Source organism: Poromitra crassiceps (assembly GCF_964638095.1).
Source record: "Poromitra crassiceps genome assembly, chromosome: 17".
NCBI lineage: Eukaryota > Metazoa > Chordata > Actinopteri > Beryciformes > Melamphaidae > Poromitra > Poromitra crassiceps.
The window spans coordinates 22,696,442-22,840,620 of NC_139635.1; the positions used below are offsets into that span (position 1 = coordinate 22,696,442).

The 144,179-nt window shown below is 43.2% G+C and overlaps 2 protein-coding genes across 2 annotated transcripts; both read left to right on the forward strand.

The window, feature by feature from the left end:
* Positions 1–11,788: 11,788 nt before the first annotated feature.
* Positions 11,789–85,721, forward strand: LOC310792260 (von Willebrand factor A domain-containing protein 7-like; the record flags this gene model as incomplete). The annotated part of the gene is made up of 21 exons (XM_083653983.1): positions 11,789–11,986; positions 13,491–13,695; positions 14,007–14,092; positions 15,972–16,065; positions 16,756–16,884; positions 17,055–17,241; positions 17,782–17,954; positions 28,365–28,477; positions 30,466–30,582; positions 41,890–41,939; positions 52,436–52,556; positions 52,720–52,852; positions 55,887–56,033; positions 58,112–58,204; positions 59,111–59,223; positions 63,320–63,487; positions 65,510–65,596; positions 67,791–68,105; positions 69,776–70,093; positions 74,890–75,113; positions 85,694–85,721. 21 exons carry the CDS (start codon positions 11,789–11,791, stop codon positions 85,719–85,721), a joined length of 3,099 nt encoding a protein of 1,032 aa, XP_083510109.1.
* A 7,161-nt stretch (positions 85,722–92,882) lies between these two features.
* On the forward strand, positions 92,883–136,199 carry LOC310792262 (von Willebrand factor A domain-containing protein 7-like; the record flags this gene model as incomplete). Its single annotated transcript, XM_083653985.1, has 18 exons — positions 92,883–93,080; positions 97,968–98,172; positions 98,485–98,570; positions 100,451–100,544; positions 101,788–101,916; positions 102,076–102,262; positions 102,816–102,988; positions 105,019–105,131; positions 108,366–108,482; positions 112,759–112,808; positions 115,235–115,355; positions 115,519–115,651; positions 117,204–117,350; positions 120,541–120,633; positions 122,995–123,107; positions 127,904–128,065; positions 133,869–134,183; positions 135,840–136,199. 18 exons carry the CDS (start codon positions 92,883–92,885, stop codon positions 136,197–136,199), a joined length of 2,796 nt encoding a protein of 931 aa, XP_083510111.1.
* Between the last annotated feature and the right edge of the window lie 7,980 nt (positions 136,200–144,179).

A 144,179-nucleotide genomic window follows, 5' to 3' on the forward strand; every position in this document is an offset into this window, starting at 1 on the left:
TTTCTCTGTCTAAAAGAGTTAGTTTGCAGAGTTAGTAGTTATGTAGATATTAGCCGTTGAGTACAGCATGGTTTCAGCGTCTGGAAATTTATTCAGAGATAAATGGCTTTTTGTGAAACAGTCACTTTAACCATTCATTTTTGGCATCAGTAAGACCGTCAGACATTCTAAACAATAGTTTTGAACAGTAATTTCCTCCATAACAACAGGAAACACCCCTCTCATTCAAACTCCCTCCTCCCTCCTCCCTCCTCCCTCCTCCCTCCTCCCTCCTCCCTCCTCCCTCCGCTGTACAGCGGGCGTGTCAGAAGCGCTTTTGCTGCTGCCTGCCTGTGTGCCTGCCTGCCTGCTTGCCTGCGTGCAGACGCTCCTTGTGCGAGTCAAGATGGGCCGGGGAATGCGTGGGCGATGGGCAGATGTTGATTCTGGCCTTTCTGAGGTGTTTCAAAGTGTGTTTCACCTATGATCTATTTTGCAAATCGCTCTCCGCTCTCTGTGTGCTGCTGCCGGTGCGCGGCCGCTCTCAGGCAAGACAAGTCTGTTACTGTAAAATCGCCACGGCATTTCCTTGAACGGCTTGGTCCCGCGGCAGTTTTTTCTTTGATTTCGGTCGTCTGGGGGAGCACTGTCAACACTTAGTGGGTCGGTAAAATAGATTATACACATTATCTTGCTCCAATAGTGATCTCGAAGATGTAAAAGCGGTTGATTGATGTCCCACTGTCAAAAAAAAAAAATCTTTATGTAAGACGAGTTAGTCCGTCCTTGGCACTTAAGCGCTGGATTATGTAAGACGAATTAGTCCGTCTCTGGCACTTAATGTGTTAAGAGTGTACAAATGGATTTACAGTATAGATGAATTACAGTAAATATATAGTATACATATTTTACAGTATCTTACTAAACATATTACAGTAAGATACTGTTCAAATTACAAATGGATTTACAGTATAGATGAATTACAGTAAATATACTGTATACTCATTTTACAGTATCTTACTAAACATATTACAGTAAGATACTGTTCAAAGTACAAGTGGATTTACAGTAGAGATTAATCACAGTAATTATACTTTATACACACTTTACAGTATCTTACTAAACATATTACAGTAAGATACTGTTCAAATACAAGTTGATTTACAGGAGAGATTAATTACAGTAATTATACTGTATACACATTTTACAGTATTTTACTAAACATATTACAGTAAGATACTGTTCAAAGTACGAGTGTATTTACAGCATAGATGAATTACAGTAAACATGCTGTATACACATTTTACAGGATTTCACTAAACATATTACAGTAAGATACTGTGTCACAATGTCTTCTTCTCTTGAGTTTTATGGCAGGTGGTGAATTACTGCCACCTCTGGATGATGTACACTTCTGAAAATGTATCCAAAATGACTAGATTCTAGCTATTTGAATCACAGCTAGCCATATTTGAACCATATTCATAAATGTTAAAAGATTCGAATGAATGCATATCTAAACCAAATGCCTATATTTTAACTATTTGAATTACAGCTAGCCATATTTAAACCATATTCATCATTTTTAACTGATTCAGTTTAATTAATCTCAGAAAAAACAGATTTATTTAGATTCTAGGGATTTTGAATACATACATTTTATGATTATGATTATTTGAATAAAATCTAATAGATGCAAATAACTAATAATTAACTACACCATGATTATTTCTGTGAGTGTACTCTTGTGTCTCCATGCTACTACACATCATTTTGCTCCTTGTATGGGATGAAGACCCGTCGTTGACGTTGGGGAAGACAGCTTTTATGTTGTAGCCACTTTGAGTCCAGTTTTTGTTGATGTGAGTAATGTTCAGATAGAGGGATGCTATTTACTATCTAGCTGCTGTCACTATGCATTATCAAATACCTACATAAATCAAATCCAGTCAAGAACATAGGGTCTGCATGGGAAAATATGTAATTTAAAAATGGAAAGCATGTAGGAACCCTGCCAATCATCTTGCATATTGATATTTGTGGCTGTGAAGAACAGTCTTAATCTATACAGTGATATGCAGGCTATCATTAAATTTTATCAAACATGTACAGTACTTGTTAGTAGTTTCATGTTTGGTTTTACCTGTAATAAATAAGGACATTTATATATGTGCCTTTTATTTACCATCACAGCATAAATGACAATGCATAACCCCTCCTAATGTGATGTCAGAAAATCTAAGTAATTATGCATGACATTACATTTCAGGGCATAGAATATTTTTTTATTCCGAAATAACAGATGTGGGACACAATCAATTAACTATTCATACTGTTTGCAACAGTAACATTTACAGTGCTGAATAATGGAGTTGCATGAATATGAGTGTGCACTGATGATGTGGCCTGCAAAGATGGGTTAGTGTTGGTGACCGGCAGCATTTAATTTAGAAATGTTATAGTGGAACCTACATAGAAAGAAGTTTTACCTGGGCACTTCACAGACTGCCTGGAGTAAAGACATATGGAGCACTCTTTTCTGTCTGCACGTTTATTAATAGGGGCTGAGTGACATTTTGACAGGTAATCTTCTTCTAGTCTTCTTCAGAGTAAAAAATACTTCAATGTTAGACTTTTTTAAATGTTAGTTGTACAAAATCCCCCCACCAGTTCAGCCCCACCTAACCAGCCACACCTGGGGCCCTGATTGAGCTGCACATGGGCTCAATAAAGGGTGGTTGATTGGGTGAAGCTCAGTAGGCCATGTATGCTGTTGAGAGGAGGCTGCTCTGCTCTGTTCTTCCCAATTGATTGTCCATGTGCAGATGCATCGTTTGAAGTGTTAGTTTATTATAGTTAGTTCCTTTGAATATTGATTGAGTATTTGATTTGAATTAGATTTATTATATTACTTTACAGTTTAATTTGTTTTCCCTTGTTTGATCAAATCCTTTGTTAATACCTTGTTTGTCTTTTAGGCCAAATCATCTGTCCACATGATTTTCCATCATTAATCAAGGGATTTGGTTTGTAAATAAAAACCCTGGCATTAGTTCCTCTGAATCCTCCTCATTCCACCTGGATGTCTCACTTGCTGAGGCTACACCTGTAACCTCCACCTTTACAGTTTAACACAGTGTTAGTGTCAGAGGTATGCACCTTGCTGCTACAAACTGAACATTTTCTAGTTGGAAAAAATAAGATTACTACTATAATTAATTGGGCTATATTTCATATGCTACATTTCAAAAGACAATCTGTGACGACATGTTTCCTGTCACACCTAGCCCTCATTCGCAGCTTGACAGAAAACGTTGTTCAGGCTCTGGAGATCTGGGATGTACTGGTAGTCCTTTATCAATGCTCTCCAAAACACATCCTACAGGAGAACATAAAACTGTTATTCTTTGCAATTCTTTTAAAAATCAATGCTAAAACATTTTAGGTTAAAATATTGACACGAGTAACTGGTGAGCTGCAGATGATGTAAACGTTTGTAATACATGTTATCTCTTCTACTTCAACCTCTGTCTAGTCTGGTCAATTATAGGACAAGATACACTTAGCCTACTGTAACACAGTCTTGGGGTTTGTCTTCCTTGTCTAGAATGGACACAAGGCCACTACTGCAACAGCAGCCTTATGTGCAGGGTGAGAATCTAGCACTGCAGCTAAATGCTGGTGAAATACTAAAGTGGCTGGTAGATTTAAGACGCAAAATAATTAATTTCCCACTCTGGTAACGTCCAACATGGTGTTAGCTGTAGCCTAACACCAGCAAAGAGACAACTTGTGTGATGACAATTCATTTAACACTAGCCGGTTGCCAATATTGACTGCATCAAAGATGTAGCAAAGTAGTATTACTATTACTATTAAAACGATTATGAATTATATTCGCTAAACATTATCTCAACAGACTTACCAGCGGCTTCGTTCTGTGATGCGTTTGTTATGGTTTGTTCACACTTCCTATACGTCCTGTTTGCGGGAATATCATTGGCTGATTCAAGTCATGTGACGCTAAAACGAGCATTTGATTGGTTTTTGCGATAGCACTGCCATAACGTTTCCCTGATCTAATAAGTTACGTTTTCATTAAACTGCGTTCGATTTGAGGCTGCCAACAAACGGAATCGTGTTCAGAAGAATTTTATTTAGTTCATATGAAAAAAGCATCTAACCTCAAAATGGGGATCGATCATCTCAAAAACGAAAGCAGATAGCAGCCTTCGGCCCCTCACCTAAAAAGGAGTTCGGTCAATCTGCGCTCGATTGCTCTTCCTCCTTCCTCCTCTTCCTCCTTGAAGGACCCGGATGGCGCACACACATGTTGAAATTTTTGAACACAAGATTCTGAAAATTTTGAATTGAATTTTGAAATAGGAATGTGGAAACTGAATAATTTCAAAGCAAATAAATTCAGTTTAAAATTATGCTATTCAGATTCAGTTTTTCAACTCACATTAAAAAATAAAAATTTCAAAATATAAAAGCAATTCAATTTCAAAATGAAAAAATTCTAATTCAAATAGAGCAATTCAAATTCAAATAGAGCAATTCAATTTCAAAATAAAAAAATTCGAATTCAAATAGAGCAATTCAATTTCAAAATGAAAAATTTCGAATTTAAAAAGAGCAATTCAAATTCAAAATGAAAAATTTCGAATTCAAGTTGAGCAATTCGAATTCAATTTGAGGTGGCACATATATCAGCCCATATAATTAGTCTAGTCATTAAGTTTGCTGATAATATGTCTATCATGTTAAGTCTGTGTCATGTTAACTGGTGTATTCAGAGCAAATAGGGAGATATAGAGCATTATCATCCTGCTATATATCTCCCTCTTTGCTCTGAATGAGTGAGAAAAGGAGAAAATTCTGAATAATTACATCACAACAGTATCCTAATGTTAATTTAAAATGAGATATTCCTCTAAATATGGCAAAAAAATGTAAAAAAAAAAACGTAAAAAAAAATTCCGGCTGGGCCCTTGCGAGAGTCCCTTCCTCCCAGCACCCCCTGCTTAAAGTGACTTCCAGCGGCCCTGCCAGAGGGATAAATCTGCTTCATCTATCAGCAGTCAGTCAGCAAACTTGACTTGTAGTACTGTATTATTTACATTGATGCACGCTAAGCACTTTGGAGGAGGCGAAGGCGGCCAAAGAGTGTTGAAGGCAAGAGTTGACAACATTTTCTTTTTGGCAGCGCTGCTTCGGCCAATGGGACAACAGCACAGAACCATGACGGCCAATCAGTGGTGTCTACTCCAGGCCAAAATGGCAGGTATATACATGTACTGTGCGCGGGAGTTGCAATGGATTGATGTATTGGTTGTCATTTCTTATAAATGTAAGTTTGTTTGCGCGATTTGCGGGGCCTAGGCTGCTTTGCACAAACCTTTTCTTCTTTGGCGGCGCATTCATTTTCCTAGCTAATGTAGGCTGTGTGGTCGGAGATGGCACTGGAGGCGGGAGCTACCTACTAAACCTAACCATAATACCCAGAGTGCCTTGCGCCACCGAAGAAAGCTGAGCAGCAGGTGGGGGGGAGGGGGGTGGCTCACTCGCTCTCCCTTAAGGAGTGCTGGCTCGCGCTGGCCTGCTGCTGCATTGCTGTTTATTCTCCTCTCTTTTTTCCACTCTCTCATGTTGTGGCGACAAATTGTCCCTTTGTCCCCCTCTTACGGCGCATCTGGTTACTGTTCAAGCTCGCAAGGTGTTCAAAGTGATCAGAGTGAAGTCAAGTGAGTCCAGTGTTTCCAAAAGTGTTCAAGTGAACGATTTTGAGTGATGGCCCGTAGGTAGAAACAGGCCCGTAGCCAGGGTTTGAGAAATACCGAGGTCATTTTAATGCGGCGTGGGGGGCCCAGGGGGGGCTGGATAGGACATTTTGTCCATTTTAAAGTAAAATGCTTCAATCTGGTGCACTTTGAGAGCAAAATTAAGAGGCTAGATCTATAAAGAACTACAGACATGTTAGATTAATATCCTCTTTACTGTGCTGTTGCTTTAAAATCATACAAAAAATAAATGTCTCCCCATATAATATAATATAATTTATATTCTGCATAAAGGTCACATGGCAGAATACTGCTCAATTAAATACAATGGCCCATCTACACAAACATCACTTTACAGGGGAGTTACTTACCCATTCACTTCAATAGAACTGTCCCCAAAGTCTAGCCCCAATCTAGCCTCAATGCAAAATCTTAATGTTGTGAGTTATCTCTCTTCCTTCTATAGCACACAGAGAGGAAGCAAATTGTTGCATTTCCGATCAACTGTCGCATTAAAACATCAATGACAGATGAATAGATCTGGGGACCGGGGCTATTCTTCTTAAAAAAAAAAAGAAAAAAAAAAGGAAAATACCGAGGTCATGACCTCGGTGTCCTCAATGGTAGCTACGGGCCTGGGTAGAAATTGTTTTTGTGTCTGTTAGTTTTGGCATACGTGCCAGAGGCTGACCATAACGCATTTTTTTTTAAATCGCGTTAATCGTATGCGGCTATTTTCTCCCTTCGTTGCACTCGTACTTGTAGTCAAGCCATGGAAGAGAAAGACAGCAATACGCTTCTAAATGGCTCGTTTTACTTTAAAAAACTCCCAAATGGCACAGTGGACAAGTCAACAGTAGTTTGCACCTTGTGTAAAACGGAATTAAAATATTTGGTCTAGATTTGGCTTGAACTCTGTATCTGTTTAATTCAAACATTACTGTCTGAGTAGTATCGCTTGCCAGACTAGCCGTTTCGTGGGGTAGCAGCACATGAGGGAGTCTGGCTCTTCTTACTCTGCGTCTGGTATAACGGGAAAAAAGGCTCTGTTACCTTCACAACCATCCACTGAAAGTATTAAGTAAGGGTGAATGCCCGACGAGGTGTACATTATCACTTTTTAAGGGACGACGCTGAAGCGAGAACCGGGCCGAGGCACAGCCATGGCCATAACTAGCTATGAGGACGGGGAGGTCCGGACCTCCCCTAATATTTCAGAGAAAAAAATAAAACAATCTGCATGGAAAAGCATGAAAAACACGGGATCGCTTTTATTTTGAAACGAAAGGCAGGTCAGGCGGGAAGTCATCTGACGCCGCGTCCGCGGTAACTTGATTCCGAGAGAGCAGCAGCATGGTGGTGAGTGATGACTGTCTGTCTGCCTGGCGAGATAATTGAAGGTGAGCGAGCTGCGAGACAGTGAGCGAGTGAACGACAGACAGTGAGTGACACTGACAGATTTTTTAGCAACAACCAAGAAAGTAAGTGTCTAGTCTGTCTCTTAAGTAATGTTACCTGTGTGACACGTTGGGATGCTACTGGCTAATCATGCATGATGCCAATTGCCAAGCTCCCGAAGTCAGGTATGCAGGTGGCTATATGTTAACCTGACGCTGCCAGATGGACGGTATAGCTCCACATAGGTTTCACTAAACCAGTCGATCTGGGAATGAAGTCACCAGACCCGCTGAGGGAGGCGGGCACTTTTTCCAAGCTACTTGGCAGGTGATTGGATGACCCATCTGTCTATCACCGCTGGTGGGTGTTAACTTCAACCAATCAGATCGCCGAAGGTGCCTGTGGATGATCTCCATGGTATTCATTGATTGAGTCCTCACGGTCGTAAAGTCACCTTCAAAGCATTTAGTTAGATTATAACGAACTAGTTGTGTGGCTTAGCCTTCCCAAATGTTGAGGGTCGTTTTTTAGAATTTAATACATAGAATTGGGAACGTTACATTCAATTTCATTCAGACTGCCTGTCACTTCCGCGGCGGCAGCCATGTTGACGAGTGAAAAGAACTACAAAGACCATGTACCCACTACTTGCCCAGACGAGCCTGAGCCCGCCTACGGCCGCCGCTGATTCGTCGGGCCGGCATGGCTCGACCAATCATCTTAACTGCCTGTGTGGGTCCAGACCGTCACGGAGAACCAAATGAAATGTGAGTTCACGTGACGGGCGGTTTACCAGGCTAGCTATATGCATGGTTTCAGTTTCATGACCCAATAAGTAACAAAAAGAGGTGGTGTATAGTTAAAAACAACATAATATATTTTATTTTATTTTTCAATCGTTCCTATCAGGAATAAATAAATGTCCCTCTGTATGTTTTTTTTTATTATCGATGATGACTTTGTGTGTTGTGTACGGCTTGGGTTGTGTACCTGTGTTTGTAGGTGTCATTTTGATATGAATTTGGCTAAACCAGTTTGTGTTTGTTAGTTACAATTATGTTGACAGGAGAGCTGAGCAGGTGGTGACATGAAAGAGAATATACTGAATAATGACATCACAACAGTATAATCCTAATGTTGATTTAAAATGATATATTACTCTAAATATGGCTAAAAAAGGGGGGGGGGGGAACTCAATTTTTTTTCAGCGGCGCCGCCGAATCCTCCCCTTGTTGGACCTCCCCTATTTTGGAACCCTGGTTACGGCCCTGGGCACAGCCGCGGACCGGTTGCTTCAGCGAAGTCCCTTAAAAAGTGATAATGTACACCTCGAAGGGCATTAACCCGCTTATACCATGGTCACTTGCCAACAAAACAAGAACAGTCATTTATATTTCCATGTGTAATAAATAAAGCAATCTAAATGGCTGTTTAAATGGCTGTTATTCACAAGTCAAGTCAAGGTCTTCCACGAAATAAAATAGTCCCTCCCACCTTCCTGGCAACAGGGAACCAGGCAGCGCCTCTGTTTTAAAGCCGACACAAACGTTAACTTTATCACAGGAATGCGGGTGTTTTGCGTTCTACATTAAATGAAGACATTACCGTTTGCGGGTTTGCTTTATTTTGTATGTTACATAGGTATTGGCCAAGTATATTAACATTTACAGGCGAAGAGATTTCAAGAAGTGAAAGCAGTCAGGGCGACCAGAGCGATTTAGTCGGAGAGTTGGGTCAGCGGAGGTCGAAAATGATAGCTTGCGCTACGTTTGGATGCATAAATAAAGCTGATAATATACAATTAGAATTTTTTAAACGTCTGACCCTTTCAAAGTACATCCCAAAGGGTCCATTTTGCTGTAACTTGATAGCCCTGCTTAATCCAGGACCTTACTTCTTGTAACTTTTGTGAGGTAAAAAACTGGTCCATTTGAGTGAATGGAGATGTCGGAACTCTCCCTACTGATCGCTCTGCTTGCAATGGAGATTCTGTCAGGAGGGAAATCTCCGAAACAAAAATCAAATTGTAAATGAGAGTTATTTTTGATCAACTGAGCACACAGGGGTGATTTAAATACTTACTTTGACGGACTAATTTTTTTTCTCAACTTACAAAAGTGCCATATTAACCCTTAACGGTGGCATAGAGCTCAAACAGCTCTCTTGATACCACTGTTGAAACTATGGTACATTGATATGAATGGTGAACAGACCATTTGACTGAACTACTTTACTAGGTGTACATTACCACTTTTTAATGTACACCCTGCTCAGAATCGAGTATTCACCCAGACCATGGTATAATTAAGCAATATATCACGAGAGCAAGTGTGTTGTGGTGAATATATCCCGCTGATAAGTTGTTATCCCACGAGGCCGCAGGCCTGCGGCCTCGTGGGATAACAGCTGATCAGCGGGATATATTTGCCACAACACACTGGCTCTCATGCTATATTGCTTAAATATACCAATAAAGCAGGCCTGCTTTATTATTGCACAATTCAAATCTTTGTCAAAACTTTGCCACACACACATACCCCCCCAAAACACACACACACACACACACACACACACACACACACACACACACACACACACACACACACACACACACTCACACACACACACACACACACACACACACACACACAAACTCGGTATAGTGCCACCTAGTCGCAAACACAGTTTGTCCGATCGACTTCAAACTTGGGGAGTGCACCTGATGGAGTGCAATGCCGAATTTGAAATTCGGCATAGCGCCACCTACTAGCAAACACAAAAAGTGGCTTATGTCGAGAACCAGTCATCGGATTGACTTCAAACTCGGGGAGTGCACTTAGGAGGACCTGATGGAGTTCAGTGCCACATTTTGTGCTATTTGCCATAGCGCCACCTACTGGCAAAGACAAAAAGCGGTTTATCGTGAGAACCGTTGGTCTGATCGACTTCAAACTTGGAGAGTGTCCTCCTAAAAACCCGATGTAGTGCAGTGCCAAATTCCATGCAATTCGACATAGCGCCACCACAAAAAGTGGTTTATCTAGAGAACCATCGGACTGACTCCAACCTCGGGGAGTGCACGTCCAGTGCTAAATGTCATGCAATTCGGCATCGCGCTACCCACCGAACCTTACACACACACAATACCAGGCTGGAGTCCCAGCAAACTATATTTGAAGGCTGCTTAGCGGCCTTCAAATCTAGTTTCATAATAGTTTCCACAATGTTTGTGTCCTAGATACCTACGCCTGCCTACACCCATCCCTAGAGTAATTAGATGTAATTTTACCCACCTCCACTCCCTCCAAAAGTTGCCATTGTATTGTCACTTTTGGGCTGTTATACATGTAAATGAGCATCTCTGTTGGCTTCTATGCAACTCATCTATGGCCTTATTATCTCTTTTATACCTGGCCCAGGGGAAACCTGACTAACACTTCCTAGAGGCTTTCTTCATTGATCAATCTCCAAGTCAGCCTCAGCAGGATGCCATGGGAGGAGTCTTTGGCACTTTGTTGGCTTGTTAACTTCCTGACAGTAGAGAGTCAAAGTCACGCCCTCTTCTGGTTTAGGCATATGCACCAAGGGATTTCATCCTCTATTATTTTTTCCAGATACATCTCGTAAAATACTTCTAAAAATAGTTTTACTTGGTCAACCCAAGCGATCAGCTCTATTTAGAATCACAAGAGACCAAAACATTCCGGTTGGACGAAAACTTGCGGATTCTTTTTTGTTTTCACATTTTGTTTTCAAGTTTTGGTCTGAGTGAAATGTTCTATGGTCTCTCATGATTGACCAAGTAAAACTATTTGTATAAGTGTCAGTGTCAGTTCATTTTCAGACATCCAGGTACAGTAATATAAGTTTTAAAAATAATTTATTTAAAAAAACGCTGGACTAAAAATGGTAGAAATAAGATGTTTCCGTGTTCATCCAAACGCCATCATTAGTTGTAATGAATGCAGCAGGAAGTGACTCTGGCAAATAAATCCACTAAAATTCACATGACAAGCTCATGGCATGAAGTCACATGACTTCTTGAGATGTAGCCCTTAGTGTGTGTTTGCCAGAGAAGATGCTGTCCCCAGTAGCTTACGGCAGTGCCCCTCCCCCCTCTTGTGAGGTGCAGCAATTTGGTTTGTCCATAAAGCGAGGAACCGACAGCATTGTAGGCTGAGGACAAGTGATGTCTCAAACCCCCTCCTCTATTTAGTGAAGGTCGTTCCACTTTAACATAGATGGCCTCCTTCTCACCTCTTTCGAACCACCCATCTTCTCTGTCCAAGATGTGGACATCATGGTCTTGGAAACGGTGTTCCTTTTGTTGTAAGTGGGTGTAAACTGCTGAGTCTTGTCCAGAGGAGTTTGCTCACCTGTATTGGGACATGTGTCCAATGAGCGGCTGTTTGTTTTCATAAGCATTTTACGATGTCTCTGGAAAAAAGAATGGAGGATGAAATCCCTTGGTTTGTCTGCCTAAACAAGAAGAGGGCGTGACTTTGGCTCTCTATGAGGTTACAGAGAACCCGTCTGAGGAAATATGATATCATTAAGATATCATATAAATACACTTTAGAGATTCCTCCCAGCCTCCACCTTTCCCATCATCATCCTCTTCGTCCATCATGGCTGCCGCGCAGACAGCCGTCCTGGTGGCCCTGGTCCTCTCTCTGCCGGGCTCCGCCGACAGCTTCGACCCCCTCATATCATTCATAGGGAACTCCAGCACTCACCGTGACATTACACAGAGGGCGGTCCTCAGAAAGACGGCCGAGGTCTGCAAAGCCATTTTTGCAGCCATGGGAAGGAACTTCAACCTGGAGGTGAGTGGGCCTATGCTCATGCCATGTTGGAAGGACAGGGTGACATCACATTTCTATAATTGAATTAATTAATCAAGTAATTAATTAATTAATTAATTAATTAATAATGTTGTAACTCACTGGAACACCCACATTCAAGCCATGTAATTCCCAAAGTAATAACCAATTAATAGTTTTGTATTACCTGGCGGGCCGCTATCAAGGGCGGCAGATTGCTAGCTGTGAAGTGTTTCTATGTAATCCCTATGTAGATGTTTGGTTTAATCTAATATTGTTACCATCTTTACATGTTTCTTCATTATTACCATTTGTTTATGGCCCTGTTAGCCTATTACATACATGTCAGTTTAATTACCCAGATCTACTGTGCCCATTGTTAATACCAAGCTATTACCTGGATATTACTTTGCTAATTACTTTTGGTATTACTTAATTATTACTTATTACCATGTTACCGAAAAGTGCAACCGATTTTATTTCATTGATATTAATACCAGCAAACACCAGCAAACCACAAAATCCTATATTATGTGCAGCAAAAGTTCCCTTTTAAATGCTTACACTGTCCTTCTCATGTGAGGCAGGTGAGGTTCAGCAACAGCAGAACTCCCTCAAATGAATATATGACAAGAAATGCAATTGCAGTATCTTGATTTAAGGGAAATAATTGTATAGCTAGCATAAAACAGCAAAACATCTTACATACCTCACATTCCTATTCAAGGTTATAGTTTAAATGCACATATAGAACTCAACAGTCATGTGACATTCCTGAAGTAAAAATACCTTTCATATTATGCCTATGAATGTTTGATTATTTGCCATAATCTCATAACCATCCAAGGTAGACTTTAGGTAGCTGTGAAACAATGGTATATGTTCATGTAGAAGCTACAAGTTTGTAATGATATCATCCTTGTTTTAAGAAAAACATATTTTACTTGTCATGGAGACTACTTACAATCCTAAAGTGTAATATTGACATCTGTGCTTGGTGGAGAACGTTGGTTAATCCCACTGCACTGACTGCACTATACTATATGCATTCCCAGATGGTTTTGTGAAAACAAACATCTGGCAGCATAACAAAATACCTTATGTCAAGCATAGGGAATGATATCTTAACTTTAAATACTGTAAATACTGTAAACAAGTTTACTTTCATGAATGAACAAGGTTGTTGATTAGAGTAGCTGTGTTGTTATGTTGTTAATTATGTATGTCAATTTAGTCTAGTTGTGCATGATGAACACTGGAGCAGTTAGATTAATGTATATCTGTTGAGCTAGGTATTATTAGAGAATGGGGTAGGACTAGACAAGCATCTGTTTCTACCTACTTATTTTCGGACAAGACAATGACAATTTTATTAGTTATTTTGTGATTAAAAAAAAAATTGTGTATATGTGTATATTTCTTTTTTTAAATGTTCGAAATAAAAAAAATCCATTCATTCATTAAAACAAACGTAAATATCGGTCACTTCTCATTTATCTGTCTTTAGATCGATGATAGCCTGTCAGTCGTCAAGGTGGTAAGCGCCTGTAATACCGGCACCCCTGACACCGTCCTCGCCACTGACAAGTTCCAAGATGCCATCACCGCTATGTTCCTCAGCAATGGCCAGGTGGATGTGCAGTTTGCAAAGAGTAAGGCGCACCACTTTAATGATGAAACCTTCAAGGCAGGGCGGGACATCATCACAGCAGGTACAGATGAAACTTTTTGGTCTGAATTTATATACTGGTCATAATCATCATTAATGTAGGATGCGTGCACTGGATCTGTCATTTCCCTTCTTTCTAGTGACTGTTATTAAACATTACTTAAATAAGAGTAAAATGGTAGCATTATAAAAATACTTAAAAGGTACAAATCCTAAAAAAAAAAAGCTCACTCAAGTACTTGTAGTTGAGTAATTATACTTGGGTACAGTACTTTCCACCTCTGGGTCTGACCACGTGACACTAATGTTACATGATCTGCCAGCTCACTGTCACTCTTCTATTCTACTGTTTAGGAATGTCTGCTGTGAAGGCCAGTGTGAAGCTGGAGAAATTTGTCTCAGCGAGGCAGAACCTAGGACGGGTTTGTCACACGCTGCAGGTAAGATGGATGCACAGACAGATAGACTGATCTCTATTGTCCCACACTATGGATCGGTCTCTAACTGATCGGACCTTTTGTTTATTATTCACACTGTGAGTGAGTGATGAATTCCACCCGTTCAGCCCTGGCACATGGCACATACACGGTGTGTGTTGGCACATGGGCGGCCTCCCAAAAACACAGGACAGACTCATTGCCCTGTAGCCTGCGGCTGGCTGGCTGGCTGGCTAACAAGCCATGACAAGAGTCACAAATGAGATTAAAGTAAAATGTGTCAGACGATAGTTTCGTAAGTGTGAGGCAAAGCTATTCAACACCAGCAGACAAGAGTTCTGGCTAGCTGCCTGCTGGTACTGGGTAATATAGCTGCTAGCCAAAATCACTGCTAACTGTTAGCTACAGATTGCTAGCACACACACACACACACGACAGAAATGTTACACCATACAGTGAAACCTGACAGCAAAATGACATGTGGGACGATGGACCGCCTAGCGTCAAGCTAGCTAGGGTTTGCTAGGATCTATAGACAGGAACTGGGGTATTTTACCTTCATATAATGCTGTCTTGGGCTGTGCAGAGCAACATAATGGTTAGAGAAGTATAATAGTAGGCTACAAAAGTACCTTGTTCATCATCATAGTTGATTATCACCATGGCTGAATAGTGCCTACATTGTAGTGTACATTGTGTACTGTATGGATTGTATTGATTGCGTATTGTAGCCGTGTAAGCCTAATTCTGAAGAGAGAAATATGTGGTCAATCTGTCCTTTCATTGTCCCATACGAAAGTTATTTTATAATGTCACTCATATTTCAAGTACACTCAGCAATCACTGACTGACCAAAGTGTAGAACTACAGCACATCAATGGTGGGGGGAAACATTACTATTGTTTGGTGTGATGATTATGCTGTGGCTGATATTATGATATTGTTCTATTTTTTAGGACGTCTACACCCAAAAGTAGCGTTTTGAGCACACATGGGCAACATATGTTGCGGCCCGCGGGCCGCCGTATGCGGCCCGCGGGCGCCCCCTGTGTGGCCCGCGATGGAATTGCAAAAAAAAAAAAAATCAGTGCACCTGAACGCAACATGCAAGATACCCGCTGAATAAGTGTCCAAATGTTCATGTCATTCTGGCCAATACTCTTCTGTTATAGCATTTCAGTCTGGAATATGGAATATCTTTCAATAATATTAATGACTAAAAGGCTCAAAGTAATCTCATGTGTAAGAAATGACTGTTGTACATTGAAGTAGAAATTTAAATAATTAACTTGTTGGTTTTGGATTTATTTAGCTTCAAGAGTGCATTTTTGTTCTTGTGTGACCCTCAACACAGGCTTTGAGAATCCCGGGCCACTTACTGATACTTGTGCTTAAATTAACGCACTCATATTCTGGTTTATTTCAAGAAAAACCTTTCGGCTAGTGGAAATTCTAATTTGCTGGTAACTTTAAAATCTAGCAGCCATATTTGCAGGTGGTGAAAAAAGTTAATTTCAAGCCCTGCAGGGAGAGCAGGTGGTGACATAGGAGTGAGTGAGAAAAGGATCAAATATTGGTGGTTAAGACTGAATAATGACATCACAATTGTTAATTTAAAATGAGTTATTCCTCTAAACCTGGCTTCAAATGCCCAAAATTTTCCGCGCTGGCGCCGTTCAGCCCTCAGCAAAATCTGGTAGAGAGGAAAAAAAAATTGTGGCCCTCTCTATCATCAAAGTTGCCCATCCATGGGTTACGGCATGACAATATTTGTTCGGCCCCCGGCAACAATCTGGGTTTCTCATGTGGCCCGCCATGAAAAATAGTTGCCCACCCCTGGTTTTGAGGCATCAATATCATTACAGTCTTTCCCCACATGTAGGACTTCTACAGTCATAGTAACTGGGTGGAGCTGGGCAGGAATACCACCTACAGCGCCCTGATCACACCTGACCTACCTCTCAGGAACCTGGCAGGTAGGTGTGTGTGTGTGTGTGTGTGTGTGTGTGTGTGTGTGTGTGTGTGTGTGTGTGTGTGTGTGTGTGTGTGTGTGTGTGTGTGTGTGTGTGACCCCTGGCCCAATTACACATCTCAAGTGGTTTTTCCTCAAAGATATCACCATCTCATTTTGGCTCAGTAGAGAGAGAGGTGCTGGTTATGTCGCGGATGAAGAATGCATTGTTAAATTCCATTCTACAACAACTGAGAGCTTCTTTATGATTGATTAATTTTTATGACAGGATAAAAATGAAACATAATGAGATCTAAGTACGTCCACTTCAATTGCCTGCCTCAGCAAACAGTAAAAACAGTGAAATTGGCAATATTTAGGATTTGGGTTGAAACTAATACCTAATACTAATACTAATAACTTTTGGATGTTTACAATTAAGCACATAAGACCCTAAATTACATAGTTGTCTTTAAATGTGTGGGTCTTTAAATTTTTTATTTTAGACTCTAGTTTGAATCCCCTATTTGTCACCTACACTACTAATTTGAAATCTCTAGTAATGTTTCACTCCTTTCAAATATGCTTTTGTGTAATCTAGTAAGTAACCGTCTTAAGCATCTATAATTATTTTAGTGAATTATTCATTCCAAGTTTTGGTAATCTTTACTTAAATACCCATGCATTAATCTCTCTTGCTCTGAACTTGCTCTAGGCCCAACTACTCCAACGTGTAGGGATTGTACAGGAGGGAATTGCGCCAACAACCTTCTGCCTGAACTGGAGCAGCAGGGGCTTCTCACCTCAGGGTACTTAAACTCAGCAAAGCCCAGCAAACCTGCAGGTAAGCTGCAAGGATCTTTACTGGGTTCTCCATAAAAGAGATGAAGAGAGCTGATCAACTGAAAGCCAGAGAGCTGAGATCACATCCAAATGAACTGATCATTAATGAAGTCTATATTGTCATCATTGTGAATGATGAATGAGAATGTGTACTTTCTTCCTCTCCCTAAGGTAAATGCAGCCATGGTGGACCATTTGATCGGTCCAGCCAGCAGGAGCCAGTGGGAGGCATCAATAAGGATGACACTGCGTCCAGCCACGGCTCGCTGCACCACGCAGCAGCCAATCTGGCTGTTACTGCTACTATGGAGCTGCTGGAGGACATCCGAGGAGCTGCTGGAGATACAAACTTCCTCCGGTATGGATTAGGGATGTACGCCGATCCAAATACGTTATTCTGGAAAGCACAAACAATGCGGTGGGAAAATATATTTCTGCGTTGAAAGAAAAATTGCCAGCAAAATACATTTCTATAACGTGGCATTTTACACCCTACTATGAATCACCTCATTCAATGGATATTTAGGCAAATCAAACAACTTGGTTAGGCAACAAAGCAACTTGGTTAGGTTAGGGTTCAGTTAAAACTGAAAAGTACTGAAAGTAGTAACACGATGTGCCTCGTTCAGGAGTCAAACTGGCGCTCTCTTGCTTGTAAGACCCTGCAGGTCCGCCATTCCCACCCCTCTCTTAAGTTAGGTGGCAGTTACGTACTTCAACAAGAGACAGTTGTTAGACTTGATGATGTGTATAACAATAATATTCAACATATCTAGAAACATGATATGAAACATGTTTTGGTTTCTGAAAAATGATAGAAACATTTCTGTGGATTCCACAAACGTATAATGTTGACATTTTTATTCTGGTGACCTCTCTCTCTCTCTCGTTCACCCAGTCTGATGGGTGTGTCCTTGCAGGCCCCCGCGCTGTGTTTGGTTATTGACACTACAGGCAGTATGTCTGATGACATAGCTGAGGCTAAGAGGATCTCTTTTGCCATCATTGACAGTCGGAGGGGAACCCAGGAGGAACCCTCTGAGTACATACTGGTCCCTTTCAATGACCCAGGTAGGTCACAGGAGTGAGGTACTTGCATACAGTCAGTGTACTGGGTACAGCACTCTGGACGCATCGCGCACCGAGATAGGAGAACTTCACTCCAGCCACGGCAGGCACAGAGAGCTGTCTGCTGAGTGTGAAGGGGGCCATGAGCAAAAACGTTAAAAAAAAGAAAAACAAGCCCTGAGATGCCAAGTTGACATGAAAAGATGTCATTTACACCCTGTTTTTAGCTGAAATCTGAAGTGAGACAGCAGTACCACCTGGCTACAGTGAAGATTTCAGCTAAAAACAGGGTGTAAATGATATATTTTCAAGTCAAGTTGGCATCTCAGGGCTTGTGGAGACTTGGATTACGCCAGGTGAGCAGTATGGAAACATTTTATGTATTTTTTCTGTTTTTTTTTTTTTTTTTACGTTTTTGCTCATGGCCCCCTTCTCACTCAGCAGACAGCTCTCTGTGCCTGCTGCAGCAGGAGTGAAGTTCTCCTCTCTCGGTGCGCGATGCGTCCAGACTCAGAGTGCTTTACCCGGTAGACTACACTGACTGTATGAGAGTACCTCATAGGACCCCACTTCAAACAAACCAAACTATCCCCTTTAATGTAACAAATAAAGAAGAAGAAGAAAATAACTTTAATTGCTGATTTTTTTATGTTCATGATGAGTCATCAAGGAAAACTTGAAATAAAGGAGAGGAGACACATCTTACACCCAAGTCTTACGCTTAGTTCACACAGAGAACCTACGCCTTGTCTTGCCTCAACCCACGCCTACGCCTGCAGACCTTGAGCTGAGCGTGAACCTATTACACGCTTTTGCGACCACACCGCACGCCTATTCCACGCTGAACCTGAGCCGAGTCACAAGCGCCTCTCCTCTCTCCCGACTGTATTTTTTCATGTGTGGTCCCGAATTATCATAGGTAAAATAAATCTGATATATTTAATGTTCTATTGATGCTGGATATGTATAACCAGGTCTGACTATAGTCGGACATTTTAGAGAGGTGATCTTGCAAGAATATGTGCTGGCACAACAACATTGTCCATGTTGCTTCTTCGGTGGCTATTCTTTCTCATGAAGATGTGTTTGCAGACAGGGAGAAAGCCCCATGTGATAGCCACCCATCAATCTTTTTCTCTCTCTCTCTCTCTCTCTCTCTGCTCAACACTGTTGTAACTCCATTTTATTTTGAAATTCAGTTGACTTTGCCATTTCCCACGGATATTGTCCCGTTTTTCTTTCATGGCTTGAGAGAAGAAGCCTGCCTGCACGCGCCTTGTCGGCTTGAAAATAGAACTCACGCCTAAACGATAAAATCGGCAAGGCACAGGCAAGGCGTGGGTACACGCAAGGTTCACGCTCAGGCGGCTGGTGTACACAGCCTCGTTGACTAAAACGGACGCCTATTTAAAAGCGTGGGTAAAAGCAAAGGCATAGGCAAGGCTTGGGTCGCCGGTGTGAACCCAGCCTTATAGTGCCTTAAAGGGTAAATCTATGCTGGTTTCTAGCACTCAGAATATCCCTCTTTTATTATTGTGCTTGCTGACAAGCAAGGCACAATCTTGAAGTCCGACATACTTAATATTCTTATTATTATATCTGCCAAAAAGTTCTGCGCGTAATAACTCCCACATCTTTCGCACGACATAGACATGCCAGACCTCAAAATGAGCGGCTTATTGAGGACAGGTGTGCTATGACTTTTCTAAGGGTTTGTGAAAGCGGTTTGGCCGCAATTCGCCATTAAGTGCCATTTTTTTCCCCATTGACTTGCATGGGGTTTGGAAAAATCTTGCAGTAAATTAGCTGTAATTCAGAAACCATAACGGCTACAGCTACGAAACTTGGTAGGGAGGTGCACGGAGGGGCCTTTTACTATCCCCGAAAAAATTGCACCAATTGACCAGATGGTGGCGCTATAACAGCCCTCCTTACTAGGGGTGGGACAAAATATCGATACTCACGGTATCGTGATATTTCCACTTGCGATACGTTATCGATACACTGGCACCAAGTATCGATGTTTATTTTTAAAAATTTTTTTTTTTTTTTTTTTTTTTTTAACACGTTAACTGCCAGCGACGTATGCATACGTCAAGCAGAATCCAACCGTTAACTGCCAGCGACGTATGGATACGTCAAAAAAATCGTTTTTTTTTTTTTGACGGTGGATCCTTGATCTGGCCCTTTTGCATCTTCTATTATACTGTTAGAGCCGCCGGGCGTGTGCAATCCATTCCGCCGACCCACTGAGTGGCGACGGTGCTCAGACTATTGAGTGTTGTTTGGCCAGAAACGCACGCATTCCAGCTGAGCTCAACCGAGGACCCAGAAGCGAACGAGCCTCATTCTCATACTGTAGGCGAAAACCTTTCACACGGGCGCACGGCGGTGGGGGCTTCCACAGGTGGACTGGGTGGAAAGCACACTTTGAAGCGCGCAGCATAAGCCTAGAGTCACACAAGGCTTCGTCAAAGCTCTCAACCGAAAATCCAAGAACGGATTAAGCCACATCCACGCTCGCCGACGAGGGACCGCCAGAGAGAGGCTGCTGCTCACTGCTCAGACAGGCAGGAGAGACTGGCTTGTGACTGACAAACACGGAGACACGCCCACGGAGGGAGGAGTTGTAACGAGAGGGGGTGCGGGTGCTGCTATGGAGGAAATTACTGTTCAGAACTATATTGTTTATGTCTGATGTCTCACTGATGCCAAAAATAAATGGTTAAAGTGACTGTTTGATATTGAATTTCACAAAACTGCGATTATCTCAGCTTTTTGTCTCAGACGCTGAAACCATGCTGTACTCAACGGCTAATATCTACATAACTACTAACTCTACAAACTAACTCTTTTAGACAGAGAAAGCACACATTCTATTAGTACTTTTGTGAACTTTGTGTTGACAAACTCCAAGCAGAAAATTATCCTTGGCTCTTGTAAAATGAGCCAGAATCCTCAAAAAAACCCTCTGGCAAAAGCTACCTACAGTAAAAAAAAAAAAGGCTGGCAGTGAATGTGTTAAGTTGCCTTTTTCCTAAAATACACTGTTTTAATGAAATCAAGGGAACAAATTGTATCTCGTGCGTGCACATGAAAAAAGAAAACGAGATCTTCTTGAATTAATTGCAGACTTTTTCTCTCCCAATGGCCACTCCTGTGTTTGTCTAAACTCACTACAACTTCTGAAATGCCACTTAAAACTATATCATAATTGTCCCTAACCAATTTTTTTTCTTTGACAGATCAAATCAAAGCAGACATTGCATTTTTACTGGATGGCTCAGGCAGCGTAAGTTCCTACGGGTTCATTGCAATGAAGACTTTTGTGAAAAATCTGATCCGCTTGTTAATGGGAAACGGAGAGACACAGGTGGGACAATGTTCATACTAGTGCCAGATAGCATGACTCAAAGAATTTCTTTCTTGCTCCAATGTTACCGTAAATAAAATGATTGATGTCATACCACAATATGCATTTCTAGTTATTTCAATGCATACCAGGATCTGCATATTTCATAATTGTTTTTTATTTATTTTCTCTTTCACAGTTTGCAATTGTCCAGTTTTCATCATATTCCACGATCCATTATTACTTCGATAATTTTTTCAGCTCTGCGTCTTGGGAATCTAACATTGATGGGAGAATTGCACAACAAGGTGGTTATACTCACACGGCTGAAGCGATCCAGCGGGTTGTGTAAGTGCCTTTGCAATGATAATGTACCACAACTCCCAGTACTTACACTGCACTTGTCGAGCTACACAACAATGGTTTTCCCTAGGCCTACATGACTAGTAAAGAGATTAATCATTTGACACAATCAGAATCAGAATATCTTTTATTGCCACAATATGCAAGATTACATATGAGGAATTTGTCTCAGTGTCATTATGCAGCGTAGCGGTCATGTCAATATTCAGATAAAGAAATTGAGCACAGCGGTAGTTCAGGCAGGCCACGGATGTCAAGCCCAGCTTAAACCCAGCCCACAGCTGATTAGGAGCTGATCTCAAACCCAGCCCACATCAGCTGACTGCTTAGCTGATGCATTCAATTGGCTCAACTCAAACAGGGCACCCTATTTAATTCTGCTCCAGTCTGGTGCCTAACATGGCTGCCTCATCTGCAAGCTGTTTGCAACCCACCTCCTCCCCAGCTCCTCCTTTCATGCTGTGTCTGACTTAAAACGATGTCATTTCTGTTGTCATTGTTGCTTGCTCTGTTCTGTATCTGGGGGTCTTTTGTTGCTCTCCTTGCCTTAAGGCTATTCCATGTTGCTCATGGAGGGGCAAGGAGCTCCCAGAATCTGCTGCTGCCGCTCTCCCTGCCTTAGGCTTTCCATGTATGCGCATGGAAGGGCAGGGAGCCTCCAGAACAGAGCCATACCGCCAAATATAACTCATGCTAATAAAAGCTTTAAATTGATCTAAGTGTTCTTGTGTTTTTGACTAAAGTGGTCCTCCTGACTGAAATAGGAAAAATAAAAAGACAATCACAAGATTGCAAGTGCATTCCAATATATACAATATATATATACACGAGTGGAGGAGTGTTCAGTAGGCATATGGGTAGGCAATAACGTTATTTTTTAGTTCTCGCTTAAACCAAATGTTTTATGGTCACTCAAGATTCTCTGGATCACGTGTTGGCTTGGTTCGAGCCTTAAAACTCGTTATATTTGGATTTATCTTTTTTTTTTTTTTTTTTTTTTCCCCCGATTTTTTTAATCCCATTTTATCCCCCATTAGTGCTTATTTGATTTCTCAATCCTGGTTGCTACTCCATCCTCTGCCGATCTGGGGAGAGCCGAGACTGGCTCCATGCTTCCTCCGACACATGGGCAGTCAGTCAGCCGCTTCTTTTCACTTGACAGAGGAAGCTTCACCGGTAGGACATAGCACGTGGGAGGTTCACGCTATTCCAACCAGTTCCCCTCCCTCTGAACAGGCGCCCTTAACGACCAGAGGAGGAACCACATTAGCAACCAGGATATTGCATGTTTTTGTGAAGGGGGTTCCTATATGAAGGAAACCCCCGGGAGGCACGGGGAGAACATGCAAACTCCACACAGAAAGGCCCTTTTGCCGACCCCACCCGGGCAGTGGGCACTCGAGGACATGCGGACAGGCACGCATTCCTTCACCGTTCACCTCGTCCCCAGGTGGGAATCGAACCCACGACCTTCGAGCTGTGAGGCGATAGTGCTTACCACTGCACCACCGTACCTCCCAATATTTGGATTTATCTAAATGTCTATGGAGAAAATGGCGCGGAACTTACTTCCGGGTCAAATTATGTCACGAAAAGTCACGTGCCTGTTGAGCTCTATTTATGCAATTCCAAGACTGTTTAGCTATGCATACATATTCAAATAGTATAGGCAAAAATAACACATTCATACTGCATGCAAAAACGGCATGGGATTAGCATAAAGTGGGCATGTCTGTAAAGGGGAGACTCATACAGGGACCCATCCAACCCATTCTCATTCAGATATCTTGAGGTGAGAGGTCAAGGGACCCCTTTGAAATTGAATCTTGCCTTGGAGTGTTATTTAGCCACCTTCCCAACAAGCTAGCATGACATGGTTAATACCAATAGATACAGCCCGATACATCCTCTGAAAGACAGCAAAGCAGGATGAGACCACAGATGGTGAGGTTTCGGAGGCCCCCTATCTGACTGTCGGAATGCCCTCGGGCACTCGCTCAATCGGATTAACAAGACAAAATATGAATAGCTAAAGTGTTTTTAAAATGTATCTTTCTTTTGACAGCAATGAGGTCTTTACACCATTAAGGGGATCAAGATCAGACGTGAGGAAGGTCTTGATAGTCATTACAGATGGAGAATCTAATGGTGGAGGTTCCCTAGCCGACGCAGCAAATTTAGCTGAGCAACAAAACATTGTCCGATTTGCAATTGGGGTAAGATATTTGGTTTACTTTGACATACTGTGGAGAGAGACTTAACATTGATCTAATAAACAGATGGATCAATAGTATTCTGAAACAGCAAACGATCAATGACCAGAGATAAGTTGGGTTTACTTTCTCTTTACATTTGAATGTGGGTTCTGGGCCCTTATGCACCAGGCCAAGATGATATGTGGTCGTGTATTTACATGACAACAACAATAATATGACCTGACCTCTGACCTCTATGTATCAATAAACAGATCAACTCTATCACACAGTGGTACACCTCTGAATCACCGTTTCTTAATATCTCTAGGTGGGAAATGCATTTAATAATGCAAAAGCAAAAGCAGAATTGGACACCATTGCATCCTCTCCAAAACCAGAGCATGTGTTCAAAGTGGACAACTTTGCAGCACTCGAAGAACTGAAGAAGGGCTTGCAGGACAGAGTCTTTTCTAGTGAAGGTATGGTTCCCACAACACAATAACAATTATTATTATTATTATTATTATTAACTCATTGAGTGCCAATGACGTCGATCGTCGTCAAACCGAATAGTAACGTAGAGTGCCAATGACGTCGATCGGCGTCAAATGCGTTTTTTGACGGTGGGACGTGGATCAAAGCCTCAGGCATCTCCTCTAAAAGTATGGTAGCTATTGCATGTGTATAACATATTTTACAGACCCATTAGGTGGCGACAGTGCTCTCCAGATTAGAGAAAGTTGAGTAAAAAACAGAGAAGTCGTTGGGGAAACGGAAACGGCACGGTATGCATCGATATGCATGAAGCATAACGTTAGCTGTGCCTGTGAACAGCAGTCAATCTGCTGCCTCAATTGAGCCCCTCCGTCTCCGCTGCGATAGCCCCTCCATATGATTTAGTTGCCGACACCAGCGTCTTTCTGAAAAGTTACATTATTCTCAGCTGGGAGCCGGCGACACGCTGTGAAAAAGCTGCGTGGAGCGCACTTTTCAGTACAGAGCAAACGCAGCAGAGAGCCACCACCAGAGACACTCCCACGGAGGAGGAGGAGGGGGGTGGGGCATACAACCATTGACAGTAAACACAGACCCAGACAGCAGGCTCGATGGACAGAGACAGGCAAACAAGCTAGATTTACTGCCCACCAGCAGTAAATCAAGACCAGCAAGAAAGTGTAGGGTCTGCGCAGCAGGGGCCAGTGCTGCTGGTTGCAGCTAAAAAATATTATTTTGCCAAACAAAATTCCTTTGTTTTCGCTCTTTTATTGAAGGAAATTATTTTTGAGGTGTCACTACATCAGAAAATATTAGCTTCAGAGTCAGTGATGTGCTTGAAATGTTTCATTTCACAAAAGGCTCATTATCTCAGCTTTTTAGTCTGAAACGTCTGTTTTTGCTGAAATCAAGCTATCTTCTCCGGCTGATAACTAAAGAACGGAAAATGATATCAATAAACTTTTTTTTGCTGATGATAGAAGATAGTCTCATCGTTCTTTGGGCGTGTTCGGTGTTTACATAGTAATATCACACAATATTCTGTGGGCCTCGAGAAATCACTGAAAACGCTCTGAAACTCTGGCACTGGGAGCGTCCGTTCTCCAAAAGTGGCTGGCACTCAATGAGTTAATAAACAGGCTAAAATATTATGCTGTGTGTGGTAGTTGAAACATAGTTTCAAGTTGACGTTTATTTATGTTTGTAGTTGAAACAAAAACATAAATACTGTAGGCTACATGAATGGAAATGTTTGCTCATTAATATCTACTTTTAGAAATTATATAGGTAGGTAGGTTATATAGGTTTTCTTGTTTTAATAATAATAATAAAAAGATTTAATGTGTAACTTTTCCTCCGTGGTATCGAAAATGTTATGAGTGAGTGAATGAACTCTGAGAGAGTTCATGTCAATTCTGCTAATAAATACATAATATCTGCTTCTTGCCTTTTAGGGGTATTTTTTTCTCTTCAGTTACACAGGTATCGTGATGTATCGTCTTCCAATATATCGATTATGGCAGAATCGCTGTATCGTGATAATATCGTTATCGAGGGCCAAGTATCGTGACCATATCGTATCGTGAGCTACTCAGCGATTCCCACCCCTACTCCTTACCTTTTGGTCCATAACTTTTGAACCGTAGGGTCTATCATCAAACTTCTTTTTTCCCTGGATTCCTTGGTTCCTCCCGCATCTACTCATCTAGGCCACGTCCATTTCCGTCAGACTAGATTTTCCGCCATTTTGCATTTTGTCCAAAACAGTTTTTTTGCCATTTCTCCTTGAAATTTTGTCCAATCTTCACCAAACCAATGCACACATCATGTGGGGACTGTCCTGCACAACACTGCTTTGGAGGTTTTTGAAAAAAAACGCACCGTTGCGATATAATCCACTTCCAATCTTCTGTGGGTAGGGCCAATTTCACAAAAATCGTCCGATGCTAACCAAACTTGGTACAGGTGTGGACGGATGTACTCTGAGCCTATAGGACAAATATTGTGTCATTTCACCTTTAGGGGGCGCTATAGCAGCATTCAGTACCTGTCCCTTCTAAATTGTTTTATTTTGAAGGGCAGCAGGAAGTGCTGATTCATTGTCATTATGGCCAACCTTCCTTCTTGTATGACACTTGACTTGACGCACGCACGCTATCATGTAGACATCAGACACACCTATACTTGTATCACAGTGGGTATATCACTCATGGTCTCTCTCTCATTTGCATACTGTATGTTTTCAGCAGCTCCAACTCTTCTCTGTTAAAAACCAAATGCTAAAAGTGTACTGGAAACAGGAATCCGGTGAGATTTGACCAGATAAATAGAGCTTAAGAGCAACTCTGAGCAGCAGTGTTGCATGTTGGGTAGAGAGAATGATGTAGACAAAAAAAGTATGAAATCACTTACTACAGTCATTCCTCCATCTGTAAAAGTATGAAATCACTTACTACAGTCATTCCTCTCCCTCCCTGGCGCAAGTGGGAGCCCCAGGAGAGGGCAAATCAGAGTGAATCAGAGTTCCTTGGATTTTTGACGTCGCCAACCAATAAAAAAGTTCACAGGGCCGCCCAGAGCCCGCCCCCTCACAGCCCTGACAGCTGCCTGCAGGAAACCTGTTGTGTTCATGTATGGCATGGGAGGCCTGTCTGTTCTGTTAGCTGCTGTGTTACTGTAGCATGGCAACATGTCCAGAAAACAATGAACAGAACCCATGGGTAAGTGTCCCCACTTTGTGGTTGTTCATTATATACAGCCAGCTGGGTTTGAAAACATAATGGAAGAGATAGCCTAGTGTGAATAGCGTAGTGTGAATGGAGGCTGTTAGCCACAACAACTGTGCCTTATAGGCTAACCTAAGCCAGCCAAAACAAACACCTTGTCCCCCTGGCGTTAGGACACACTGTTCATCAATGTTTGGGACTAGTTGCAACAAGCTAATTGAGCTAATGCTAGCATTAGGCGTTAGTTAGCATGCTACCCAAGCAGCTTCTCTGGCTGACTGGACACATGACAACCGATCAGCAACTCTGTAACAAAACTAAAAGGGTAACATTACTTTGGTGACCAGCCATTTTCCTACGAGTTATGAGCATCTGATGTTGTAACTGACATGTAAAAAAGGGTACATTGCTCAGCGCCCCCATCGTTCATTTCGTAACTTCAACGCACCTTCTACTAGATGTAAAATTCGACAAGCTTTCCAATGGCGTCAATCCCGTGTCTGTAGCTGCTTCCGTTCCCGAGATATGGCCAAAAAACAACGTCCAAATTATTATTATTATTTTTTGGCTCCAAATTGCACCAATTTTAAACCGAAGTATATATGTCGGGAGATGTCTTCACGCACAAAGTTTCATGCAATTTAAGGCATTTTCCTAGGAGTTATGAGCATCTGATGTTCCTTCTGCTAGATGTAAAGTTTGACGAGCTTTCCAATGCTGCCAGTCCCGTGTCTGTAGCTGCTTCCCTTCCCGAGATATGGCCAAAAAACTTCAAAAAAAGTTCTGGCACATTTTTGCTAATAGCGTCGTTGACAATTTCCACATTATATAGTATTTGGGTGTAATACACCTTTAAAACTGTAAGTACTGTAGTATTTGGGTGTAAGAGTCCTTTGAAATTAACACACCCATAACTACTTAGTCCCCCGAGCTGCATGGGCAGGGACCTTGCAAGGCAGGCGGTGCATGGCGAGGACAGCAAGCACAATTACATTTTCGGTAGGAAATGTAGACATTCTAGTTTTAGTTACCACTGGTTCAGTATCTGGGGAAGTTTCAGCGACCCAGTGCTAATTAAAAGAAACAAAGGGAGATTTTGAATGCTAGAAACAATCAAAGATTTGCCCTTGCACTAAGAATTGGGCATAGGGTATGGGCCAAAAGGTCTGTGAGCCTTGAGGCAGTCAGTCAATTGTTGGGACTTACAGTAGTTGTGCAAATCTCAACAACAGGAAAATCCCAATAATTTGTCTTTATGTGTCTTTATCTTTTTTGTATTCAGGTTTTGGACCTGTGATAACGACGGCCAATGCAGATGTCTTCAAAGATAGCATCGCAATTCTTAGACCATTGGGAGGAGGAGACAGTCCAGAGATGTGCTTTTCTGGACTGCTGGTGTGTGTGTGTGTGTGTGTGTGTGTGTGTGTGTGTACAACCAGTCCTACAGCATATATATGCTCCCTGCTGCAGGGCCAGCTTGGCGAACTGCAGGACGGGCGAGGCAATTTACCAAGCCCGCACAGCGGGCGAGCCTAGGAATCGAGCGAGCGAGATGCCTAGTAATGGAAATTTGGCAATGTGGGCAATGTTTCAATTTTGTGTCCCGGTTGTCCCGGAAGAGACAGTCGGCATGTATGGGAACGCCCACAAAATGTTATACGGCTGTAAAACCGCAGATTATGTCAATGGGCTGACTCACCAAAGGACGGTGCTGCGGCTCTTAACTACAGGTTTGTGGGTTCTAGAGCAGAAGACAAGACGTCTGCTCAGATGTGCGTTTACTGCGGTGGTTAAATCCCCGATCGTGTCTGCCTGGGCTGGGCTATCAGCTAAATTCTAACTTTGCTGAATGGATAGAACGGGGGATTTACCCTACCCTGACCACTCCCCCAGCCAGGCTGAGCCAGCTACTTAAGGGCAATAACATTTTGTGAGCAACACACACACAAAAACTATAAATAAATAGGCTATTACAGTGCAAATAGATGAGTGTTGCTCTAGATTTCTTAAAAAGCACTGGTGGACAGAAATGTTTTAAGCTTTAATAAAAGCCAAATGCCACATTTACTCAATTGCTGATGTTATCTTATATCTTGGAAAGGCGGATCCTGGAACAGAATTGCTGTTGTTGCCGTTTGTCAGTTTTTATTGAGTTCTAATGAAAGTAATGGCTGTACTGTATGTAAATATGTTGCTGTTTATACTGGCAGGAAATTAGCCTGGTATTATTTCTATAGAGAGCCAACGACGGCATCACTTCCTGCTTCAGCATATGAACCAGCACCAGAGTCATGGTGAACACCGAGAGACGATACTTTTTTAATTTTAAATTGTGCCGTGAAGTCCACATGTAAACTTTGTAAATTTAAAACATAACTTGGCACGTCAAGAAAGTTGCATTTTGTCATAAAACTGAAACGTAACGTTTAGTATTGTATGAACCGCTCAATCAACTACATCTCTCGTTTCGTACAATATAGGCTGTCACACCAGCCCCAGATTGCACCAGCCTCAACATGGCCTGGCGGGAGAGAAACCTATGACGTTACTTATGCGACTGGTTGTGTGTAGTCTGATTCTCATTTATAACTTATAGTGCAACAGTTTTACATAGCCTACTGTGATTTTCTTGACTTGCAAAGTTATCTTTTAAATTCACAAACATTGTGAGCCCTATCTTTGCAAACGGACTATTTAGCGCCGGCGCTGGCGCAATTTGGAGGCGTGTCCATACTGATCTGGTATCGTGTGCAGCACGCACCTGCCCATTTGTGCGTGTGCAACTGTGATATCTGCATGATATTTGCATGAAATGATGCAGAAGCTTGGTGAGGGCGTTACTTCCACGCAACCAATCAGTGTCGCTTCTACTTCCACGCAACCAATCAGTGTCGCTTCTTCCATTCCCTCCGCTTCATTGGCGCCATATGAGAGCTGCTGGTTGTCCGTGCGCATTCTGACATATCCAAAACGCAGCGGTCATTATAGATCGGCATCTACCAATCTCACCATAATGAGTTTTGAGTTGTTAATTATTATATTTGTCCTTTGATGATTATGAGTGAAGCCAAGAGAAAGAGGGGTTTGGAGAGAGAGAGAGTGAGAGAGAGAAAAAATGATAATCTGTGTGTGCACCGTGCCTAAATTTTTCATTCATATTTCTGCAGGTCTTTCTCACAGAACAGGCTTATATAGTTGAATAATTTGTTGGAATATCTAATTTATCTTATTTATTAATCTTCTTCTACACGATGTGTACCTTAGATACATAGGGCCCGAACGGAAGGGGAGGGACTTTGGATCTCTATAAATAATGGATAACAGACTACTTGATCCAGTCACTTCTCAAGGTCGACAATGATTTGATTTGATGTTTTTTACAGCTTGCCCTGACGGCGGCTCCACCCTCCTCTGATATCTTTGTCTTCACTGATGCTACAGCCAAAGATTGCCATCTGAAAAGCACCATCATTGCCCTGTTAGAAAGCACCAAGTCTAGGGTGAGTGGGTCGAATTTTTACAGTTCTCTCGTTGAAGTGCTTTGGCTTGGTAGACTGCCTACACAGAAATAGAGTATATAAAATAATCAATACAAACAGTAGAAATAAAAATGGTAAAAGATATCAAGCAAAAATAGTTATAAGCTGGTGACAATTTAAGTACACTGTACATAACAGCCCCCACACATGATCTGCGGTCAAACAGCTCTGCAACCGCTGTGCCGTTGTTTCCTATGGGGAAAGCGATGCCTTCCAACTATGCTGCAGTGCTACCCTTGGCCTCGTGCACCGCTCAAATACGGTGCACTGCGCTCAAAGTTCACATTGTTTAAACTTTGATCTACTTAGCACTGACCTTTCTCCACTCTACCTCGCAGTGAGAGAAGAGAAGATCGCTTACAAGAGACAAGATACTGTATTTCTACCTTAAGAGACTACACACAATACCAACCAAGCTTTAACAATATTTATTGAATGTAAGATTTAACAAGATTTATTGAATGTAAGATTGTCTTTGGCGGAGAGCTCCTTGGCCAAAAGGGGGATCAGCCACGTGACCGGGAATCAGCCATGTGACGGATGATCAGCCACGTGACGGCGGACCTGCCATGGATTGGCAGGGGTGTCGGAACCCTCCCCCTTTAGGAAAGGAGCCTTCACCTGGTGGTACTGGGGTGGAAGCCGGGGAGGTGGTGGGTTGACGCTGCAATGCATAGGAGACAAGAGCAATAGACAGGTAGGAGGGGCACTCCTTTTAAACAGACCGATTGGACGAATGGCAGGCTGTTATTGGATAATTGAATGTGATGACGTAACTAGTTCCGTCTCTTGGTAGAACTTCCGTAAACTCCCATTTCTACCTTAAGAGACTACACACAACACCAACCAAGCTTTAACAATATTTATTGAATGTAAGATTTAACAAGATCTATTGAATGTAAGATTGTCTTTGGCGGAGAGCTCCTTGGCCAAAAGGGGGATCAGCCACGTGACCGGGAATCGGCCACGTGACGGAGATCAGCCACGTGACGGCGGACCTGCCATGGATTGGCAGGGGCGTCGGAACCCTCCCCAAAAATGTAATTTGACAAGACTTAGAGAAATGTAATTATGGACTTACCAGGGCAGTGCTGAAGTGAGCCTGATAGTTAAGTGGACACAGGCTACTTTAGTAGACAGAAATGAGTGAGATTAAGGTACAATGCATGGAGTGAACAGGCCACCCCCAGACCACCAGTAATTGCAAATGAAGTTTAACGATGGATTTTACCTTTTAAAAAGCCATGGATTAGATCGCCAGTAATTGCAAGTCGAATTATGATTATGAATTTTACCTTTTAAAGAGTCATGGATTTCTGGGCCTTGAGGCCGGAGGTAGGATCGGGCCTCACGTGAGAGGCATGAGTGCCAGAGGACCGCCTTCCCAGGAGTTTGGGGATCCCGGTACCCCTGCATGATGGATATGGTTGCTGCTCCTATTCTTAGGGAGTAAGAAGAGTAACAGTGGGGAGGAAGGCCACAGTGTTTCAGCAGGGAGGGCAAGTGAGAGAACCAGGTGTTTGAGGAAGACCTGGGAAAAGGGGGTACATGGTTAGAGGAAACGAGACCGAGAGGAGCAGGATCTCTAAGGTGATGGAAGAGTAGGTAAGCCTTGAACCTTTGAGAAGTAGGCAAACCGAAGGGTTAGAGCATTGACTAGGGAAAGAAGGGTCAGAACAGCGGGTGAAGCTAGGCCTAGGATGAAGGGGGTTGCAGTTTGCTAGATTCAACAGACAAACAATATGACGACAGAGACAGACAAGGGGAGCACTGGCAACAGAAAATGTGATGAGTGATATGGAACTGGAAAACTGGATTCGCCCTGGAAAGCTCTGAATTGAGCAAGAACTATGGCGACTCTCGTGTACTGTTTGGATGAGGCAAGGTGATGCTCTGCTGGAGCCACTGTGCTGTGACCGGGATATGCTTTGCTGAAGCCACTGTGCTGTGACCGGGGAGGAGCTCTGCTGGAGCCACTGTGCTGTGACTGGGGATAAGCTTTGCTGAAGCCACTGTGCTGTGACCGGGGATAAGCTTTGCTGAAGCCACTGTGCTGTGACCGGGGATATGCTTTGCTGAAGCCACTGTGCTGTGACCGGGGATATGCTTTGCTGCTGTGACCGGGGATATGCTTTGCTGAAGCCACTGTGCTGTGACCGGGGATATGCTTTGCTGAAGCCACTGTGCTGTGACCAGGGATGTGCTCTGCTGAATCTACTGCGCTGTGACCGGGGAATGAGCTCTGCTGACCTGACAAGTTATGCCTGACAGAAAGCCGTGTGATACTGCACTGCACATTAAAGCCACGGTGGACTGGGAGGAGCACCTTTTGTTTATGATCGAGACTGTAGTTTCGTATACATTTGCAACCGCTACAAGCGCTCCTTCCTCCCAACATCTATAGCCTTATTAAATAAACTGCCTGTCCTCCCACTAGGGGGTAGAGCTCTGTCCTCTGTGAGGTCAGAGCCCGGCTACCCAGGAACCCTCCATTAAGAGCCTGACGACCCAGGAAACCTCTGGATTAACGTTTCCTGGTCGTGAGAGGACAGAGCTCAGTGATTCTGGAACCCTCCTTAAAGAGCCGGATGATCCGAGAAATCTCTGATGGTATTGGTGTGGCATACATGGTAGCTCACTCTGAGCTCGGCTGTCCCTGCAGCCTGTCTGGTCATGTGATATTTATCTTGCCTTAGTTAGTTTTATATTCATTTTATTTCTCTTATTATTTTATCTTTTTATTTTCTTTTACCCTTTACTGTGGTTTTAATGTTTTTAGTTTTAAGTAACCATGGTTTTATGATGGTTTTGGTTTGATATGCGGTTTTGGAATTGTGCAATACTTGAAGTGCAATATTTGAATACTGAAGTGCAATACGTGGATAGGTAGAGTTGTTAACTCGTAGCCCAGGCTGCATCATGTACTATGTTGTCCTCTTGTTTACACGCTGTTTGTCGTCAGATGTACTGTACTGTCTGTTACGTTTGTCATTGTCATTGCCCTATTGCTGCTGTACAAATGCCTAAGACAAATTTCCCTATGGGACAATAAAGTTAAACTCAAACTCAAACTCAATACCAGAGTGGATCTTGTAGAGGAAGATCGATTCCCTACTGGGAGGAAGTGGGGAACTCGTGGTGCCACTTTTCTGCAGCCATTCACCTCTAAAAATACCCCCCAAAAACCACTGATGGAGCCACATCAGTGATCTCTTCTTTTGAAGAGGGCATTCACCCAGATTACTGATTCGACCTGCTTGCTGAAAAGGAAAGAACACAATTTAAGTAAAGAATAAACCATACAAACAATTTGATGTGGCATATGAGGATTACATGCATGAATGCCAGCTGCTAAAGCTGGTTTATTAATGAATAGAGTGAAAAGAGCCTCTACAATGATGCACATCATGAAGCCATTAGCATGTGAGCTTCCCAATGTGAATTAACACCAGCTGCTAAAGCTGGCTGCAGACAAGAATATGAAGGCAAGAGATGACACTCTTTATGCTTTAAACGACTGCCCTGGTGCCATTTTGGCTTGAACCAATGGGGCAACACTAGGATGATCATAGCGACATGGCATCCACTCAGAGGTGGTCTTCTATGAACCAAAATGGCCGATTGCTGATGTTGCAATTGAATGACACTTCTTACAGATTTCTGGCAAGACAGCATTCTGCTTCGCTTGAAACAAGGAAAGAGGCAGAGCAGCTTCTCCTCTTTGACTGTTCAGACCCGATTCCGTCCGGAGCATGTTATAAATATAGTCACGTTATAGACAACTAACCAATGCTGGTGGCCCTTATGGAAACAATGATATTCGAAATGGTTAAAAGTTATACAATTTGGTCATTCAGTGGCATTTTACCGCCATGAAAAGTAATGTTAGCTGCTAGCCTTAGCCACAATAGCCGACTACCCATACTGCATTACATTATCCAAACACCCGAACGGCTCACGTTGCTTTTAATGCATAAAACGAAGCCGATATACGATTCACATTGAAGAACACCACGTGTAAAACCACCGTAATGTAACGATGTACCAAAAATCCATTTAATTGAGGCCCCACAAAAGCAGGTTTGAACCCATAGAGGGCACCTTGTGAAAATGATAAAGATTGTAGAATATCTAGCAGTTTGGTCTCAGATGTGAAATTCTGGCCAGAATTCCACCCCAAAACCATATATATATTGGTTAAAGCTGGAAAAAAGTTTTGGGGTTAGTTAGAAACATTAATGACATTATAAACTGCTGAGGCAAGATAACGCACAATTTTAGAATGCAAATTTAGAAAAATGAAACTTGCTAATGTGATGTGATTCACGGAGAATGTAGCCTATGAGCTGCTTGCTGCAAGGAAATACATTTAAGTTAGAATTTGACCATACAAACGATGACATTTATGATGCTATGAGAATTACCGGACTCATGTCTTGCGTAGGTTTAATAATGTGATTGAATGAGATACTGAATTCTTCTTTTCTCTATACAGTACCCGTAGCGTCTTCATGAGTTGAGTTGAACAGTCTTCTCTTCTGTGTGGCTGTGTCTCTCTTGAAGTGCAGAGTGATTCTGCTGAGACGCCTGCACACAGGTGATTTGACTGAGCTGATGAGTTGGTGTGATTTGCTCCGGTGCTCTCACTCAGCTAATGAGTGGGGGTGATTGGCTTGTTGTTCTTCCTCTGCAATATAGAGCTCTGTGACAGATAGAAGGAGCCTTGAATTAAATTGAGCAAGAAGCCATTTTTTCCTGAATGACCGGCAACCGCAAAACCGACGATTGATGCCATTTTGCCTGAAAGCATGCAGCGGAAGACCGACCGAATGTGTCGCATCTTGCATTTGCCATACACTCTTTGGCAACACTAAACCAGCCACGCGCATGCGCGGTATAGCATGGAAGCCGGTGGCTAGCCGAGTAGCTTGCGCGCTACTCAGCATACACTCTTTGGCAACACTAAACCAGCCACGCGCATGCGCCGTATAGCATGGAAGCCGGTGGCTAGCCGAGTAGCTTGCGCGCTACTCAGCATACACTCTTTGGCAACACTAAACCAGTGGCTAGCCGAGTAGCTTGCGCGCTACTCAGCATGGCCGGAAAGTTTACAAGGGTTATACTTTATCTAAATGACTGGGATTGGACCGATAGATTGGATGCATATGAGAGGAAACATGCTATGAAAAAGAAAGTTGACTGGTGACTAGCCGAGTAGCTTGCGCGCTACTCAGCCTACACTCTTTGGCAACTCTAAACCAGCCACGCGCATGCGCAGTTAGCATGGAAGCCGGTGGCTAGCCGAGTAGCTTGCGCGCTACTCAGCATAGGCCGGAAAGTTTACAAGGGTTATACTTTATCTAAATGACTGGAATTGGACCGATAGATTGGATGCATAAGAGAGGAAACATGCTATGAAAAAGAAAAGTTGGCTGGAAACTGGGACTACAGAGGCATGTTGTTAAGCCCGATTGGAACCGGGAGAGGAATGCGGCCACAGCAACATGGACAGAGTTGCTTGTTGGCTGGAAACTGGGACTACAGAGGCATGTTGTTAAACCCGATTGGAACCGGGAGAGGAATGCAGCCGCAGCAACATGGACAGAGTTGCTTGTTGGCTGGAAACTGGGACTACAGAGGCATGTTGTTAAACCCGATTGGAACCGGGAGGAATGCGGCCGCAGCAACATGGACAGAGTTGCTTGTTGGCTGGAAACTGGGACTACAGAGGCATGTTGTTAAACCCGATTGGAACCGGGAGAGGAATGCGGCCGCAGCAACATGGACAGAGTTGCTTGTTGGCCCCGGCCTGAAATGAGTGCAGCAGCATTGCCGCAACGTTGACTGAAACCAGGGACAAATGTTTGTTTGATACTACATGCATGTTAGATGATCCCCGATTGGACTCGGGACCCGATTAGACACGGGCCAATTTGATTATCCCCGATTAGACACAGGACCCGATTAGACACGGGCAAATCTGATCATATTTGATAATTCCCGATTAGACACGGGACCCGATTAGACACGGGCAAATTTGATTATCTCCGATTAGACACGGGACCCGATTAGACACGGGCATGTTTGATAATCCCCGATTGGACTCGGGACCCAATTAGACACGGGCAAATTTGATTATCCCCGATTAGACACGGGCAAATATGATCATATTTGATAATTCCCGATTAGACACGGGACCCGATTGGACACAGGCAAATTTGATCATCCCTGATTGGACATAGGACCCGATTGGACACGGGCATGTTTGATAATCCCCGATTGGACACGGGACCCGATTGGACACGGGCAAATTTGATCATCCCCGATTGGACACGGGACCCGATTAGACACGGGCAAATCTGATCATATTTGATAATCCCCGATTGGACACGGGACCCGATTGGACATGGGCAAATTTGATCATCCCCGATTGGACACGGGACCCGATTGGACATGGGCATTGTCAAGTCACTCTCTGAATGAATGAATGAATGAAAACCTTTATTGCCCCTCAGGGAATTTGTTATGCACAGGGAGAGCCCAGAAAGAACACAGGCACACATAAAGCACAACATATAAAAATAAAAATATATAAGCATAAAATACATACATCATAAAAAAGCATAAAATTGCATGATCAATAAGGCACAAGGTGCAAGGTGCAAATTCAAAGTGCTAAGAAATCAAGCTATGAGCTAAAGCTTGTTAAGCAGCTGAATGCTGCGTGGGACGAAGGATGTAATGCCTCGTTTAGTTTTCATCCTGGGCATACAGTACCTTCGCCCTGAAGGTAAGAGTGCATACTCAGACCATAGGGGGTGCAGTGGATCACCTATGATCTTTTCCGCCAATTTCCTGGTGTTCTGATCTGACATGATGGTAATATTGCACATTGGTTCACCAGTTATCTTACCTCCTAGTTTAGCAACCCTGTCTAATTTATTCTTGTTCTGCACACTTAGTGCTCCTCCCCAACACTGAATACAGAAAGTCAGAACACTCTGGATGCAGGTCTTATAGAACAGTATCTGCAAGGTTCTGTCCACTTTAAAACTTCTAAGTTTCCTTAGGAAGTAGAGACGTTGTTGGGCCTTTGCAGACCTGGCATTGGTGTTGGCATTCCATGTGAGTTTACTATCAATAATAGTGCCCAGGTATTTGTACTCCTGTACTATTTCAATTGGTAAATTATTTATAGACACGGGGGACAGAGAAACCGGGTTTTGTCTAAAATCAAAGACCATTTCTTTGGTCTTTTTTGTGTTTAAAATCAGTGAGTTATCTGAGCACCAGTTATAGAAGTGGTCAATCACAGCTCTATAACTGGTCTCGTCGTCATTCAAAAGGCCGATCAGAGCTACATCATCTGCAAATTTAATCATTGTACAATAGTCCTGATGACTAATTAAGTCGTTAATGTACAGTATGAACAATAGAGGCGCAAGGACGCAACCTTGTGGCACCCCGGTGTAAGTGCGGATGACAGATGATTGTCCTCCATGGACGTGGACATACTGTTGCCTCTCAGTTTTACTTATGCTTTTAACTTATTAACTAAACCACAATATGAATTTAACGGTGCAAAACCAAAATGAAATCAGTGCTGCAATGCAATACAATGGTTCCTCCAATTGAATTTTAAACAATTTACCAAATAAATTAATCAGCATTTCATCCAACATTTAAGCAGCAACAGGAATGTAAACCAAAAATGTAACCCATAATCACCGACTCATTGGCATCTCTAGAATGAAACTGAGTAGAGGTTCTTGGTGCTTCTGGGTGCTTCTGCCTTCTGTGCTTCTGGTTGCTTGATTGACTGCTGAGTGAGTCAGCTGGTGAGTGAGTGGCTTGTTCCAGGTGCTCTCAATCTCGTGGTAATGAGCAGCCATTTTGCTGCTGCATTTTTGGGAAGTGTAGTCTGCTGGTGCAGTGTTGAATGTGAGTTTAACTCAACAGGCATGTTTGATAATTCTTGATTGGACACGGGAGGGAAGCGGCCACTGTTGGCCGGAACAGATTGCTCTAGGATTACACACCCAACATGAATAAGCGCTTCTCTGCAGCGCGATGAAACCATTAGCGTTAGCAATAGCTACCCACGATTTGGGCTCGCTACATTTGTGAATGAGGAAAACAGCAACTGAATGCTTGAGGGGGATCAAGCTCGAGACTGACTCACGTATGCCCAGACCGATCAGAGCCGATCTGACTTGGAAGTCAGACCAAGCGGAGAAGTCAACCGGAGGAGAGAGCCTTGAGCTGCGGCGGAGCGACGGCGGTGGGACATACGAACCTGGAGCTGGTGAGTCTGACATGTTTTGCGCTGCTTGACGCTGCAATGCATAGGAGACAAGAGCAATAGACAGGTAGGAGGGGCACTCCTTTTAAACAGACCGCTTGGACGAATGGCAGGCTGTTATTGGATAATTGAATGTGATGACGTAACTAGTTCCGTCTCTTGGTAGAACTTCCGTAAACTCCTATTAGTGCCACGCAACAATGTTGGTGGTAATTGTTTGGTAGAGCATGGTGGCTCAGTTCCAGTGCAAAGAAAGAGACAAAACAAACAACACCATAAGACGTTACAGCACGGACAGAGAAAACATACAAGCAAGAGAGGTCCAGATTGGGGGTGGGGGGGCTAGCAGGGGGAGTTGAGTGTTCTGACTGCTGTTGGAAAGCAGCTGTTTTTGAACCAGGTGGTTTTGGTAGGTATGGCCCTCCAGACGGGAGAAGCTGGAAGAGGTGGTGGGCTGGGTGGGGGGGGTCACTGGTGATTTTTGCTGCCCGGTTAGGTGCGTTTTGAAATGAAGATGAATTGACAGCTGCCATGTTGTGATATGATTGGTTGAAATGGGGTAGAAATTTGCTAGCACTATGTGATGTCAGCAAACTGTACATTACTGTTATGAATGAAATCTTGAAAAGTGAACTTCTGATGTGAAAAAGTGTGAAAAACTAAAGAAATTTGAATTTTGTGATTTTCTTTGCATACATTATTAAATAGGTGCACTGAATACTCAGGTATGTGAACTAAAATAATAAAAACATTTTTGGGTTCAGCTCGTCTTTAATGAGTCCAATGATTGTGGTGTCATCCGCGTATACATGAAGATTTTGACTGAGCTGTGATGGGTTATGAGCACGTGTGTGTAGATGGAGAAGAGCGGAGGGGATAGCACGCATCCTTGTGGAGCACCGGTACTGAGGGTCAGAGGGCGTGATGTGATATTGTTAACCTTGACAGTTTGGGTTCTGTTACTGAGGAAGTCCAGTATCCAGTAACACAGAGCTGGATTGATGTTCAAGTCTTGAAGCCTGGTTAAGAGTGAGAGAGGGTTGATGAAAAGGATGCGGGCATAGGTGTTGGTAGATTCCAGATGTTGCAGGGTGAAGTGAAGAGCCAGATTTATGGCATCCTCAACTGATCTGTTAGCCCGATAGGCAAACTGGTGTGGATCCATCAGAGGGGATAAACAGGACTTCAGGTAGGAGAGGACTAGGCGCTCAAACACTTTCATAGCCAATGAGGTGAGGGAAATTGGCCTGAAGGCATGTTGTTTTGGCTGGGACCAGGATGATGGTGGATTTTTTGAGTAATCAACCCACTTTGTATCATTAATAATCTCAGTGATATAAGCAGATGAGCAGTGTTTACCTTCTCTCTCTGTGTTTTCCTCACAGAGATCTCCCGTTTCCTCCTCTGGCAAAGCGCTCCGCGTTTTACGTCACAATGCGTCACCACAACGGAGCTGCGGAAGTTCTGCTGGAGAGGCAGAATCTGCTCCGAGTGCGGCTGTTATTGTTTATTCTAATTTTTTAAGTATGGCACATCCACGGAGAATCGCATGGAGAGCCTTAACAAGCTTTAATGACTTGTAGTTGGTGGGGCGGAGTTTCTGCAGGCAGCAGCAGGAGCATTTTTTCCCCCCGTGAGGTAAACAGAGAGAGAAGGTAAAACACCGCCCATGTGCTTACATTACCGAGATTATATAGGATACAAAGTGGGTTGATTAGCGGTAAAGCCATCCTAGATTAGACTAGAACTAGAACTAGTCTCAGCTAGTTCTTTTGAGAAGAGCCAGGGTTTGCTGTTCCCGAATGACCTCACTGTTTTGGTCGGGATGCATTGGTTATCATGTGAAGGCAGCTTTGCCATATCAGCTGTATTTATAAACTCAAATCTAAGTAATAAAAACCACAAACAAATGTGTGAACATTAGAAATGACAGTTATGGCTCAATTCCACCACATTTTACAGCCCTGCACAGCCCGTCACTCACCACTCGGCTCTACTTGATTCAACCCGATGGACGTTCTGCTTCGACCGCCGTTCATCTGCCCCCGCCCACACCTGGTCGTCATAGCGACCGCATATCTGCCCTCCGCCCATGTTCCGAAGTAGGCTATAACATATAACGTTACAATTAAATCCATACACATAACTTTTAAACTGTTTATGAAATACCGGTGCCTCTAAATGACCTACAGTGTGTGTGTGTGTGTGTGTGTGTGTGTGTGAGAGAGAGAGAGAGAGAGAGAGAGCAGTGCTGGCATGACCACAGTCCTTGATCCTGGCCTGCAGCCAGCTCATAGCATCACAGCATGTTGGGCGGGTGTTACAGTGTACATGGGCAAATGTGACAATCGACCAGGAGAATGGATATCACTTTGTTGTTAGTCAAAACTCACAAGCGCTGCTCGAGGGACGGGCGCGAGGGACGGGAGTTGCGCTAGAGTGAAGCCTCTACCCCCGCGGCCTCTCACCAGGCAAGACCGCGGCTTCACCAAGCGCCTGCGGCCTAGCGGAGCCGACGCAGCACTGAACTACACAAGCGCTTCAGAGCAGCAGACTTTTGGACAATTGAAACCGCCGCGCCAATTTTATTTCACCAGAGGCGAAGGCAGCAACACAAAAGACTGATGGAAAAGCATAACAGAAGAGAAGGTAAGCCCCCCACTAAACTGGTATGCAGCGCTGCATTGACAGTCAGTAGGATAGAGAGTAAACACGATTCTGCCTGACCAATCAGTCGTCTACAATGTTTTCACGTCACCGTATGAACCTGGGTTCGCAGCCTCCAACCCACAGCCGAAGGCTTCAGCCTCCAGAGCTCGATCCTAATCCTGAGGTCGTGGAGCAAGTTTCTCAGAATTGTCCGCCTGTTTTCCACAAAATCAAGGTGCCGCGCACGTCAACATCTGATGCACAAGGTGCTTGAAGTAGCCGGGCTGAATAATCTCCTTATCCTCCCTTCCTGTCAGGTAACCTTCTTGTTGACAGGCACTCTGGAGAACCCTCCAGACTACCTCAGGTTGGTAATGTGCAGAGCCTTCTCTGTCAAGGTCCCCCCACTCTGGAATGCCTTGCCAGAAGAACTTGGGCTCAAGTCCCTTCTTAAAACACACTTTTACATACAGGCCTTTCCTGTCCTCAATCTATAGTTTGCTGCCGTCTTATCTTGTATCTTTGGGACTTAGACTCTGAGTGATTTTGTATGTTAGATAGTGTGCTGGTAGAGTGGCTGGTCTGGGTCATGTATGAAGGGAGGAGGGTGAAGTGCTGGTAGAGTGGCCGGTCTGGGTCATGATGGTGCATGCTTTGTGGATCAGGGATGAGGTGACCGATACGTTGGAGGAGGTGATACCAATGAGTTTGCTGCTAAATGTGTTATTTTTAAGAGTTTGTTCCTGTTGTTGACTGTTAGCATGTGGAAGTAACAAATGGCACAGTAGGAGAATCGGTTCAATAATGCTATGGTACAGTAGAAGTAGAAGTTGGTGTTGGACAGACAGGTGACGTAGTTTACAGATGGCGGTTAGTCTCTGTTGGCAACACTTGTAAATGTCCCATGGCGTGATTAAAAAACGGAGGTTATTGTCAAGTGTAATCCCAAGGTATTTGAAAGAGTCCACCACTTCTACCGTCTCTCCTTTGATGGTGAGACTGGGGGGGGGGGGGGGGGGGGGGGGGGTCCGGTGCTTTGGGGGGGGGCTGAAGAGCAGTTCTTTACTTTTTGATATGTGGAGGTGGAGAAAGTTATTGTCGCACCATGTGCAGAAATGGGATATGGAATTTTGATAGGCGGAGAGACAGTCCTTGTTATTGAGCAGTGTGAGGATGTCATCTGCATATTTGAAGTAGAAGGTGGTACTGGATTAGCCTAGTAAACCAGCCCGTCACGTGAACTCACATTTCATTTGGTTCCCCGTGACGGTCTGGCCCCGGCGCCATGCCCATGGGGAGGGTTTAGCAGAAGCGGCAGAGCGGAAGAGCCAATCAGCGACTCCGCTGTGATTGACAGCGCAAGTTGGCCAATCAGGAACGCCGCTAGCACTGCACTAACAAAACAGTAATGGCCGCCTCCTTGCCTGATCGTCTCGAGGAGTCATGTCAGCGTTTGTCTAGTTTAAACAGTCATAAAGTGCAGTTATTGCAGAAATAGACTCATAACAACAATTAACTCATTGAGTGCCAATGACGACTTTACTCGTCAATTGCTTTAGTAACGTTGAGTGCCAATGACGACTAAAGTCGTCAATTGCGTTTTTTGATGGTGGGACGTGGATCTAAGCCTCTTACATCGCCTCTTACAATATGGGAGCTATTGAATGTGTCTAACCTATTTTACAGAACCCTTAGGTGGCGACAGTGCTCTCCAGATTACAGAAAGGCGAGGAAAAAACAAAGAAGAAGTCGTTGGGGAAACGGAAATCGCATCGCATCCGTATGCATCGATATGCATGAAGCATAACGTTAGCTGTGCCTGCAGCAGCCAATCTGCTGCCACAATTGAGCCCCTCCGTGTCCGTTGCGACAGCCCATCCGCATGATCAGCCGTGGAGTTGTTATTATTCTCAACTGGAAGCATGGGAGCCGGTGACAAACACACGCGGAACGCTGTAAAAAAGCTGGATGTAGCGCACCCTTCACTGTGCACAGCAAACGCAGCAGAAAGCCACCAGAGACACTCCCATGGAGGAGGGGTTTGCAGTTAAGGCGGGGGGGGGGGGGGGGGGGGCACGCAGAGCAGCACACAACACTGACCCAGACAGACCCAGACAGCAGGACAGGATTGGCAAACGCAAGCCAGAATATCCGATGCCCACCAGCAGCAAATCAAGACCAGCAAGAAGCTGCAACCAGCAGCGCACGCAGGGGCCAGCGCTGCTGGTTGCAGCTAAAAAATATTATTCTGCCAAACAAAATTCCCTGGCCTTCACTGTTTTATTGAAGGAAATTATTTTTGAGGTGTGACTACATTAGAAAATATTAGCTTCAGAGTCAGTGATGTGCTTGAAATGTTTAATTTCACAAAAGGCTCATTATCTCAGCTTCTAGAAAAAAATGGCTGTTTTTGGTTAAATCAAGCTACATGTATCTTCTCCGGCTCATAACTAAAGAACGGAAAATGGGATCAATAAACTTTTTTTTGCAGATGATAGAAGAGAGTCTCATCGTTCTTTGTGCATGTTCGGTGTTTACATAGTAATATCACACAATATTCTGTGGGCCTCGAGAAATCACTGAAAACGCTCTGAAACTCTGGCACTGGGAGCGTCCGTTCTCCAAAAGTGGCTGGCACTCAATGAGTTAAACAAGTACAGGAGTATCGCTGCAACCGCAGAGTTTCTCGGCGGAATATATGTTTTTGCCATTCTCCCGAGTGGATTTGGATTTGACTGGATCCGACGCTGATTGGCTGAAGGAGTTGTCTGTCAAGGCAACTACGCCCGCCCATGCTCCCGCGGCCGCCCCTGCTAAACCCCCCCCATGGCGCCGGGGCCAGACCGTCACGCAGAACCAAATGAAATGTGAGTTCACGTGACGGGCTGGTTTACCAGGCTAGTACTGGATGGGCTTAGACAGTCATTTGTTTAGAGGATGTAGAGGAATTACACATCCCTGTGGAGCGCCGGTATTGAGAATAATGCCGTGTGACAGTATTTAAGTATTCTTAATGATGAACTCTTACTGCTTGTGGTCTTTTGGAGAGGAAGTTAAGGATCCAGTGGATGAGTGGTGATTGTCGGTGCTGTAGTTTCTTGATTGCCTGATGTTGCTGGATTGTGTTGAATGAAAAGAAGACTGGCGTAGTTCCCGGGAGTGTCCTGAGGCCTGTACTACGAATGTTGTATTAGAAGATCCAGGATCTGTCCCTTGATCTGGTTTGTCTAAACCAGATCAGCTCGATAGTAGTTAACTTGTACTACGAACGTCGATTGGCACTCGTTAACTCGAACCAGGTTTTTCTAATCAAGCTGACAGCGCGTGCACATGAAAATGCCCGTGCACTGGAGCTCGTGCCCGCAAAAGAGGCGTGGTTTTTAACAACTGCCAATCACAATGCAATGTGGACTGCTCCAACTCCTACAGCGCCAGACACGCCTATTTCCTCGTTCTATGAAACCGCAAATAAAAATCTGCGTTGGATATTATTACTGTTCCCGAATGATTGTCTAAAGTGACCACTTTTATCCACACAAGTAATTTATTTGAAGAGCGGTTTCGTAGGCTATCTACAGTCTTTTGTGGAAGCAATGTGTAATCTATCTCAGTCCAAAATCCGTATAGACCATTTAGGCTCAATGACTGATTGAATAATTCCTATAGGCTAATCAATAAAAAAAAGAATGATAATACAATAAAAAAATGCTTCTGAACTGAATCGACACGGTACGTGCGGGCATAGATTTCATTTATAAAAAATAGCCTATTTTGTGGCCAATCACATTATGAACAGCTGAGTTGACACGGCAGGCACATTTCCTCGTTCAATGAAAGCGCAGTGATCAGAGTTTTAGCGGATATTTAATGTATAGTAGCCTGTCAGAATGAAAATCCGCGTTGGATAGTCTGCTGAAAGACTGTCTAAAGCTGACGCTTGTATTCACATCAGTCATTTGATTTACTTTGATCAGCGATTTCTATTTCCTACAGCAGCTTTTTGCGAGTGTAAAAATGTAAATGTGTAATCTCAGTCTATAAATTTCCACAATCTGTAAGCCTATTTAGACCATAGATTTAGAAACGCATGCTCAATGAATAAAATAATGATATCCTAATAGCCTATAAAAGAGAAAACTGCTGAACTGAATTGAGACGATGCGGGCATAGTTTTCATTGATAAAAACTAGCCTATTTTGTGGTCACATGGCTATTGTAATGTCAGCAGAGTCGCATATCTCCATATTTCATATAATGATGCTGGAAATATGAAGTTCAATCACATCATACAGGCCAAAAGCAACACAGTTGCAGCTGCAAAATGCAGGAGTCACCTAGATATGAATCATCTTAATATGGGATCGCCTGTGTGCAGGTGATCCCATATTAAATTGCTTTAGATGTAGTAGGCTATTCCAGCATGTAGGCTATGACCATTTCAATTCCAACCCAACGTCAGTCTCAGCTCCGTTGCGCACACGGCACCGTGCGCTTTGGAGACGTTTATGTAACCTTTTTATGGCGGTTTAGTGATATTTCTCCACTCACTATTCAGCTGCAATCAATCAGCGGGATCAAACAACGTATCTAGGCTACTTGAGAGCACAAAAATGAATATATAAAAACATATTCCAAAGTGGTAAGTAGGGCTTAATTAAAATAGCCAACAAGTGCAAGGCTTTAGTCCTTGATTAACATTAACATTGATTAACATCCCTTACAGAAAAAGCACATGAACTTCACATGTGAAATAATCACATGTGATCACATGTGATCACATGTGATTTTGCACAGGCAATTTTTCCACATGAAATTTCACATGTGCATTTTTCACATGTGCAAACATGTGATCACATGTGAAATTTCACATGTGATCACATGTGAAACACATGTGATCACATGTGCTTTTCCCATGAAAGCATGTGGTTTTGGAACGTTTTCACATGTGAAATGTGTGAAACCCATGTAAATTCCCATGTGATAACATGTGAAACCTATGTGATTACATGTGAAACCCATGTAAATTCCCATTGTAAATTAATACAAATTCCCATGTGAAACCTATGGGATTACATGTGAAACCCATGTAAAACCTATTGGATTGCAGGTGAAACCCATGTAAAACCTATGGGATTACATGTGAAAGACATGTAAATTCCCATGTTAAACCCATATGAATTCCCATGTGAAACCCATGGGATTACATGTGAAACCCATGGGATTACATGTGAAACCCATGTAAATTCCCATGTTAAACCCATATGAATTCCCATGTGAAACCTATGGGATTACATGTGAAACCCATGTAAATTCCCATGTTAAAACCATATGAATTCCCATGTGAAACCCATGGGATTACATGTGAAACCTATGGGATAACATGTGAAACCCATGTAAATTCCCATGTTAAAACCATATGAATTCCCATGTGAAACCCATGGGATTACATGTGAAACCTATGGGATAACATGTGAAACCCATGTAAATTCCCATGTTAAACCCACATCAATACCCATGTGTATCCAATATGGATTTGCATGTGAAACCTATGATATTACATGTGAAACCCATGTAATTCCCATGGGTATACTGGTCACACCAACATCTGCTGGTATGCTGGTGTGACCAGCATACACCAGCTATGCTGGTCTTGCTGGTGTCAAACACAACATGCTGGTCTATGGTTGAATGCTTGTTAACCAGCACCCCATGCTGAGAGTAGTCAGACCAGATAAACATCACAAAAGTAATCTTTCTTGAACTAGTTAAATGAAGACTATTTCAGGTTTACATAACAATATAATTATTTATTAAATACAAGCAACACAGAGAGGGAGTGGGAGAGAGAACAGCAGTGCACCTGAACAGTCAGCCTGTACCTGTCTTTATGTAAAAAGTATTAAAAGTAAAAGTGTGACTCAAATCAACTAACGTGGTGAAGACAATTAAAGACTCATTACAATTAAACTCAATAAAATAATAAAACTACTGACTAATTAACAATAACACAACAAAACAGACAACATCACCTGAGAAGAAAAGAGGTCGCCCCAGGAACAGCTGGAGAAGAGGTGTGCAGGCAGAAATGTCTGGGAGCGGGCTCAATTGAGGAGATGGAGTGAGGTGGAGGACATTTCCAATGTCAATGGCCTATGATCCCTTGAGGAGCAAAGGCCTTAAGTCAAGTCAGAAGTAAAGAACTCGATTGAAAAACAATGCTGATTTATTTTGCACAAAATCTCACATAATCCGAAAAATGTAAACAGTTTTGCAGGCATTCATTTAATTAATTAATTTCAGTTATTGAGAGTTGATTTGAGTTAAGTCATGGACCAGTGATATCATTCACAAATCACAACTTAAATCAACTCTCAATAACTGTCAAACTAAATGTATGCTTGCAAAACGGTTTACAGTTTTTGGATATGTGTGAGATTATGTGCAAAATCAGCATTGTGTCCCTTTAAATAGTATTTTTTGTTTGTTTGTTTATGTCCATTGTTTTCTCTGTGATGTAGCATCCAGGCTTCCCCACTCGAGCTTCCACATCTGCTTCACCCAGGTTTTGGTTCTGGAGCCACTCTTTGTATCAAACTGAAAAGCAAACACAGATAAATTAGTGGCAAAGTAACACTGTTCTTTGGTCAATATTTCAACTGCTGTTTGAAAACGTGCTACAGAAAAGTGAAGCATGAGCTACTTTAAAAGTGATCAACTACACTGAAAATTTCATTTACAAAAATTGCAAAAACAAAACAAAATTGGTAAATAGAGGCAAAATGCACTGAGGTTCCTTGTGCTCATGGCATCAGCTATGTGCACAAATCTTTTATTTAACAAACCAGTCACCTGTAATTAAAACTAGAGCCACCCACAGCATATGTCAATCTAGACCGTTTTGGTGTGAGTTGTTGAGTTTTGGAGACCAAATCGGCCATAGAGATGTCTGCCTTCTCTTTAATACAATGGAACTTGGCTTGTGGTGCTCAAAGCACACACACAAAATAAAATAAAATAAAATGAAATGAAAACTCAACAGCAATGTCTATTTCCAGAAATCAGGAACAACAGGAATAGGTTTTTGGAGAAAAAAAAATCTCAATTTACTTAACAGATTGGGTGTCCTCCACTGGCTGTTTGTCCCACAATGTCATTATCAAACACCTGCACACAAACACAATATATAGACAAAGAGACAGTGTCAATTAGACAAGCATGTGTGAAAAGCAGCACTTGCCCCTCCCTCATTACCACCACTGAGGTGCCCTTGAACAAGCCCCTTAACCCCTTAATGTAAAACGTGATGGACATCTCAATGTGATTGCCCTAGATAAATAAAGGTTAAAAATGTAGCAGTTGTATTCACCTTATGTAGCCATGCCGATTTTACCTGGTTGTGTGGCCATATCAAAACTTCCGGCTAAAAATAAAATAAAATAAAATGGCTGGCTTCTCCAATATCATCTAACTCTGAATTAACTAATAATTTAGCCAATTGTATGTAACATTCCAGGGAATTAGCCTAGGTTAACGTGACGTTAGTGGCTCGAGCTCAGAGGAGAGAAAATTAATGTAAAATGAGATGTTAATCTCAATGTGATTGCCCTGGAGAAATAAAGGTTAAAAATGTAGCAGTTGTATAAAGTGGGAAAGATTCTTAGTTGGCCGCTCTTCTTTCACCAAGTATCCAGTCTGCCTGTAGCCTACTGTATGTCTGTGTGCACTTTGCTCATGTGTATGTTTCCACACACGGCACTGACCTCCTCGCTCTCATCTCCCATCTCCTCCCGTATGGTCCTGCGCTCGGCTCCTCACTCTCTCTCTCTCAGACATTTAGGGTACATTATGCTACGTAGATGACCAGGCAAACCTAGCATACATCAGCAGCTAGCATGACTCGGCAGCATGGCTCTATATTACACGGTAAAAAGTTGCCTATCGATTCACCCCTCAGCCCCTCTCTCCCTCTGACAAGCAACTAGCAAGCAAGTGATGCGTGAATAACCTCTTTCTGTCGCAATAAATAACACACTTGTTAGACAAGTTAGTTAACTTCACTCACCTCAAATATCTGCTTCAAGCCGCCAGTTCGTTTTGTTTTCAGAGGACCACGCTCGCGCAGCGCAGTGCGTCCTGATGAATGGTGCTGCTGCTAATTGGCGGCAAAGTTTGGAGATGGTCTCGCGGACCCGCGCTGTCAGTGCATGTCATGATATCAGATCATATGGAGGCTCCACTGCGCACAATGCGTAGTGATACTACTAGTTTGTCAACAAACAAAATAGTTCCAATTGAATTAGGAAAACTGGCATCAGAAATTAATTAGTCAATGCTCTGACTTAGAGTTTAATTAACGCCTCTCTGTTAACAGTAGAAAAAATAACATAGCTTGAAGGTAATAATAATGATAACTAATAGGCTAATAATAATAATAATAATAATAATAATAATAATCAATGTAGCCTATATGTAAGGTTATTTTAAGGGACTACTGATTTATACAGGATTGTATTAGCCTCTTGTATTGTGTTTTACCTTTTTACCTTCCACCCATTGACATAGGCTATATATCTTCCACCATAACCAAGTTATTTTGCATCAAATCTCCTGAACATGATTGATGACATAAAAGGTGACCCCTATGTTTTCATGGTAGCCTGATACACTGTAGGAAAAATTAGCCAGGGGCAAGGGCAAATATGCTCCAAGAAATCTCAGAATGCACACAAAAAAACATGATCAAGGGGCAAACATTGTCCCCAAGTTTTTGATAGGCCTAATTGTATTTTCATTCAATTAATTTAATTTCCATTTGCTTCTCTAACACACATGTGCACCTGCAAGCTTGTTGCCAGAAGATAACAGAAGAACACACAAATGTTTGCATTACGCTCTAGCAACTTGATGCACTAATTACTATTTTTTTGTGCTCTACACGTTTTCCACATGTGCTCTACATGTTTTCCACATCTGCTCTACATGGTTTCCACATGTGCTCTACATGGTTTCCACATGTGCTCTACATGTTTTCCACATGTGCTCTACATGGTTTCCACATGTGCTCTACATGTTTTCCACATGTGCTCTCCTGGTTTCCACATGTGCTCTACACGTTTTCCACATGTGCTCTACATGTTTTCCACATGTGCTCTACATGTTTTCCACATGTGCTCTACATGGTTTCCACATGTGCTCTACATGTTTTCCACATGTGCTCTCCTGGTTTCCACATGTGCTCTACACATTTTCCACAGGTGCTCTACATGTTTTCCACATGTGCTCTCCTAGTTTCCACATGTGCTCTACATGTTTTCCACATGTGCTCTACATGTTTTCCACATGTGCTCTACACATTTTCCACATATGCTCTACATGTTTTCCACATGTGCTCTCCTGGTTTCCACATGTGCTCTACATGTTTTCCACATGTGCTTTACATGTTTTCCACATATGCTTTACATGTTTTCCACATCTGCTCTCCTGGTTTCCACATGTGCTCTACACATTTTCCACATGTGCTCTACATGTTTTCCACATGTGCTCTACATGTTTTCCACATGTGCTCTCCTGGTTTCCACATGTGCTCTACATGTTTTCCACATGTGCTCTACACGTTTTCCCACATGTGCTCTACATGTTTTCCACATGTGCTCTCCTGGTTCCCACATGTGCTCTACATGTTTTCCACATGTGCTCTACATGTTTTCCACATGTGCTCTACACATTTTCCACATGTGCTCTACATGTTTTCCACATGTGCTCTACATGTTTTCCACATGTGCTCTACACGTTTTCCACATGTGCTCTACACATTTTCCACATGTGCTCTACATGTGCTCCACATGTGGAAAACCTGTTGCTCCACATGTTACCACATGTCACAGCATGTGGTAACATGATTTCCACATCCGCTCCACATGTCATCACATAATATAACATGTGGCAAAATATTTTTCACATGTTATAACATGTGATACCATGTTTTCCACATGTTATAATATGTTACCACATGTTATAACATGTGGTAACATGATGTCCACATGTGTCCACATGAGTTTCACATGTGTCCACATATGGCACATGTGGTCACATGTGAAACTCATGTGGACACATGTGAAACTCATGTGTGTTTTCTGTAAGGGATTACTCATTCAACATTACAATTCGTGCTCCTTCCTAGATGGGAAACTCATCCAGAAAGGGGTTGGCCATTTTTCCAAACTGCTGATTCGATTGGTTCGTGGGCAGTGTATTTAAGGTCTAATCTTATCCTTGCAACTTAACCTGCTGCAGACCAGGTTAAGTGTGAAGCATAAGTTGCTATGGAAATATATGTCGGTAAGAAGTTAACTTGCTTTGTAGTACGGCCAAACCAGGTTTAAACCTGAAGTTACCTCGCTAAACCACTAATCTTGCTTTGTAGTACAGGCCCCAGGTGTTGCAGGAGACAGGCTACTGCCGTCATCTGTGCCTCTCCCCTTTGCTGCCTCTTTGTTGTTTGTTTTGCCTTCTTTTAATTTCATTGTCTTCCAATGCTCTATGATGCACTTTGTAACAGTTGTTTTGAAAGGTGCTATAGACGGTTTTCACAGAAGTGTCAGTCCTGCTCTGCTCCTTCTTCTTCTTCTTCTTCTTCTTCTTCTTCTTCTTCTTCTTCTTCTTCTTCTTCTTCTTCTTCTTCTTCTTCTTCTTCTTTTCTGTCAATAGCAAACACTGTAACAGGAAGTGAGCTGGGGTTCAATTTCGAATGTTTTTGTTGTCAAGATAAAACCGTCTATACAAATAAAGTTATTCATATTATTATTATTATTGTTGTTGTTGTTGTTGTTGTTGTGGTGATTGTTGTTGTTATTGTTATTATAGAGAAGCTGTCCAGTGTTACCATGATGTGGCCCAGGCTTCCGGAGGTCAGACCATTCAGGTGTCTAAGAGTGACCTCTCACTGGCCACTAATGTAATAGAGGACTCTTCCGCCAGTGCTGGGGTAAGACGTGTGCCGAGCAAATCAACCACCAGCTAGCTGAGTCTCTGACAAAAGCTGTGGGAAAACATCAGCTAACTGTGTGCTACTGTAAATCATCTAAAAGCATTATTACCCTTATCTTTCATCCATCCCTCTTTCACAACAGTCTCTTCCTGTCTTCCAGGTGACAGTTTTTCAGGCAGGGAGTCCAGGGAAGCCTGCTAACTTTAAGTTTAAAGTTGACGGATCGCTGACGAACCTGATTGCCTACATCACAGGAACCTCGTCACTCACCTTTGAACTCACCAGCTCCACAGGTACAGTTGTCTGTGTGTGTGTGTGTGTGTGTGTGTGTGGGGGGGGGGGGGGGGAGAGAGAGAGAGAGAGAGAGATTTTAAAGGTGCTATGTGTACATTTTTCAACATCAATACCTCACTACTATATAATAAGGCAGAGGGCTGTGCATGCTTAGAACGGCAGCGCCCGCAAAGCACAGTGGAGTGCGGTGCTAGAAATGAGCGCACAACATTTCTAGTTGGTATAATTACCATAAACAAATGAGACCATGGTCAAGAAATAAAACTCCCCTGAATAAATAAAGGTTTAAAAAAAAGGAGAAAAAAAACTAATGGCCTTGATCGCTAGTATTCATGCTATAGTTTTTCTCATGTTTTTGTTTTGTTTGTTTTTTATTTTCTTGCTTTATTGGAGAGGATAAACATATCAGAAGTTATTATTATTATTATTTTTTTATCCCCCCGACCCCCACCCCCGCACCCCAATTGTTTATCCCATTTTTAACCCCCATTAATGCTAATTTAATTTATTTATCCTGGTTGCTGCTCCACCCTCTGCCGATCTGGGGAGAGCCGAAACTGGCTCCATGCTTCCTCCGAGACGTGGGCAGTTAGCCAGCCGCTTCTTTTCACCTGACAGGGGAAGCTTCACCGGTAGGACATAGCACATGGGAGATTCACGCTATTCCAATGCGGCGTTGTCTTTCAGAACGGCCCCTAATTAGGCTACTTGATGGTGTGTCTGTGATGCATAAAGTTGATCATGCAAGTCAATGCTATTTATTTATTTGTTGATTTATTTGTTGATTTGTTGATTTATCTATTTATCTATTTATCTATTTATCTATTTATCTATTTATCTATTTATTTATTTATTGGCCTCTTCCAGGCCAGGGATTATATTAAACGCCTTGATGTTGCTTGCACTGTCAGTCACTACACGAATAACACGTCATTGCACGTTCCAATTCTTCAGCACACTTTCATACTTTTGGTAAATGCAATCAGTGGTATGGTGACCCTGTATGTGATCATGTGATCACAGCCTAACAGAATGGTGTGCCCCTTGAACGTCCCGTCAATGAAGCTGGCCACGATGCCCAGGAAGCTGTGCCCTCTCCTATTTGTCCAAATGTCAGCTGACAAGACAAATCCATCACCCTTTTCTAATAGCGCCCGCAGTCCATGTAAATCATTTTGAAAAATGATATATCCAGCTCCCTTTTTCTCGCTGCTGTCACGGTTGGGCCTTTGTGTGCAATGAAGAAACTCTCAGATCTCCGTTTCTCTTTCTCTGCTTGTTGTTGGTTTGCCTCGCTCTCTATAAATAAAACATATTCAGACGGTCCGAAATTAAATTAACATTATAGATTTATAGATAAATTTTTATTTTATTTTAACGCTATATTGGGGCCTATTTAGCTGGCGTAATTACTTGTTTTCTTCCCAGTGCGCCCTGTTGTGTCACCTGCAACACTTAATCTCAAGGATGCTCACAGATGACACCTGGTGGTCAACGGTGCAACTACACCTCCATTAGTTTTAATGCCGCCGCGTGTCAATACACAGCTTGCGGTAAGGCACGTTTATTGATGTGTCTACCACTGTAGCACGTGGGAGGTTCACGCTATTCCAACCAGTTCCCCTCCCAGGCGCCCTTAACGACCAGAGGAGGAACCACATTAGCAGGGGTCGGGCTTTTTTTTAAAGCATAGATCGGACTCGGGCTCGGGCTTGTTTCAAAAACAAAAGAAAATAAAGTTAGATTTCTCGCTTAATTTTACACAGCAGACAGCACATCACAACAGCACATGCATTTATTTAGAACAATTCTGTCAGGAAGTATGAATAATCCTCCAGGTGGGCTGGTTGTGAAAAATAAACATAGCTAAACGCTACATGCAGGGCCGATTTTACCAACGGGCTTACCCGGGCTGTAGCCCGGGGCCTTTTTTTTTTCTTTTTTTTTTGGGGGGACCCTTGATGCTTTTTTTTGGGCCCCCTGTCCAGGGTCTTCGCAAAAAATGTTTTTTTTACTGACACCATTCAATTTTTTTTGCAGAGTAATAACATCCACTGTGAGAGGGTGTCCACCCGCTATGCCGACCACTCGCAATGCCGACCTTAGGTTTAGGCGTGGGGGGTGGGAGAGGTTAGGTTTTGGGTTAGGGTCTGGGGGAGGTTAGGTTTAGGCATGGGGCTGGGAGAGGGGAGGTCGGAACAGCGAGAGGAGGAAAGGCTCACCCACTTGACATTGATGTCATTGGAAAGTGACATTGTTAGAACATTGGACTTCACCACTCTAGTCAAACGCTTTGCCACGGCAAAAGTCAGGAAGAAGACATTTCAGGTACGAACAGACTTGAATACTGCTTGATTGATTTGTGCAATAATTGTGAGAATGTGTGTGTGCACTGTAATAATAACAGCAATAATAAATACTAAATAATAATAATAAAAGTGCTTGTTGTGACATCTCAGTGGCAATGTTTTCTTTCCAATCAGGCTGTTTATGAAAGAACATGATGGCTAAACCTACAGTTTGTGTTTGTAAGTTAGAATGCTGACAGGAGAGCAGGTGGTGACATGAAAGTTAGTGAGAAAAGGAGAAGATACTAAATAATGACATCACAACAGTATAATCCTAATGTTGATTTAAAATGAGATATTCCTTTAAATACGGCTAAAAAAGGTTAAAAAAAAACACTCACATTTTTTCCCGGCGGCGCCCAACGGGCGCCACCGAAGCCCCCCCTTCCGCTTGAGGGGGAAGCCCTGCAGAGATGAATAGCCCAGGGGCCCATGAAGTGTAAAATCGGCCCTGGCTACATGCAGTCAGTTTTGTTGAGATGGTCAAGCTGAAAGCTAGCAGAGCGAGAGTTTTTGAAAGTTCCCAATCCGGCAGAGAAAGCTGCAAAAGATACAATCAATTTCCTGCAGTGCCTGCAAATGAAAAGTTAAAGTCTAATAGCCCTCAATGTTAATGTAGCAATGATTCATTTTTGGTGAAATATACTCTGCATAGCAGCTTTACGTGTGTTTCCTTCTCCTCCAGGTGCATCCCAGCGTTCCAGTCAGTCCAGCGGCCCTTTGGGATCCTTCACCACGGTGGGAAACCTCCGTCGGCTCAGCCTCAACCCTGAACACGGAACATGGACAATCAGCGTCGACTCTAATGCCCCCTACACTCTCAAGGTCACAGGTCAGTAAGAAGATGGAGTTAGAATTGAATTGAAGTTGAATCAAGGTTAAACGGATATTTCCGGTCCTTGATTATGATTGGCTGAGCCGCATTCAAAGCCGTTGTGAAAAACCTGTGACCGGATCACAGTATCACTGCGCCATGTAGAAGCCACAATATTGACCACAGCGGAAATACCGGAAACAGTTTATGCCGCCATGACGGTCTCACCGCATCTCGAAAACGTTTAGAAGCCACAATATTGTTATAATATCAACAACTGCTCGAGTGACATCACAGTTGAGGCAACTGTGCGTCAGGAGCAACTGTGCAAGCTCTTCAATTGAGATCACAGCTGAGCAACTGTCTATTTGCCGACAGCGCGCAATGAGAACCAGCTGATCGAGGCAGCGTGCAGTGTGTCGGTGGACCGGCTGGAGCTAACCTCTCCCAGCCCCCACGGCTAAACCTAACCTCTCCCACCCGCCCCACACATAACCCTAAACCTAACGTCGGACGCTGCGGCTTGACGAGTTGGGAGTGAGAAATGTGGTGGGCTGTCGGCACTGCGGGTGCATGGTCGGCATAGCGGGTGGACCCCGTGCCATCGGCTCTCCAATTATAGTATTCAGAGTTGCTTGAGTCACTCATGACATCAAAACTGCCTGAGTGACATCACTTCCGTCACAAATCGTGACTGACATACAGAGGGACGGACAAAGACCGCCCAGCCACTTAGCGATGTCGTGTGGTATCTGGCAACCCAACCCAGAGAGGCAGTGACCATTGACGCACGGCACGTAACTGTGTCACTGCACTCGCTCAAGCTCTGAAACACGTCCAACGAAGCAGAGATGTGCTGCCAAATTTCAGTCACTTGGTGCGAGACCTTCCCGTTTCTAACCGCTAGCCACATAAGCAAACACCATGCATTTTGCAAGCTATTTCTTTAGCGTAGAACACGGTGGGGGGAAATGACGTTAGCAAACATGCTAACTATGCCAAACACAAACAAGCCGTGGAAGCACAGAGGTGAACTTCTAACATGTTCCATATTCACTGACACTTTCTCACAATGTTTGCACTTGATAGTTAATGCGATGTAAATTTTAGATGCTGACTTTTGATCACATCTTTTGTACATGTATGTTTATTTTATAATTTATTTTACTGTGAGTTATGAATTTCAGACTAATTAAAAGTAATTTACTGTACATCCTTGTATTTATTCTATTAATTTGTGGTGTATGGTGTGTATGACACGCCTACTGTGAAGAACTATATTTTTTTGGCGGAGGATTGATTTGGCTTTTTGCTATCAATGAATTATTGAAATGTTGCTGTGTGTTTATTTTATGAAACCTCGCCAGCTATAGTAACCGTTTTATAAAAGCAATAAACCCCGCGAGGCCGTGATTTAGTTTGTTAGTAAGTTTAAAATTATTCAGAATTCTCTCAATCTCAGATCCAGCGCCTGAGTGCGTTTTAAAGTGCCACCCGTGCGAACTGATGCAAGCAAAAGAAGTCTATTTTATTTTGGCCCTTGGTCTTGGAACAACCTTCAGACCCGTCTTAAGCTGGCCTCTTTGATTTCTTTGTATAGTTTCAAACAAAAAATACATGAAATACTTGCCACTTGCTGCTCCTGCTTTGAAGTGTAGGACTCTTCTTTACCCCTGGGTTTTTTACGAGTTGTTCTCATTATGCTGAGGCATGTTTGATTGTACTGTTTTATTTGTGGTGGTATTTTTTAGATAGTTAATTTGTAATTAATACTCTCCAATTCGAGTGATGGTCTATTGACAGTAGTCTTGTATTTGTATTGTGTTTTGTACTTGCGTACATGTATTTCGGTCTGTGAAATGTGCCCTGCCTTCTTGGCCAGATCACCCTTGAAAAAGAGACCTCGGTCTCAATGGGTTTTATTTTCTGGTTAAATAAAGATTTGAATTGAATTGATTTTTTTTAATCAGTGTAAAATCAGTGTGAAGCATGGGGTTTATTATTTAATCAACAGCTCTGCGATAATATTGAGACTTTTGCTATTATCAACAGTATAGGCTAATCCCACTGATCTGCTTTGTATGTGTGTGCACCAGGTCAAAGTTCGGTGAACTTCAACTATAACGTTGTGGAGGCGTATGAGGGAGTCCACGGGGACTTCAGTCAGAAAGAGGGGCGTCCTCTCACGGGTCAGACCATCATCTTCTTCATTATCTGTCGCCAAAGTCCCCCAAAGAGTTCTTAGTGTATTTTCCATCCTGCCCTGTGAAGATGTCCAACCCTCTAGTACCTCTCTTCTTTAACCCATCGTATACACTTCTGGGATCCTCCTCCTCTACATTGATCTATGTTGACGTGTTACAATGCTGTTTACCTAGGCCTATTGTTTACTTTTTTTTTTCTTTTTACAATTTATGTCTAAATATAAACATGATATGAATGGAGAATGTACAGCCTGCTACAGTGGTGCACTCTAGGAACACTAGAGGCTGTGATTTTTTTAGGGGTAAATATTCCAAGTTTTAAAACTTTGGTAGCACCCAAATGTTTCACACATCAAACTGTTCTGCTACTTCTTATGCGATATTGCGAAGAATTGTATTGCACAAATTGTATTCATGCTAGCTCTCGCTAGTGCAGAGGTTCTCAAATGTTTTTCAGCCAAGGACCCCTTAAAAGATAGAAAATATACCAGGGGCATAAACTATTTTCATTGAACTATGAAGCTTTTGCAAAAAACAACAAAAAAAAGTTTTTATTTTTTATTTACCTGAAAACTTTTCGCAGACCGCCTGGCAAAGTGCCACTGACCCCTGGGGGTCTCCGGACCCCCATTTGAGAACCACTGCGCTAGTGTATTACAAGCTGTATTTCACTGTGTAACATCCACACACATCTCTACTCCTGATATTACTACTGCTTTTACTACAACCTATACTTTAAAACATTATTAGTCCTACCCATCATTTCATGTATTGATAACAAAAGGACTTTTGGCTTTCAAATAAATAGCATAAGATCAAAATACTCAAAGTTGAAATAGCTTTAATCTGTTTGTGATTAATTGTTTTTCTCTCTTGCCTCCCGACGTTCAGGCGGTACTCTTAACTTGTTGGTCTCTGTGACGGGAAGTGACACAGTAACGTTGTCGGAGGTCACTCTGGTGGAAGGCTCGGGTGGGTCTCGGGACATCAGTGGATCATTGCAGGTACAGTATGTCATATTTAAACTTGATCTTTGGTCTGGTGGTCATTAGGAGGAATGCTATTTTAAGTTCCTCCCGCATTGGCTTCATTTTTCATGAAAGGAGCTACCGCCTTGCATTTAATGCTGCGTAGGCATTATTATTATGGAAAGAATAGCACCTGTCTTATCAGCCTAAACCACATGGTGGGGCTGCAACAGAGAACAACCAATTTCCAATCATTGAGATGCTGTTGATGCTGCAGATTTGCCATACTGTATTTTACAGATTTTTGGGTATTGAAGTTCTCAAAATTCAGTTTCCTCTCGCTACCATTTAGGGCTGCGAACGTATGAAATTACCTTATCTTTAAGTTTCGTAGCTTCTGACATTTGGTTTTCTTTTGGTAAAAACTCTAAAATCATGCAAATATGCACTGGACTAATATAATGTCTTCTGATGGCAAAAACATTCCTTACTGGAATCAACCCAGTAAAAACTCAGGTGTAACTGGACCCAAGAAGCAGTGAAGGTCCAATGGTCCAAACCAGTGGTATGCAACCTTGCCCTACTCAAGAGCCACATTGAGGGAAGAGGGGATCTTTGCAAGAACCACCATCTAAAAAAAATCACTTTATTTCTTTTAGTTTTATTTATTTATTTTAAGGGACTTAAAAGAGCCACAACTACCCATAAAGGAGCCGCATGTGGCTCTAGAGCATCGGGTTGAGTATCACTGGTCCAAACTATCTCCAGGGGTGTTAAAGGGGGCCTATTATGCTGTTCCTTATTTTGTGTCATATACAGGTGCAGCTCATAAAATTAGAATTTTGTGGTAAATAACATGGACAAGTTATTTCTTTAGGCAGTAATTAAAGCAAAATTATTCCCGACCAAGTATTGAGTGCAGGCATGAACATAACTTTTCAGAAGATCGACATTTCTATTTTGAAAATAGTTTTTTGTGTGTGATATTTAATTTGTTGAAATACTGTCTTGGGGGGTTTTATGTAGCCTGGTAAACCGCCCGTCACGTGAACTCACATTGCATTTGGTTCTCCGTGACGGTCTGGACCTGCACAGGCAGTTAAGATGATTGGTCGAGCCATGCCGGCTCGACGAATCAGCGGCGGCCGTAGGCGGGCTCTGGCTCGTCTGGGCAAGTAGTGGGTACATGGTCTTTGTAGTTCTTTTCACTCATCAGCATGGCTGCCGCCGCGGAAGTGACAGACAGTGAATGAAATTGAATGTAACGTTCCCAATTCTAAGTATTAAATTCTAAAAAACGACCCTCAACATTTGGGAAGGCTAAGCCACACAACTAGTTTGTTATAATCTAACTAAATGCTTCGAAGGTGACTTTACGACCGCGAGGACTCAATCAATGAATACCACGGAGATCATCCACAGGCACCTTCCGCGATCTGATTGGTTGAAGTTAACACCCACCAGCGGTGATAGACAGATGGGTCATCCAATCACCTGCCAAGTAGCTTGGACAAAGTGCCCGCCTCCGTCAGCGGGTCTGGTGACTTCAAACCCAGATCGACTGGTTTAGCGTGAAACCTATGTGGAGCTATACCGTCCATCTGGCAGCGTCAGGTTAGGTTTTATGAGCTGGAAGCCAAACTTATGCAAAGTTAAACAAATAAATTCTTGAAATAATTTACTTGGTGTGTAATGAATCTATAATCTATGAAAGTTTCACTTTTTGAAAGGAATTATGGGGAACAAGTAACTTTTCCACAATATTCTAATTGAGCTGCACCTGTATATAATGTTACAATCAGGGGCGTAGGCAGAAATTCAATTATGGGTGGGATCAAATTGGTGGGGCAATTGCATGACGAAATTTTGCGCGCGAAGCGTGGAAAAGTGGAGCTTTTCCATTACACAGCAGCAAAGTAAAATTAACAAATTGAACACGAGAGGAAGGGGGTTGTGGGCACATTTACCACTGGTACAGGGTTGTGGCACGAGGCGAAGCCGAGTGCTATAAACCCTGTACCAGTGGTAAATGTGCCCACAACCCCCGACCTCGAGTGTTAAATTTGTTTTCTACAACAGCTACCAAATAATATAAAAAATACACAATTGTAACATCCAATTCATTTATTTATAATCATTACTGGTTTCAGAATACATTTATCCTTCCGCCACAGAATATAGTTCCATACACAAGATCAATGATTGCACTAAACATTTAGTTGCCTTTGAGCCAAAAAACAACTAACCTATTCCTTAACGGGATTCACAGTTATTGATACATTGCCTGTAAAAGTACAGTTATTTAAACAGTTATCTAAAGCAGCCCGTTTTGGTGGTGGTGTGTTGATATCTGGTGACGGCAGAGGGCGTTTGTTTGTTTGACAGTCCCAGGTTCGGGGTCCGGGCGCTAGTCCGACCTCCCGCTAGTCCGACCTCCCGCTAGTCCCAACTCGTGACAACTCAAGCTCAGCCAGTTCTCTCTCCCCAATTTCACCATGTCGTTCTTTGTTCACTTCACCTTCATCTTCATCTAACCACTGCTCAAAACTCAATCCACCCAGTAAATCAAACGTTACTACGAAATCGGACATTTCCTTGTTATAGATCGGCCATTTCCTTGTTGAAGATTTGCAGACTGACAGGCTAACAGTGGGCGGAGTCAGCACAGGGAACGGAGTCAGCATCAGGGAGCGGAGTGATACTGCGGTTGGAGCCGAACTGTAAATTGTTGGCGTATTTACCACTGTTGCTAGCCAATCAGAATCCAGTATTCACTCATGCCATTGTAGAATAAGCTGTTTACCTGTTGGAGGTCTGCTGGTGCCTCTGCAGGACATCTTCTCACTGTGGCTGTTTCTGTTTGTAACTGATTTGCTGTACAAATAGCTCCAAATATCTTCATATCTTTTGTCAGAGTTTTTTGAACTGGGAATCATGCAAAGCTACTCTAGTGGAGTCCCAGAGTCAAATAGAGTTGGAAATGAGCCAAATAGGCCCCTTTAACACGTTCACTGCCAATGACGTGTTAACACGTCAAAAAAAATCCAACGGTTGACTGCCAATGACGTGTTAACACGTCAAAAAAATCATTTTTTTTTTTTTGACGGTGGGACGTTGATCTAACCCTTTTACGTCTCCTATACCAATATTAGAGGTATTGAATGTGTCTAATCTATTTTACCGACCCACTAAGTGGCGACAGTGTCTCCAGACGAGAGAAAGCAAAGAAAAAACAGCCGCGGGGAGGAAGCCATTCTCAAGGAAATGGCTTGGCGAAAATGCTTTCGATTTCGGCTGGGAGCTGGCGGTGGGCAGCAGCAGCAGCAGCAGAGCGGAGTACGCCTCAAGATTGGAAGAAGGGGATCGCAAAGGAATTTCTCTCCCGTGTCTAACCCCCCCCCCCCTCGCCTCTCCTCTCCTCTTCCCCGCTCCTGCGATTCCCCTCTCTTTTTTGGGGATCTGTGAGGCAACAGAAACTCGCCTGTGACAAAACACTGCAAAGCCACCAGAGACACACCTACGGAGGGAGGAGGTTGAAGGAGACACACACACACACACACACACACACACACACACACACACACACACACACACAAACACAATACAGTATACACACTTGCCCAAGGGCACCCATAATCACAGGCACGTGAGGTGGTTCTAAAAATCCATTTATCTCAAAACTCTCTGAAAATCTCTGAAACCATGCTGTACTCAACGGCTAATATCTACATAACTACTAACTCTACAAACTAACTCTTTTAGACAGAGAAAGCACACATTCTATTAGTACTTTTGTGAACTTTGTGTTCACAAAGTCCAAGCAGAAAAGAATCCTCGGCTCTTGTAAAATGAGCCAGAATCCTCAAAAAAACCCTCTGGCAGAAGCTACCTACAGTAAAAAAAAAACGGCTGGCAGTGAATGTGTTAATAGACACATTGGGCAACATTAATACCATGCTGCAGAGTTGCCAACTGTAATACTAACAGAATGGATTAGATGCAAATAGCCTAATGGTTCACGTATGAATTCAACTCATAGTAAATAGTAAATGATCAAAATTGAAGCATTATACTACTGTACCTTGTGCGACACAAGACCTCAAAAGAAAATCTTTCTATCTGTCCTCCATAGCCGGTGGGAAGTGGGAACTTCCTAGTCACATTCCATGACGTCCCAGCAGGTGACTTTTTGGTGCACCTGAAAGGAGAGGACAGCGCCATCCCTGGGTCAACAACCAGATCCCGCAGCTTCCAGAGGCAGGCCTCCACACAGATCAAGACCACCGGCATCTCTGTCACCGTGAGCACATCCACCATCCTTTTCCTGTCTCAATGAAGCAGCACCTACAGACCTTGGTAGAATGGGCCCTATCTTCCCAAAAGCGTTTGCGCTCGTTTAACGCCGTTTAATGCAAATTGGGGGCGGACACAAGCGCATGCCTGTTATAATTGTACTGGCCATAGGCATGCCACATGCCAAAGCAGGCGTTTCAGCGCTAACATGTGGGGATAGATGGCATTATCCTATCGTCAGCAGAGCTTTGAAAATGACCTTTTACGCGCAAATGCCTCGCTGCGCCGGGAGCGCACCGTAATCTCCCTGCAGCGCAGCGCAGTGCAAAGTAAAATTCCTTTTGGATTTGTCATTACCCACAGCCTTGCCACGCCAGGACGATTTTGCTGCTAAAATTGGGTATTAGCAGATAATTCAGTGAGGCGATCAACTATAACTCACTGAGAAACTTTTATCACATCGCAAAGAGGGAAAGGAATTGAGAAAGCTTGTTGGACAATGGACATAGGCTATTTACCTTCATAACCCGAAGGGTTCAGACGATCTGTCAATAAGCCCTCTCTGTCCTCACACGAGTGAGTACACTCTATTACGCATGGAGAGAATTACAGCATATTGCGTGCCTCGTGCAAACAGCCATTGCGAGACGGGAATCTGATTGGTTTTGATTGACGTAATGCCCAGCCTTGCCTGGTCACACCCGTGAATAATTCTGGTACTTAAGACCGCCCAAATCCTGTTTGTGCAGGCATTTTGGGGCGCAGATGATTTTGGCACGGCTCGAATTTGTGGCTGCGACACGTGCCGTGATTGTTTCCGCATCTACGCCGAGAATTGCATCCCCAACATAGCCTATTCCGGGGCTGTTTTAACTTAGAAATCAGGGAGCTCACATCTACCAGACAATTATATCACTTTTAAACAGTTACATTTCTGTATAAATCATTACAATATGCTCCCGTGAGGTGGGGATGCTGCCGGCGCTGCGGTGCAAAACTCGGCATAACACTTGGACAGCGGACTCCAATCTTCCCTGCTTTAAGGCACGCGCAAACAGGTGCGCAATCGCTAATAGGGGATATCGCCTGTCAGAAGATAGGGCCCTGCATCACTTTTCATGCCACAATATGCAAGATTACACACAATGAATTTGTATTAGTGTTAATATGCAGCGTAGCGAAATATCAATATTTAGAGATAAAAAGAAAATATCTAAAAGACAAAATCACAACATTGCAAGTGCAGTCCAATATATACAATATTAAATAGGACGACTGTTAAGTAGGCATTAAATAGGAATTTACAGTCCAAGTTAAATAGGCATTAAATAGGAATTTACAGTTCAAGCGGTGCACAATGTAGTTAACAAGATTAAGCTAATGGAGTAGAAAGTTCTGGTAGATGTAGCAGCTATAATACTTTAATGTAACGAGTGTAGCCCAGGTGCTGTTGCTGTAAAGTGACGTTTGATTGGGGGTGGCGGGGTCCTCTCGCCATTCCGAAGTGTCACCATTCCGATCATTGACATTATGCTTTCGGAGAGGCGACCCTTTTTATCTCCAAAAAAGGTTTTGCCATTGCGAAAGATATTAGGTCCGCCTTTCCGACATAGCATCTTGAGTTATTTAGCCTACAGGGGTGGGAGAGGTTAGGTTCTGGGGGAGGTTAGGTTTAGGCATGGGGGGTGGGAGAGGTTAGGTTTAGGGTTAGGGTCTGCAGGAGGTTAGGTTTAGGCATGGGGGGTGGGAGAGGTTAGGTTTAGACGTGGGGGCTGGGAGAGGTTAGCTCCAGCCGGTCCCCCGGGTTAGGGTTAGGGTTAGGGTTCTTTCGCAATGGCGAGACAGATCTCCATTCCGACAATTTTGTCGGAGTGCCGACATTTCGGAATGCCGGGGTGTCCCCGGGGGTGGCGGGCTGGGTTGGTAGGGTCCTTGGTAGAGGGGGCTTTCGGGCCTTGTTGATAAGGCCGATGGCAGTTGGGAAGAAGCTGTTCTTGTGGCGAGAGGTTTTGGTCTTGACAGACCTCAGTCTCCTGCCAAGAGGGAGTATTTCGAAGAGTTTGTGTCCGGGGTTGGAGGGGGCATGATTTTACGAGACCGCATCAGCATCCTGGAGGTGTGCAGGTCCTGAAGGGTTGGCAGGTTGCATCCGATCACCTTCTCAGCACAGCAAATGAGGCACTGCAGTCTGTTGATGTGTTCATGTCCGTGAGAGTGGCAGCAGCATACCAGACGGTGATGGAGGAGGTAAGGATGGACTCAATGATGGAGGTGTAGAAGTGCACCATTGTTGCCTTTGGCAATTTGAATTTATTCAGCTGCCGCACGCAGTACATCCTCTGTTGTGCCTTTTTTCTTGGTTTAGAGCTCTGATGTTCCGCTCCCCTTTCAGGTCCTGGCTGATGATGGTTCCCAGGAAGCGGAGGAACTCCACAGTAGGGCTGGCCGATATGGCAAAGATATCATATCACGATTTTTTCAGGCAGGATCACGATCCACGATCTTATCACGATTCTTTTTCATATTGATTTTTAAGATTATTTTGCAAGTTAATGAACAGTACAAGTATCCAACTAAACTAATTCCCATAATTCCATAAAAATATAGCCTATACAGGTAACAAAACCTAAGATGAAAGAATAACCAAAAATGTCGTCCAAAGTACCTTTTCAAACAGGTTTTAATGAAGTGTGCAATTCTGCACAGTATGAACATTCAACAAGATTTTTTGACATAAATCTCCCAAAAGCAGGAATATTGATTCCAAAAGATGGACATTACTTTTAAAGTGCAGTCTTACTGCTAGATAAAATAAAAGATAAAAGGGTTTCTGACAGTCGGGTAGCTATTTCGACACAGGTTCTCAGCAAAAGCAGTATACTCGCTTATTTTTTAGGTAGCAGTATAGCATCCTAATAAAAATAGAATAAAAATAAACAGAATAAGGCATCAAAAAGCCAACAATACAGATTTAAAAAAAAGTTAAATAAAAATGCAATTCTGCAGTGCAAAGTATGGTCTACTCTAAACCATTCACTTCTTTTTTAGGTAGCAGTATCCTAATAAACATGAAAAATATAATCAAAATTATTATTATTATTATTATTATTACCATCACTCACATTGCTGTATAAGATATTATGTACCTCACATATTCACTTCTATTCAATGGTACTTGACAAGGATTGTAGGAGAAGGCATTATTTTATCATCATTTTATTGTTGTGTGTTTTTGGTGATTCTATACTTCCTATAGTGTCTCTATGTTTATATTCTTCCCTATCTGAGTGTGAGAAAATGTAGCATGACCTAATATCCCCCCAGGAATCAATAAAGTTATTCTGATACTGATTCTGATTCATTTGGCCAGTTTTAATTGCTGTCTGTACGTGGGACTCAAATATGCAATGGCGCGGTAGAAGGATACTCCACACATCATCCAGCAAAATACAGCTGAACCAGGTGCTTCTCAGTTTGAGAGGACAGCAAACTTCCAGGAAACAAAGGAGGGACTGGATCACTGATATATTTGTAGCTTCTATTAGTGCAAACAGGTACAATACAATGGCGTGGTCTGAGTGGCCTAGTGGAGCGCAGGGGACAGCATGATATGTGTTGTTCACTATCATGTAACAGAATACCCCTAGCATGTTTTCCCCCCTCGTCTGACATTTGATCAGCTGGCGGTATTTGGGGAGTTCATGGGTTAATTTCCCTTGATTCAAGGATAACAAAAAAGTCCATATTTTTCCTCACCACGCAACGCAAGCATTGTCCATCCTGCACACTTGCTTGCGGAGGAATGTATGCGCCGACCAGAATGAATGAAGACAATTCCCGTGGGGAATAAAAGGCTTTAGGTGCTCATGAGTTCCTAGTTGGGGGTGATTGCAAACAGGCAGAATTATTATTGAAAAAAGATGAAAAAGAAATGTTGCCTTGGATCCAACCAACAATATCTCAGAACATCAAGGCATTTTGGGACCAATGTTGGTTTGGTGGAAATACAGTATGAAGACAAGAATGACCAAACAGGCTCGCAACCATACCAACTATGGTCCATTGTTGGTCTAATGTAGGTAAAGATGGCCATATTCTAACAAACACCAGACAAAGTTAAAATGGCCTAAATTAAATTTCTTGACTCATTGTTGGCCCAACAGAATAGGTCCTAAGTTGCCAACTCGGACCATGTTCCCTCGATCACCATACCAAGGCCCGACATAAACGATAGACGTACACAAATGATTATCATCAAAAACAGGAAATGCTTTGCCACTGACTCTTTCCTCCTTCCTTTCTCCTCCCAGGCCCAAGCCACAAGCCCCACCGTAGAGCCAGGCTCCGGCATCGACATCCCTTTCATCGTATCGTTGACCACCAACGGAGTCGCCGATGTCTCCGCCAGTGGGACGATCAATGTGCGGGTCACCAATGACCGCGGCTTTACCTCTACACCAGATTTCACCATCTCCATAGTGGGTGGCAGCGGCGGCGGCTCTGTGTTCTTAGGTGTACCAGCCAGTGCCGCTTCAGGGACAGACGTGACCGTTACTATCCAGGCAGAAAACGCAGCTACCGGTGACATCAACTACACCATCTTAAGGCTCGCTGTGGTTGCCAAGGTACATGAGCCAGATAGGTTGGATGAGGGATGAAGGCAAGGTGGGATAGGGAGGTGGTTGGTTGAAAATAAAGCGTGTTTTGTGTCAAATCCTGGCATAATTAGTCTCCCACCAGACTCAAACATTACGTTGATTCACTGCACTCTGCATACTAAAATTAAGCTGTGTCACTTCGCAGCACCAACTGCTCTTTTGAGGGCAGGTCTAGGGGCTCAAAATTGAATGACTCACTGACAGGTCTTAGCACAGGGGTGTCCAAACTTTTTTGAATGGGGGCCAGATTACATCATGTGAAATTACCGGGGGGCCGGCCTGCTACTTCTCGCATCATAGGGGTTTTAAAAATAAAAATAAAAATCACATACAATACAATTGTCCTTTAAAGTCGAAGTGAACCGGAGGCAAATACAAATGCGCGAGCGTCGGTGACTCAAACAAATCTTGTCTGAGATGACAGGGTTGAGAGGCGGACCACAAGCCGCACAATGCCGGGTGTCGATGATTTGATTTGACAATTCTGGGGACTGGCTTTGGCATTGGCCAATCATGGCGTGTTCCACCCCCAAATCGAGTGGGATTCAGCGTGTTGTCGTGCTACACGAGTGGGATCCACGGAGTACCAGGCAGCCACCTGCTTCGCACGGAGCGAGCGGACCATCCAATGCATGGGTGCTGCCCGCCCGCCTGGAATCTCCGAGGGGAGACCCCTGACAACCACGCTCTAAAGCGCGCGCCTTTATCGCTATTTCTGTAAATACGATATTCCTGCAATGCGCGTTTTAACGAGCCAGTTACATTTCTTTGCATTCTTAGACATTATCGTTTTTGTTTTTTGTTCATGTTTCATACAATTGGCCAAGTTAGTAGTTAGTTTATGGGATAGGAATTCTGCCAGATGACAGGCACTAGGCGTCCATTTTTTTCATTTGGAAGAGAAAATTATCCTGAAATTAAGATTTGATTGACAGCTGCCATGTCGTGATATGATTGGTTGAAAAGGGGTAGAAATTTGATAGTACTAGGTGATGTCAGCAAACTGTAGATTACTGTTATCAATGAAATCTTGAAAAATTTACTTTTGATGTGAAAAAGTGTGAAAAACTAAAGAAATTAGATTTTTGTGATTTGTTTTCCATACATTATTAAATAGGTGCACTGCATACCCAGGTATGTGAACTAAAATAAAAGAAAAGTCATTTTGAGAGACAAGCTGAGGGCCACTTAAGATCAGTGAAAGGGCCGCATCTGGCCACCGGGCCGGACTTTGGACATCCCTGTTTAGCACCAATAAGAGAGTGATTCGTTTTCAAAAGTCAACAGAGTGAGGTTGGGTACGTGGGCGTGCCTAGTCGATAAAGTCGTTACTGATTGGTGCCTCCAGGATTTTGGAACCAATCAGTGGCCAGGATTCCGACATCAGTTTGGAGCGAGGCGTGTCCCAGACCCAGAGAGAGAACTGCAGCATGCAGTAACGTAGTGTATCAGTGTAAGAACTCTCATGGGTCTGGCGTTGAGACTAAATTATAAACTGTGAGACCATTTCTTAGACAATTGGCAGTGGTATTGTTATTGTTTCTCAAAATTAGTCCATGTGTTTTGCTTTCTTCATTGTGTAAAATTTCGATGATTAATCTCTTCTAATCTTCTGTACTCTCACCTTCTCTCTCCAGGTGACAGATTTCACCCGCCCGGTGTGCCAGGTCATCAGTGTATCAGGTACCTGTCCCGCCTCTTCCTTGCTCTGTGCGTCCTCCCAGTGGCAGCTCTCCGCTAACCTCACCGACGGCATCAATGGCACTGGCATCGAGAGTCTCATCGTGCGCCAGGGGAACGGCACCCTCAACACCAGCACAGCCGTCGGAGCGGGGGGCGAGATTGTGACGGTCGCCACCTACAGCGCCTCCTGCTGTTCGCAGAACGTAGAGCTGGTCGCCGTGGACGCGGTGGGAAACGTGGGGATGTGTGTGGCCACAGCTGTGGTTGCCAAGGTACATGAGCCAGATAGGTTGGATGAGGGATGAAGGCAAGGCGGGATAGGGAGGTGGTTGGTTGAAAATAAAGCGTGTTTTGTGTCAAATCCTGGCATAATTAGTCTCCCACCAGACTCAAACATTACGTTGATTCACTGCACTCTGCATACTAAAATGAAGCTGTGCCACTTCGCAGCACCATCTGCTCTTTTGAGGGCAGGTCTAGGGGCTCAAAATTGAATGACTGACGGGTCTTAGCACAGGGGTGTCCAAACGTTTTTGAATGGGGGCCAGATTACATCATGTGAAATTACCGGGGGGCCGGCCAGCTACTTCTCGCATCATAGGGGTTATAAAAATAAAAATAAAAATCACATACAATACAATTGTCCTTTAAAGTCGAAGTGAACCGGAGCCGGGTGTCGATGATTTGATTTGACAATTCTGGGGACTGGCTTTGGCATTGGCCAATCATGGTGTGTTCCACCCCCAAATCGAGTGGGATTCAGCGTGTTGTCGTGCTACACGAGTGGGATCCACGGAGTACCAGGCAGCCACCTGCTTTGTACGGAGCGAGCGGACCATCCAATGCATGGGTGCTGCCTGCCCGCCTGGAATCTCCGAGGGGAGACCCCTGACAACCACGCTCTAAAGCGCGCGCCTTTATCGCTATTTCTGTAAATACGATATTCCTGGAATGCGCGTTTTAACGAGCCAGTTACATTTCTTTGCATTCTTAGACATTATCGTTTTTGTTTTTTGTTCATGTTTCATACAATTGGCCAAGTTAGTAGTTAGTTTATGGGATAGGAATTCTGCCAGATGACATTTCATTTGGAAGAGAAAATTATCCTGAAATGAAGATTTGATTGACAGCTGCCATGTTGTGATATGATTGGTTGAAATGGGGTAGAAATTTGATAGTACTAGGTGACGTCAGCAAACTGTAGATTACTGTTATCAATGAAATCTTGAAAAATTAACTTTTGATGTGAAAAAGTGTGAAAAACTAAAGAAATTAGATCTTTGTGATTTTTTTGCATACATTATAGACCCCTTATACAGCTGTCAACATTGGAGCTGCGCGCGCATCGTGTAGGCAAAAAGCCGTGAGCCCACCATTGACAGACACAGAGAACTGTGTAAAAGCCCCGCTGTCAGGACTGCTCTGTGCCCATCTGCGACATACAGTTAGATTTTAGTTTTAAAATGCAGTTCTCGGCTTACTACCACAGCTTATCGCCTAGTGATAAGCAATGTTATGCATCGAAATTAACGTTGGTTAATGGGATATGTCTTACAGACCCATACGCCCTGGCGCTGTCAATTGGCCAAGCCTAGTGGCCAGCAATACATATCGTGCATTCCTTTATAACTGGGGATAGCGTAGATAATTATTCTGTAACTTGCAAAGATATATTGTTATGTTGATAATGCACACAACTCATTAATGACATTATAGCCCTTTTCCCACATGCGTACCGGAAAATTACCTGTAAGTCAATATCGGACATTTCCCTGAATTTCCCTTCACACCTCAGCGTTCGCAAGTGAGAATCTAGTCGTCAAATAGCCGGTATGTTGGGGGGTGGGGTGGGGTGCGGCGGAGCGGGCGGGGGGCGGGGGGCGGGGGGCGGAGGAGAGTGGCCTGGGGTCTGTGCTGCAGGCCACTGAGGCCAGTCAGGAAAAAACAACAAACACACATGGAGCCGGCGTCCACTCTTTTGATAATATTGCTGACGCGCTTTTTCCTCAAACGTAGACAGCGACGCAGACAAATTAAGGCGAAAATGGAAAGGGATATAAGTGCGAACAGAAACAGATTCATGTTCGCAGTCTTATACCCTATATGAAGATAGACTAAACCGGGGACAGATCATGACAGTGTTATGTACCTCTGCGCTGCTGCGTGAGACTAGAGCCGTCTGGAAGCGAGAGAGACCAGGAGGGAATTTATTTTGGGAAGATGCTCTGAACAATTTTGACGACGTGGAATGGAAGCGTCATTTTCACATGTCCCGGTACTACGTGCTGAGTCTGGTCCGACCCGCACGCAAGATCACCCGGTGGCGAAAACCACTGGAAGCGCGTTTGCGACTGGCAATAGTCCTTTGGTGGTACGCAACACCAGGGGAATATCGAACAATCAGCTGTGTATTTGGTGTTGGACTGTCTACTGTGTCTGTGTGCAACCTGGTCCGCGAAGTCACAGCCCACTGATAGCGGAAAATGACTGGACCCCTTTCTCACCTGTCTGTCTATCGCGGCATACCGCTCTTCTGACTAGCTCAAAACTGGTGAAATGGCCGCGACGACGGGGTCGCGCTTATACCGGCACGGCGCCTTTCCCACATGCAGGCATTTGACCACGTTCCGGTCATTTTGCGGTACAAAGCGCATGTGGGAAAAGGGCTCAAGTAACGTTACTTGGTCGTTAACTAACCGAGCGATGTGGCTGAGCAGCCTACAGCTTCAGGCAGCTTACCTGATTATGAAGAGCACTACAAAGTCGGGCATTTTTAATGATGTCCTCATTCCAATCAGTTCAACTCAATAATGACATTATTTAACGTTACTTGGTTGTTAACTAACCGAGCGATGTGGCTCTTACTAGCAGCCTACTACAGCTTACCTGATATGAAATGAGCGAGCACTGCAAAGTCGGGCATTTTTAACGATTTCCTCTTTCGGCTTGCAATCAAAGACACCTACGGTTAGCATTAAAAGCAGTAGCTATGAGTTGACGGGATTCGGTAAAACTTTAGTCCTTGCTTTGTTGATAGTGTAACAGACTGTTCAGTGTTGTGTTGTGTTCTATTGCGTGTGTGCGAGGCTGTGTATGTTCCCTCGAGTTGCGTAGAACAGGATATGTGGGGAGAAGCTTGTTATAACGTTACAGCCTGGCTCTATCGTTTATTATTTTATTAACCAAGTGTGAATAGGCGGACCCGAATACTCTGCTACAATAGCTTTCCGATTCTGGCATCGCACTGCACAACACGAAGACATGTCTTGCTCGAATAGTTTTCTAGCCACTGGAAATCTACTTGACAGGGCTGCGCGGAGTCTGTCTTTCTGCCTCCGTCTTGCGCATCGACGCTGCGTGATGTCAGTGTGAGGTAGTCGTATAAGGGGTCTATTAAATAGGTGCACTGCATACCCAGGTATTTGAACTAAAAGAAAAGAAAAGTCATTTTTGGGTTCAGCTCGACTTTATGGATTTTGTTTACCATCTGAAAACACTAGTTCTGCCTGTGTTGTTCCTATTGATGCTTGTCTACAAACTGTATGATACTGCTGTCATCATTAGGTGAACAGAAAAAATGTGAATTGAACTTGCTTGATTAACCAATACTGTGTGGAGGGCCACATAGTATATTTTGAGAGACAAGCCGAGGGCCACTTAACTCATTGAGTGCCAATGACGACAATCGTCGTCAATTGCTTTAGTGACGTAGAGTGCCAATGACGACGATTGTCGTCAATTGCGTTTTTTGACGGTGGGACGTGGATCAAAGCCTAATATATCTCCTGTAAAATTTTGGGGCATGTTGAATGTGTATAACCTATTTTACCGACCCATTAGGTGGCTACAGTGCTCTCCAGATTAGAGGAAGGTCTGGAAAACAGCAGGAAAAACCCCCGTGATCAAAGAGAAACCGCTCATGCTGCAGCCAGAGCCATATATGGCAGCTGATGTTGGCTGCGAACATCAGTCAATCCGCGCACACAACTGAGCTCCTCTGCCTCTCTGTCTGTCTGCATAGTTTCTTCACATGATTAGCCACCAGAAAGGCAGCACCCGACGCCGAAGGGCCAAACTTTTCCCTGCAGTCCGGTTTGGCATTTCCGCGTCGCGCTGGGAGCCGGCGCAAAAAAAACGGAGCGCTCCGAAAATAGACTGGGTGCGTGTAGGCTGTGTGTTAGTGTGGGGAGGAGTTTGCAGCTGAGGGGGGGAGAGGTGGGTGGGGCACGCAGGCACCACACAACTACACCACGTCACTACATCAGAAAATATTATCTTCAGACTCAGTGAATGTGCTTGAAATTTCATGCATTGCTGCATTTCACAAAAGGCGGAATAACTCAGCTTCTAATTTGAAAAGTGTCTTTTTGCTCAAAACAGCCTATCTTCTCCGGCTCATAACTAAAGAACGGAAAATGGGATCAATAAACTTTTTTTTGCTGCTGATACAAAAGAGTCTCATCGTTCTTTGTGCGTGTTCGGTGTTTACAGTAATATCACACAATATTCTGTGGGCCTCGAGACATCACTGAAAACGCTCTGAAACTCTGGCACTGGGAGCGTCCGTTCTCCAAAAGTGGCTGGCACTCAATGAGTTAAGATCGGTGAAAGGGCCGCATCTGGCCACCGGGCCGAACTTTGGACATCCCTGTTTAGCACCAATAAGAGAGTGATTCGTTTTCAAAAGTCAACAGAGTGAGGTTGGGTACGTATCAAGTCGTTACTGATTGGTGCCTCCAGGATTTTGGAGGAACCAATCAGTGGCCAGGATTCCGACATCAGTTTGGAGCGAGGAGTGTCCCAGACCCAGAGAGAGAACTGCAGCATGCAGTAACGTAGTGTATCAGTGTAAGAACTCTCATAGGTCTGGCGTTGAGACTAAATTATAAACTGTGAGACCATTTCTTAGACAATTGGCAGTGGTATTGTTATTGTTTGTCAAAATTTGTCCATGTGTTTTGCTTTCTTCATTGTGTAAAATCAGACAGATTTCACCCGCCCGGTGTGCCAGGTCATCAGTGTATCAGGTACCTGTCCCGCCTCTCCCTTGCTCTGTGCATCCTCCCAGTGGCAGCTCTCCGCTAACCTCACCGACGGCATCAATGGCACTGGCATCGAGAGTCTCACCGTGCGCCAGGGGAACGGCACCCTCAACACCAGAACAGCGGTCGGAGCGGGGGGCGAGATTGTGACCTTCGCCACCTACAGCGCCTCCTGCTGTTCACAGAACGTAGAGCTGGTCGCCGTGGACGCGGTGGGAAACGTGGGGATGTGTGTGGCCACAGCTGCAGTGTATACAACATCCACTGGAGGGCACACTTTGACCAAAACCGAATTGGAAGCTTTTGCATTTTTGATGCACGTGGGATCTAGGGCATATAGAGTTCTCATTAAGCCCAACCCGACCCGACCAATTAGCATAAATTGTCAATCGGAGCCCGGCACGGTCGGGTCCTGTTGGGCTCAGGCTCAGGCTGAAACTGATAACTCTAAGCTGTGTGCATGTGTACATACATGCATGTGTGAGCAAGGAAGAGAGTGAGAAAGAATAAAGACTATAGTACAGTAGCCTATCGTAAATATATCGTTTTTCTTTTTTTGCTCAGCCCGACCCGGCCCGACCAATTAGCATAAATTATAAGGCCAAGCCCGGCGCGAGCCCGGTCCCGTCGGGCTCTCGGGCTGAAACTGGGAACTTTAGTGGCATCGTCGGAAAGCTGGAAATATCGAATGCCGTTCGATCCCAACCATGTTGTTGTGGAGTGATGATCAAAAGTATCCCAGTGTCTTTCAGTGCAACTGCCTCTTCTATGTATTCAGTCTGTCACATTCAAAAGGGGCCAGTGTTACTATTACCTATATCAGGTTAGAATAGATGACTTGTTTGTCTTTTAAAACCCATGTCAATCGACTATGTAAAGAAAAGTTACATTTATTTAGTTTCTTTGTTAGAAATAAGCAATGCCTCGCGATGAGTAGTACAGTAGGATACAGATTGTAGGAGCATCTTAAAAAATCAGTGCTTGATTAAGGTGCTACAGGGTAATGTATTATTATACGGATTGATCTTGTTTTTCTTAGGAGACTTTCTTATTTTGTCCTGCATGTGGATGATCTGGAAATAACATGTTGAATTGTGTTTGTTGTTTTGTTTTCTTGTTGTGTGCATAGGTCTCTCTTGACAATGCCATCTCCATCTCAATGGGACTGGGACTTACCTGTTTGAATAAAGTAAATCAAATAAAAAATATATTCTTTGTATTCTTTCTACTGTTTGTAATCAGACATATTTGGACAAAATACAATTGATTGCAGGTTTACGGAGCAAAATGCTAACAACCCGGCTAATCTCCCAACACACCCTTAGTCTTAGTCCATAATATTCCCTTAATTGATGGGGACCATTAATTGGTCAATGTTTTAATAATCCCTTATCCTCATCACACTCTTTTATTATAGGGCGGACATCCTATACACTGAGTGGAAGCATTACAAACACTTGACACATCTCCATCACACACACACACACACACACACACACACACACACACTCACACACACACACACACAGACACGCACACCCTTCCAGGCGTTTGCTTAAGCTCTCAGGTATTATTATTTATCATTCCCAATGAAAATTGAATTTCCACTCAGCCGCTGCCATGTCTGTCACATTAAGCTTCTCAAAACCAAATTCCCCCTGGTAATAGACAGGGCTTTCTTTATTTCCTGCCACAAAACACACACACACACACACACACACACACACACACACACACACACACACACACACACACACACACACACACACACACACACACACACAGAGACAACTTGATTTGCATAAACACCAGTAAACAAAATTCAGATTACACAATGACAGGGTGGAAAATGTTGCAAACATGAATAATTCCCCTGCCGTGGATATCTTTTTACATTGAAATCGATATACACTCACCGAGCACTTTATTAGGAACAAATTACTTCAGTTTTCTTCACAGAAACTCAAACATAGGTCACTGAAATTGAACCTCGTGGTAAACCATAATCAGATCTTAATCTGCTTTATTGGCCAAGTATATGTGCATTGGCTCCGGTTCGCTTAACTCTCAACATACTCGCACACAAAAGAGAAATGTATCCTCAGGCTAAAACAAACAAGAATAACAAACAAAGGATAATTAAACATTACTATATACTATACAATGCAATAATAATATGAGAGAGCATCTATTTTGAATGTGTGTGTGTATGAAAAGAATGTAGTGTAGTATATACAGTGTGTGTGTGTGTGTGTGTGTGTGTGTGTGTGTGTGTGTGTGTGTGTGTGTGTGTGTGTGTGTGTGTGTGTGTGTGTGTGTGTGTGTGTGTGTGTGTGAATAAACTACATGTATAAACAATCAGGTCAGGTATTGCACATTTATTTTATTTACGGAGGCTTTGCGTCAGATATTGCAGAGATATTTCTCAGTAAAAACGAATTTCAAATTGAGTGTGTGAGCGTGTGCAGTTATTTCACCATAAACATAATAGCAATTTGTGTGTGTGTGTGGCCAAAAAGGTTATGACTCAAGAAGCGTCTTAATTGTTACACTGTCACCGCTAACCAGTTAATCAACCAAACCAGTAATTTTTTGTTTGTTTTTTACACAAGTTGCTAAATGCTAGTGTCATTTTGTGCACGCGTGACACGGTTTATAGCAGTCTATTCGGAAGTGGCTGGCATGTCAGCACGTTACATTGCTGAAGTGACAAATCATTGACAGTGCAACAGAGGTGCTGCAGCACCCCCTAGATTAAAAACAAAAAACAAAAAAACAAAAACAAAAAACAAATGTAATTAAAAATATTTTGCAGTGCACTATGTTCCTTTCTTGTTTAAGAATGTTTCGGGAAATGAAAATGTAGCCTATTTAAATAGAATTATCAACAATAACAATCAAGGAAGTTACATGATTGTAGGCTAGAGAAGAAGAAGAAGCGCGCATGCACGCACATGTTGTGTTGAACCAACCAACAACCAATACGAATTGTTTAATCTGGCAATAAAGAAATGTGAACTTGACATGCTATTTTAATAGCCTCAAAAATGCACCTCCCACTATACAGCAAAGAGAGGAGTCAATGTTTCTTGATATATGCCATTCAGATCAGAATAATTAGTCTAGTCATTAAGTTTGCTGATATTATGTCTATCATGTTAAGTCTGTGTCATGTTAACTGGTGTATTCAGAGCAAATAGGGAGATATAGAGCATTATCATCATGCTATATACTGTATCTCCCTCTTTGCTCTGAATGAGTGAGAAAAGGAGAAAATACTGAATAATTACATCACAACAGTATCCTAATGTTAATTTAAAATGAGATATTCCTCTATATGGCAAAAAAATGTAAAAAAAAAAAGTCAATTTTTTTTTCGGCGGGCCCTTGCCACGAGAGTCCCTTCCTCCCAGCACCCCCTGCTTAAAGTGACTTCCAGCGGCCCTGCCAGAGGGATAAATCTGCTTCATCTATCAGCAATCAGTCAGCAAACTTGACTTGGAGTACTGTATTATTTACATTGATGCGCGCTAAGCACTTTGGAGGAGGCGAAGGCGGCCAAAGAGTGTTGAAGGCAAGAGTTGACCACATTTGCTATTTGGCAGCGCTGCTTCGGCCAATGGGACAACAGCACAGAACCATGACGGCCAATCAGTGGTGTCTACTCCAGGCCAAAATGGCAGGTATATACTGTGCGCGGGAGTTGCAATGGATTGATGTATTGGTTGTCATTTCTTATAAATGTAAGTTTGTTTGCGCGATTTGCGGGGCCTAGGCTGCTTTGCACAAACCTTTTCTTCTTTGGCGGCGCATTCATTTTCCTAGCTAATGTAGGCTGTGTGGTCGGAGATGGCACTGGAGGCGGGAGCTAGCTACTAAACCTAACCATGCCACCATAATACCCAGAGTGCCTTGCGCCACCGAAGAAAGCCGAGCAGCAGGCGGGGGGGAGGGGGGTGGCTCACTAAGGAGTGCTGGCTCGCGCTGGCCTGCTGCTGCGCTGCTGTTTATTCTCCTCTCTTTTTTCCACTCTCTCATGTTGTGGCGACAAATTGTCCCTTTGTCCCCCTCTTACGGCACATCTGGTTACTGTTCAAGCTCGCAAGGTGTTCAAAGTGATCAGAGTGAAGTCAAGTGAGTCCAGTGTTTCCAAAAGTGTTCAAGTGAACGATTTTGAGTGATGGCCCATAGGTAGACAGGCCCGTAGCCAGGGTTTGAGAAATACCGAGGTCATTTTAATGCGGCGTGGGGGGCCCAGGGGGGGCTGGATAGGACATTTTGTCCATTTTAAAGTAAAATGCTTCAATCTGGTGCACTTTGAGAGCAAAATTAAGAGGCTAGATCTATAAAGAACTACAGACATGTTAGATTAATATCCTCTTTACTGTGCTGTTGCTTTAAAATCATACAAAAAATAAATGTCTCCCCATATAATATAATATAATTTATATTCTGCATACAGGTCACATGGCAGAATACTGCTCAATCACTTTGGTTACACCCTGCCTTTTCGAAACCCCCCCACTCCGAAGATCGACCTCCATTCTTCGTAATGGAGGGGTTTACCATTTTTTTTAAAGACACCGCTATTCCGAATGGGGACATTCCCTCCATTTCGAAACCCCCCCACTCCGAAATTGATTTTCAAGTCCATATTTCTCCGAATTTCCTGCATCAAACACTGCAGCCAGCTCTCCGGCTGCAATCGCACAATTCGGAAATAAAGCTGCAGCCAATTACAAAAGCTGAAATTAACGTTCAACTCATTGTTTTTTATTGAAAATATGCATAGGCGGCGCTAGACCATCGGGAATGGGGAAGCTAAATTTCCTCAGATTTTCATAACACAAAATCAGTTCAACCCGACTGGCATTCACAAATAAGAACGTCCTCATCTTGTTAATATGACTCAATGGTGCTTATTCAACTGTGAGCATTTGACTCAAAGTTACAATTAATTTTTTTCAAACACTTTTCATGGTATGAATGTGGGCGTGTGTAACAGCTCACCTTTAGATGTGTAGAAAACATAATTTATGATTAGATCCTGTCGGTGTGTCAGGAGATATAGCCTAAATAATCAGTTGAATATGCTGCTGCGGAACAGATCCTCGCGCTCTCGGATTATGCATTTGACAAACTTAACAAACTGTGTGGCAAGACAACATAAATGAACAATGTTTAGTGATTGTAGAGAGATATCTCTGTGCACCTGCAGAAAACTGCGAGCCAGGAATGTGCAAGACCACACCTGGTATTTAGACCAGCAGAGTGGAAAGTCTGTGTGCCAAAAAAAAAAAAAAACACTGCTCCGGCCCGATACGCGCTTTAGACTAGAGTGTGCGTTCTCAAGGTGTAGCCTATTTATTTTGCTCTGTGGGAGATCTCCCACAGCGGAGTGGGGGAGAAAGCAAGCGGGACAGCTGTGCCCAGTCCCTGAGCAGCAGCTCGCGCGATTCTGAACAACACAGAGTGCAAACAATCGCCCCGAGTAGTGCTTTGTCTGTCACAATCAATTTCATGTAGTTTTTATTCAATCAGAAATACATATTATCTAATAAAATAGTCACACTGTAAAAAAAAAAAAAAAAAAAAAAAATCCGTGGCAGCCGACATAGGCTAAATAAAGGCAGCCGACATCTAAATAAAGGCTATTTCCCACCAATGTCTGAGTCGCACTCAAGAACATCCAGGCAGGCTGATGTCGCTGTCCATCGGCAGGGGTGCTGAAATGTAGCATAAACCGACTGTAAAAACTAATATTTAATTGTACTGCTTTAGGGTACTTTAACTAGTTTCCTCTTCTCTCTCTCTCTCTTTCTCTCTCTCTCTCTCTCTCTCTCTCCATGCACTCCACAGCTGTCCACGCAATCTAACATTATGCCTCCACTCGGGAGTAGCCTATACGGGCTGGCGGGAGGATGACATGACTGAGGTGAGGGTGCAGTTATGGGGAGGGGGCTGATATTTTTTTTGTAGTAAAACATTAGGTTATATACCCGCCATGCCTATTTCTGCACTTTTTAACCATGCAATAGCCTCTGAAAAGCTAAATAACAACACAAGAAACTAAAGACTACTGTTTCGAAATCAAGTAAAATATTTATTTCACAGCAGTGGTGAAATGAAGGCAGTATTAAACCTGAGTGTCCTTGCACAATGCAAAATGTCAGGAACTGTCTGCACTCTGAGTCTGAACATACAGTATGTCTATGCACAATCACGAAAGATAGAATGTAGGCTATAGTTGACTACAAAAATAAACAAAACCTAAACAAAATAATAGCCAACAGTAAATAACTAAATAATCTGATCACTAAATAAGTGATCAGATCGCATTGTCTGCTCATGTGGGTGCAGCTCTCTCTCTCTCCCTCTCTCTCTCGCTCTCTCATTGACGTCACTGCAAATTTCACTTCTCCATGGTTTCCATTCTGTGGATTGCTACAATTGAGAAAAAAATAGCCTAGAATTAGGGCCGAAATTTCAAGTCACCACGAAAAGTAGACTGTTTGAATCAAAGTGATGTGTGTCTATCTCTCCTAGCACCATTCAATTTCAGCACCATGGACAGCAGCGATTGGGCTAGGATTTTTACTGGCCGCGGCCAATGCAACCAGTATCTTCCAAAATTCCGGCCTTATAGAATATTTACCAACCCAGTCAAAATGTAGCTATTGAAAAAAGATCGATTTAATCATTTTTTACATAGATAACATATTTTTAGCAAACAAAATTTTCATTTTAAAATAAATTTTGTTGACGTTTATTTCAAAATAATTATCTATGCACTAAGGAGAGCCTCACCACTCGTTAATTAATTCAGTTCAGGTTTGAATTTACCTTCAGAAATAAAATTTAAACAGCAATAAAACACACAAAAACAAAGGCTATGATGCAATCATCCAAGAAATGTGTTTTATCGATATAAGGGCAGCCCGACCTCTTCTCAGGAGTAGCAGGAGCTTGATGCTTTTCTGTCATCTTTCTGGCCTCGCCTGAAGTAGGCTACTTGCACCATCATTATGTTTAAAAAATAACTTGCCCAGCTATGGTCTGCTTTGCCATTTTGATCTTGTGTTGGCTGTCTGCGGGAATCGGGATGCTGCTGCTCTGTGCATATGGTGAATGGCGGACTACAGTTAAAGAGACACCGTTGGCTAGATTTTTCCTTTTTTCACGAAACACTCCACATAGGCCTATGAGGTTCAAAACTATAGATCTCTGACACCTTGTAACAACCAAAGCACAGCAAACAGGCTTCCCTGCCAATTCTGAAACAACAGAGCTATGTTTATAGGGGGTATAGTACTACAATTGGACCATTCTGGTAACATTCTTGGATGTTTATTCATTGCTCCACTAGATGGTAAAATCTGTTGTAGGCTACTGCATCCGACACAATGTCACGGTCGCAATGTATACATACAGATTTGTATTAACCACACACACACACACACACACACACACAGGTGCACCCGCGACATAATAAACAATCATAATCATAATCATAATAATAGTAATAGTGATAATAATAATAATAATAATAATAACAACATACAAATAATAACAATAACAATGATGATGATAATAATCATAATCATAATCATAATAGTAACAACAATAACATAACACTACCAATAATATAATAATAATAATAATAATAATAATAATAATAATAATAAACAATAATAGTAGTAATAATAATAATAACAACTTACAATAAAAACAACAATAATAATAATCATAATCATAATCATAATAATAGCCTAATAATAATAACATATTTTTTCATTTTTTTATTTTTAGGGACAGAGTTAACTCAAAAGGTAGCCTACATGTCGGCTGGGCTGGGCTGGGCTGTGTGTGTGTGTGTGTGTGTGTGTGTGTGTGTGTGTGTGTGTGTGTGTGTGTGTGAGAATGAATGAATGAATGAATGAATGAATGAATGAATGAATGAATGAATGAACGAACGAACGAACGTGTGTGTGTGTGCATGCATGCATGTGTGTTGTGTGAAACAGCGCCTAAACAGAGTTGTCTGCGGCTATTTCTGTGCGCTTCATGGCATTGATTTACATGTGATTAAAGCTTGGTTGACACAGCCGAATTTATGGCAGTGTAGGTTGGACTAGTGGGAGGTCGGACTAGTGGGAGGTCATATATGAACAGAGGTAGGCAACAGCACTCGAATTAGAGTAAATCTTGAGTTTTTTTTATTAAGGGCTAAACAGACGCGTTTCAGCCTTAGGCCATCATCAGTGTCACACTGATGATGGCCTAAGGCTGAAACGCGTCTGTTTAGCCCTTAATAAAAAAAAATCAAGAATTACTCTAATTCGAGTGCTGTTGCTCTGTTACTGTGATCTCCCTGCAACCTGCACCGATTGAGCTGCTTAAGACCTGGAGCTGTGCGAGCTATTCCCTTGCTGTATAGGTCGTATATGAAGACAGTGACATATAGCCTAAGAAAAAAACAATGAGTTGAAATGTTTATTTCAAGCTGCAGGAATGCAGGAAACTCTGAGAAATATGGACTTGAAAATCAATTTCGGAGTGGGGGGGTTTCGGAGTGGGGGGGTTAAATCAATTTCAATTTCGGAGTGGGGGTGTTTCTGAATGGGGGTGTGTCGGAACGGTGGTGTTTCGGAATGGAAGGCGGTCCCCCATCACTTTACAGGGGAGTTACTTACCCATTCACTTCAATAGAACTGTCCCCAAAGTCTAGCCCCAATCTAGCCTCAATGCAAAATCTGAATGTTGTGAGTTATCTCTCTTCCTTCTATAGCACACAGAGAGGAAGCAAATTGTTGCATTTCCGATCAACTGTCGCATTAAAACATCAATGACAGATGAATAGATCTGGGGACCGGGGCTATTCTTCTTAAAAAAAAAGAAAAAAAAAAAGGAAAATACCGAGGTCATGACCTCGGTGTCCTCAATGGTAGCTACGGGCCTGGGTAGACATTGTTTTTGTGTCTGTTAGTTTTGGCATACGTGCCAGTACTTTTAAATCGCGTTAATCGCATCCGGCTATTTTCTCCCTTCGTCGCACTCGTACTTGTAGTCAAGCCATGGAAGAGAAAGACAGCAATACGCTTCTAAATGGCTCGTTTTACTTTAAAAAACTCCCAAATGGCACAGTGGACAAGTCAACAGTAGTTTGCACCTTGTGTAAAACGGAATTAAAATATTTGGTCTAGATTTGGCTTGAACTCTGTATCTGTTTAATTCAAACATTACTGTCTGAGTAGTATCGCTTGCCAGACTAGCCGTTTCGTGGGGTAGCAGCACATGAGGGAGTCTGGCTCTTCTTACTCTGCGTCTGGTATAACGGAAAAAAGGCTCTGTTACCTTCACAACCATCCACTGAAAGTATTATAGGCCTATAAGTAAGGGTTAATGCCCGACTAGGTGTACATTATCACTTTTTAAGGGACGACGCTGAAGCGAGAACCGGGCCGAGGCACAGCCGAGGACCGGTTGCTTCAGCGATGGTCACTTGCCAACAAAACAAGAACAGTCATTTATATTTCCATGTGTAATAAATAAAGCAATCTAAATGGCTGTTTAAATGGCTGTTATTCACAAGTCAAGGTCTTCCGCGAAATAAAATAGTCCCTCCCACCTTCCTGGCAACAGGGAACCAGGCAGCGCCTCCATTTTAAAGCCGACACAAACGTTAACTTTATCACAGGAATGCGGGTGTTTTGCGTTCTACATTAAATGAAGACATTAGCCTACCGTTTGCGCGTTTGCTTTATTTTGTATGTTACATAGGTATTGGCCAAGTATATTAACATTTACAGGCAAAGAGATTTCAAGAAGTGAAAGCAGTCAGAGCGACCAGAGCGATTTAGTCGGAGAGTTGCATCAGCGGAGGTCGAAAATGATAGCTTGCGCTACGTTTGGATGCATAAATAAAGCTGATAATATACAATTAGAATTTTTTAAACGTCTGACCCTTTCAAAGTACATCCCAAAGGGTCCATTTTGCTGTAACTTGATAGCCCTGCTTAATCCAGGACCTTACTTCTTGTAACTTTTGTGAGGTAAAAAACTGGTCCATTTGAGTGAATGGAGATGTCGGAACTCTCCATACTGATCGCTCTGCTCGCAATGAAGATTCTGTCAGGAGGGAAATCTCCGAAACAAAAATCAAATTGTAAATAAGAGTTATTTTTGATCAACTGAGCACACAGGGGTGATTTAAATACTTACTTTGACGGACTAATTTTTATTCTCAACTTACAAAAGTGCCATATTAACCCTTAACGGTGGCATAGAGCTCAAACAGCTCTCTTGATACCACTGTTGAAACTATGGTACATTGATATGAATGGTGAACAGACCATTTGACTGAACTACTTTACTAGGTGTACATTATCACTTTTTAATGTACACCCTGCTCATGTGACACGTTGAAAAGAAGACATAGTAAAATACTAATACGTTTTAAAAACAGTAAATGCATGCATCAGTAATGAGATTAAAATACTGTGATAAAGTTTTAAAAGATCACATGGTCATAAAAAAACTATAAGATGTCAAAAGGGTTAAAAACAGTAAGAATCCATATCCTGTTATCAGGGGTAAAACTGCTAAAAGGTGTTCAATTCATTTGTTGTTTATTTCATCATTTATTTGTTAAAAGTTGAGCTAAAAAGAGTACTATCAGTGATCTGCAATGTACCCTTAATCAGCTTGAGATCGATTGCTTTTGTCTCCGCCCACATATCTAGGAGAAGGTGTCTGTTTCCTCATTCAGTAAAACGCTGTCAAAGAGGAAACACACTCAAATCACTTGCGTGATTGTTCTCCCCTTTACAGGTATGTTGTCGCTCTTTCACACTGCTAAGCGGTTGTACTCGTTTCAGAACATGTTTTGAGTGTAAAGAGATGGTGCACGTGACGTTTTGACGGAGTTAAATTAACGTTTGCCGAGTATGGTAAAGTGTTCATGCTGCAGTAGTTTCAGGCCCTGGTTTACAGAGTTCAACCCGTAGCTGCGCCCAGTGCTGCCGCCCTGTGGCGGATTCGCGCATGTACGGGAGTGAATGGGATATTTTGCGCAGTTGTTAGTATTTGTTTATTTAGTGAATTTTATGCAGCTGTGTGGATGCATTTTCCACGTGGTTTGTTTATTGTTGTTTTGTGACTTTTGTAAGTTTTCTGAGAGTTTGATTGACACATTTGTGCACATCTGGTGTACCAGTAACTGGGGGAAAATGAGAATTATGTCTGATAAATACCAGCTGTAACTGGAACATGATACTGATATGGCAACTAATTTGTTGGATGTATATGTGTAAAAATGTGTATATGTTTTATGATTTTCATTCAGTAAACGCTGTCAAAGAGGAAACACACTCAAATCACTTGCGTGATTATTCTCCCCTTTACAGGGGTACAACACTCAGAATCGAGTATTCACCCAGACCATGGTATAAGTAAGGGATAATGGATAGTGAGCAGGTGATTACTGGCGAAATAATGACCGACAGGTGATATTGCGCGTCGGGCTTAATCATTCACCTGAAGGTCATTATTTCCAGTAATCACCGGCTCACTATCCATTATCCCGCTTAGAACACGGCCTACAACTAAATCATTCAATAATCTGACAAAAATAATTATTCAAATAGATTTTTTAATAGCGTTTTCAACGACAAAGCGGTTTTATTCGTAATTGGCACACAAGACACCACAGCTGCAACTGGTTGGCCTAATCAGTAGTGTTTGCTGACAAAAAGCTCTTATCAACTGATTAATCCAGGTGTGGCAGAGCAGCGGTCGGTTGTCGAGAAATAATGACCGGTGAATCTTGTTGATTGACCAATCAGAATCGAGTATTCAAGAGAGCCGTGTTCTAATTAAGCAATATCACACGAGAGGGAGTGCATTGTTGGCTAATATTGGCACTGCTGTGATTCGGTCGCAGGCACGAGGCCGCAGGCCGAGTGCCGTAGATAATCACAGCAGTGCCAATATTAGACAACAATGCACGACCTCGAGTGTGATATTGCTTTTATACAACAGTTCTATTAAACAAAGCTGATTAAAAAAATGACAAAAAGCTGAGAAAATAGATGATTTCTGTATTTATTCCTCCGCCAACAAAAATAGTCCCCTCAGCTTTCTGCTTTGCTGAAAATGTAGCCTAATCAGCCTAATTAACTGCAGGCTGTCTACTTTACTACTGTCTACTCTAGAGCTGTGAAGCGTTTTGTTGATTAGGGCAGCTGTGAAGCGGAGTTATCTACACACAGTGAAGCGCCAGTGCATTATCGTGAAATATAGGCACTCGTAGGATCCCTCTTGTCCAATCAAATTGCTCGGCCGGAACTACCTGCAGGCCTGCTTTATTATTGCACAATTCAAATCTTTGTCAAAACTTTGCCACACACACAGACCCCCCCAAAACACACACACACACACACACACAAACTCGGTATAGTGCCACCTAGTCGCAAACATAGTTTGTCCGATCGACTTCAAACTTGGGGAGTGCACCTGATGAGTGCAATGCCGAATTTGAAATTCGGCATAGCGCCACCTACTAGCAAACACAAAAAGTGGCTTATGTTGAGAACCAGTCATCGGATTGACTTCAAACTCGGGGAGTGCACTTAGGAGGACCTGATGGAGTTCAGTGCCACATTTTGTGCTATTTGCCATAGCGCCACCTACTGGCAAAGACAAAAAGCAGTTTATCGTGAGAACCATTGGTCCGATCGACTTCAAACTTGGAGAGTGTCCTCCTAGAAACCCGATGTAGTGCAGTGCCAAATTCCATGCAATTCGACATAGCGCCACCTACTGGCAACACAAAAAGTGGTTTATCTAGAGAACCATTCATCGGATTGACTCCAACCTCGGGGAGTGCACGTCCAGCGCTAAATTTCATGCAATTCGGCATCGCGCTACCGACCGAACCTTACACACACACAACACAATACCGGGCTGGAGTCCCAGCAAACTAGATTTGAAGGCCACTTAGCGGCCTTCAAATCTAGTTTCATAATAGTTTCCACAATGTTTGTGTCCTAGATACCTACGCCTACCTACACCCATCCCTAGAGTGAATTACATGCAGATGTAATTTTACCCACCTCCACTCCCTCCAAAAGTTGCCATTGTATTGTCACTTTTGGGCTGTTATACATGTAAATGATCATCTCTGTTGGCTTCTATGCAACTCATCTGTGCCCATAATAATATCTTTTATACCTGGCCCAGGGGAAACCTGACTAACACTTCCTAGAGGCTTTCTTCATTGATCAATCTCCAAGTCAGCCTCAGCAGGATGCCATGGGAGGAGTCTTTGGCACTATGTTGGCTTGTTAACTTCCTGACAGTAGAGAGTCAAAGTCACGCCCTCTTCCGATTTAGGCATCTGCACCAAGGGATTTCATCCTCTATTATTTTTTCCAGATACATCTCGTAAAATGCTTATAAAAATAGTTTTACTTGGTCAACCCAAGCGATCAGCTATATTTAGAATCACAAGAGACCAAAACATTCCGGTTGGACGAAAACTTGCGGATTCTTTTTTGTTTTCACATTTTGTTTTCAAGTTTTGGTCTGAGTGAAATGTTCTATGGTCTCTCATGATTGACCAAGTAAAACTATTTGTATAAGTGTCAGTGTCAGTTCATTTTCAGACATCCAGGTACAGTAGTATAAGTTTTAAAAAATAATTTATTTTTAAAAACGCTGGACTAAAAATGGTAGAAATAAGATCTTTCCGTGTTCATCCAAACGCCATCATTAGTTGTAATGAATGCAGCAGGAAGTGACTCTGGCAAATAAATCCACTAAAAGTCACATGACAAGCTCATGGCATGAAGTCACATGACTTCTTGAGATGTAGCCCTTAGTGTGTGTTTGCCAGAGAAGATGCTGTCCCCAGTAGCTTACGGCAGTGCCCCTCCCCCCTCTTGTGAGGTGCAGCAATTTGGTTTGTCCATAAATCGAGGAACCGACAGCATTGTAAGCTGAGGACAAGTGATGTCTCAAACCCCCTCCTCTATTTAGTGAAGGTCGTTCCACTTTAACATAGATGGCCTCCTTCTCACCTCTTTCGAACCACCCATCTTCTCTGTCCAAGATGTGGACATCATGGTCTTGGAAACGATGTTCCTTTTGTTGTAAGTGGGTGTAAACTGCTGAGTCTTGATCAGAGGGGTTTGCTCACCTGGGGCCGGTTGCACCAACTGGTCTTAACTATGCCTGGTCGTAACTCCTACGTCGGTCTTAGTTAACACATTCACTGCCACCAGTTTTTTTTTTACTGTAGGTAGCTTCTGCCAAGGTTTTTTTTTGAGGATTCTGGCTCATCTTTCAAGAGCCGAGGATTATTTTCTGCTAGTATTTTGTGAACACAAAATATCTCAAAAGAACTAATAGAATGTGTGCTTTCTCTGTCTAAAAGAGTTAGTTTGTAGAGTTAGTACCGTAAATTCCGGACTATAAGGCGCACCGGTGTATAAGCCGCACCTTCAAAGTTGACTATTTTTTTCTTATATAAGCCGCACCGGACTATAAGCCGCGGGTGTTTTAATGGTATTTTTTGTTTTTTTTTACAGTGCACACAGTGTCCGCGGTGTGGTGAAAAGAGGGCAAGAGAGGAAATTAAAACAGAAGTGGATTTATAGTTAGAAAGAGTGCTAAAGAAGAGAGAATTCCGTTTTTAATTTTTTTATTTTAGTTACTCACAGTACTATTGACCAGTCCAACTCAAAAGATATTCGGCAGTTTCACTTTGAGCTCTTGTTCCGCCGCTGTCCATCAATGGTTATGACGAGTCTCGCTGGGTACAGTACGCCAAAGCGATATCCATTGACTTTAACCTTTTCGATGATGCTGTTGTATGTTGCGCGTTTCTGTTGCACCAACGCGGAGAGGTCCTGCCGGACGAAAAAGCGCGTACCCTCCCAGGTGAGGGGCTTCTTCCCCGCAGCCTGGAGGATGAGTTGACGGTCGGGCCAGCGGAGTAGGCCCTCGGTGGCAGGCCGGGGTCTGGACGTGGCCGAGGCGCCCGGTGTGCCCTGTCCACCTCTGGTGGTTTCTCGCCTTCCTTCAGGTCCAGGATGTAACACAGGATTTTGCCACGAAAGCGTCCATGTCACCAATCTCAGCTCCCTCTTTTACATTGATCAGGCGAATGTTATTTCTTTTACTCCTGCTGATTAAGTCATCAACCTGCGTGTGCAGGGTTTCGATTTGTTTTTGCATTTTATCCACTTTCGGACTCACTGTGTTGTTTTTGTCCTCCAGTGCGCTGATGCGCTTTTCCGCATTAGAAACTCTGTTCACGCCACGGTTGCCTTATTTTCTTTAGTGAGTGAGTGGATGGACTTCTGCACGTTTTCAAACTTGTTTTCAAGCTGCTCAAACCTCTGAGCGATGTCGGACTTAATCGATAGTGTTTCACGGAGTAAAAGTTTAGCCCAAGCCGTGTATCTCCAGCCTCCAGCAGGTGAGTAATTTCCTCATTCATGGCGGTGATTGCTTCGTCTTTTTCTTTCTGCGTACCTGTGTTGTGTTATGTTATGTTGTTAAAAGAGGGCAAGAGAGGAAATTAAAACAGAAGTGGATTTATAGTTAGAAAGAGTGCTAAAAAAGAGAGATTTTTTTTTTTTTTTTTGAAAAAATCCATAGATAAGCCGCACCGTTATATAAGCCGCAGGGGCCAAAAAAGGCCAAAAAACGGGAAAAAAGCCGCGGCTTATAGTCCGGAATTTACGGTAGTTAGGTAGGCATTAGCAGTTGAATACAGCATGGTTTCAGCGTCTGAAAATTTAAGCTGAGATAAATGGCTTTTTGTGAAATTCGATAGAACAGTCACTTTAACCATTTATTTTTGGCATCAGTAAGACGTCAGACATCTAAACAATAGTTTTGAACAGTAATTTCCTCCATAACAGCAGGAAACCCCCCTCTCCTTCAAACTCCTCCCTCCGTGTGTGTTCTCCTCTTCCCTCCGTGGCTGCAGCGGGTGTGTGACAAGCGAGTTGTCTGCTGTCTGTGCTGCCTGGCTGCCCCTCGTCGGGCGAGTCTGGATGGGCTCGCTCGTTTCTTGGGGTTTCGGTTGAGAGCTTTGATGAAGCTTTTGCGATTCTGGTCTTATTTATGCTGCGTGTTTCAAAGTGTGTTTCACCCGTAATCTATTATGCAAATTTGCAATCCCCCACCGCCAGCTCCCTGCGCGAAAGCGAAAGTGTTTTCGCCAATCCATTTTCATGAGAATGGCTTCCTCACGCGGCTGTTTTTGCTTGGCTTCGTCTAGTCTGGAGAGCACTGTCGCCACTTAGTGGGTCGGTAAAATAGATTATACACATTCAATACCTCCCATATTTTAATAGGAGATGTAAAAGGGGTTGATCGACGTCCCACCGTCAAAAAAAAATAAAAAAAAATTTGGACGAGATGTCTCGTCCACGGCAGTGAAGGTGTTAAGACCAGTCTTTCGAGTGGATTTACGCCTGTTGCACCAACACGGCTTACGTCTGGTCTTAACTACGCCGGTCGTAGCAATGCGCGTCCATGTGAATTGCCAGGGAATGCACCCTGATTGGATGATGTGTGCCTCGCGACCTGCTTGGAGCGCACTGTGCCACTACGCTCTCTCAGCCACTACTGTAAGTGCATCACTACACTACACTCCTCCCACCCTCCCTCGCTCCGGGGGAAAAATGGCGGCGATTGAGCCAGACAGACAGTCTGAATGAAATTGAATGTAACGTTCCCAATTCTATGTATTAGATTCTAAAAAGAATTAGCGGCAACATTTGGGAAAGCTAAGCCACACAACTAGTTCGTTGTAATCTAACATCATGCTTCAAAAGACGGAGAACTGGCTGTGTTACGACGATGACGGTAAGGACTCAAAAAGGTCTCCGCTGATAAGACACGGAGATCTCTGTTACAGGCAGGCGCTACGCCTCCTCCTGACCAGGCGTAGGAGTTACGTCTGGTCGTAGTGAAAAGAAGGCTTAAGCCGTGTTGGTGCAACCGGCGTAGCTGTTAGGTCGTAAAGTTACGACCAACTTAGCTTAAGACCAGTGTAAGACCAGTTGGTGCAACTGGCCCCTGTATTGGGACATGTGTCCAATGAGCGGCTGTTTGTTTTCATAAGCATTTTACGATGTCTCTGGAAAAAAGAATGGAGGATGAAATCCCTTGGTTTGTATACCTAAACAAGAAGAAGGCGGGACTTTGGCTCTCTATGAGGTTACAGAGAACCCATCTGAGGAAATATGATATCATTAAGATATCATATAAATTAGGGGTGTCACAATATATCGTCCCACGAAATTTCGCGATAGTAAAACGTCATGATATGTATCGTTGAGATGAAATCTCATATCGCGATTTTTTTTTTTTTAATATATATATATATATTTTTTTTTCCAAAAATAGACGAAAGAAGAAAACGTCTTTGTTTGTTGAAGTTCAATGTGTGGAAAGTAGTTCAGTTGAACAAGTCTCTGAAGAGACACATGAGAAGTTATACAGGAGAGAAACCATTCAATTGAGTTTCTGGCAAAACTGTTTACTTGACAGGAAAAACTGAAGATGCATAAAAAATAGACTAAGAAAAGTCTTGTTGTTTGAGTTTGAAGAAAAACTGAAGATGCATAATGAGAATTTATACTGCTGAGAAACCTTTTAGTTCAAAGTAAATCTAAGTGACGGTGTAACTCATTCTATTTCAAGATAAGCCTTATCTCCAATCTCATGTTTTTTCTAGTTGTTATTGTAATAACAATTTCCCACAACAGTATGTTTTGTATTTGTGCATTTGTAAATAAAATACTACTTTTCCAGTCATATATTGTCATTATTCAAGTTTAAAAAAATATTGTTAATATCGTATCGTATCGTTATCGTGAACCCAGTATCGTGATACGTATCGTATCGTGAACTGAGTGTATCGTGACACCCCTAATATAAATACACTTTACAGGTTCCTCCCCAGCCTCCACCTTTCCCATCATCATCCTCTTCGTCCATCATGGCTGCCGCGCAGACAGCCGTCCTGGTGGCCCTGGTCCTCTCTCTGCCGGGCTCCGCCGACTGCTTCGACCCCCTCATATCATTCATAGGGAACTCCAGCACTCACCGTGACATTACACAGAGGGCGGTCCTCAGAAAGACGGCCGAGGTCTGCAAAGCCATTTTTGCAGCCATGGGAAGGGACTTCAACCTGGAGGTGAGTGGGCCTATGCTCATGCCATGTTGGAAGGACAGGGTGACATCACATTTCTATAATTGAATGAATTAATCAAGTAATTAATTAATTAATTAATTAATAATGTTGTCACTCACTGGAACACCCACATTCAAGCCATGTAATTCCCAAAGTAATAACCACTTAATAGTTTGGTATTACCTGGCGGGCCGCTATCAAGGGCGGCAGATTGCTAGCTGTGAAGTGTTTCTGTGTAATCCCTATGTAGATGTTTGGTTTAATCTAATATTACCTTGTTACCATCTTTACATGTTTCTTCATTATTACCATTTGTTTATGGCCCTGTTAGCCCATTACATACATGTCAGTTTAATTACCCAGATCTACTGTGCCCATTGTTAATACCAAGCTATTACCTGGATATTACTTTGCTAATTACTTTTGGTATTACTTAATTATTACTTATTACCATGTTACCGAAAAGTGCAACCGATTTTATTTCATTGATATTAATACCAGCAAACCACAAAATCCTATTATGTGCAGCAAAAGTTCCCTTTTAAATGCTTACACTGTCCTTCTCATGTGAGGCAGGTGAGGTTCAGCAACAGCAGAACTCCCTCAAATAAATATATGACAAGAAATGCAATTGCAGTATCTTGATTTAAGGGGAATAATTGTATAGCTAGCATAAAACCGCAAAACATCTTACATACCTCACATTCAGGGGCGGACTGGGATTGTAATTCAGGCCGGGCATTAGATAGCAAGCAGGCCAGGCCGATACGGGCCGACGCGCGTGCCGGCGTCCGAAGGGCGGCGGCGAAAAATGTGGGCCATTTGAAGTAGGGATGTCAACGGTTAACCGTTAATCGATTAACCGTCGCTAACGTCGTTGTTCGGTTATTGCTGTCGGTAGGGATGGGAATCGAGAACCGGTTCTTGTTGAGAACCGGGTCCCAGTGGATCGATTCCTTGGAATCGTTAGCCAACGTCCTGAACGATTCCACTATCGATTCCATGCGCGATGACATCACACGCTGCGACACGCACGCAACGCAGCCTTGTTTTGTTTCCAGCCACGGTCTAGGCAGAAGCAAAACGATGACCACAGTGCCACTTGCTTGCAAACCCTCTATTTCGTCAAAGGGGGGAAATACTAGCAATATGCAGAAACATTTGTCCACACAGCATGCAATAATTTTGGAGGAATGTCACGTTTTTGATGTGCTACGGAGTGACGATAAGTGGCTAACAGCAGCGCGGCTAACAGCAGCGCGGCTAACGTTAGCGCGTCATCTGTTAATATGGAGAGTAAACTCCTCCAGACCCTGTCTATCGTGTAAACCAGATTTCACCAATACTCCATTTCCATCCATTTATTTTAGAGGATGATGACGTTCAGAGTCAGACTGGTTCAGGGGCTGGTAGTCGCTTTGGGTCAGAGGCTGCAGCGAGTACTTCTTGTGCAGCTCTAGGCTACAGCCTCTAGCCCCTCCATTCACCCAGGCAGCAGGGAAGAGTAAAATGACCGAGGCGAGGGTAAACGAATGTCCCCGAGCAGTGACTAAGCTTGTCTGACATGCCAGCTAAAGTAAAATGTCCAAAGTTGCATGTTGTCATTCTAACCACTAGTTCTGTTTCATTCATTCCCACTACCGTAATTTCCGGACTATAAGCCGCGGCTTTTTTCCCGTTTTTTGGCCCCTGCGGCTTATATAACGGTGCGTCTTATCTATGGATTTTTTCAGAAAAAAAAAAAAATATACAAATAAAATCTCTCTTTTTTAGCACTCTTTCTAACTATAAATCCACTTCTGTTTTAATTTCCTCTCTTGCCCTCTTTTCACCACACCGCGGACACTGTGTGCACTGTAAAAATAAACAACGGTGGTGTTGTGTTATGTTGTTTTGTTGAAATGTTACGGTAATACGGTAAATGGGAGCTTCCTCAAACAGCCATCTCTTTCCCGACAATCCCCTCTGTGCGTGACCACTTACATATGGTAATTACGGTAAGCAAACGGCCACTCGGCCATCAACTCCCTCCCCCGACTACCAGGAGAAAATCACAAACTTTGGCGAATTCACACAAAGGAAGATCAAGGAATATTCACAACAAGACGAGCAGTAGAAGCAACACTCTCACTTACCATGGGGAAGGTACGCAGAAATTCACACGACGCAGCTTTCAAGTTGAAAGCAGTCAATCTCGCATTAAAAGAGGGAAACAGAGCAGCCGCGCGTAACCTGGGCATCGATGAGTCAATGGTGAGGCGTTGGACGGTGCAGCAGGAGGACAAACACAAAGGAAGATCACGGAATATTATAGGAGTGTGAAAACATCCACAATCACCAACGGGTTCCAAAACGCTGGACTGCTGCGGGATGAAGAGGATGACGCCGCCACAGCTGGCGCTGAGGGCCGTCAGAGGCTTCAGAGGCTGTTCGATGCCGACAGTGATGAAGAGGAGTTCGTTGGTTTTGAGTGACAATGAAGGAGAGAGGAGAGTGGTTGACGAAGCCACCCTGAACCTGTTCGTTTCCGACACTGAAGATGAGGACTTTGGTGGTTTCAGTACGCAGGAAGAAGAGGAAGACGAGGATTAGTGACTTGACTTCTCTGGTTACAGGTTTGCTGCACATATAGCCTATTGTTGTGTGATTTTGTCTGGGGATTAGTGACCTGACTTTTGTTTTGTTTTGTTGAAATGTTAATAAATGGGAGCTTCCCCAAACAGCCATCTCTTTCCCGACATTCCTCTCTGTGCACGAACCCTTTCATATGGTAATTAAACATCAAAACACCCGCGGCTTATAGACCGGTGCGGCTTATAGAAGAAAAAAATAGTCAATTTTGGTCCCGCGGCTTATAGACCGGTGCGTCTTATAGTCCGGAATTTACGGTATATATTTTCTATAGGGAGATGACAAAGATGCTCAACCCAAAATACAAACCCCCAAACAGAGCCAGTTTAACAGACACACTGATCCCTGCTTGGTATGGGATTGAAAAGAGCAATCTGATCTCAGAGCTGAATAATAATACATAATTATAATAATAATAATCTAAAAGAAAATTAATGTTAATTAACCTGTTTGTACTCTTTTTTTTTTTCCCCTTGCCCAATGAGAATCGATAAGAGAATCGATAAGGAATCGGATCGATAAGCAGAATCGAAAATGGAATCGGAATCGCTAAAATCTTATCAATTCCCATCCCTAGCTGTCGGTCTATCAGTTAATATTAAAAAAAAAAAAAAAAAAAAAATTTTTTTTTTTGGACACGTTTTTTGAGTTTCCTTGCAGATTTTGCACAGTGTTTTGCATCATGCAACTTTGAAGCCAGATTTGGGCCGTTTGAAGCCCAATTTGGGCCGTTTTAAGTCAGATTTGGGTCTTTTGAAGCCCAATTTGGGCTGTTTGAAGCCCAATTTGGGCCGAGTCCAATTTTACAATGAGATGCACCCACTTTAACTCTGAATAAAGTAATAAAACCACTAGTAAACCAGTAGGCGGCGCCTGGCCTGCTGTTCAGTGAGTGGCCTGACTGGGGGCACCAATTCTTTTCTTTTTCTTTTTTTTTTCTTTTTTTTTTTGCAGGCCAGGCCACCGGGCATTTGGCCGACGTGCCCGATTATGCAGTCCGCGCCTGCTCACATTCCTATTCAATGTTATAGTTTAAGTAAGGGATAATGTATATTGAGGCGGTGATTACGGGGGAAATAATGACCGACAGGTGGATTGAGCCCGACGCGTAGCGGAGGGCTTAATCGTTCACCTGAAGGTCATTATTTCCCAGTAATCACCGCCTCAATATACATTATCCCGCTAAGAACACGGCCTACAACTAAATCATTCAATAATCTGACAAAAATAATTATTCAAATATATTTTTTAATAGCGTTTTCAACGACAAAGCGGTTTCATTCGTAATTGGCACACAAGACACCACAGCTGCAACTGGTTGGCCTAATTAGTAGTGGCTTGCTGACAAAAGGCTCTTATCAACTGATTAATCCAGGTGTGGCAGAGCAGCGGTCGGTTGTCGAGAAATAATGACCGGTGAATATTGTTGATTGACCAATCAGAATCGAGTATTCAAGAGAGCCGTGTTCTAAATGCACATATAGAACTCAACAGTCATGTGACATTCCTGAAGTAAAAATACCTTTCATATTATGCCTATGAATGTTTGATTATTTGCCATAATCTCATAACCATCCAAGGTAGACTTTAGGTAGCTAGTTGTGAAACGGTATATGTTCCTGTAGAAGCTACAAGTTTGTAATGATATCATCCTTGTTTTAAGAAAAACATATTTTACTTGTCATGGAGACTACTTACAATCCTAAAGTGTAATATTGACATCTGTGATTGGTGGAGAACGTTGGTTAATCCCACTGCACTGACTGCACTAGGCTACTATATGCATTCCCAGATGGTTTTGTGAAAACAAACATCTGGCAGCATAACAAAATACCTTATGTCAAGCATAGGGAATGATATCTTAACTTTAAATACTGTAAATACTGTAAACAAGTTTACTTACTTTCATGAATGAACAAGGTTGTTGATTAGAGTAGCTGTGTTGTTATGTTGTTAATCATGTATGTCAATTTAGTCTAGTTGTGCATGATGAACACTGGAGCAGTTAGATTAATGTATATCTGTTGAGCTTAGGTATTATTAGAGAATGGGGTAGGACTAGACAAGCATCTGTTTCTGCCTACTTATTTTCGGACAAGACAATGACAATTTTATTACCGTAGTTATTTTGTGATTTTTTTATTTTTATTTTTTGTGTATATGTGTATATTTCTTTTTTTAAATGTTCGAAATAAAAAAATCCATTCATTCATTAAAACAAACGTAAATATCGGTCACTTCTCATTTATCTGTCTTTAGATCGATGATAGCCTGTCAGTCGTCAAGGTGGTAAGCGCCTGTAATACCGGCACCCCCGACACCGTCCTCGCCACTGACAAGTTCCAAGATGCCATCACCGCTATGTTCCTCAGCAATGGCCAGGTGGATGTGCAGTTTGCAGAGAGTAAGGCGCACCACTTTAATGATGAAACCTTCAAGGCAGGGCGGGACATCATCACAGCAGGTACAGATGAAACTTTTTGGTCTGAATTTATATACTGGTCATAATCATCATTAATGTAGGATGCGTTCACTGGATCTGTCATTTCCCTTCTTTCTAGTGACTGTTATTAAACATTACTTAAGTAAGAGTAAAATGGTAGCATTATAAAAATACTTAAAAGGTACAAATCCTAAAAAAAAAAAAACTCACTCAAGTACTTGTAGTTGAGTAATTATACTTGCGTACAGTACTTTCCACCTCTGGGTCTGACCACGTGACACTCATGTTACATGATCTGCCAGCTCACTGTCACTCTTCTATTCTACTGTTTAGGAATGTCTGCTGTGAAGGCCAGTGTGAAGCTGGAGAAATTTGTCTCAGCGAGGCAGAACCTGGGACGGATTTGTCACACGCTGCAGGTGAGATGGATGCACAGACAGATAGACTGATCTCTATTGTCCCACACTATGGATCGGTCTCTAACTGATCGGACCTTTTGTTTATTATTCACACTGTGAGTGAGTGATGAATTCCACCCGTTCAGCCCTGGCACATGGCACATACACGGTGTGTGTTGGCACATGCGCGGCCTCCCAAAAACACAGGACAGACTCATTGCCCTGTAGCCTGCAGCTAGCTGGCTGGCTGGCTAACAAGCCATGACAAGAGTCACAAATGAGATTAAAGTAAAATGTGTCAGACGATAGTTTCGTAAGTGTGAGGCAAAGCTATTCAACACCAGCAGACAAGAGTTCTGGCTAGCTGCCTGCTGGTACTGGGTAATATAGCTGTTAGCCAAAATCACTGCTAACTGTTAGCTACAGATTGCTAGCACACACACACACGACAGAAATGTTACACCATACAGTGAAACCTGACAGCAAAATGACATGTGGGACGATGGACCGCATAGCCTAGCGCCAAGCTAGCTAGGGTTTGCTAGGATATAGACAGGAACTGGGGTATTTTACCTTCATATAATGCTGTCTTGGGCTGTGCAGAGCAACATAATGGTTAGAGAAGTATAATAGTAGGCTACAAAAGTACATTGTTCATCCATCATAGTTGATTATCACCATGGCTGAATAGTGCCTACATTGTAGTGTACATTGTGTACTGTATGGATTGTATTGATTGCGTATTGTAGTCCATATCTGATCTACTGTATTAAGCTGTGTAAGCCTAATTCTGAAGAGAGAAATATGTGGTCAATCTGTCCTTTCATTGTCCCATATGAAAGTTATTTTATAATGTCACTCATATTTCAAGTACACTCAGCAATCACTGACTGACCAAAGTGTAGAACTACAGCACATCAATGGTGGGGGGAAACATTACTATTGTTTGGTGTGATGATTATGCTGTGGCTGATATTATGATATTGTTCTATTTTTTTTTAGGACGTCTACACCCAAAAGTAGCGTTTTGAGCACACATGGGCAATATACGGCCCGCGGGCGCCCCCTGTGTGGCCCGAGATGGAATTGAAAAAAAAAAAAAAAAATCAGTGCACCTCAACGCAACATGCAAGATAGCCGCTGAATAAGTGTCCAAATGTTCATGTCATTCTGGCCAATACTCTTCTGTTATAGCATTTCAGTCTGGAATATGGAATATATTTCAATAATATTTATGACTAAAAGGCTCAAAGTAATCTCATGTGTAAGAAATGACTATTGTACATTGAAGTAGAAATTTAAATAATTAACTTGTTGGTTTTGGATTTATTTAGCTTCAAGAGTGCATTTTTGTTCTTGTGTGACCCTCAACACAGGCTTTGAGAATCCCGAGCCACTTACTGATACTTATGCTTAAATTAACCCACTCATATTCTGGTTTATTTCAAGAAAAACATTTTGGCTAGTGGAAATTCTAATTGGCTGGTAACTTTAAAATCCAGCCATATTGGCAGGTGGTGAAAAAAGTTAATTTCAAGCCCTGCCAGAAGAGCAGGTGGTGACATAGGAGTGAGTGAGAAAAGGATCAAATATTGGTGGGTAAGACTGAATAATGACATCACAATTGTTAATTTAAAATGAGTTATTCCTCTAAACCTGGCTTCAAATGCCCCAAATCTTTCCCACTGGCGCCGTTCAGCCCTCAGCAAAATCTGGTAGCGAGGACATTTTTTTGTGGCCCTCTCTATCATCAAAGTTGCCCATCCATGGGTTACGGCATGACAATATTTGTTCGGCCCCCGGCAACAATCTGGGTTTCTCATGTGGCCCCCCATGAAAAATAGTTGCCCACCCCTGGTTTTGAGGCATCAATATCATTACAGTCTTTCCCCTACATGTAGGACTTCTACAGTCATAGTAACTGGGTGGAGCTGGGCAGGAGTACCCCCTACAGTGCCCTGATCACACCTGACCTACCTCTCAGGAACCTGGCAGGTAGGTGTGTGGGCAGGTAGGTGTGTGTGTGTGTGTGTGTGTGTGTGTGTGTGTGTGTGTGTGTGTGACCCCTGGCCCAATTACACATCTCAAGTGGTTTTTCCTCAAAGATATCACCGTCTCATTTTGGCTCAGTAGAGAGAGAGGTGCTGGTTATGTCGTGGATGAAAAATGCATTGTTAAATTCCATTCTACAACAACTGAGAGCTTCTTTATGATTGATTAATTTTTATGACAGGATAAAAATGAAACATAATGAGATCTAAGTATGTCCACTTCAATTGCCTGCCTCAGCAAACAGTAAAAACAGTGAAATTGGCAATATTTAGGATTTGGGTTGAAACTAATACCTAATACTAATACTAATAACTTTTGGATGTTTACAATTAAGCACATAAGACCCTAAATTACATAGTTGTCTTTAAATGTGTGGGTCTTTAAATTATTTATTTTATACCCTAGTTTAAATACCCTTATTGTCACCTACACTACTAATTTGAAATCTCTAGTAATGTTTCACTCCTTTCAAATTAACATAGCTGAATTGCTCCCACGCATAGCTGAATTGCTCCCACGCTACGAACCGTCTAGAACTCTTAGGTCAACAGGGTCCAGCTTATTAACTGTCCCTAGGATCAAATCAAATCACGGGAAGGCTGCATTTACCCACTATGCTTCTGCTAGCTGGAACAAATTGCCTGAAGACCTCAGATCTGCCCCAACCTTACTTACTTTTAAAAATAGACTAAAGACTTTTATGTTTACCGTCGCTTTTAACTGCTGACAGCTACTATGCAAACCCAATGAGTCCTCTATAAGTTTTAGCTCTTTCTGCAACTGCCGCGCCTGTTGCTTATTGCACTTTTTATACTCTTTTTTTTTAAAGTTTTGTTGTGATGCTTTTAAATATCAATTTCATTTCTTAATGAAGTTGCTTAATGCACTTTTTATACTCTTTTTTTTTTTTTAAGTGTTGTTGTGATGCTTTTAAATGTCCGTTTTACTCTCTTCTTTTCTTTTCCTGTCAACCATTTTATGTGAAGCACTTTGAATTGCCTGTGTGTATGAAATGTGCTATACAAATAAACTTGACTTGACTTGACTTCAAATATGCTTTTGTGTAATCTAGTAAGTAACTGCCTTAAGCATCTATAATTATTTTAGTGAATTATTCATTCCAAGTTTTGGTAATCTTTACTTAAATCCCCATGCATTAATCTCTCTTGCTCTAAACTTGCCCTAGGCCCAACTACTCCAACATGTAGGGCTTGTACAGGAGGGAATTGCGCCAACAACCTTCTGCCTGAACTGGAGAAGCAGGAGCTTCTCACCTCAGGGTACTTAAACACAGCAAAGCCCAGCAAACCTGCAGGTAAGCTGGAAGGATCTTTACTGGGTTCTCCATAAAAGAGATGAAGAGAGCTGATCAACTGAAAGAGATCACATCCAAATGAACTGATCATTAATGAAGTCTATATTGTCATCATTGTGAATGATGAATGAGAATGTGTACTTTCTTCCTCTCCCCAAGGTAAATGCAGCCATGGTGGACCATTTGATCGGTCCAGCCAGCAGGAGCCAGTGGGAGGCATCAATAAGGATGACACTGCGTCCAGCCACGGCTCGCTGCACCACGCAGCAGCCAATCTGGCTGTTACTGCTACTATGGAGCTGCTGGAGGACATCCGAGGAGCTGTTGGAGATACAAACTTCCTCCGGTATGGATTAGGGATGTACGCAGATCCAAATAGGTTATTCTGGAAAGCACAAACAATGTGGTGGGAAAATATATTTCTGCTTTGAAAGAAAAATTGCCAGCAAAATACATTTCTATAACGTGGCATTTTACACCCTATATAGCCTACTTATGCAAATCAAACAACTTGGTTAGGTTTAGGCAACTAAAGCAACTTGGTTAAGGTTAGGGTTCAGTTAAAACTGAAAAGTACTGAAAGTAGTAACACGGTGTGCCTCGTTCAGGAGTCAAACTGGCGCTCTCTTGCTTGTAAGACGGAGATCCTGAAGGTCCGCCATTCCCACCCCTACGCCCTTATAGGTGCCAGTGACATACTTCAACAAGAGACAGTTGTTAGACTTGATGATGTGTATAACAATAATATTCAACATATCTAGAAATGTGATATGAAACATGTTTTGGTTTCTGAAATATTATAGAAACATTTCTGTGGATTCCACAAACGTATAATGTTGACATTTTATTCTGGTGACTGGGCTGGCCCCCCCCCCTCTCTCTGTCTTTCATTCACCCAGTCTGATGGGTGCGTCCCTGCAGGCCGCTGCGCTGTGTTTGGTTATTGACACTACAGGCAGTATGTCTGATGACATAGCTGAGGCTAAGAGGATCTCTTTCGCCATCATTGACAGTCGGCGGGGAACCCAGGAGGAACCCTCTGAGTACATACTGGTCCCTTTCAATGACCCAGGTAGGTCACAGGAGTGAGGTACTTGCATACAGTCAGTGTACTGGGTACAGCACTCTGGACGCATCGCGCACCGAGATAGGAGAACTTCACTCCAGCCATTGCAGGCACAGAGAGCTGTCTGCTGAGTGTGAAGGGGGCCATGAGCAAAAACGTAAAAAAAAAAAAAAAAAAATCCATACTGCTGGCGTAATGCAAGTCTCCAACAAGCCCTGAGATGCCAAGTTGACATGAAAAGATGTCATTTACACCCTGTTTTTAGCTGAAATCTGAAGTGAGGCAGCTGTACCACCTGGCTACAGTGAAGATTTCAGCTAAAAACAGGGTGTAAATGATATATTTTCAAGTCAAGTTGGAATCTCAGAGCTTGTGGAGACTTGCATTACGCCAGGTGAGCAGTATGGAAGCATTTCATGTATTTTTTCTGTTGTTTTTTCTGTTTTTGCTCATGGCCCCGTTCACACTCAGCAGACAGCTCTCTGTGCCTGCCACAGCTGGAGTGCAGTTCTCCTATCTCGGTGCGCGATGCGTCCAGACTCGGAGTGCTTTACCCAGTGCACTGACTGTATGAGAGTACCTCATAGGACCCCACTTCAAACAAACTGAACTATCCCTTTAATGTAACAAATAAAGAAGAAGGAGAAAATAACTTTTAATTGCTGATTTTTTGATGTTCATGATGAGTCATCAAGGAAAACTTGAAATAAAGCAGAGGAGACACATCTTACACCCAAGTATTATAGTGCAAGGTCTTATAGTGCAAGGGCAAATCTATGCTGGTTTCTAGCACTCAGAATATCCTTTTCTTCTTTTAGTTACCACTGGTTCAGTACATCTGGGGACAAGTTTCAGTGACTCAGTGCTAATTAAAAGAAACAAAGGGAGATTTTGAGTGCTAGAAACTATCAAAGATTTGCCTTTGCACTAAGAATGGGGCATAGGCCCTAAAAGGTTTGTGAGCCTTGAGGCCAGGGGCGGACTGGGATCATAATTCAGGCCGGGCATTAGATACACCATGCTATTGGTTAAAAGAGACTAGGCGGCAACCAGCTGATTATTCAATTGAAACCCGGAAATTGCCAGCTTGTGAGTAGATTGAAGAGTGGAGATATAAAAAGTGAATTAAGGAAGTGTAAAATGCATATCGTCGCTGTCGTTCCAGGACCTCAAATTTCCAAAACAGAAACTTTTCAGGAAGTAAAAAAAACCTGTTTGCTCTTAAACTACTGAACCAAATGTCGTCCAAGTTGGCACATGTCTTAATTATAGTTAGTTTCCCGCTGAATGTGTCATTACTTTATTAATATCTTACCTGGATAAGCTCAAATGATGTTGTTTATATTATCAGTCCGACTTGGAAGCGCTTTCTCATGGCCAGTCAAGCGGGAGGCAGTCGCATGCTCATGCACGAGCCCCCAAGCCCCAGGCCGCGGGGGCGCGCAGGAGCAGCAGCATTGCCCCTCGCCTCTCATGGCCGAATGGGGGCTTTGGCATGGGGTGAGAAATAGTCTGACATAACGTAACGTTACTTTATTCTCGTCAGAAAGCACTCCGATTTGCATGTTAAAACAAGTTTGCAGCCTAGGAATAACTGGAAAACATTTGATTGATATATTAACGTCAGAGGAAGCCAGGATTTGTCAAAACGATATGAGAAATACACAGCGCGTCTGCCGTGTGTCTTTTCCGGGTTTATTGTCCTGCGTGGGGGGGTACACACGGAGGTAGGGGGGGAATTTTGAGGTTTGACTGACAGATTGAGGGCGAATGGCGTTACGAGATTTACTCACAAGCTCGTTTGAATGCTTTTCCATTGGTTGCATTTGTTAAAAACCACACAGAGACGTGAAGGGTGACCAATGGCATTGATTCATGACAAAAAGTGAAAAAAGGCACATTCGAGGTCCTGGAACGACAGCGACGATATTATAGTCTTCCTGACTGAACTTACGTTAGAACTTCATTTGTGCAAATCTCAACAACAGGGAGATCCCAATAGTTTGTCTTTATGTGTCTATCTTTTTTGCATTCAGATTTTGGACCTGTGATAACGACGACCAATGCAGATGTCTTCAAAGATAGCATCCAAAGGCTTAGACCAAATGGAGGAGGAGACTTTGCAGAGATGTGCTTTTCTGGACTGCTGGTGTGTGTGTGTGTGTGTGTGTGTGTGTGTGTGTGTGTGTGTGTGTGTGTGTGTGTGCGTGCAACCAGTCCTACAGCATATATATATGCTGTAGGACTGGTTGCACGCACAGTGCACTACAGCATATATATATGCTGTAGGACTCAGCATACCAGACCTGAGGAGGCTCACGAGAGAGACTGAGGGAGAGAGAAGAGCGAGAGATGGGGAGAGAGACTCTGAGGGAGAGGGAGAGAGGAAGAGTCGGAAGGGCGAGGGAGAGAGAGGGAGAGAGAGGGGGAGAGAGACTGAGGGAGACGCACCAATAGGGCAGGCAAGGCCACACAGCAGCCGAGTTGCGGGCAAGCTGCAGGGCCAGCTTGGCGAACTGCAGGACGGGCGAGGCCAATTTAGCGAGCCTAGAAATCGAGCGCGCGAGATGCCTAGTAATGTAAATTTGGCAATGTGGGCAATGTTTCAATTTTGTGTCCCGGTTGTCCCGGAAGCGATAGAGACATGTGTGGGAACGCCCACAAAATGTTAAACAGCTGGCGCGCGAGTGGGGTAAAACCGCCGATATATCTCAATGGGCTGACTCACCAAAGGACGGTGCTGCGGCTCTAAACTACAGGTTTGGGGGTTCTAGAGCAGAACACAAGACGTCTGCTCAGATGTGCGTTTACTGCGGTGGTCAAATCCTCGATCGTGTCTGCCTCGGCTGGGAAATCAGCTAAATTCTAACTTTGCTGAATGGATAGAATGGGGGATTTACCCCACCCTGACCACGCCCCCAGTCAGGCTGAGCCAGCTAACCCAGCGCCTATGATGAGACATCGCCTCAACCTATGTCACTCAACTGGAAGTGATGTCATCAGTGATGTCATAAGGGGACACACACACACACAAGGAGGCATTGTGACATCACTGATGATGTCATCATCAGTGATGTAATAAGGGGGCACACACACAGACACTGATGATGTCATCAGTGAATTCATAAGGGGGCACACACACACACACAAGGAGGCATTGTGACATCGCTGATGATGTCCAATCCAACTTTATTTATAAAGCGCTTTAAAACAACCAGTGGAGGACCAAAGTGCTGAACAGAGTACTGAAGAGCAATCAGCTAAAAACAATAACTCAATAAAATCAGATAAAATTAATAAACATAATAAATGACGTTACGTAAAATATATAAAAGCAAAATCAATAAAATGCATCAAAAACAAAATAAAAAGTATAAAATAATAGAATGCATAAAAACATAAAAGCAACTCATGGGTCATAAAGTCAGCATCCTACATGGCAGCGAAGGCCAAGGAGAAAAAGTGCGTTTTGAGGAGGCCTTTAAAGTGGGACAGTGAGGAGGCCTGCCTAATCTGCAGCGTCATCAGTGATGTCATAAGACTGATGATGTTATTAGTGATGGCATAAGGGGGCACATACCCGCATGCATGTAAACTTATTGGCAATAACATTTTGTGAGCAACACACACAGAAGCTATAAATAAATAGGCTATTACAGTGCAAATAGATGAGTGTTGCCCTAGATTTCTTAAAACGCACTGGCGAACAGAAATGTTTTAAGCTTTCATAAAAGCCAAATGCACAGCCACATTACTCATTTACAAAATTGCTGATGTTATCTTATATCTTGGAAAGGCGGATCCTGGAACATAATTGCTGTTGTTGCCGTTTCATATGTTTGTCAGTTTTTATTTAGTTCTAATGAAAGTAATGGCTGTACTGTATGTAAATATGTTGCTGTTTATACTGGCAGGAAATTAGCCTGGTATTATTTCTATAGAGAGCCAACGACGGCATCACTTCCTGCTTCAGCACCAGAGTCATGGTGAACGCCGAGAGACGATACTTTTTTAAATTTAAATTGTGCCGTGAAGTCCACATGTAAACTTTGTAAATTTAAAAGATAACTTGGCACGTCAAGAAAGTTGCATTTTGTCGTAAAACTGAAACGTAACGTTTAGTATTGTATGAACCGCTCAATCAACTAAAGCCTGGTGCAATTTGGAGGCGTGTCCATACTGATCTGGTATCGTCGGCAGCACGCGCCACCTGCCCATTTGTGCTCACGCAACTGTGATATATGCATGATATTTGCATGAAATGATGCAGAAGCTTGGTGAGGGCGTTACTTCCACGCAACCAATCAGTGTCGCTTCTACCATTCCCTCCACTTCATTGGCGCCATATGAGAACTGCTGGTTGTCCATGCGCATTCTGACATATCCAAAATGCAGCGTTCATTATAGATTGGCATCTACCAATCTCACCATAATGAGTTTTGAGTTGTTAATTATTATAATATTGGTCCTTTGATGATGAGTGAAGCCAAGAGAAAGAGAGGGGTTTGGAGAGAGAGAGAGTGAGAGAGAGAAAAAATGATAATCGGTGTGTGCACCATAGTAGCCTACATTTTTAATTCATATTTCTGCAGATCTTTCTCACAGCACAGATTTATATAGTTGAATAATTTGTTGGAGTATCTAATTTATTTATCTTCTTTATTTATTAATCTTCTTCTACACGATGTGTACCTTATATACATAGGGCCCGAACGGAAGGGGAGGGACTTTGGATCTCTATAAATAATGGATAACAGACAATTCCTCCCCTGATATTTCGTCTGCAACTGCGCTCATCATTCCCTCACCCCTCCCCCGCATCCCACCTGTTGTTGACTTTCTGGTCTGTGTGACCCTGAAAGGAATTCCAGGCATACATCCCACCCCCATCCATGATCCTCTTCCCCCACCCAAACCCCCTGCCTTGTTAGCCCTGTTAGCTCTTGCATCACCCCCCCCCCCCCCCCCCCCCCCTTTCCTCCGATACATCCATCTGGCGCTGATTGACAGCGAGCCACTTGCGTTTGTTGACGAGCTAGTTTGCAACGGGGCGCTGCGCACGCGGCGACTCGACAGAGGGGTGCAGATGGTCTTTTGGAATCTGTACATATTGCAACAAATGGATATGTATTGTATAATATTGAAGTGTGCCTTATTACTTTTTCAAACTAGTAATAATGTTACTATAATTCTGAAGTGTGCCTTTATTACTACTCTCAAACTAGTAATGATGTGTAATAACCACTACTGCCTGATGTGAACCAAAGTGCCCGTCTGGGACATGTATTAAACCGTATTGATTGATTGATTGATTGACATACTGAGATACTTGATCCAGTCACTTCTCAAGGTCGACAATGATTTGATTTGATGTTTTTTACAGCTTGCCCTGACGGCGGCTCCACCCTCCTCTGATATCTTTGTCTTCACTGATGCTACAGCCAAAGATTGCCATCTGAAAAGCACCATCATTGCCCTCTTAGGGAGCACCAAGACTAGGGTGAGTGGGTCGAATTTTTACTGTTCTCTCGTTGTAGTGCTTTGGCTTGGTAGACTGCCTACACAGAAATAGTGTATATAAAATAATCAATACAAACGGTAGAAATAAAAATGGTAAAAGGTATAAAGCAAAAATAGTTATAAGCTGGTGACAATTTAAGTACGCTGTACATATTGGTGTTATGGAAGATGGATTAAGATAATGCATCAAGCCCCCACACGATGATCTGCGGTCAAACAGCTCTGCAACCGCTGTTCCGTTGTTTCCTATGGGGAAAGCGATGCCTCCCAACCACAACCCCCACCACCCACAGATCCGGACCGCCCTCTCATCATCACTGAGGATGAGGTGCGCGGGCGTTCTTGCGTATCAATCCACGCAAGGCGGCCGGCCCGGACGGCATCCCCGGGCGGGTCCTTAAGGCCTGCGCCCACCAGCTGGCAGGAATATACACAGGCATTTTCAACCAGTCCCTCTCCCTCCGGCAAGTTCCCTCCTGCTTCAAAGCGGCAACAATCATCCCCAGCCCCAAACAGCAGAAAGTGACCAGCCTAAACGACTGGCGCCCAATAGCCCTCACGCCCATAGCCAGCAAGTGCTTTGAAAAGCTGGTCATATCACAGATCCGCCCCACACTCCCCCCGGACCACGACCCGCTCCAATTTGCATACCGCCCCAACAGGAGCACAGCGGATGCAATAGCACACATACTCCACACTGCCCTCTCACACCTGGAGGGGAAGGACACCTATGTGAGAATGCTGTTCGTGGACTACAGCTCAGCATTCAACACCATAGTACCCTCCAGGCTGGTAAGAAAGCTCAAGGTCCTGGGACTAAACACAGCAATATGTGACTGGATCCTGGACTTTCTGACAGACCGCCGCCAGGTGGTGAGAGTGGGCAACCTCACCTCCTCCCCACTGACCATCAGCATAGGAGCGCCCCAGGGATGCGTCTCCAGCCCCTTCCGGTACGACCTCTACACCGACGACTGCGTGGCGACTCAAACCTCTAACACCATCGTGAAGTTTGCAGACGACACAGCAGTCGTGGGGCTGATCTCCAGGGACGACGAGACGGCCTACAGAGATGAGGTGAAGGCCCTAGAACAGTGGTGCCAGGACAACCACCTCTCTCTGAACATCTCCAAGACCAAGGAGATCATTGTAGACTACAGGAGGGGGGGGGGGGGGGGGGGCGCGTACCCCCCAATCACCATCAATGGCACAGTGGTGGAAAGGGTGGACAGCTTCAAGTACCTGGGAGTCAACATCCACCAGGACCTGACATGGGCCAGCCACACCGCCACTGTTGTCCAAAAGGCCCAACAGCGAATACACGGACTCAGACGCCTGAAGAAATGTGGGCTAGGGCCGAAAATCCTCAGGGACTTCTACAGAGGCATCATTGAAAGCCTGCTGACTGGCTGCTTCCCCACATGGTACGGGAACTGTATGACCATGGACCGCAGGGCGCTAGGAAGAGTGAGGCGCGCGGCCCAGCACGTAACAGGATGTGAGCTGCCAGAACTGCAGGAACTGTATAACCAGCGGTCCCTCAGGAGGTCCCTGAAGATCATCAAGGACACAAATCACCCCCACAACAGATTGTTCTCCCTGTTACCCTCAGGGAGAAGATACAGGGTCCCAAAAGCACGAACAAATCGCTTGAGAGACAGTTTCTTCCCGCAGGCCACGAGACTCCTTAACTCATTGAGTGCCATGGACGAGTATGTTCGTCATTTCGTTTAGTAACGTAGAGTGCCAAGGACGAGTATGTTCGTCAATTGCGTTTTTTGACGGTGGGACGTGGATCAAAGCATCGGGCATCTCCTGTACAAATATGGGAGCTATTGAAGGTGTATAACCTATTTTACGGACTCATAAGGTGGCGACAGTGCTCTCCAGATTACAGAAAGGTCCGGAAAACTGCAGGAAAAAGCCGTGATCAAAGAGAAACCGATGCATGCTGCAGCCAGAGCCATATAGATTGCTCTGTCTGCAGCTGAAGTTGGCTGCGAACATCAGTCAATCCGCGCCCACAACTGAGCTCCTCTGCCTCTGTCTGTCTGTCTGCATATAGTTTCTCCACACGATTACCCACCAGAAAGGCAGCACCCGACGCCGAAGGGCCAAACCTTTCCCTGCAGTCCCGTTTGGCATTTCCTTGTCGCGCTGGGAGCCGCCCGGCGCAAAAACGGAGGCTCCGAAAATAGACTGGGTGCGTGTGGGGAGGAGTTTGCAGCTGAGGGGGGGAGAGGGGGGTGTGGCACGCAGGCTCCACAGAACTACACCACGTCACTACATCAGAAAATATTAGCTAGAGTCAGTGAATGTGCTTGAAATGCTTCATTTCACAAAAGGCTGAATATCTCAGTTTATAATTTGAAACCTGTCTTTTTGCTCAAAACAGCCTATCTTCTCCGGCTCATAACTAACGGAAAATGGTATCAATAAACTTTTTTTTGCAGATAGAAGAAGAGAGTCTCCTCGTTCTTTGTGCGTGTTCGGTGTTTACAGTAATATCACACAATATTCTGTGGGCCTCGAGAAATCACTGAAAACGCTCTGAAACTCTGGCACTGGGATCTTCCGTTCTCCAAAAGTGGCTGGCACTCAATGAGTTAACACTCATAAATAGAGAATCATGTAGCAGCTGCAGTGCAGCTGCAGTGCATTACGTATGTTCAATTATGCCTAGGTTATTTGCACATGTACAAACAGAAGATTTAATTACGTTTAAATATTGCTTGTTGTTCTCTTGTTTCTTTTTCTTTGTCTCTTTGGACTGTTATTTTTCACTATGTTGTAACGGAGCCTACAGCACAAGAATTTCACACTTGATACTTGTACTATGGAGTGACAATAAAAATCTTGAATCTTGAATCTTGAATCTATTTCGGACTCACTAATGCACACAATCTGTTTTGCAAATGCACACGCTCTGGTTCACAAATGTAATTTTTATGCAAACTTGTAATATAAATTCGGAAATGCACACGCTCTGCTTCACAAATGTAATTTTTATGCAAACTTGTAATATACTGCGGAGCTGCGGAAATTCTGCTGGAGAGGCAGAATCTGCTCAGAGTGCGGCTGTTAATGTTTATTCTAATTTTTTAAGTATGGCACATCCACGGAGAATCGCATCGAGAGCCTTAACAAGCTTTAATGACTTGTAGTTGGTGGGGCGGAGTTTCTGCACGCAGCAGCAGGAGCATTTTTTTCCCCCCGTGAGGTAAACAGAGAGAGAAGGTAAAACACCGCCCATGTGCTTACATTACCGAGATTATATAGGATACAAAGTGGGTTGATTAGCAGTAAAGCCATCCTAGATTAGACTAGAACTAGAACTAGTCTCAGCTAGTTCTTTTGAGAAGAACCAGGGTTTGCTGTTCCCGAATGACCTCACTGTTTTGGTCGGGATGCATTGGTTATCATGTGAAGGCAGCTTTGCAATGTATTTATAAACTCAAATCTAAGTAATAAAAACCACAAACAAATGTGTGAACATTAGAAATGACAGTTAGAGAAATGACAGCCTCTTCAACGAGACCCGAAAGCCCCCACAAATCAGGACTTTATTACTGCCAACTTCCTGAGCACAACTGCCTCAGTAACGAGCTGGGGTCCCCTCCCCCCCACACGGACACTATCCTACACCCCCCATCATATATCACTTTAAAGGACTTTTTACTCATATTTTGCACTTTATAATTTGAGGTTGTTTTTCTGTATTGCTTCCTTCTACTAGAGCTGCACTACGTCTAATTCCTCATTTGTAATCTACGGCTGTTAAAGTGAATCTTGAATCTTGAATCCAACACATTCTCATTCCGAGGGCGTCAAATACCGTCGCTTTGTCCTGTGCCTTGTGTGCCCGATGTTAACAAGCACGGTGTGTCAGTATGAGATGCACACGGCCCAACGCTCCTGGTTGGGGTGAGGCAAAGGTCAAGTGACTCCTTCGGTTTAAGGTGAGGCACAAGGGGGCGAGGGGGGTTGGAGTTAGGCACTGGTAGACACTTGGTTAGGGTTTAGATATGGTCGGGGGCTCAAGGGGAAGGTGGTCCAGGGGAGGGGGCAGCCTCCAACCCACAGCCGAAGGCTTCAGCCTCCAGAGCTCGATCCTAATCCTGAGGTCGTGGAGCAAGTTTCTCAGAATTGTCCGCCTGTTTTCCATAAAATCAAGGTGCCGCGCACGTCAACATCTGATGCACAAGGTGCTTGAAGTAGCCGGGCTCAATAATCTCCTTATCCTCCCTTCCTGTCAGGTAACCTTCTTGATGACAGGCTCTCTGGAGAACTCTGGAGACGACCTCAGGTTGGTACTGTGCAGAGCCTTCTCTGTCAAGGTCCCCCCACTCTGGAATGCCTTGCCAGAAGAACTTGGGCTCAAGTCCCTTCTTAAAACACACTTTTACATACAGGCCTTTCCTGTCCTCAATCTATAGTTTGCTGCTGTCTTATCTTGTATCTTTGGGACTTAGACTCTGAGTGATTTTGTATGTTAGATAGTGTGCTGGTAGAGTGGCTGGTCTGGGTCATGTATGAAGGGAGGAGGGTGAAGTGCTGGTAGAGTGGCTGGTCTGGGTCATGTATGAAGGGAGGAGGGTGAAGTGCTGGTAGAGTGGCTGGTCTGGGTTATGTATGAAGGGAGGAGGGTGAAGTGCTGGTAGAGTGGCTGGTCTGGGTCATGTATGAACGGAGGAGGGTGAAGTGCTGGTAGAGTGGCTGGTCTGGGTTATGTATGAAGGGAGGAGGGTGAAGTGCTGGTAGAGTGGCTGGTCTGGGTCATGTATGAAGGGAGGAGGGTGAAGTGCTGGTAGAGTGGCCGGTCTGGGTCATGATGGTGCATGCTTTGTGGATCAGGGATGAGGTGACCGATACGTTGGAGGAGGTGATACCAATGAGTTTGCTGCTAAATGTGTTATTTTTAAAAGTTTGTTCCTGTTGTTGACTGTTAGCATGTGGAAGTAACAAATGGCACAGTAGAGGAGAACCGGTTCAATAATGCTACAGTATGGTACAGTAGAAGTAGAAGATGGTGTTGGACAGACAGGTGACGTAGTTTACAGATGGCGGTTAGTCTCTGTTGGCAACACTTGTAAATGTCCCATGGCGTGATTAAAACTGAGGTTATTGTCAAGTGTAATCCCAAGGTGTTTGAAAGAGTCCACCACTTCTACCGTCTCTCCTTTGATGGTGAGACTGGGGGGGGGGGGGGGGATGGTCCGGTGCTTTGGGGGGGGGCTGAAGAGCAGTTCTTTACTTTTTGATATGTGGAGGTGGAGAAAGTTATTGTCGCACCATGTGCAGAAATGGGATATGGAATTTTGATAGGCGGAGAGACAGTCCTTGTTATTGAGCAGTGTGAGGATGTCATCTGCATATTTGAAGTAGAGGGTGGTACTGGATTAGCCTGGTAAACCAGCCCGTCACGTGAACTCACATTTCATTTGGTTCCCCGTGACGGTCTGGCCCCGGCGCCATGCGGAGGGTTTAGCAGAAGCTGCAGAGCGGATGAGCCAATCAGCGACTCCGCTGTGATTGACAGCACAAGTTGGCCAATCAGGAACGCCACTAGCACTGCACTAACAAAACAGTAATGGCCGCCTCCTTGCCTGATCGTCTCGAGGAGTCATGTCAGCGTTTGTCTAGTTTAAACGGTCATAAAGTGCAGTTATTGCAGAAATAGACTCAATAACAACAATTAAACAAGTACAGGAGTATCGCCGCAACCGCAGAGTTTCTCGGCGGAAAATATGTTTTTGCCATTCTCCCGAGTGGATTTGGGTTTGACTGGATCCGACGCTGATTGGCTGAAGGAGTTGTCTGTCAAGGCAACTACGCCCGCCCATGCTCCCGCCCCTGCTAAACCCCCCCCCCATCGCGCCGGGGCCAGACCGTCACTAGTCTGGGCACCTTTCACCCCGCTTTTTGTCATGGGGTGTAAACCACGGAACCAGAATGAACACCGGAAGGCAGTGCGTCAAAAAACGTCTTTGTTGCCGTTAGCTTGACGTCTCTTGCCTCGATTAATTGTCTGATGCAAAGCTTCTGTATTGGCTTAAAAGATGTGAGATTGTGAATCCGCAATGTTTCTAAAAGAACTTCTTCAAAAACTTCGTTCGGTACGTCCATCCAAGCTCAAGTAACGTTAACGGGGTATTTTAATCATTATTGTAACGTTACTTGAGCTTACCTTTGATGAAATGTTGGCCACAAAAACGTGTGTACTTTGATGGTAGAAAAAAAAGCCATTTGCCCTCCCCAGCGACTGAACCACGTCTAATCGCACAAATCCACAACCTCCTCCTTTCTGAGTTTTCCTTTCTCCGACGGGATTCTGTAAAAGCACAAGCCAGGCGTGTCTCCTCGTCGGTTAGTGCAACCGATAGCACAACAGGTATCCGGCATTTTGGCTGAACAAACGCAGCGTGAGAAACTAGTCGACTCGGCGGGCAGCGGAATGAACAAGTTTTTTTTTTGACCGTCAGATGGGCGTTCCCGGCAGCACGTAACGCTCCTTGAAAGCTATGAATAGATGGTTTTCACAGAAGTGTCAGTCCTGCTCTGCTCCTTCTTCTTCTTCTTCTTTTCTGTCCATAGCAAACACTGTAACAGGAAGGGAGCTGGGGTTCAATTTCGAATGTTTTTGTTAAGATAAAACCGTCTATACAAATAAAGTTATTATTATTATTATTGTTGTTGTTGTTGTTGTTGTGGTGATTGTTGTTGTTATTATAGAGAAGCTGTCCAGTGTTACCATGATGTGGCCCAGGCTTCCGGAGGTCAGGCCATTCAGGTGTCTAAGAGTGACCTCTCACTGGCCACTAATGTAATAGAGGACTCTTCCGCCAGTGCTGGGGTAAGACGTGTGCCGAGCAAATCAGCCACCAGCTAACTGAGTCTCTGACAAAAGCGGTGGGAAAACATCAGCTAATTGTGTGCTACTGTAAATCATCTAAAAGCATTATTACCCTTATCTTTCATCCATCCCTCTTTCACAACAGTCTCTTCCTGTCTTGCAGGTGACCGTTTTTCAGACAGGGAGTCCAGGGAAGCCTGCTAACTTTAAGTTTACAGTTGACGGATCGCTGAGGAACCTGATTGCCTACATCACAGGAACCTCGTCACTCACCTTTCAAGTCACCAGCTCCACAGGTACAGTTGTCTGCCTGTGTGTGTGTCTGTGTGTGTGTGTGTGTGTGTGTGTGTGTGTGTGTGTGTGTTACGGACTAGCAGTCTAGGGGACAAGAAGTGTTTAGCATTTAGCTATCGAAGCTAGTCCTAACCTGGAGTGTGTGAAAGAGGAGACAGAAATAGACAAAACAGGACTGGTTTCCAAACGAGAAATGGTCAGTAAAGGTGGGGCAGCCTACCGTAGTAGATTGATGTCATGTAGCTGACTACGTTAGCGGACCTCTGACAAGGCCTCGCCAGCACCGTCTTGGCTCTCCAGAGCGGCGAGCTCCGTCTTTGTCGTTTCAGTTCAGTTTAAGTTGTTGTTGGAAGGATCCACAATGTAAAACAAAAAGCTGGTTCTCAATAAATAAGTGTATCGGTCCAAAGAACAGAGTGTGAGTGTGTCGGTCCTCTGGCGTCGTGTGGCGTCTTGAGCATTCATTCAAATCTGCCGCGCGCACACACCTGGGCAGTGTTCATTCATAAATCTGCTCTAGTGGCTGCGTGCGCACCTCAATGACATCACCTGGACACACAGCTTAACCACACCTCATTTCTCAATGAAAACCAGTCACAAGTGTTTAGGAAAGGAAGCAAGGAAGAAAGGAGAAGAGGGACAATAACCCTCCCTATCATTCCTAACTGTGTGTGTGTGTGTGTGTGTGTGTGTGTGTGTGTGTGTGTGTGTGAGAGAGATTTTAAAGGTGCTATGTGTAAATTTTTTAACATCAATACCTCACTACTATATAATAAGGCGGAGGGCTGTGCATGCTTAGAACGGCAGCGCCCGCAAAGCACGGTGGAGTGCGGTGCTAGAAATGAGCGCACGATATTTCTAGTTGGTATAATTACCATAAACAAATGAGACCATGGTCAAGAAATAAAACTCCCCTGAATAAATAAAGGTAAAAAAAATATATATTTTTTATTTTCTTGCTTTATTGGAGAGGATAAACATATCAGAAGGGATTTTTCCATCAGCCTTCCTTCCACCATCTACCATTGTGAGAAACAGTTTTGTGCCAGATGTGCTCGGTAGAGAGCTGCATGCCCGGGGGAACCCGAACGGGCCCCTCGGGCTTGACCAATTAGGGCGGGGGTCGGGCTTTTTTTTAAAGCATAGATCGGACTCGGGCTCGGGCTTGTTTCAAAAACAAAAGAAAATGAAGTTATATTTCTCGCTTAATTTTACACAGCAGACAGCACATCACAACAGCATATGCATTTATTTAGAACATTTCTGTCAGGAAGTATGAATAATCCTCCAGCTGGGCTGGTTGTGAAAAATAAACAAAGCTAAACGCTACATGCAGTCAGTTTTGTTGAGATGGTCAAGCTGAAAGCTTGCAGAGCGAGAGTTTTTGAAAGTTCCCAATCCGGCAGAGAAAGCTGCAAAAGATGCAATCAATTTCCTGCAGTGCCTGCAAATGAAAAGTTAAAAGTCTAATAGTCCTCAATGTTAATGTAGCAATGATTCATTTTTGGTGAAATATACTCTGCATAGCAGCTTTACGTGTGTTTCCTTCTCCAGGTGCATCCCAGCGTTCCAGTCAGTCCAGCGGCCCTTTGGGATCCTTCACCACGGTGGGAAACCTCCGTCGGCTCAGCCTCAACCCTGAAAACGGAACATGGACAATCAGCGTCGACTCCAATGCCCCCTACACTCTCAAGGTCACAGGTCAGTAAGAAGATGGAGTTAGAATTGAATTGAAGTTGAATCAAGGTTAAACGGATATTTCCGGTCCTTGATTATGATTGGCTGAGCCGCATTCAAAGCCGTTGTGAGAAACCTGTGACCGGATCACAGTATCACTGCGCCATGTAGAAGCCACAATATTGACCACAGCGGAAATACCGGAAACAGTTTATGCCGCCATGACGGTCTCCCCGCATCTCCAAAACGTTTAGAAGCCACAATATTGTTATAATATCAACAACTGCTCGAGTGACATCACAGTTGAGGCAACTGTGCGTCAGGAGCAACTGTTCAATTGAGATCACAGCTGAGCAACTGTCTATTTGCCGACAGCGCGCAATGAGAACCAGCTGATCGAGGCGGCGTGCAGTGTGTCGGTGGACCGGCTGGAGCTAACCTCTCCCAGCCCCCACGGCTAAACCTAACCTCTCCCACCCGCCCCACACATAACCCTAAACCTAACGTTGGACGCTGCGGCTTGACGAGTTGGGAGTGAGAAATGTGGTGGGCTGTCGGCACTGCGGGTGGTCGGCATAGCGGGTGGACCCCGTGCCATCGGCTCTCCAATTATAGTATTCAGAGTTGCTTGAGTCACTCATGACATCAAAACTGCCTGAGTGACATCACTTCCGTCACAAATCGTGACTGACATACAGAGGGACGGACAAAGACCGCCCAGCCACTTAGCGATGTCGTGTGGTATCTGGCAACCCAACCCAGAGAGGCAGTGACCATTGAAGCACGGCACGTAACTGTGTCACTGCACTCGCTCAAGCTCTGAAACACGTCCAAAGAAGCAGAGATGTGCTGCCAAATTTCAGTCCACTTGGTGCGAGACCTTCCCGTTTCTAACCGCTAGCCACATCAGCAAACACCATGCATTTTGCAAGCTATTTCTTTAGCGTAGAACACAGTGGGGGGAAATGACGTTAGCAAACATGCTAACTATGCCAAACACAAACAAAGCCGTGGAAGCACAGAGGTGAACTTCTAACATGTTCCATATTCACTGACACTTTCTCACAATGTTTGCACTTGATAGTTAATGCGATGTAAATTTTAGATGCTGACTTTTGATCACACCTTTTGTACATGTATGTTTATTTTATCATTTATTTTACTGTGAGTTATGAATTTCAGACTAATTAAAAGTAATTTACTGTACATCCTTGTATTTATTCTATTAATTTGTGGTGTATGGTGTGTATGACACGCCTACTGTGAAGAACTATATTTTTTTGGTGGAGGATTGATTTGGCTTTTTGCTATCAATAAATTATTGAAATGTTGCTGTGTGTTTATTTTATGAAACCTCGCCAGCAGTGTTTGGAATAACGCTGTTTAAAAGAACGGCGTTAGGTAACGCCGTTATTTTTTCAGTAACGGGGTAATCTAACTAATTACTGTTTCCGTCGTTACAACGCCGTTATCGTTACTGAACGCTAAATGCGGTGCGTTACTATGAAATGATTGAGTAAACTACCCGTAGCCTACACTAGTGTTGTCAAGTGAGGAGACCGGGTGGGTTAACATAACGAGATAAACGATTATGATTGGCTAAGGCAGAGTCATGTGTTTCATGGTAGCCAATCGGAGCCAGTGTTACACACGAGCCAGGAGTCAGGACATGGGCGACACACACACACACACACACACATACACACACACACACAGACACATCAAACAGATTCGAGGAAGCAGCAGAAATGGCGAGTCCGGAGTAGAGAGCTGCGCGGGCCTGAAATTTCGGCCCGAGCCCTCCCCGGCCCGTGACATGCAGACCCGTGCCCGATCCAGCCCGTTGCGAGGCCCGAAGCCAATATTACAATATAATGACACATCTCTCTCCCTCTCTGTTCGGCGTGCTGCGTCGCCGCGCGGCCGTCCTGCGCAGCCTCTCTCTGTCTGTCTCTCTATTTGACTCTCTCTCTCTCTCTCTGTGTTCGGGAGCTGTCCGCTCGCTGTACATGGACGGACACGGCACAAACCTCTCTCTATCTCTCTTCGGGAGCTGTCTACAGCTACTAACGTCACGTGAGGGTCTGTGTGTGGCTGGGGGAGTGTCTGTGCACTCCTCCTCTTTGTCTGACTGTGCTCCGCTGTGTAAAATCAAGCGAGTACGCTAATACAACATTATTTAATTGAATTATTGAAACGGCCCGACCCCGGACCTATTAATTAAAAATAAATAAAAAACAAGCCCGGCCTCGGCCCGTTTTGGTCGGCCCGAGGGGCCCGTGAGGGTACCCTCAGGTTTGCAGCAATCCATGAAAATTTGGCATTTTCAAGGTGGAGATAACGCAAATAGTTACTTTCCCTGGTAACTAGTTACTTTTATTATAGCGTAATTCAGTTACTAACTCAGTTACTTTTTGGAACAAGTAGTGAGTAACTATAACTAATTACTTTTTTAAAGTAACGTTCCCAACACTGCTCGCCAGCTATAGTAACCGTTTTATAAAAGCAATAAACCCAGCGAGGCCGTGATTTAGTTTGTTAGTAAGTTTAAAATTATTCAGAATTCTCTCAATCTCAGATCCAGCGCCTGAATGCGTTTTAAAGTGCCACCCGTGCGGACTGATGCAAGCAAAAGAAGTCTATTTTATTTTGGCCCTTGGTCTTGCATGGAACAACCAACGGGTCGTCTTAAGCTGGCCTCTTTGATTTCTTTGTATAGTTTCAAACAAAAAATACGTGAAATACTTGCCACTTGCTGCTCCTGCTTTGAAGTGTAGGACTCTTCTTTACCCTTGTGTTTTTTACTAGTTGTTCTCATTATGCTGAGGCATGTTTGATTGTACTGTTTTATTTGTGGTGGTATTTTTTAGATAGTTCATTTGTAATTAATACTCTCCAATTCGAGTGATGGTCTATTGACAGTAGTCTTGTACTGTATTTGTATTGTGTTTTGTACTTGCGTAGGCTACATGTATTTCGGTCTGTGAAATGTGCCCTGCCTTCTTGGCCAGATCACCCTTGAAAAAGAGACCTCGGTCTCAGTGGGTTTTATTTTCTGGTTAAATAAAGATTTGAATTGAATTGATTTTTTTAAATCAGTGTAAAATCAGTGTGAAGCATGGGGTTTATTATTTAATCAACAGCTCTGAGACTTTTGCTATTATCAACAGTATGGGCTAATCCCACTGATCTGCTTTGTATGTGTGTGCACCAGGTCAAAGTTCGGTGAACTTCATCTATAACGTTGTGGAGGCGTATGAGGGAGTCCACGGGGACTTCACTCAGAAAGAGGGGCGTCCTCTCACGGGTCAGACCATCATCTTCTTCATTATCTGTCGCCAAAGTCCCCCAAAGAGTTCTTGGTGTATTTTCCATCCTGCCCTGTGAAGATGTCCAACCCTCCTAGTACCTCTCTTCTTTAACCCATCGTATACACTTCTGTGATCCTCCTCCTCTACAGTGATCTATGTTGACGTGTTACAATGCTGTTTACCTAGGCCTATTGTTTACTTTTTTTTTCTTTTTCTTTTTTTACAATTTATGTCTAAATATAAACATGATATGAATGGAGAATGTACAGCCTGCTACAGTGGTGCACTCTAGTAACACTAGAGGCTGTGATTTTTTTAGGGGTAAATATTCCAAGTTTTAAAACTTTGGTAGCACCCAAATGTTTCACACATCAAACTGTTCTGCTACTTCTTAGGCGATATTGCGAAGAATTGTATTGCGCAAATTGTATTCATGCTAGCTCTCGCTAGTGCAGAGGTTCTCAAATGTTTTTCAGCCAAGGACCCCTTAAAAGATAGAAAATATACCAGGGACCCCTTCATTCTGATTTGTGATTTTGGGCTAAGCAAGCTTAACACATTGACTGCCAGCCTTTTTTCAATGTTGTAGGTAGGTTCTGCCAGGTTTTTTTTTGAGGATTCTAGGCTCATTTTACAAGAGCCGAGGATTCTTTTCTGTTAGGACTTCGTGAACACCAATCATCTAAAAATAACTAATAGAATGTGTGCTTTCTCTGTCTAAAAGAGTTAGTTTGTAGAGTTAGTAGTTATGTAAGCATTAGCAATTGAATACAGCATGGTTTCAGCGTCAGAAAAAATATTCAGAGATAAACGGCTTTTTGTGAAATTCGATAGAACAGTCACTTTAACCATTCATTTTTGGCATCAGTAAGACCTAAACAATAGTTTTGAACAGTAATTTCCTCCATAACAGCAGGAAACTCCCCTCTGCTCAACTCCTCCCTCCGTGGGCGTTCTTCTTGGCTGCAGCGCCGTGTCACAAGCACTTTCCTACCTGTGCAAATGCACTTTCTCATACTCTCGACCTCTCAAATAAATTTCTGAATAGAAATTAAATTACTCTAAATTAGAGCGAAAAAGAAACAAAAAAGAATGGGTTGAAAATCCCATTCTAAAAGCCTTTTATGGCTGTTTCCAATTTGGTGCTATTTTGCAAGGCAAAATGGCCTGCTGCACCACAAGCTTGTCACCAGTCTCACTGCCCCGCTGCGGCTGTGCCTGGCTGTGCCTGTCTGCGTGGCCGCTCCCCGAGGAAGCCCGGCTGGACTCGCCCGCCTCCCGGAGCCCTGGCCGAGAGCTCCGATGAAGCCCCTGCGACTCTGGTCATATTTACGCTGCGTGCCTCAAAGTGTGCTCCATCCGCAATCCACCATGCAAGTTTGCAATCCCGCACCGCCAGCAATCAGCGCGAAAACGAAAGCGCCTCCGCCAATCCATTTTCATGAGAATGGAAATGGATCACACTGCTTTTTGCTTGCCTTCCTACTTCCTTGTCGCCACTTAGTGGGTCGGTGGAATGGGTTGTACACGTTGTACACGTCCAATACTTATATAAGAGATGTAAAAGGGTTAGATGCACAACCCACCGTCAAAAAAAAAAAATCGATGACAACGACGTGTTAACACGTCGCTGGCAGTCAACAGCTGGATTCTGAAAACGTGTTAACACGTCGTTGGCAGTGAACGTGTTAATAGACCCTTCTCACGGGGGCCATTTTGTGTCGAGAAGCCAGGGTAAACACAGGTGCAAGCAAAACACTAATGAGGGTTTCCAACTTCCATGATTGGAATTTGGAAACCCTCATTAGTGTTTTGCTTGCACCTGTGTTTACCCTGGCTTCTCGACACAAAATGGCCCCCGTGAGAAGGGTCTATTGTTTCCAAGGTAACGTGCTTGACTTTTAATTTGATAGGTTTGTTAGATTAGAATGTAATCCATGAACCATTTTAGATTTAAAGCATAAACTATTTTCATTGAACTATGAAGCTTTTGCGAAAAACAACAAAAAAAAGTTTTTATTTTTTATTTGCCTGAAAACTTTTCGCGAACCCCCTGGCAAAGTGCCACGGACCCCTGGGGGTCCCTGGACCCCCATTTGAGAACCACTGCGCTAGTGTATTACAAGGTGTATTTCACTGTGTAACATCCACACACATCTCTACTCCTGATATTACTACTGCTTTTACTACAACCCATACTTTAAAACATTATTAGTCCTACCCATCATTTCATGTATTGATAACAAAAGGACTTTTGGCTTTCAAATAAATAGCATAAGATCAAAATACTCAAAGTTGAAATAGCTTTAATCTGTTTGTGATTAATTGTTTTTCTCTCTTGCCCCTGCAACGTTCAGGCGGTACTCTTCACTTGTTGGTCTCTGTGACGGGAAGTGACACAGTAACGTTGTCGGAGGTCACTCTGGTGGAAGGCTCGGGTGGGTCCCGGGACATCAGTGGATCGTTGCAGGTACAGTATGTCATATTTAAACTTGATCTTTGTCCCGCCCTTCAAGTCAGACAAAATATGGGAACAGGATTGAATCTTTTTTGCCAGTTAACACTTTGAGTGCCACGGCCCTTGGGCAAAAGGTGCTGTACTGTGCCACATAGGCCGCAATGCATTTTAAAACAGTCATATAATTTCTTTAATAATTACTATGTAAACACTGAACACGCACAAATAACGATGAGACTCTCTTCTATCACCTGCAAAAAAAAGTTTATTGATCCCATTTTCCGTTCTTTAGTTATGAGCCGGAGAAGATAGCTTGATTAGACCAAAAGCAGCCCTTTTTTTCTACGAGCTGAGATAATGACCCTTTTGTGAAAGGAAGCATTTCAAGCACATCATTGACTCATTGCTAATATTTTCTGATGTAATGCTGCAGCTGCCTGCGGGTCTGTTGTATGCTGTAGTGTCCTGCGTGCCCCACCTCCCCCCCTCCTCCTCCCCCCCCCCGTTGTGGGAGGAGTAGCTCTCTGCTCTGCTGGGCTCTGCTGTGAATGCGTTTGTCTGCGTGTGCTCAGCAGTGAAAAGTCCGCTAGTCCAGCTTTTTTACACCCGCGTGTATGTCACCATGCTTCCAGTTGAGAACTCCACGGCTGATTATGCGAATGGATTGTTGCAGCGGACACGAGGTGCTCAATTGTGACAGCAGATTGGCTGCTGCAGGGGCACAGCTACGTTATGCTTCAATGAAGCAGCTGCATACGGACGGATGCGATGCGATTTCCTCTTCCCAAACGACTTCTTCTGTGTGTTTTACTCTATGGTTTTACTCCACTTTCTCTCATCTGGAGTGCGCTGTCGCCACCTAAGGGTTCTGTAAAATAGGTTAGACACATTCAATAGCTATCATATTGTAAGAGGCGATGTAAGAGGCATAGATCGACACCCCCCCCGTCAAAAAAACAATTTCGAGTTACTGACGCCATTTGGCGTCGCTGGCAGCCTACGGTAAATTTCTAATGACGCCATATGGCGTCGCTGGCACTCAATGTGTTAACCATTGACTGTATAATAATGGATGGAGCTACCGTGACGTCACCCATTGGTTTGTGGACTCCATCTTGATTATTGGAGCCAGCAGTGACGTACATTTGGACGAGAGGAGCCACAGCGCCACCTGCTTTCGTCCACGAACGGCAAGCTGCGTGATCACCGGACAGGCGATCTGTCAATCACACCCGTCCGTTATTGTCTATTTGACTCTAAATGGGACCAGCATTTACAAAATGAACATCATGCTGCATTGAAGAAGACTTGAAAATAGTGATTGAGACCATAAACTCATTAGGAAAGTGTTTTTACTGAGGTCAAAAATCAAGTGAGAAGTAGGGTCATTTATTTTCCAATTGACTTATATACAATCTGACTTATTTTTGCAGCCAGTGAAATCGTCCCCTGGTGGTCATTATAGGAGGAATGCTATTTTAAGTTCCTCCCGCATTGGCTTAATTTTTCATGAAAGGAGCTACCACCTTGCATTTAATGCTGCGTAGGCATTATTCTTATGGAAAGAATAGCACCCTAAACCACATGGTGGGGCTGCAACAGAGAACAACCCATTTCCATTCATTGAGATGCTGTTGATGCTGCAGATTTGCCATACTGTATTTTACAGATTTTTGGGTATTGAAGTTCTCAAAATTCAGTTTCCTCTCGCTACCATTTAGGGCTGCGAACGTATGAAATTACCTTATTAAGCTTTAAGTTTCGTAGCTTCTGACATTTGTTTTTCTTTTGCTACAAACTCTAAAATCATGCAAATATGCACTGGACTAATATAATGTCTTCTGATGGCAAAAACATTCCTTACTGGTATTAACCCAGTAAAAACTCAGGTGTAACTGGACCCAAGAAGCAGTGAAGGTCCAATGGTCCAAACCAGTGGTATGCAACCTTGCCCTACTCAAGAGCCACATTGAGGGAAGAGGGGATCTTTGCAAGAACCACCATCTAAAAAAATCCCTTTCCTCCCTTTATTTCTTTTAGAGTTTTATTTATTTATTTTAAGGGACTTAAAAGAGCCACAACTAGCCATAAAGGAGCCGCATGTGGCTCTAGAGCAGTGGTTCTCAACTGGTGTAGCCTCAGGACCCACTATTTTCCTTGTCATGAAGTCGCGACCCAAATTTCAGATTTCTTTTTAAACCACTCAAATTTATTGCACAAAAAACAGCGCATTAATTTAATACACAATGCCTTCATGCACTGTTATAAACCTCAAATGAACAAAAAATGCAACAGAAGTGCAACTAGGGCTAAAAACCAATTGAAATAAGGCAGACTTGAATTACAGGCCTATATGTTTTTAAATTTAAACAAGTCAAACTGGTCATGCTCAGAAAGTCTTATTTGAACTGTATGAAATATTAAATAAAAGGCAGACTTATCTTGAATTACATGCCATGTTTTTAAACAAGTTAATAATAATAATAATAATAATAATAATAATAATAATAATAATAATAATAATAAAACAAGTTAACCTGGTCATGCTAATCCAGTTTCAATAGTCTGAATTTAACTAATATGACATAAAAAGGAATCACAGGCAGGCTATACTGCCCTCCAAATCAAAACCGCAGTAACTACAATTTTGGTCAAAATTGAGTTATTATTGAAATTGAACTTTTAGATATCTGTTTTATCATGTGACAAATTTTCTAAGTTCAGTCTTGCTCTATATTTGAGAAAACAGAGTATAAAAGTTGCAGTAACTACGAAATCCAACCAAAAACCAGACAAAACTGCAGTAACTACACTTACTGCACTTTGATTTGCTTTCACAGAGCTTCAGCTGGACTTAAACAGAGATAAACGCAGTAACTACACTTTGAGGTGTAGTTACTGCGGTTCAGACTGGTTTTTGGTTGGATTTTGTAGTTACTGCAATTTTCCCGCTCTTTCCATAACAAAGTCCAACATATCAATCACTCATAATGGCACAATCTGTTTAGTTAATCCAGTCAATTCCCAATATGAGAGCGCACTGACAGCTGTCCAAATTGTTAATGAATGAGTCTTCAGTGTCTTTAAAATTGTAAATGCTGTATTTCTAGCTAATAATCCATAAGAGATCATCCACTCCACTGGGAAGTGTTAATCTGGCTGTAGATAGTGATAATTGTTTGGTATCACTACCTAGCTCATCAGGACAATCTTTTTCATTGCTGCATAAATTATCAGCATTCAGACTCAGTCTGTAATTAATTTTATTCAAAATAATTGTAATATGCTATGTAATATACTGTATATGTTCTTGTATGAAGTATCAATCTGAAAAGATAATCTGATTTGTAAAGAAAACCTGTTCTAAATTAAGATAGTAAAACAACTGTGCTCATTAATTAATTGTGTCAGAATGATGACCAAAAAGCAACACCAGTGGTGAAGATTACATCAACTGACTCCAGGATTCCCTGAATTTATCTGTTACTTATCCATTTAAATGTTTTAAACATGTAAACAATAAAACAATTAAATACAGATATGATGTGGTATCGAAATCAAAACCGATTACAATTGTCTCATGAAAAACAAGACAGGAGAAGCACATTAGATTGTAGTTACTGCGCTTTTCCCTTGTACTACCTACACATCTGTTTAAGGTAATACACAGACAGAGTGCCGTATCTGCATTTCTGGGGTCATAGGTCAAGTAATTGATAATTGTTCTGCCCCCAAAAAATACTTTAACATATACATATTTAATAAGCGCATTGCCACTTTTCAACCTATATCTAATTTGGCTGGACAGTCAAAAAACTTTAAAGCCATTTTTCTCAGTTTCAGTGTTGGCGTAGTTACTGCGGTCATGATTTGTAGGGCAGTATATGCTTTTTAGTTAAACTGGTCATAACTTTTAATTAAACTGGGGCCATGCTAATCCAGTTTCAATCATCTGAATTGAACTAAAATTAAATATTAAATGAAAAGGCAGACTTCTCTTGAATTACAGGCAGAGCATATGCTTCAGCTTGTTAAACAAGTAAAACTGGTCAGGCTAATCCAGTTTCAATAATCTGAATTTAACTTAATTAATTTTTTTTTTTTAAACCAATGTCCACGACCCAATCAAAACGGCCCCGCGACCCACCAGTTGAGAAACGCTGCTCTAGAGCCTCGGGTTGAGTATCACTGGTCCAAACTATCTCCAGGGGTGTTAAAGGGGGCCTATTATGCTGTTCCTTATTTTGTGTCATATATATACAATCAGGGGCGTAGGCAGAAATTCAATTATGGGTGGGCCTGGATAAAATTGGTGGGGCAATTGCATGACGAAATCTTGCGCGCGAAGCGTGGAAAAGTGGAGCTTTTCCATTACACAGCAGCAAAGTAAAATAAGCGGTTTAGCTGTTGGAGGTGTGCTGGTGCCTCTGCAGGACATCTTCTCACTGTGGCTGTTTCTGTTTGTAACTGATTTGCTGTACAAATAGCTTCAAATATCTTCATATCTTTTGTCAGAGTTTTTTGAACTGGGAATCATGCAAAGCTACTCTAGTGGAGTCCCAGAGTCAAATAGAGTCGGAAATGAGCCAAATAGGCCCCTTTAATAGACACATTGGGCAACACTAATACCATGCTGCAGAGTTGCCAACTGTAATACTAACAGAATGGATTAGATGCAAATAGCCTAATGGTTCACGTATGGATTCAACTCATAGTAAATAGTAAATGATCAAAATTGAAGCATTATACTACTGTACCTTGTGCGACACAAGACCTCAAAAGAAAATCTTTCTATCTGTCCTCCACAGCCGGTGGGAAGTGGGAACTTCCTAGTCACATTCCATGACGTCCCAGCAGGTGACTTTTTGGTGCGCCTGAAAGGAGAGGACAGCGCTGGGTCATTAACCAGATCCAGCAGCTTCCAGAGGCAGGCCTCCACACAGATCAAGACCACCGGCATCTCTGTCACCGTGAGCACATCCACCATCCTTTTCCTGTCTCAATGAAGCAGCACCTACAGACCTTGGTAGAATGGGCCCTATCTTCCCAAAAGCGTTTGCGCTCGTTTAACGCCGTTTAATGCAAATTGGGGGCGGGCACAAGCGCATGCCTGTTATAATTGTACTGGGCATAGGCATGCCACATGCCAAAGCAGGCGTTTCAGTGCTAACATGTGGGGATAGATGGCATTATCCTATCGTCAGCAGAGCTTTGAAAATGACCTTTTACGCGCAAATACATCGCTGCGCCGGGAGCGCACCGCAATCTCCCTGCAGCGCAGCACAAAGTAAAATTCCTTTTGGATTTGTCATTATGCACAGCCTTGCCACGCCAGGACAATTTCGCTGCTAAAATTGGGTATTGGCAGATAATTCAGTGAGGCAATCAACTATAACTCACTGAGAAACTTTTATCACATCGCAAAGAGGGAAAGGAATTGAGAAAGCTTGTTGGACAATGGACATAGGCTATTTACCTTCATAACCAGGAGGGTCGTTGGCACCACAGACGATCTGTCCTCGCACGAGTGAGTACACTCTATTACGCATGGAGAGAATTACAGCATATTGCGTGCCTCGTGCAAACAGCCATTGCGAGACAGGAATCTGATTGGTTTTGATTGACATAATGCCCAGCCTTGCCTGGTCACACCCGTGAATAATTCTGGTACTTAAGACCGCCCAAATCCTGTTTGCACAGGCATTTTGGGGCGCAGATGATTTTGGCACGGCTCGAATTTGTGGCTGCGACACGTGCCGTGATCGTTTCCGCATCTACGCCGAGAATTGCATCCCCAACATATTTCGGGGCTGTTTTAACTTAGAAATCAGGGAGGTCACGTCTACCAGACAATTATATCACTTTTAAACAGTTACATTTCTGTATAAATCATTACAATATGCTCCGGTGAGGTGGGGATGCTGCCGGCGCTGGGGTGCAAAAGACTCCAATCTTCCCTGCTTTAAGGCACGTGCAAACAGGTGCGCAAGCGCTAATAGGGGATATCGCCTGTCGGAAGATAGGGCCCTGCATCACTTTTCTTGCCACAATATGCAAGATTACACACAATGCATTTGTTAATATGCAGCGTAGCGGAATATCAATATTTAGAGATAAAAAGAAAATATCTAAAAGACAAAATCACAACATTGCAAGTGCAGTCCAATATATACAATATTAAATAGGACGACTGTTAAGTAGGCATTAAATAGGAATTTACAGTCCAAGTTAAATAGGCATTAAATAGTAATTTACAGTTCAAGCGGTGCACAATGTAGTTAACAAGAGTAATCTAATGGAGTAGAAAGTTCTGGTAGATGTAGCAGCTATAATACTTTAATGTAACGAGTGTAGCCCAGGTGCTGTTGCTGTAAAGTGACGTGTGATGGGGCGGGGGTTGGTAGGGTCCTTGGTAGAGGGGGCTTTCGGGCCTTGTTGATAAGGCCGATGGCAGTTGGGAAGAAGCTGTTCTTGTGGCGAGAGGTTTTGGTCTTGACAGACCTCAGTCTCTTGCCAAGAGGGAGTATTTCGAAGAGTTTGGGCCCTATGCTCCCACAGGCCTTCGGCGCAAAAACTGGCCTTAAATGCAAAAAAACATGCCTTGCGCCTGCCTCGGGAAGATATCAACATGGCTTTAGGCCGCCAAATGGGCGAGAATGGGCGTTTTGGCCTTAAATACCGGCCTAATGATATCTTCCCACCTGGCGTAAATTTAGTGCTTTTCGCTTTTGAAAACCAGGCCTATTCAGTGCGCTGGTTGCGCGGAGCCTCCTCTGCCCTTTCCTCTGTCCCTTCTCTCTGTGTCACTCCCTCTCTCTTACTCATCAGTCTGACAGGCACAATACGGACTGCATGAAAAAAGTTCGCCGGTTCTCTCTCTCAGAAAAAATAAGTTGTTCTACCATACATATTTTAACAACATGACAGTTTTTTCTAACATGACAGTTTTGAGCCCACATTCAGAGGCTATTGCATCATCCTACCTGTGCAGTGAAGGCGAGTGAAAACGAGATGATTCTGGGCAAACATTCACTGCGGCTTCCCTGCAACAGCCAGACATGTGAAATCTCCCAGCATGCATTGGGCTAATCCATTTCGATAATAAATCGCATCGAAATTAGCCTAAATAGATAGAAAGGTACATCGAAATAGATCTAAATAATGTGTAATGTTCCCACAACATGGTATTGTAGAACATTTCAATATTGGACAAAATAAAATCGCGAAATCCAAACACAACCGTATGTGAAACATATGTCATCCTGTGCCTATATATATCCCTCGTCGATTTAACGTGATTTAGATAAGTGACAGCGTAACACGCTTCTACTGTCGTGCTATACTGTGATGTCTGCTCCAATAAATTGGCCCTACTTCACATTTAGTTTTACAATAAAAACACATTTCTGCAATGACTTTACATAATGTAGGCTATATTTATGTGCATCATCCTACCTGTGCAGCAGGGGAGAGAAAACGTATCATTCTGGACAAACTTTCACCTATCTAATTAATCTCATCATATAGGGATAGGCTATATTTTTCTAGCTGATGCATTTAGAACATTCTTTTCACTTTGATCTTGCTATAGTGTAGCATATTTACATGCTTGCAGTATTTAAACTGCAGTTAGATTGGTTTGAGAATAATATGGAATAATAGCCAGACAGAGGGGATAAAAGAGGGGGGGGGGGGGGGGGGGATCAGAGCCCTCGGCTTTTCTGAAGCCGGACTGGATCGCTCCGTGGAATTGGAGCTGAAAAGTGAAGCATGTGATTCGTTTACTGCACTTAACCAATGAGCAGATAGTGCATAATTTTACGCTTAAAAGGCGTGGTTGTAATGCTTAATGCTGCGTGTAGCGCCGATACCAAAATATCAAGTGCGCTGGTCCACGCCCACTGATCTGCGCTGCGCTGGGCGCTCAGCCCAGTTTACAGGCTGATGCAACGATAGGGGCCTTTGTGTCCGGGGTTGGAGGGGGCATGATTTTATGAGACCGCATCAGCATCCTGGAGGTGTGCAGGTCCTGAAGGGTTGGCAGGTTGCATCCAATCACCTTCTCAGCACAGCGAATGAGGCACTGCAGTCTGTTGATGTGTTCATGTCCGTGAGAGTGGCAGCAGCATACCAGACGGTGATGGAGGAGGTAAGGATCATGGACTCAATGATGGAGGTGTAGAAGTGCATTGTTGCCTTTGGCAATTTGAATTTATTCAGCTGCTGCACGCAGTACATCCTCTGTTGTGCCTTCTTTCTTGGTTAGAGCTCTGATGTTCAGCTCCCCTTTCAGGTCCTGGCTGATGATGGTTCCCAGGAAGCGGAGGGACTCCACAGTAGGGCTGGGCGATATGGCAAAGATATCATATCACGATTTTTTCAGGCAGGATCACGATCCACGATCTTATCACGATTCTTTTTCATATTGATTTTTAAGATTATTTTGCAAGTTAATGAACAGTACAAGTATCCTAACTAAACTAATTCCCATAATTCCATATTTAAAAAATATAGCCTATACAGTAGGTAACAAAACCTAAGATGAAAGAATAACCAAAAATGTCATCCAAAGTACCTTTTCAAACAGGTTTGAATGAAGTGTGCAATTCTGCACAGTATGAACATTCAACAAGATTTTTTGACATAAATCTCCCAAAAGCAGGAATATTGATTCCAAAAGATGGACATTACTTTTAAAGTGCAGTCTTACTGCTAGATAAAATAAAAAATAAAAAGGTTTCTGACAGTCGGGTAGCTATTTCGACACAGGTTCTCAGCAAAAGCAGTATAGTCACTTATTTTTTAGGTAGCAGTATAGCATCCTAATAAACAGGAAAAATAGAATAAAAATAAACAGAATAAGGCCCTGTGTCCACCTAGCTTCTTTTTCCGACGTTAAAAGCTGGGAGTGCGCTGGGGAACGCTGATCCCAGCGCACAATATACAAGGAAGCAGTCTGCAAGTAACGTTAGTTCAGCTTGATAGCTGACAGCTAGCAAGCTAACAACACAGGTAGGCTACGCTATTAAAAGCAGTAAGCACAACACTCACCAGAAATATTAAGTGTCTAGCCGATCTGCTCCCACAATTGAGCCGTTCTGTCTCTGTTGCGATAGTTTTTCCATATGATTAGTTACCAGAAAAGGAGCAGCCGACACCAGCGTCTTTCTGAAAAGTTAAAATATTTTCAGCTGGAAGCGCTGGGAGCCGGGCGCACAAAAACGCCGAAAATATACGCTGGACGCAGCGCACTTTCTCTAGACGTCCGTGTGCGCTCGCATACGCTCTCCCCCCATTGGAAACAATTGAAAATAGACGCTGGAGCTGATGAAAAGACGCTAGGTGGACACAGGCCCTAAGGCATCAAAAAGCCAACAATACAGATTAAAAACAAAGTTGAATAAAAATGCAATTCTGCGGTGCAAAGTATGGTCTACTCTAAGCCATTCACTTATTTTTTAGGTAGCAGTATCCTAATAAACATGAAAAATAGAATCAAAATTATTATTATTATTATTACCATCACTCACATTGCTGTATAAGATATTATGTACCTCACATATTCACTTCTATTCAATGGTACTTGACAAGGATTGTAGGAGGAGGCGCTGTGGTGGTGACAGTGGTGAGACTTTCATGTATATAGCTACCTAACCTCTATTCTATTATTTTATTGTTGTGTGTTTTTGGTGATTCTATACTTCCTATAGTGTCTCTATGTTTATATTCTTCCCTATCTGAGTGTGAGAAAATGTAGCATGACCTAATATCCCCCCAGGAATCAATAAAGTTATTCTGATACTGATTCTGATTCATTTGGCCAGTTTTAATTGCTGTCTGTACGTGGGACTCAAATATGCAATGGTGCGGTAGAAGAAGGATACTCCACACATCATCCAGCAAAATACAGCTGAACCAGGTGCTTCTCAGTTAGAGGACAGCAAACTTCCAGGAAACAAAGGAGGGACTGGAGCACACTGATATATTTGTAGCTTCTATTAGTGCAAACAGGTACAATACAATGGCGTGGTCTGAGTGGCCTAGTGGCGCGCAGGGGACAGCATGATATGTGTTGTTCACTATCATGTAACAGTATACCCCTAGCGTGTTTTCCCCCCTCATCGGACATTTGATCAGCTGGCGGTATTTGGGGCGTTCATGGGTTAATTTCCCTTGATTCAAGTCGCCAAGGATGATAACAAAAAAGTCCAGATTTTCCTCTCCACGCAACGCAAGCGTTGTCCATCCTGCACACTTGCTTGCGGAGGAATGTATGCGCCGACCAAAATGAATGAAGACAATTCCCGTGGGGAATAAAAGGCTTTAGGTGCTCGTGAGTTCCTAGTTGGGGGTGATTGCAAACTGGCAGAATTATTATTGAAAAAAGATGAAAAAGAAATGTTGCCTTGGCTCCAACCAACAATATCTCAGAACATCAAGGCATTTTGGGACCAATGTTGGTTTGGTGGAAATACAGTATGAAGACAAGAATGACCAAACAGGCTCGCAACCATACCAACTATGGTCCATTGTTGGTCTAATGTAGGTAAAGATGGCCATATTCTAACAAACACCAGACAAAGTTAAAATGGCCTAAATTAAATTTCTTGACTCATTGTTGGCCCAACAGAATAGGTCCTAAGTTGCCAACTCGGACCATGTTCCCTCACCATACCAAGGCCCGACATAAACGATAGACGTACACAAATGCTCATCATCAAAAACAGGAAATGCTTTGCCACTGACTCTTTACTCCTTCCTTTCTCCTCCCAGGCCCAAGCCACAAGCCCCACCGTAGAGCCAGGCTCCCGCATCGACATCCCTTTCAACGTATCGTTGACCACCAATGGAGTCGCCGATGTCTCCGCCAGTGGGACGATCAATGTGCGGGTCACCAATGACCGCGGCTTTACCTCTACACCAGATTTCACCATCTCCATAGTGGGTGGCAGCGGGGCGGGCTCTGTGTTCTTAGGTGTACCAGCCAGTGCCGCTTCAGGGACAGACGTGACCGTTACTATCCAGGCAGAAAACGCAGCTACCGGTGACATCAACTACACCATCTTAAGGCTCGCTGTGGTTGCCAAGGTAGGAGGAGCCAGATAGGTTGGATGAGGGATGAAGGCAAGGCGGGATAGGGAGGTGGTTGGTTGAAAATAAAGCGTGTTTTGTGTCAAATCCTGGCATAATTAGTCTCTCACCAGACTCAAACATTACGTTGATTCACTGCACTCTGCATACTAAAATGAAGCTGTGCCACTTTGCAGCACCAACTGCTCTTTTGAGGGCAGGTCTAGGGGCTCAAAATTGAATGACTGACAGGTCTTAGCACAGGGGTGTCCAAACTTTTTTGAATGGGGGCCAGATTACATCATGTGAAATTACCGGGGGGCCGGCCAGCTACTTCTCGCATCATAGGGGTTATAAAAATAAAAAATAAAAATCACATACAATACAATTGTCCTTTAAAGTCGAAGTGAACCGGAGGCGAATGCAAATGCGCAAGCGTCGGTGACTCAAACAAATCTTGTCTGAGATGACAGGGTTGAGAGGCGGACCACAAGCCGCACAATGCCGGGTGTCGATGATTTGATTTGACAATTCTGGGGACTGTCTTTGGCATTGGCCAATCATGACGTGTTCCACCCCCAAATCGAGTGGGATTCAGCGTGTTGTCGTGCTACACGAGTGGGATCCACGGAGTACCAGGCAGTCACCTGCTTCGTACGGAGCGAGCGGACCATCCAATGCATGGGTGCTGCCCGCCCGCCTGGAATCTCCGAGGGGCGACCCCTGACAACCACGCTCTAAAGCGCGCGCCTTTATCACTATTTCTGTAAATACGATATTCCTGCAATGCGCGTTTTAACGAGCCAGTTACATTTCTTTGCATTCTTAGACATTATCGTTTTTGTTTTTTGTTCATGTTTCATACAATTGGCCAAGTTAGTAGTTAGTTTATGGGATAGGAATTCTGCCAGATGACAGGCACTAGGCGCCATTTTCTATTTCATTTGGAAGAGAAAATTATCCTGAAATGAAGATTTGATTGACAGCTGCATGTCGTGATATGATTGGTTGAAATGGGGTAGAAATTTGATAGTACTAGGTGACGTCAGCAAACTGTAGATTACTGTTATCAATGAAATCTTGAAAAATGTACTTTTGATGTGAAAAAGTGTGAAAAACTGAAGAAATTAGATTTTTGTGATTTGTTTTGCATACATTATTAAATAGGTGCACTGCATACACAGGTATGTGAACTAAAAGAAAAGAAAAGTCATTTTGAGAGACAAGCCGAGGGCCACTTAAGATCAGTGAAAGGGCTGCATCTGGCCACCGGGCCGGACGGACATCCCTGTTTAGCACCAATAAGAGAGTGATTCGTTTTCAAAAGTCAACAGAGTGAGGTTGGGTACGTGGGCGCGCCTAGTCGTTACTGATTGGTGCCTCCAGGATTTTGGAGGAACCAATCAGTGGCCAGGATTCCGACATCAGTTTGGAGCGAGGAGTGTCCCAGACCCAGAGAGAGAACTGCAGCATGCAGTAACGTAGTGTATCAGTGTAAGAACTCTCATGGGTCTGGCGTTGAGACTAAATTATAAACTGTGAGACCATTTCTTAGACAATTGGCAGTGGTATTGATCTTGTTTCTCAAAATTAGTCCATGTGTTTTGCTTTCTTGTGTAAAATTTCGATCATTAATCTCTTCTAATCTTCCGTACTCTCACCTTCTCTCTCCAGGTGACAGATTTCACCCGCCCGGTGTGCCAGGTCATCAGTGTATCAGGTACCTGTCCCGCCTCTTCCTTGCTCTGTGCATCCTCCCAGTGGCAGCTCTCCGCTAACCTCACCGACGGCATCAATGGCACTGGCATCGAGAGTCTCACCGTGCGCCAGGGGAACGGCACCCTCAACACCAGCACAGCGGTCGGAGCGGGGGGCGAGATGGTGACCTTCGCCACCTACAGCGCCTCCTGCTGTTCGCAGAACGTAGAGCTGGTCGCCGTGGACGCGGTGGGAAATGTGGGGATGTGTGTGACCACAGTTGCAGTGTATAGCGCAACTGAATTGGTCCTAATGAATCGCAGGCCGAGCCCATAAATTGTCAGTCGGAGTGAAATCAGTGCTTGATTAAGGTGCTACAGGGTAATGTATTATTATATGGATTGATCTTGTTTTTCTTAGGAGACTTTCTTATTTTGTGCTGCATGTGGCTGATCTGGAAATATGTTGAATTGTGTTTGTTGTTTTGTTTTCTTGTTGTGTGCATACATCTCTCTTGACAATGCCATCTCCATCTCAATGGGACTGGGACTTACCTGTTTGAATAAAGTAAATAAAATAAAAATATATTCTTTGTATTCTTTCTACTGTTTGTAATCAGACATATTTGGACAAAATACAATTGATTGCAGGTTTACGGAGCAAAATGCTAACAACCCGGCTAATCTCCCAACACACCCAGCCCGTCTTAGTCCATAATATTCCCTTAATTGATGAGGACCATTAGTTGGTCAATGTTTTAATAATCCCTTATCCTCATCACACTCTTTTATTATAGGGCGGACATCCTATACACTGAGTGGAAGCATTACAAACACTTGACAGCTCTCAGGTATTATTATTTATCATTCCCAATGAAAATTTAATTTCCACTCAGCCGCTGCCATGTCTGTCACATTAAGCTTCTCAAAACCAAATTCCCCCTGGTAATAGACAGGGCTTTCTTTATTTCCTGCCACAAAACACACACACACACAGTACATAAAATATTAATTAGATTACATGTATTGTTTACCTGTAGAAGCACAAATCAGGGCAAAATAAATGAGTGCAAGCGTCAGAAATGTCAGAACTTAGAGAAAGAGGGAAATTGGAGTGTTGGGGGTGGGGTTGGGGTTGGGGAAGTAGGAGGTAGAATGGCAACAGAGCAATATGAAGAGATGAGGATGAGCGAGGGGATAGGGAGAGAGACACAGAGTGGGAGATAACATTGTTAAAGGCCCAGTTTAGAGACAGCCGGGAGAAGTCCCAGGGCAATAAGGCGTCATCCTCCTTTGCCGTGTCAAAAGGCGGCAAGCACGTTGATTCTGTTGTCGACTGGGTTTAATCCACACATCAAACAGAGAGATAGCCCAGATAGCATTTTGTTCCTTGGAGAGGAGCAGAGAGGCTGCTCAGGCTCTGAAACCAATAGAAAACATCTTCCAGCCCAGGGTTGAAGCTGCAGATGGGATGACTATCACCTCACCATACAGGCACCTGTTCAATGGTGGGTGGAGAGATGCACGCCTGGTGCGTGATTTCTAACCCCACATAGGATAAGCAATAACCACGCCCTGTGGCGCCGGGATTGGCCAGGAGCATTGAAGCTTGGGACTAAAGCACCTGGGGTTTTTCATCTTTTAAAATAAAGATGTTTAAAAAACTATTGCTTGTTACATTTTCAGTGCTGTACCTTTTCTCTGGGTAAGAATTGAGCTTGAAATTAACGATACATTATATTATATGAGCTATGAACGTGAACACAACACCGTTTATATTATTGCATGTTTTTGTAGATTGTGTACATTACAATTATTATGCTTATTATTATTGTGCTTGCTGACAAGCAAGGCACAATCTTGAAGTCCCACATACTTAATATTATTATTATATCTGCCAAAAAGTTCTACGACTAATAACTCCCCCAATTTTTGCGCCACATAGACATGCCAGACCTCAAAATGACCGGCTTATTGAGGACAGGTGTGCTATGACTTTGTTAAGGGTTTGTGAAAGCGGTTTGGCCGCAATTCGCCATTAAGCGCCATTTTTTTCCCCATTGACTTGCATGGGGTTTGGAAAAATCTTGCAAAATCTTGCAGTAAATTAGGTGTAATTCAGAAACCATAACAGCTAGAGCTACGAAACTTGGTAGGGAGGTGCACTGAGGGGTCTTTTACTATCCCCGAAAAAATTGCACCAATTGACCATATGGTGGCGCTATAACAGCCCTCCTTACCTTTTGCTCGATAACTTTTGAACCGTAGGGTTTATCATCAAAATTCTTTTTTCCCTGGATTCCTTGGGTCCTCCCGCATCTACTCAACTAGGCCACGCCCATTTCCGTCTGACTAGATTTTCAGCCATTTTGCATTTTGTCCAAAACAGTTTTTTTGCCATTTCTCCTTGAAATTTTGTCCAATCTTCACCAAACCAACGCACACATCATGTGGGGAGTGTCCTGCACAACACTGATTTGGAAGTTTAAAAAAAAAACACACCATTGCGATATAATCCACTTCCAATCTTCTGTGGGTGGGGCCTATTTCACAAAAATCGTCCGATGCTAACCAAACTTGCTACAGGTGTGGAGGGATGTACTCTGAGCCTATATCAGAAGTATTTTGTCATTTAGCCTTTAGGGGGCGCTATAGCAGCATTCAGTGCCTGTCCCTTCTAAATGGTTTTATTTTGAAGGGCGGCAGGAAGTGCGGATTCATTCTCATTATGGCCAGCCTTCCTTCTTGTATGACACTTGTCACTTGTCACTTGTCACTTGTCACTTGTCGCACGCACGCTATTATACAGACAACAGACACACCTATGCTTGTATCTCAGTGGGTATATCACTCATGGTCTCCCTCTCATTTGCATACTGTATGTTTTCAGCAACTCCAACTCTTCTCTGTTAAAAACCAAATGCTAAAAGTGTACTGGAAACAGGAATCCGGTGAGATTTGACCAGATAAATAGAGCTTAAGAGCAACTCTGAGCAGCAGCGTTGCATGTTGGGTAGAGCAGTGTTGCATCTTGGGTAGAGACAATGATATACACTTGTCGCCAACCATGGGAGGCCTGTCTGTTCTGTTACCTGCTGTGTTAATGTAGCATGGTAACATGTCCAGAAAACAATGAATGAACAAAATGAACTGAACCCATGGGTAAGTGTCACCACTTTGTGGTTGTTCATTTTATACAGCCAGCTGGGTTTGAAAACATAATGGAAGAGATAGCCTAGTGTGAATAGCCTAGTGTGAATGGAGGCTGTTAGCCACAACAACTGTGCCTTATAGGCTAACCTCAGCCAGCCAAAACAAACACCTTGTCCCCCTGGCGTTAGGACACACTGTTCATCAATGTTTGGGACTAGTTGCAACAAGCTAATTGAGCTAATGCTAGCGTTAGGCCAGCGTTTCTCAACTGGTGGGTAGCGTTGCGGGGCCGTTTTGATTGGGTCGCGGACTTTTACAGTACAGTACTTTTTTTTTTTTTTTTTTTTTTTTTTTTTAATTCAGATTATTGAAACTGGATTAGCCTGACCAGTTTCACTTGTTTAACAAGCTGAAGCATATGCTCTGCCTGTAATTCAAGGGAAGTCTGCCTTTTCATTTCATATTTAATTTTAGTTCAATTCAGATGATTGAAACTGGATTAGCATGGCCCCAGTTGAATTAAAAGTTATGACCAGTTTAACTAAAAAGCATATAGCCTGCCTGTGATTCAAGAAAAGTCTGCCTTTTATTTCATATTTCATACAGTTCAAATAAGACTTTCTGACCATGACCAGTTTGACTTGTTTAAATTTAAAAACATATAGGCCTGTAATTCAAGTCTGCCTTATTTCAATTGGTTTTTAGCCGTAGTTGCACTTCTGTTGCACTTTTTTGTTCATTTGACAGTGCATGAAGGCATTGTGTATTAAATAAATGCGCTATTTTTTGTGCAATAAATTTGAGTGGTTTAAAAAAAAATCTGAAATTTGGGTCGCGACTTCATGACAAGGAAAATAGTGGGTCCTGAGGCTACACCAGTTGAGAACCACTGCGTTAGGCGTTAGTTAGCATGCTACCCAAGCAGCTTCTCTGGCTGACTGGACACATGACAACCGATCAGCAACTCTGTAACAAAACTAAAAGGGTAACATTACTTTGGTGACCAGGGACTATTATCAGTACATTTGACTTCTTACACTAACATAATGGAACATAGCCTACATTAGTTACTGGCTGATTAGATGCAGCCATTGATAGCTTTTCACTTGTGTGTTTGCAGCTCTGGTAAGCCTGCTAGTTTTGTAAACAGTTGTTGTCGCAACCATAAACATGAATGACACTACAAGGAATACTACTTCTCTGGAGGTTATCATGTCCTATTTTCCTTGAGACAGTTGGAGACATTTACAATACATGGTAATTATTGATGCTGTAGTTTGCAGGTAATGTAGTTTTAGATTGCAGAGATTGGGCTAGCCTTTTGTGTCTCTCTAGTAGGCTACAACCAGTCTGACTTCCCCACCTACCAAGTACTTCTACTCCAAAGTCCTTTTACTCACATAGGCACCCCCATAACTACTTAGTCCCCCTAGGTCCATGGGCAGGGACTTTGGAAGCCAGGCGGTGCATGGCGAGGACAGCAAGCACAATTACATTTTCGTTAGGAAATGTAGACCATCTAGTTATTATTACTATGCTAAGGTAGGTGACCATAATTCATTTCAATGTCCGCTCTCAATATCGCTGTCTGTTCTCAAGAGCTATTCAGTTGGTTCATGAAATCGCTGGGCTGCGTGCCCTCCAGTGTTGCTCCTGGCCAATCCCGGCACCACAGGGCGTGGTTATTGCTTATCCTATGTGGGGTTAGAAATCACGCACCACTGGTACACATGGCACGGCCATTTTGAAAATGTGCTGAATGTGTCACGGTGCTCCAGATAGTGGTTAGTTAAGTTAATGAGTTTAACATTAGAAAGGAATTCCAGGCAACCAAAACATTTTATCCTAATCTGGACTCTCGTACCGCCAAGGACGCAGCTCTCCTGATATTTCGTCTACAACTGAGCTCTTCCCCCCCCCCAAACCCCCCGCCTTGTTCCCCGACAGCTCTTGCATCATCCACCCCCCCCCCCCCCCCCCCTCTTCCTCCATCTGGCGCTGATGACAGCGAGCCACTTGCGATGTTTGAGGAGCTAATGCAACGGTGGCGCTGCGCACGCAGCGACCCGGCTGAGGGCAGTAGATGGTCTTTTGGAATCTGTACATAATGCAACAAATGTTTATGTATTGTATAATATTGAAGTGTGCCTTATTACTTTTTCAAACTAGTAATAATGTATCTCAATTCTGAAGTGTGCCTTCATTACTACTATCAAATTAGTAATGATGTTGTAATTTCCACTACTGTCTGATGTGAACCAAAGTGCCCTTCTGGGACATGTATTAAACTGATTGATTGATTGATTGATTGATTGATTGATTGATTGATTGATTGATTGATTGATTGATTAGCTCCGTCATGTCTTTTGTCTATAGGGTTCGAATTGTTGCCACCAGCCGGTTAGCCGGACAATTAACATCCGTGCTCCAGGCTACCTCCGTTCCCGCGCTTGTTTCCTCCCGGGTGGTGGTCGTCTCTCTGGGTGCTTCACTGGGCCAGCGCGAGCCGGAAAGCCATCCCCTCTGTATTAGCTTCACAGGACTGCGACAGTGAGAATGTGTTGATGCTGCTGGTGTTTGTGCGACTCCACAACGTGAGGAGTACGTTTACCTAAAGGCAACCTGACAGACGACTGACACGTGTAAGAATATCTACGAGTTTAGTTCACGCGGTTCAACCGTATAAAGTTCGTCAATTAGGCCATTGTCTTTGGTTTGGGGTCCAGTTTAACTCGGCGTCCGCGTGGCCTTCGACCGGCCTGCGACCAAGCTATTCAACGCCACACAAACTCTTCCTCACTTCCTGCTTCCTGCCAGGAAGCAGCGAGCACAAAGTCAGGCCCATAGCCATTCATCGGCTCAAACGTGACAAACATGGCTACTAACCAATCTAACCGTGACAAATGAATTGAACTCAATGTCCCCTACCTAAAAAGTGAAGTCAATGTTATAGCATTCTTTTTGGCATATGCTTTTTAAATGAGCTACGTCTTACTTGTATTTATAAAGAAATGTTCCACTTAGTTTTAAGATGGAGGCTATTCAGACCACCATGAAAACCAGAATATAATCACCTAGATCCAGTGGCGGACTGGCCATAGGGAGATTCTGGACATGTCCAGAACGGCCACCAGGGGGGCGGGCCGCCATTTTTATTTATTTTTGTAGTAACTGGCCATTCGGCACATTGGAAGTTTTTAATAAAAGTTTGAATAAAAAATTTATTTTGAGAATTTATTTTAGATTTAGAACATAAATTGTCTATACATTATAATACATTTTAATCTAATGTATTTTCACGTAACATTTATTTTTGGCCCACGGCCCTCCATCCAGGTTAATTATTGACGTTTCATATGAAATAATTTGGGCACTTCTGATTTAGCAGCTGTGCTGGACTGTTACGCTGTTCTGCTGTTTGGATAGGCGCATGTGTGGTTCTGATATTCTGAATATATAAGCTACAGTGCAGTATAAATAAGGTTGTACATTGATTTCCCTGCTGTGCTGCTGTGTTTGGTCATTAAGAGAGAGAGTCCTCCAAAGATATGTCGGTTCAGTCTTTCTTTTTGTATATGTGAATGTTCATAATTAAGAGTGAGAGAGAACTGACTGAATTCTGTATGCAGAATATAAGGAGACAATAATTTATTTGATCATTGTAAAGCCACAGCATAGTAATTAATGTGATGTGTGTAGTTCTTAATAGATCTATCCTCTTCACTTTGCACTTTCAAGTGCACCAGATTGATGAATTTGACTTTAGATTGTAAAGTCAAATGCATCAATGTGGTGCACTTCGAGACATTCTAACGTTTAGAATGTACAAAATGTTCCTGCTGCCAAATGTCCCCACCACTTTCCAGATCTAACCTACGCACTTGGCCACTATTCATTTCAACTAGGTGACTGCTACAGTAACTCCTGCTTATGTAAGTCTTGGCATGCCTGAAGATAATTCTAATCAAAGTTAGGAAAATCTGTTTTGATTATTTTATTTTACTTTTTTTATGCCTACAAAGCAAATGTTACTTTGTACTTGCGTTTTCCCTTGGAAATGATTTTATATAGATGGGTCATTGTATTTAAGCAAGCAGTATTATGCAGAATATATACAGTAGGGAGACAATTATTTTTTCATCATTGTAAAGCCACAGCATAGTAAAGAGAATATTAATGTGGTGTGTGTAGTTCTTCATAGATCTTTCATTTTGCTCTCAAAGTGCACCAGATTGATGCACCCTAGTGGGTGTGAGCCTCACACAGAGGTCCACCCACCACAATCTCCTCAAATCCTGTGGGAAACACTGGATTGAGTGGTGTGCCTATACAAACTGAAGAGGCAGGTAGCATGACATCCTAAAGTGTCTTGAAGGTATTCGGCATCATCAGATTCTTTAGATCAGGGGTTCCCAAACTTTTCCGACCAAGTAACAACTACGTACCAAACCAAATTTCCCAGGGACCACTTCCACTGCGTGGAACATAAAATAAAATTGGCTAATTTAACCATGCAATAGCAGCAGAAAGGCTAAATAACAATACAAGGCTACTAGCTGGTTCAAAATGGACACACACGGACACTCACTCACAGACACACACACCTGCCAACATTATAGCTGTGAAAAAGAGGACCCATTTGAAAATGTTTTTTCCCCTCGCCAACATTTTGCCTAACTTTGGAGTGTTATTTAGCTACCTTCCTGACAAGCTAGCATGACATGGTTGGTAGAAATCAATTCCTTAAGTCTTCTAGTTTCATATGATACCAGAAACTTCACTCTGGCTTTAAAACTGAGCCTGCTGCAGCCTCTGAAATTAAATGTTCAAAATTGCGATGTTTCCAAATTTGACACCTTAAAGGGATATGCCAACATTTTGGGAGATTCGCCTATTTATTCCTGATAGTAAAACTAGAATGTAGATGTCTTTCTCTTCCCTTTGCGAGCTCTTTAGAAAGTGCGTTTCACCCCTCCCTGCCAGTCAGTTTAGTGACGTAAAAACGGAAACGGTCATTTTCGAAGTAAATCAAAGAACAAAGTTACTTTTGCGTTTGTCTGCGGCGCATGATGTAACGTGAGTGTTTCTGGCGCTGTTGGAATGTGTATTTCGGTGACTGAACATGGATAGGCATGTACCGTTTACTAGCATTCAGCTGCTAAGC